The sequence below is a fragment of the Plecotus auritus genome (assembly GCF_963455305.1).
Source record: "Plecotus auritus genome assembly, chromosome: 4".
Classification (NCBI taxonomy): domain Eukaryota; kingdom Metazoa; phylum Chordata; class Mammalia; order Chiroptera; family Vespertilionidae; genus Plecotus; species Plecotus auritus.
The window spans coordinates 9632623-9764928 of record NC_137775.1 but is presented as its reverse complement, the minus strand read 5'-3'; the positions used below and the strand labels follow the sequence as shown (position 1 = coordinate 9764928).

The following is a 132306-nucleotide window of genomic DNA, read 5'->3' as shown; positions in this document are numbered from 1 at the left end:
CCTAGAAACCTAGGACAAGGAGCTTTTCTTAAGTTAGAGAATTAATGACTCAGTCAATCACTTACAGATTTTGTTAAGCACCTACCAAGTCCCAGGCATGTTCTGTTCAAGAGTATAGCAGTAAACAAGGCAGGTGACATTCTTGGTCTCATGGAATTTATATTCTACTTGGAGGAGACAGAACATTAAAATAATAAAATAATGCCCTAGCTAGTTTGGCTCAATAGATAGAGCGTCAGCCTGCAGACTGAAGGGTCCCGGGTTTGATTCCGGTCAAGGGCACATGCCCAGGTTGTAGGCTCAATCCCCAGTAGGAGGCATGCAGGAGGCCACCGATCGATGGTTCTCTCTCATCTCTCTCTCTCTCCCTCTCTGAAATCAATTTAAAAATATATATTAAAAAGTAGCCGAAACCGGTTTGGCTCAGTGGATAGAGCATCGGCCGCGGACTGAAAGTTCCCAGGTTCGATTCCAGTCAAGGGCATGTACCTTGGTTGCGGGCATGTCCCCAGTAAGGGGTGTGTAGGAAGCAGCTGATCGATGTTTCTCTCTCATCGATGTTTCTAACTCTCTATCCCTCTCCCTTCCTCTCTGTAAAAAATCAATAAAATGTATTTAAAAAAAAAAAGTAAAATAATAATACTCAAGATAATTGCAGATACTGATGAATTCTAAGGAAGGAAAGAGGGTGAGACAATATGAAAGGGTTGGGGAAGCATCTACACTAATAAAAGAGAAACATGCAAATTGACCATCACTCCGCTACGCCCACCAGCCAATCAGAGCAAGTATGCAACTTAACTCAACAAAGATGGAAGTTAATTTGCATATGCAGGCACGGAGTGAAGACTGACGACAGCATAGAAGGAAGAGGGAGGGAAAGCGGGGCAGTGGTGGTGGCAGAAGGAAAGCCCACCCCGGTGGGCTTCGATCCCTTCTCTGCTTAGCTCAGGCCGCAGGGGAAGCCCTATTCTTGCAGGAATCTTCCTGCAACGGGCCTCTAGTTACTTTAGAAGGTAAAGCAATTCTTCTCTGAGGAGAAGTCATTTCAGCAGTGACTTAACAGACAAGAAGGAATCAGCTGGATGAACATCTGGGAAAAGGGCCTTCCAGGCAGAAGAAACAGATGGCATGAAGACGGGACATAACTCACTGTGTCACGGGATAAGAGAAAGAAGACCCACCATATAACACATCAAGAGAAGGTGAGAGTGTGCCAGATGACGTCATAGGTAGGCAGGGACCACGCCACATTAGCTCTAATAGCCCTGACTGGAGTGTGTCATTTATTTTGACTGTAGCAGGAAGCCACTGGAGGGTTTTAGGCAAGTTTCCGATTTGCAGGATTTTGGTCTGTACACCTGAGTAGATGGTGCTAACATTTACTAAGATAAGAGAAGCCTGGCCGGTATGGCTCAGTGGTTGAGCTCCGACCTATGAACCAGGAGGTCACGTTCGATTCCTGGTCAGGACACATGCCTGGGTTTTGAGCTCGATCCCCAGTGTGGGGTGAGCAGGAGGCAGCCAATCAGTGATTATCTCTCATCATTATTGTTGCTATTTCTCTCTCCCTCTCCCTTCCTCTCTGAAATCAATAAAAATATATATTTAAAAAAATAAAAACAGATGAGACAGGTGAAGGAGGAATATGTTTGTGAGGGGCACGGTTAAGATGAATTAAACTTTCCATTTTAGAATACTTAAATGTGAGACGTCTATCATACAGTCTTGGAGAAGTCCAGTAGGCAATTGAATTTATGAGTCTCATGTTCAAGAGGAAGGTCAGCACTAGAGAGAGAATTTTGAAAGTCATCAGCATATAAATAAAATTTATAGCCATGAGGCAGGATGAGATCACCGAGGGCAAAAATACAGAGGAGAAAAAGGGCTTCAAACTTGAGAACACAGGAGAGAGAGCCAGCGAAGGAATTGTCCTTGAAGTAGGAGCGAAGCTGGGAGGGAGTGGTGCCGAAGGAGCCAGGAAAAGACGGTGTTTCAAGAGGAAGTGGTCCACCACTAAGTGCCACAGCGAGGCCAAGGGCTGGGCCCTGGTTTGGGCGAACGAGGGTCACTGGTAATTTTGACACCGTCATTCCAGTTTTGTGCTAGAGATGGATTCCAGAGGTGGTGGCCAGGGACAGATTGGAGTAGAAACATTATAGGCAATGCTGAAGAGCTTACTGGGCGGAAGAGTGGGAGCGAAGAATTGGGGCAGTTGCTGGAGGGGAAGGTTTTTGTTTGGGTGCTTGTTTTGTGTGTTTCTTTTGTTTTTGTTGTTGTTTTGTTAATCCTCACCTGAGGATATTTTTTCCATTACTCCATTACTTTTAAAGGAGAGTGGAAGGAGGGAGGGGGGCGAGGGAGGAGGAGGAGAGAGAAGGGGGAGAGAGAGAGAATTGGTTGCCTCCCACACACGCCCCAACTAGGGCTGGGAAATAAATATGCAACCCTTAAGTGCACGGGCCAGCGTTCTAACCAGTGAGCCGCACCAGCCAGGGCTGTTTTGATGGTTTTAATGGTTGGGTAGTCATTGGTCTATTGATGGAAATGACCAAGTAGAGAGGGAGAAATGGACGAGACCAGAGACAGAAAGGAAGCTACTGGAATGAACTCTTGCAACTACTTTGCAGCCTCTTTCAGGGATGTTTGACAACCGTGCTCTCTAAAGTCAGATTAAATAGAGTGTCTGGAGTGACAAGTATTAAATGGACACTGAGGGCTAAGTGTGGAGAATGTGGGTGGGTGGGTCAGAAGAAGCAAGAGAGAAAAAAGGGAAATTAGATTTACTGGGCAGTTGACCCTGTGATGGGCAGACATGGGAATTTTGTGATACTTTTTTTGTTGTTGAAGTTTTCAGTATTTATTGCCTTTATTAATATTTACTGTGGTAAAGTATACGTAGCATAAACTGTATCATTTAACTGTTTTTAAATGTATGATTCAATGGCATTAAGTACATTCATAATGTTGTACAACCATCACCACTACCTATCCCAGAACTTTTTGTTGTTGTTGTTAATCCTCACCCAAGGATATTCTTTCCATTGATTTTTAGAGAGAGTGGAAAGGAGCGGGAGAGAGGAAAAAGCATCTATATGAGAGAGAGACATTGATTGGTTGCCTCCCTCATGCACTCCAGCCTGGGCCAGGGATTGAACCTGCAACCCTTTGGTGCATGGGTCAACACTCTAACCCGTTAGCAGCATCGGCCAGGGCCATTCTAGAACTTTTTCATCATCCAAACTAACTCTGCACCCATTAAACAGTAACTCCCCATTTCCCCCTTCTCTTAGTCCCTAGTAATTGCTCTTCTGCTTTCTACCACTATGAATCTGCCTGTTCTACATACCTCATATGAGTAGAATCAGACGATATTGATCCTTTTGGCTAAACTTATCCATTGGGTTGTAGTCAAGCTCATAAGGTTACAGCTGCATCTGCAAAATACTGCACTCCATTTTAACATTTATCTCGAATACCATTTCGTAAGAGCTGCCAGACCTCGAGACCCTTGTCCTTAGCCGTCAGCCTCCAAGCCTTCCTTACAGCTCCCGTTTCTGCAGAAGGGAATTGTTGGGGGTTCTGGTGGACAGGGGGGAGGTGGGGAGGCAGGCCGTTCCTCCTCCTCTTCCTGTGACTGACCACAGGGGCGAGGGGTGCTGACCTATGGCCGTGGGATGGTTGGGTGTAAGTGCTTAACACATATGTCTGTAAGTGAACCTCCACCTCCTTCTTCTGATCCTTCTGAATTGGGACAGAGCTTTCTCCCCTAAATTGTGCTGCTCGGGAAAGAGCTAAAACCTGACTTTCCCAGGCAAAACAAGCCACCTGGTAACAAGTCACAATACCACGGGTCGTTTGCTGTTTTGGACATGCTAAAGCTTGACTCTTTAAACGCTGGAAGAGACGCTGTCATGACTGGAGGCTGGGCTAGGGAAATTATTTGGAGCAAAGGAGCCAAACAATGGAAGGACAGCAGCTTTTTAACAGCCACCATTTCCTGCAAACGGCTCTGCGGGGAAACAGGATGGGTTCCCCTTTAAGGTGTGAGAGTATCCCGTGATCCAAAAATAACCGTCTCAGCATTGTTTCAGCAAAGTTTCCCTTAAAATAGAATGTTGCTTTCCTTTTAAAATGTTATGATCTGCATGAGTCTATAGAACTTAGTTCAGCTTACACAAATCTTCCTGGAATAAAAGGCAATTTAGTGGCCCAAGAGAAAAATGCAAGTTCTTTGTGAATATTTCTGACTCTCTTCTGATTGCAACAAGGTGTAAGGACCCCAGGATAAATCCTATGGTGGGTGAGGGGGTTGGTGGGTGAGAGGGTTGGGAGGGGGGGGGGCGCGCGGGGGGCGGGGTGGCGCGGCGAGGAGTTGGGACTTAAGTCTCAGAAACAACATCCTCATCCCATCGCTTTCTCTCTGCTGTGTGTTGGAACCCACGGGAACTGGACGGGGGAGGGGGGAGGGGAAAAAAGCTACATGCACAAGACTACTCGGCTCACCATTTCCTGAAGTGCTTAAAGAACAGCAAGGGTAGAACAACGTCTAAAATTGCGTAACACAAACTTGAAGTTCTCTGAGAATTCAGTAAAGAGAAAGTCAGTGTGCTGGAGTGAATGATTAAAGGTTTGAATGAATCCAAATTAGTTTGTAAGCTGTGGCTGTTTTAGCTACAAGTTATAGAAACTCAAGCTCACCCTGCTTTTAAAAAAGTGGGCTAGGAGGGGGTGGGGGCTGGACCATGTAATTAAAGAGGCAAGAAGTGAGCTGGGGAGGCTGGATGAAGACCAAGCGATGGCGCTGGGACGCAGTCTCGGCTCTGCTCTCCGGAGCTCCCTGCGTGCTCGGAAGGCTGTGATGGCATCTGGAAGCCCAGGATAGACAGCCTATCGGCGCGGGAGAGCCGCTCCTTCCTCAGGGCAGCAGGGGGTCCTCCGCCTGCCTGCTCCCCGTGATTCTGCCGGTGCAGACCTGGTGGTGTTCCCACCTCGGAGTGGATGGTCACAAGAGCTAATGGAATCAGTCCCGCCCATGTGCATGGATTGGAGGTGTCAGAAAGGTTGTTGTTTAAAAGAGAAGTGAGGTGCTATTGGCAGGAGAAGGGAAATGGGTGTTGGGAAGACTATTGAGCAAATTTCAGGGCAGAGAAGAGGAAAAGCAAAGATGTCATGTCGGGAGTGAATGGGACAGGGTGGGCTGAATGGAAAAGAAAATTCGTGTAGGCAAGAAATGTGGGGGCAGGGAACCCCCTCCTGCCTCACTGTGCTCCTTTGCTAAGGCCATGATAACAAAACAGGTGGCGTAAGCAACGGGGATGTCCGTCTCTCAGTTCAGGGGCCAGAGTAACAAGCTGTATTTTCAGTGGCAATCATCTGACCTGTTGACCTTACTACCTCTCAAGTTTTCTATGAATATAGTGTATTTTAAATATTTATTTCCGAGAGGAAAGGAGAGGTAAAGACAGAAATATCAATGAGAGAGAATCATAGATTGGCTGCCTCCAGCATGCAAACTGAGCATGTGCCCTGACCGGGAATCGAACCATGATCTCCTGGTTCATAGGTCAATGCTCAACCACTGAACCACTGAACGAGGCCGGCCGGGCTGCACTATATTTTAAATACTATACACCTTTTAAGAGATGCTCGGTTGAAAGTAACGGAAAACTCAAGTCAAACTGCCTTCCGCCAAAAAGGAGCTGTGCTGTGAGTTGAGTCAGGACAGCTGGTGCATTTCAGTCTCCAGCGATGTCCTCAGGGCCCACTGTCTTCAGCCTTCACTTGCACCCTGCGGTATCAGTTTCCCCTCCCTCCCAGGCCCGCAGGCGTCCTGATTCTAGTGGAAAGGGACCAGGTCTCTTCCCGAAGCTGTCTCAGGAGAAGGAAGCAGCTTGTTCGCAAGAGCACGGCACACCTCTTTGCAAAATCGGGACACGTGTCCATCCCTGGCCAAGAACGGGATTCTGTTGACTAGTTTGGGCCTGAGCCACATGTTTTTCCTAGAATCCGGAGTGTGATCAGCTCACAGGAAGCAAGTGAGCTGCATGGGGAGGTGTGGGCCCCTGATGGACCCTGAGGTCTGATAGCAATGAAGGTATGAGAAAGAAAGAAGTGGCCGGACCGGCGTGGCTCAGGGGTTGAGCATCAGCCTATGAACCAGGAGGTCATGGTTCGATTCCCGGTCAGGGCACATGCCCAGGTTGTGGGCTTGATCCCCAGCGTGGAGCATGCAGGAGGCAGCTAATCAATGATTCTCTCTCATCATTGCTGTTTCTATCTCTTCCTCTCAAATCAATAAAAATATATTAAATTTTTAAAAAGTGATCTGTGTTGAGGTAGGTGGCGGTAGAAGAGGGAAACACCTCACCCAGTTGTCGTAGGAGCCACATTTGTGAGTGAAACGTAGCGTTGGCGGCTTTTACTACAAGTAGAAGAAGACAATTCACTTGTGGCGAGATAGGGTTCTGATGTTGAGATGGCCGTATAAAGAACAAAAGTCATTAAATTTATACTTTTCATTTCTATCTTACATTTGCCCGTGTTATCTTTGAAGGTTGTAAACTCCATGGGGAAAGAGGTCGTAAATTTTTATAGCATAGTGGTATTTAAAATGTCAAGAAGCAAAAAAATAATTAGGGTACCACTGTAGCCTGTGAATTTTAATGCCTGGCCGTTGCTATTCTTCAGCAGTTGCTCTGATTTCACACATACACATAAATATCAGTGACTCCCCGCTACCCACTCACTGCCCCCGCCGCAGACACACGCATTTAGTCCTAGGAAAGATGTGGTATCAAACAAGCACAATTCTTTACTGAAGCATCAGAGAAAAGAAGGTTAATGTAATTACTGTCTAGTCTGGAAAGGATGGAAAAAAGCATTCATGATGTAAAAAGGTTGTTTGTGACGTGCTTCTTGAAAAAAAACATCAGCTTGATTTGTATCTCTCTGCTGCTCTCAACAGTAGAGGGTTGCTCCCCTTTCTACAGACACATTTCCAACCCTCAGGCTTCTGTGGATTTATGCTCTTTTCCTGACTTAAACTGCAACCCCCAGGAGCCAGTGCCTCCCTGCGTCATGCGAAGGAGGGTTGATCAGACATTCTGCATATATCATATTTATTGCCAAATTAGCGATCATTGTAAGCAAAGAAGAAAAATGATCAAATTCACAAATTATGTTACTGATTAGCCCAACTATAATTAGTTTTAATGTAAGCATTTGGCCTTGATTTTTGCATTTGGTGGAAGTAATGTAGGGTATGAAAACAGGACTAGCAAGCAACGTTTCATTGGTTACTTCTAACAAAAGCAGAATGAGAAAACAGGTCTGAAAGCCCTTTGTCAATCCTAGGGCATTATATGGATACCAGAGGCCTGCTGCACGGATTCGTGCACAGGTGGGGTCCTTCGGCCTGGCCGGCGATTGGGGCCAATGGGGGCCAGCCAGGGGGAGGGATTGCGGGAGGTTGGCTGTGGGAGCGCACTGACCACCAGAGGGCAGCTCCTGCATTGAGCATCTGCCCCTGGTGGTCAGTGTGCATCATAGCTACCGGTGGACCAGTTGTCTGGTCATCCAGTCATAACGGTCGCTTAGGCTTTTCTATATATAGATTACTATTATTGATTTCATTATTCATTAAGCTTTACTTAAAGAAAATAAGATTAAAAAATAAAAACTACATAAATTAGCTTGTTTTCCTCCTTGACTGGCATTCTAAATGCATTTGATTGATCTACTTTATTTTCTAGGTATTTTTAATATGTTCAGGTGGGTGAATGCTTTCACAGTTAAAAAGGTGGTCTTCTTTCAATCCAATTTTTTAAAAATGGGCAAAAGACTTGAACAGGCATTTCACAAAAGAGGTCATACAATGGCCCATAAACATATGAAAAGTGTCCATGATTGATCACCAAGGAAATGCAAATAAACCCCACATTTATTTATGAGCACATTCCCAATAGACTGGCTAACACTGATAAAAGCTGCCAATACTGAGAATTGGCAAGGATGTGGAACCACTAGATTTTCAAATACACCCCAAGGGAACGGAAACTCGTACATTTTGAAAAGCTACTGGCAATATCTACTAGAGTGGAATGTATGCACATCTTATGACCCAACACACCCAGGTATATACCTGTGAGAGGCAGAATAAAGACCATTCCCCTCCCCCAAAGATATCCATGTCCTAACCGTGTCCCTGTGACCTTACATGGCAAAAAGATACATTGCAGATGTGATTAATGTTATAGACGGGGAGATTGTCCTGAAATAAGTGGGTGAGCACAATCTAATCACATCAACCTTAAACGCCAAGAACCTTTCCCCCAGGAGTCAGAGAGAGATGCTACATGAGGTAACAGTCAGACATGTGAGGGCAGCAGGATTCCAAGCTGCCATTGCCGACTATGATGATGGAGCGAGTCCTGAGCCAAGGAATGCGAGGCCTCTGGACGCTGGGAACAGCCCTCTGCTGAAAGCCAGCAGGAAAATGGGACCTCAGTCCCAGAGCAGCAAGAAACTGAACTCGGCAACAGCCCAAATGAGCCAGGAAATGGATCCTCCCCGAGAGTCCCCAGGAAGGAACACAGTCCTGCTGACGCCCTGATTTTAGTCGGGTGAGATCCATGCCACACTTCTGACCTGCAGAGCTGGCAGATAATACGTGTGTGTTGGGTTTTTTTGTTTTGTTTTGTTTTTTTGCTTTTTAAAAATACGTTTTTATTGCTGTGAGAGAGAGAGAGCAAGGGAGAGGGAGAGAGAAACATAGTTGAGAGTGAAACATCAGTTGGCTGCCTCCTGCACACCCCACCCTGGGGATCGAGCCTGCAACCCAGGCATGTGCCCTGACCAGGAATTGAACCAGCCACCTCCTGGTGCACAAGGCCATGCTCAATCCACTGAGCCACACCACCTGGGCAAGTATGTGTTGCTTTTAGCTGAGAACTTTGTGGTAATTTGTTGTAGCAGCAATAGAAAACTAATACAATACTCAACAAAAAATGTGTACCGTGATGTTCCTGGCAGTATTCTTTATGCAGTGATGCTCATAGCAGCACTATTTGTGAGAGCCCCATGTGGAAATGTCCAGATGCTCATTAACAGGCTAGATAAGTAAACTGTCCTGGCTGACATGGGGAGAGTGTAGAGCAGGTGTCCTCAAACTACAGCCCGCGGGCCACATGCGGCCCGCCGAGGACATTGATCCGGCCGTCGGGTGCCGCTGCCTGTCCTGCTTAGCAGCCGACTCGTCCTGGGCCCGCAGTGCGCATAGGAATTTGTTCATAGTTTTTTTTTTTAAACTATAGTCCGGCCCTCCAACGGTCTGAGGGACAGTGAACTGGCCCCCTGTTTAAAAAGTCTGAGGACCCCTGGTGTAGAGCGGTGAGAACAGGTTGGCTGCAGCCCCTTGATGAGTCTCACAGCATGGCAGGGGAGGGGGGTGCGGGGGGGGGGTAATGGATGGGAACAGACTGTGTGGTTCCATGTATATAAAATTCAAAACAAGGTCAGACAGTGGTTGTCTTTGTGGGGAAAGGCAGAAGGGAGACTTTTGGGGGGCCTCAAAATGTCCCATGTCTCGATCTGGGCAGTGTTTAAAGGGTGTGTTTACTTAGATGACTGGTGTGCTTTTCAGCTGGCATGCTATACTTCAGTTAAAGAGTTCACATAATAAAGAGTCTATCTATCTATCTATCTATCATCTATCTATCATCTATCTATCTATCATCTATCTATCTATCTATCATCTATCATCTATCTCTCTACCTCTCTATCTCTCTATCTCTCTCTCTATCTCTCCATCTCCAAAATGCTGGTACCTTTCCCCACCCCTTCTTTCTCTAGGCATATGTCCTTTCTTTCTTTCCCCTAAATTTCAAGGGCCCTTCCTTTGCTTCTGTAACTTATTTCCTGAGTTAATCAGAAGTGGTCTGTCTGGATTACTAAGCTTTTTAAAAATTTAAACTAAAGATCACTTTAATAGTGATCTGGTGACTTTTTTTTTCTCTCTTGTATACTTTTTGGCTACCCTGTGGTTTTCATAACAGAATGTTCTCCGGTGACCAGGAGAATAGGAAAATCCAGAGACGTGCCATCAAACATTGTTGTGCGCTTGAATACAGTAGATGTAAATGTACACTTTCACACACCCTGCTTGTAAATTTTGTTTATTCATTTATTTGAAGACCATCAGTTTCTCCCAGAAGCAACTAGTACATTGTTACCATTTTCTTGCATTTCCTTTCACACTGTGTGTGTGTGTGTATTATCTTCTTCTTTTTTTTTACATAAGTGATAACAAACTATACATATGGGTCTGTACTTGCATTTATCACCATAATTTTAATAGCTCAGTAGACATGGAACCAGATAGAGTCATTGGACTAATTCCCCTATTGGTGGACATTCAGATTGTTACCAGTCTTACGCTATTGTAAACAACCCAGCAATAAATATGCTTAAATATCTATCATTTTGCACAACCATATGTTACTTTTCAGTAATTTACTTCAGATCAATGGGCATTTATTAACTTTCTTTTCATTTTAGAAATGGACTATCTGATGAGAGGAATACTCTTAGTAATGAACTCATTTATCCAAAGATACTTTGGTGCCTATCTTAGGTTAGACAAAGCCTAAACAATAGAATTTATCCTATATCTATAAAGGATGCATTTTTTAAATGATGCAATTAGTTTCCCAGGGCTGCTATAGCAAAGTACCACAAACTGGATGGCTTAAAACAACAGACATGTCTTTTCTTATCATTCTAAAGGCAGGAAGTCCAAAATCCAAGTATGGACAGAGCCACTCTTCCAAAGGCCCCAGGGAAGAATCCATCCTTGCCTCTTCCAGCTTCCCGTGGTTCCCAACAATCCTTGGCATTTCTTGGCTTGTAGATGCATCACTACAGGGGAGGGGGAAATTCAAGAAGGAGAAAAGTATATTGACTCAGAAAGGTAATTGGGGCCCTGGCCAGTGTAGTTCAGTTGGTTGGGCGTCGTCCCTTGCACCTAAAGGTTGCCGGTTCGACTCAGCAGGCTTTGCTCCTGCATCAACCTCTCTCCCTCTCCCTCCCTCTCTCTCTCTCCAAAAAATCAATTTTTAAAACGTTTTTTGAAAAAGAAAGTTAAGCGGGATGCAAACCGGTTGATTAGTGACCACTGGATTTGGCAATTAGGAGGTTTTTGCTGACATCAGAAGTCAAATTCCAGCGAAGAGAGGAATGAATGGGAAGTGAGTAATTAGGGTAATATTATCTAAAAGGAAAACAAACTTCATCTTCTGTCTCTTATAAGACATTTCAGGTTGATAAATCATGGTGCTGACCTCTTTTCCCTTTTACTGTTCAGAAATGGCTGGGCCCTCGTTCAGCGGTTCCTGCTACGAGCAGCTAGAGGATGCTGGCCTTCCAGGTCTGTCCGATAAGCCAGCACTAAGCTGATCTCTGCTCCTCAAATGCCTTCTCCTTCACGGGTTTAAAGCTACCCATGGCTCAGTCCCCGTTCAAACACTATCTCCTCCGGAAAGTCTTCCCTAGTCTTCCCAACTGCAAGTTCTCTTTCCTCTTCTGAATTTCTACAATATTTACCTGTACACCTCCTCCACTACTTTTTGTTTTACATTTCTGTTTCTTTTATTATAATCACTGGAGGCCCAGTGCACGAAATTCGTGCACGAAGGTGTGTGTCCCTCAGCCCAGCCTGCACCCTCTCCAATCTGGGACCCCTCAAGGGATTAGGATCAGGCCTAAACGGGCAGTCAGACATCCCTCTCACAATCCAGGACTGCTGGCTCCCAACTGCTCACCTGCCTGCCTTCCTGATTGCCCCTAACCGTTTCTGCCTGCCAACCTGATCACCCCCTTACCACTCCCCTGCCAGCCTGATTGCCCCTAACTGCCCTCCCTTGCAGGCCTCATCCCCCCAAACTGCTCTCCCATGCAGGGCTGGGTCTCCCCCAACTTCCCTTCCCTGCAGGCCCTGTCACCCCCCAACTTCCCTCCTCTGCCAGCCTGGTCACCCCTAAATGCCCTCCCCTGCAGGCTTGATTGCCCCCAACTGCCCTCCCCTGCTGGCCATCTTATGGAGGCCATCTTGTGTCCACATGGAGGCAGCCATCTTTGACCACATGGGGCAGCCATCTTGTGTGTTGGAGTGATGGTCAATTTGCATATTATTCTTTTATTAGATGGGATTGTTTTAATATTATCATTGTTTTTTGTCTTTTCTTCTCTATTAGTAAAACCTGACATCATATTTCTTCACACTTACACTAGATATTAATACTTAGTATACTCTGGCTGTTCAATAAATATTTGTTCAGTAAATTAATAAAGGGAGACTAACTGGACCCAATAAGTAACATAAAATAGAGTCTGACAATGTGCTATAATGGGCATCTCTTTAGATTAAATGCTTTTTGCTAATAACAGGAATTTTGAAGTCAGCAGAAACAAAGAGTTAAATGCCAAGCATCTAACCCCATCCAAAGCATCTGAAATCTAGGAGGTAATATAAACATCAGCCAGGAATGGGGTTGCTATAATAAATCAAAATTCATCTGTTGGAACCTTAACCCCCAAATACCTCAGAATGCGACTATATTTGGAGAAGGACCTTTAAAGGAGGGACTGAGTTAAGACGAGGCCATTAGGGTGAGCCCTAGCCCACTGTGGTGTCCTCATAGGAGGAGGAGATTGCACACAGAGTGACGGGATGAATGCAAGTGCACAGAGCAGGGACATCTGTGGACCAGAGAGAGGCAGCGCTTGCAAGCCAGAGGCCTCAGGAGAAATCCAACCTGCTGACACCTTGACCTTGGACAATTGGCCTACAGATCTGTGAGAAAATAAATGTCTGTTGTTGAAGCCACCGAGTCCGTGGTATTTTGTTATGGCAGCCAGAACAGACTAGCATTGAGCCATGTTGTACAGAGAAGAAGGGATGGCTTTGCAGTGAGACAGACCAAGACTTTATCTGTTATTTTCTATGTGATTTTGAGTAAGTAACATTGTCTCTCCAAGCCACTAATTCATCGGTGATTGTTATGGGAAATATTTTATATATATATATATATATATATATATATATATATATATCCTGAAACAGAGGGTGCACTTGATAAAAAGATGTCTTAGCTATCATGGCAATGAGATGGAATATTATACAAGCATTAAAAGGGTTACTCTGATGTCTTGTTATATATTACTATATTAAATACGATATTTTTACTGATTAGTTATGGTTAATTTGTAATTTAAGATATTTAATGTGTTAAATATAAAATTTATAATATATTAAAATTTAAAATACACTATTAAATGAGAGAAAACAAAATAAAAATATAAAACTCTGCTACTTGCAACTCTATAAGAAATTATGCATACTTGTTGACAAAATTGAAGGGCAATGAATAAGTAACAATATAGTTTTTAATGTTGGATCAGTTAGGACTCTGTTATGGGGGAAAAACTGAACTTGAAATAATTTAGTCCAAAACTGGAATTTATTTGCCTCCAGATCCCAAGGAAGGGTTGAGCAGTGGAGCTATGGCAGATTAGGAATACAGCTGGCCCATCGGAACATTTGCTCCAGGAGTTTCAACATCGTCAGGCGTCTCTTTTGATCTCTAGATCCTGCTGTTGGACTCATTCCTATTCGTTATAATTGGCTTTGTCTACATGCAGAAAACATGGCCTCCCCAAGTCACACTGAACATTTTCTGCCTCCAAACAGGGACTCCCTATACTCCCTGGTCTCAATCAAGGCTGCTGTTCAGCCAGCAGGCACTGGTTATGGATATTGACAATCACCCCTGGAATCAGGTTCAAATCCCAGAGAAGGGAATCATCGGTGTTGCCTTTCATTCAGTCAACCACAGGCAGGAAGCCAGGGCACGTAAGAGCAGGGCCACGCTCGCAAGAGTCGTAGATTTGCAGAGATGGAAACAGCAGTTCCCAAGAATGAGGTTTGGTACTGGGAGAAAAAAAATGTCCAAAAAAAAACAAAACAACGTCTGCTCTATGTATAGTTATACCTTTTATTTTCCTAACTGTTAAAATGTAATCACTTTTAAAAGGAAAAAAAGATGGTTAGTATTAAAAGTTAGCTTTCAGTCTCAGTTTTACTTCTACCCTATCTTTTTGTTGTTGTTGTTAATCCTCACCCAAGGATATTTTTTCCATTGATTCTTAGAGAACATGGAAGGGAGGGGAAGAGACAGAAGGAGAAACATCGATGTGAGAGAGACACATCGATTAGTTGCCTTCCGCATGCACCCCGGGGGATCGAGCCTGCAACTGAGGTCCATGCCCTTGACTAGAATCGAACCCAGGACCCTTCAGTCCACAGGCCAACGCTCTATCCATTAAGCCAAATGAGCTAGGGCCTACTCTGTCTTAATTAGAATGTGATTCAGCATCTCTGTTCAATTTATGGTTCAACATGGTCAGCCTGTATTGGAAGTCCTTGCAGAAATGGGTGACTGATGTCCAGTTTAGTGTTGTCTTCACCTCTTTCCTGGTTGAGCACCAAACTAGTTCACTTGTTTGATGTTAGAACAGGTTTATATTTGATATATCCAATTTGCTTCAAGATTTTCAGCATTTGGGTTAAATTTTATTCAGTTATACCCACGCTTTAATCCCCTTAAGGCACTAACCAGAAAAAACAAAAACCACTCCCCCACACTTTGCCACACAGACACACCTAGACATCCTCATCATTTACCTCAATATATGTAGATTAAATTTTTACAAAATAAATTTGCATATAAATCTAAAGAATCTATCTCAGGGTCTTGTGTAAAGTCTTTTAGAAAGAGCTTCCAAATTCTTATTCTTGAGCGTCTCCTAGGAACAGGGGCTCATTTGACTGCTGACGTATCACTCGCTGAACAGATGAGAAAAAAATTATTAAATTCCAGGCATATTTAATTTCATAGAATCTTAGACGCGTAATTGAGTGGTTGATTCCCAGTTCTTCCAGGTGCAACCACGCCATGGAGAAACGATTGTAACAGATGAAGGTTTAGTGAGGGCTTAATACAATGTTCAGGCCAGCTCTCAAGAGTCTCTCAATTTTCTACATACTATTACAGAGCAACACAGGTCCAGTGGATGGAATGCTCTGGTGGTGCACCTGGGGGCACAATGATTGTATAACACAACAGGGTCTGCCTAGAGCAGTGGTTCTCCACCTTTCTAATGCCGCGGCCCTTTAATACAGTTCCTCATGTTGTGGTGACCCCCAACCATAAAATTATTTTCGTTGCTACTTCATCACTGTAATTTTGCTACTGTTAATGAATCGTAATGTAAATATCTGTGTTTTCCGATGGTCTTAGGCGACCCTGCTAGCGGTTCTCAACCTGTGGGTCGCTGCTGTAGAGTCTAAGACAGGGGTGGGCAAACTTTTTGACTCGAGGGCCACAATGGGTTCTTAAACTGGACCAGAGGGCCGGAACAAAAGCATGGATGGAGTGTTTGTGTGAACTAATATAAATTCAAAGTAAAGGAGCGGAGGGGAGAGCAAGAGAACCGGATAGAACAGCCGGATCCGGCCCGCGAGCCGTAGTTTGCCCAAGGCTGGTAAGACCATCAGAAAACACAGATATTTACATTACGATTCATTAACGGTAGCAAAATTACAGTTATGAAGTAGCAACGAAAATAATTTTATGGTTGGGGGTCCCCACAACATGAGAAACTGTATTAAAGGGTCGCGGCATTAGGAAGGTTGGGAACCACTGGCCTAGAGTGTCCACATAGCAAGCAAACAAATATGGAAAAGACCAACAGCCTAACAGATCCATGATCCAAAGTAAACCCCTGCCACGGGGACAAAAATCAAAGCCACTTCCAAAGGGAGCTCCGGACACACGTTCCAGGAGACACTCTCCAGTTCTCCGCGGTTTGCTTCTTTCCTTGGCTCCTGGTCTCTGCACTGGGACTGCATTCCCAGCTCACGGGCCTTTCCGAAAATGCACTGGCAAAGCTCTGTGCCAGCCTATGGTGCAAAGCATGGCGGCCAGAACACCCTATTGCCTTTGGTAGTTTTAAATGAGGGCTATCCTCATAAACAAACTCGTAAGCAAAAGCTAAAACCTGCCCAGTCCAACCTGCCAGAGAAGTGGGACCCTAAATATAATTTAAAAAACTCTGTATTGGGATCATTCTTATAAACACAGGTTCAAACTTGCATTCATGGAGAACTAATTCTAGAGCTCATTCTGGTTTCTTCCATACTTTTTTTTTTTTTTTTTTTTTTTTTTTACATTGTAGTGGCACCTGCCTAATTCTTCACGGGCAAAGGTGTCTTGATCTTTTATGAGATGAAAAGTGCAGCCAGCAGAAATTTCCTGTCAATGCGCCCGAACACTGCACCCACACTTTACTTCCCTACGCGTTTGGAAATTAAAGTCATTAATCTTGTTCTTCCTTTTTGTTATTAAATCACAAGGGCCCTACTCGCATAGTGATTAGCAATTTTGCCCTTAAAAGGGGAAGGAAGGAAGGAAGGAAGGAAGGAAGGAAGGAAGGAAGGAAGGAAGGAAGGAAGGAAGGAAGGGGAAGAAAGAGTGTATCACAGAGGCAAGAAAACAGGCAAACAGAACAGCTGGAAGACCTGGTCTCTTGGCTTTCCATTTAGTTGGCAAAATGAAATTCCCTTTTGGAAAGAATTTGCCTCCCACCCACTTCGCTGTAGTCACTGCATGTATCCTCTCTCTTTCCTGTATCTTTTTTTTTTTAAATATATTTTATTGATTTTTTACAGAGAGGAAGGGAGAGGGAGAGAGAGTTAGAAACATCGGTGAGAGAGAAACATCAATCAGCTGCCTCCTGCACACCCCCTACTGGGGATGTGCCCACAACCAAGGTACATGCCCTTGACCAGAATTGAACCTGGGACCCTTGAGTCTGCAGGCCGACGCTCTATCCACTGAGCCAAACTGGTTAGGGCTTTCCTGTATCTTTTTTATTCATGTTTTCTTTCCTTAAGGCTGCTGGCTTTTCATGCCCTGGGCAATTCCTCATTGTTTCATTCACTAAGATCCATGGCATGCCTGGTACAGGTGAGGCACTCTGCTAGGCACAGATCAATTCATCACGAGTGCTGACATCCAAAGGTTTATTATCCCGGGAAAGGATGTGACTGGTACATAAATAAGTATAATCGAAAGGAAAAGGTGGTAAGTGACAAAATAAATATAAAGTGACACAGAAACGCAGACAGAGAGAGAGTCGTTCCAGCTTGAGAGTTCAGTGAAAGTTCGCAGAGGAGGTGTGCGGATGAAGGGCGTTCTACGGAGAGGAAACGGCGAGAGCAGAGGCAGGGAGGCGTGACAATCGTTTCTAAAAAGCATGGAGGGACTGGGTTTGACTAGAGAGGCAGTTCTCAGGGTGTGGGGTGTGGTCCTCAGATAAGGCAGGGTTGGGGCCCCTCTGAGTTGATTTGGTCATCACCTAGTCGGAATCAATTCAAGACCATGTTTCCAGCTAACCTGGTGGCAAGAGCATCAATTTTAGGGTCAAAGATAACTTGGTCTAAATCCAGCCATGCCACTCACTACATTTCCCTCAGAAAGTCCCTTAATATAATTGAGCCTCAGTTTACTTATCTCTAAAATATGGGTAATAATATTGACCTTGAAAGTTCCTAAAAATCTAAAGTAATAAATGTATTTGAAGTGCCCAGTATACTAGAATACTGCCATGCATTGGTTCTTGACAATAATTAGCCTATATAATAAAAGGCTAATACGAAAATCAACCAAACAATGGAATGACCAGTCACTATGACACGCACTGACCACCAGGGGGGCAGACACTCAATGCAGGAGCTGCCCCCTGGTGGTCAGTGCACTCCCACAGGGGGGCGCTGCTCAGCCACAAGCCACCTGAAGGCTGGCGGGTGCAGCGGCGGTGGCAGGAGCCTCTCCCGTCTCCACGGCAGTGCTAAGGATGTCCTGATGGCTTAGGCCCGCTCCCCTAAGCCGTCAATTGGACATCCCCTGCGGGCTCCCGGACTGCTAAAGGGCATAGGCCAGGCTGAGGGAACCCACCCCCTTTCCTCAGTGCACGAATGTCATGCACCGGGCCTCTAGTGAGAATTATAACTGTATGCCATGTATATAATGAGCACTTGAGAATAATAACTATGCCTCAACATTATCCAGGAAAGGGGACTTACATAGCCTTGTCCATAATCTTTTTCTTTATTAAACTCACTCCATGAAAGTTCTTTATATCTAACCTAAATTCCAGACTATATTTAACTCCTTTGTTTTGGCCCTAGATTGGGGATGGGGGAGAATGTCTCTGATCTTGCTACACCCTGATCCTTTGCAGCCTGTTTTAAAGCCCTCTATTGGCCGTGTAAGCATCAATCCAGATTTCTTTGTTCAGCCCGCTCAGCTCTCAGTCCCTTTATTCCTCCTTTGATGAGTCTTTGACCTCTTTTGTGCTTCTCTTTCTTTCATCTCTTCCATGTGCATCAATAGATGTATTTTGTAGGTCAATGTGCTATGAAGGTCAAGGTCTGTGTGTTTGGGCTTGGATTCAGCTGTCAGCCCTCAGCCTCTAAGACAATTCCAGACACAGCTGAAGGCACTTGGAGGCAGAGAGGCTCCAAGAGAAACAAAAGCTGCATTTGATGGGCACCTGAGACAGTTGGAAATCACTGAAGCCACCTCTTTAAAAACTCAGGGAGTAGGGTAGGTAGAGTGTTCAGGGGTAACGATAAACACCAGCCTCACACACACATAAGACACGGGTCGGGAAGTACTGGGCCTATTTCATTGTTTCCCCAAATGGTTCCCTCAACGTCTTCAGTTTCCTTGATAATAGATGCTTGTCCTAAATTCTCTTCATTTGCTCTTCCTTCGCTTGTTTATTTGCCATTATCTCCCCTACTCCATTTATTAGGCACTTAATTGTCATATTTTCTTGCTGGTTCCCTTGGCATTTTTCTGACTGGTCACTCCCGTCCTCATTACAGATCTTGCAAGGTCGTTTATTTGATATAAAGGAAGGAATGAAATTTGGAATCGGACGACTCAGCCTCTGGGAGGTGCACAACCTTGAACAAATAACAGTGGGCCTATTTCCAGTGACTTCCCCCAGTTGTTAGAAAGATGAGAAACGTGTATGCGTACGCAAACGTGGGACACAGAACTCAGAAGGTATAGCTATTATTACTGTTTTTACAACTCATGCTTTTAAATGTGTCTATGTTTTTGTATTGGGTGCAGTGGGGTTATTTGGCCATAAATAAGGACAAATCGCCCCTGGCCAGAGGGGCCTGTGCTTGGAGTTGGTTTTTTTAAGAATAAGGATGAGCTAGACTGAGTCATTCACACTCTATTTCCCTCATGACCAATGGCTAGCATTTGTGAGGATAAGGATTTAGACTATGTCTACGGCAAAGATTGAAATAGGTAACTCTCAATTTCCCCAGGTTCTGCTGGGTGTGTGTGTGTGTGTGTGTGTGTGTGTGTGTGTGTGTGTGTTTAAAACACCTCATTCCCAAAGAGTCCATGATTTTGGTCTGTGGTGAGGCTCAGTTATCTGGATTTTCAAAAGGTTCCTGAGTGATCCTAGTTGCTTAGTCAGCTTTCCCAAGTTAGATAACGCAGCAACCAGATGGTAGGTCTCAGCCCACCCTCCCTACAAACGTTGCCAGTAACCCTAGGTTTAGATAAACTGGTTATCTAATGCAGAACGCACGCTACTAATGCCAGAGAGGTAAACAGTCGTTTCTTCCAGTTAATATTTGCGTGAACTTGCATTAGAAGTTGTACAAACAGTGATTTTTTCCTCAAGAGAAAGAGCTTGCATTAGGTCTTAAGCCACTTCCTCCTTCAGAAAGCCAGCCCTGACAGCCCAGGTTGAGCTAAGGGTCCTTCCTGGGCACTTTGGAAGTTCCCACTGCACACCTAGTTTAGTGCTTCTCAGTGACAGTAAAACGACCTGCGTACAGATATGACTCTTCAGGGCAGGTGACTGTACCTTTTTCATCTTTGTGCCTGTAGCACGCAAGGTTCCCAACAAGCTGTCCTTGATTGAGCCTTCGCTGTGGGGCAGGAGCTGTACACATTTCCATCCTTCCGTGAAGGACTTTCATGGCGAGGCCAGCTCTGGGCCTCTGATGCGATTGGTATCATGCTCCTCTTTCTGAACTCTCTATTCGGTAATGCCGCTCATCTTCTAAACCAGAAACCTGAGCTTCACCCCAGACTTTCCTTCCTCCCTCTGTCGGGGCGGCAAGAACGGTACCAGGTGTTAGGGCAGTGGGGTTAGACCCAAACTGGGTTCAGCATCCTGGGTGCTTGAGTCTGGCTAGGAAAGAATTCCGAGTCAAGACTCAAACTATAATAGAACTTTTATTTGGAACATCACAAAGTAATTACTTAGAAGTAATTCGTAGACGAAATGGGCTTGGGAAACAAGTTACAGAGGCAAAGGAAGGGCCCTTGGAGCTTAGCAGTGAGGAAGGTAAAGGGGGAGGGAGAGGGGGAGGGAGAAGAGGGGAAAGGCTCTGGCATGCTCCCAGGAGGGAGAGTCACTGGGTCCTCTGTCCTAAGGGTCTTAAAGGTGGAGATTTTAGGGGAGGTCCCAGGGGACGATCTCAACAGAATATTCAGCAGCTTTCCTGGTGTTGGAACAATGGCGATTCCCAATGTTGATTTACTAGTCCTGCTGCCTTGCATCTTGTATCTCATGGAATCCTTTTAACAGTCTTGTGTAAGCTGAGTTTCTCCCACAGGAGAAAACAGAAAAGGAAGATTTAGAGACATTTAGCAATTCCTCACTTGAGGGTAGGGAGGAGAAGAGAAAAGAAGGTGGGGCAGAATGGAAAAGGCCTGTGTGCCAGGCTAGAAGTTGGGATTTCACTCTGCAAGTGGGGGGTGGGCGGGGGCGGGGGGGGGGGAGAGGGTACAGGGAAGGGACCTTAAGTCCCTCCAGGTTGCACAATACAGTAAAAGCAGCCTGGGCCAAAGCTCTATGACAGACACGAATGTGTAGGAGTAAGCAGGCAGGAAAACAGTCACGGGTGTGTGTGTGTGTGTATGTGCGCGCGTGTGTGCGCGCGCCCCTTGAAGTCCTGGTTCTCTGCCCACTGGGGGCTGAGGCACCTCGCAGGACCAGTCTTTCCGCAGGGACAGTGTTCTGAGGGCAGGAAGGCAGCAGTCCCATGAATGTGAGGGGGAGGTGCATCACTAGATTCTAGGATTTCTGGACCTAAGGAGCCATTCTGAAGGTGTAAGGCTGATTTTTACCCCTCCCCCCGTACAAGAGTGGAAGTGCTTGCGTAATCCTTCTTCGTAGTCCCTTGTCCCGATCACCGCATTTACCCACTAAACCTGATCTTTAGCCCTGGCCACGTGGCTCTGTTGGTTGGCTGCCATCCTGTGCAGCAGGAGGTGGCCCGTTTGATTCCTGGTCAAGATCACAAGCCCAGGCTGTGGGTTTGATCCCCAGTAGGGGGCATGCAGGAGGCAGCTGATCAGTGTTGTGCTCTCACATTGATGTTTCTCTCTCTCCCTCGCCCTTGCTCTCTCTCTAAATATCAATAAACTATTCTTTTAAATAAAGAAAATGATTTTTAACATCCCTTCTTCTAATCAATAAATCCTGTAGTGCCGATTAAATGAAAAATTTAAAGTGCCTTTGGGGAGCTGACTTCTGATTAGGGTCTTTTTTTGTTCACCTTTTAAAATTGTGTTTAAATATACAAATACAATTGACCGTTTAGCCATTCATAACCATTCATGGCATTAAGTATTTCACAATGTTGTGCAACCATCACCACTGTCCATTTTCTGAACTTTTCATCCCCCCAAATAGAAGCTCTGTACCCACTTAAACAATAACTTTCCATCTTCTCACACCCTTACACCCCAGTCCCTGGCAACCACCACTTTATTTTCTGTCTCTATGAATTTGACTATTTTAGACACTTCATAGAAGTGAAATCATGCAATATGTGTTCTCGTCTGGCTTATTTCACTCAGCATAATGTTTTCAAGGTTCTTCATGTTGTAGCATATATCAGAATTTCATTCCTTTCTAAAGCTAAATAATATTATGACCAGGGTCTTTTCAAGGTCAACAAACCACTCCTCGCATGTAGATTAAAGTCAACTTGCACAACACCGACATGTCAAACAGTCTGTGCTGAAGATGTAAAATAGGACAGGATGCCCTAGCTCAGTGGTTGGCAAACTGCGGCTCGCGAGCCACATGAGGCTCTTTAGCCCCTTGAGTGTGGCTCTTCCACAAAATACCACGTGCGGGCACACACATACAGTGCGATTGAAACTTCGTGGCCCATGCGCAGAAGTCGGTTTTCGGCTCTCAAAAGAAATTTCAATCGTTGTACTGTTGATATTTGGCTCTGTTGACTAATGAGTTTTCCTAGCTGGTTTGGCTCAGTGGAGAGAGGGTTCGGTTCTGGTCAAGGGCCCATGTCTGGGTTGCGGGATCAATCCCCAATACACAAGCTGATCAATGATTCTCTCTCATCATTGATGTTTCTCTCTCTCTCTCTCTCTCTCTCTCTCTCTCTCTCTCTCTCTCTCCCTTCCTCTCTGAAACCAATAAAAATATATTTAAAAAATAAAATAGGACAGGGTAACAAGGGAGAGTAAGAAGACCCAAACGATGAGGGCTGTGGCAGTGAACATGGGTGGAAGGGAGCAAGTACCCAGAACATTCAGAAGAAAGCATTAAGATGAAGTCTGGCCACTGGCTAAGGAGATGAGGGACAGGGGGATTTTGCATGACGCTAAGTGTTCTGGTCTGATGAACCAGCAAGATAGGAAAGACAAGAGAGGGAGAGAGTTTTTAGGAAAGGGAGGTGAGTTCATGCTGACGTTCTAAAAGGGCAGTTGGACGGTCTGTTCTGGGTCACAGGTAAAGGCTGGGCTAAGGGACACAATTGGACATCCTGGGCAAACCCGTGGCGAGGAAAGCCGTGGGGGAGGGGGGCTGGGCTCAGGAAGGAAGGCGAGCGAGCATGAGACAGCAGTAAAGGACAGGAGGGGGCTGGGATTGGGCCTGGAGGAGCAGCCACAATGAAGGAAAGACGTCTGTCTGCTACAGAGCAAGGGGCCGTGGCCTGAGACCGAGGGAGGGCTGGGAGCCTCAGAAGGTCATCCGAGGCCAGTGGCCCACAGTGTGGCACTGCGGGGTGGGAACGGAGACAGAGGCGGCGTGCTCTCCAGGACAAGCAGGGGGCAGCCTGCGGAGTGAGTGGTGGGGACAGACGCCAGATGGCAGAGACTTGAGGAACGGCTGAGCGTAAGGTGCTGTGTAGACTGTTCTTCCAAGAAATTGGATTGTGAAAGAAAGGCAGCCTCTAGGGGCATTGAGCAAAGTTTTGTGGTTGTTTATTTTTAAATCCAAAAGAGATCTAAACATTTGTATGAAAGGAAAAGTCAGCAGAGGAAGAGAATCAAGATATGCCACGAGCGAGGGGAGGGATACCATCCGTGGGGCCCACCAGTGGCATTGGGCCAGTGTGTCTCTGTCATCTCTGTCTGCTGGCTACGCTGCCGGAGGAAAGGAGAGGGGGCTCACCCGAACCAAGAGTGGGAGCTCAGCGGCAAGGAAGGGCGGGAGATGTGCTGTGTAGGGCCACACAATTGTGGGACACCCCAAGTTTTCCAGCAGCGTAATGGTCTCCATTGCGGAGATGCTACCGGGACACACACAGATGCAGGAGCTTCCTTAGGTGGATGGTGGCCAGGACGTGCTGGGCACAGAGGACCTGGGACAATGGCCTCTTCGTCACAGCTCTCTGTTGTGGAGGGCGCACTGGTGAAACATGAGATAAAAACAGAGGGATCCATGGGGGAAATAAGAGATCAACTGAAGGACTTATATGCATGCATATAAGAGTAACCAACGGATGCAAATCATTGGGGGGTGAGGGCATGTATGGGAGTGGGGTGGGGGGGGGCAATGGTAAGATATGTACACATATAATACCTTAATAAAAGAAAATTTAAAAAAAAAAACAGAGGGATCCACCTTTACAGATGAAAGTGACAGTTCCACATAACAGAGCTACTGTTCCATCTTGCTATGAGAATTTTTTTTGATTGATTTCAGAGAGAGAGATGGAAACATCAATGATGAGAGAGAGTCATTGATCCGCTGCCTCCTGCGTGCCTCACACTAGGGACCGAGCCCGCAGACCTGGCATCTGCCCTTGACTGGAATCCAACCTGGGACCCTACAGTGTGCAGGCTGACGCTCCATCCACTGAGCCAAACCAGCCAGGGCGAGAATTTTTTTCAATGGGGCCAGCTGTTCTTCAAGATCCCAGTGCCCAAATGGGAACGTCCTCCAGCCACTGTCTTTGCTAAATGAGGGCGGAATAAGCCTGAAACCTCACCCGCAAAAGCAGAAATGGTGCAAAGCACGGCCTGCAATGAAAAGATGGGGCCTCTCGAGTTCAAAACAGCTCTTCGCATGTTGCAAATGTCCATGTAGCTGAGAGACCATCTTATTATCGTTAAGCCAACTGACTGTGTCCATTACACACATTCATTTTAGTCACTGCATTTGTGGTGCTTTGCGGTTCCATTTGCAGGGAACGAACTGTCCACTCCTGCTGGGCCTCCCTCGTGGCCGCCCTCCGTCCGCAGTGGGCTGTTCGCTGTGCCCGTTGCTATCCCAATTGTCTTCTGTGCCTCCCCAAACCCTTCCAGCTCCGAAGACTATTTCACTTTAAAACTCGGTACTTCAGTTATGAAGCACAAGCCAGTTTCTATGGTCTTGTGGTCTTCAGGCTTTTGTATTGCATATCATCAATTATTTTAAATTGAGCATTCAGATCCAATGCGCATATTTACATTTATAAATACTATACTTGTATTCTTATAGCACTTCTATGTTAGGTATGCAGGTAATATACTCAGATTAGTCATTTAGATAGAATGAGATTGCATGCATATACACAGCGGTTTCCCTGCTTCCTTCCTGCACCTCAGAGTCCTCTTAGAACCTGCTCCCGAAGGGCAGCCCTTTAAAAGCACCTTTGTGGCCACTCCGAATGGTGGCTTATGGGAAATTCCTGGAGATTCTCAGCCTCAGAAGTCTGCGGTAGAGGGAAGCTGTAACAGGCCTGGAGGGCAACTGGAAGAGAGAATCCAAAATAAAGGTGCTTTAATGATCACACCCACATGATTATTTTCAAAGTAAATAGTTCTCATGTTCTTGGTTTTAAGGACAGATTAAATGGTTGTAAATCCATTGTTCCACCAAGACCTCCTCTAGAAAAGAAGTTCCGCAAGTGGCTAAATCTGTAATTTGAAACGATCTCACCTCTTATTTGTCAGCTATTGCTCCACAGACAAAATTCTCACCTACAAGTGGTAACGACATCATTAAAAAAAAACACACACATATATTTTTATTGATTTCAGAGAGGAAGGGAGAGGGAGAGATAGAGACAGCAATGAAGAAAGAGAATCATTGATCGGCTACTTCCTGCACACCCTACACTGGGGATCGAGCCCACAACACAGGCATGTGCCCTGACCGGAAACCAAACCATGACTTCCTGGTTCATAGGTGAGCCACACCCCTGGGGCAAGACATCATTTTTTGACCCCACAACAGCTGGTGAAATAAATCACATTTTAAAATTTGCTAATTCATCGTCTTAAAGGAAAAACAAAACCACACACACAAAAGAAAACAGAAAAAACAAACAAATGAGCCAGTCTAAAACAGGTGAGACTTATTGAGAGTAATTTCCTTGTCCTTGCGACCTGCCCCAGGCCAGACCCACCTCCTCTCTCACACCTGTTGACCCCCTGACCTCCAAGAGAAGCATCACGGTGCTCCCTTTCCAGGAGTCTGGGGTGACTCAGGCTGCCAGAGGTGCCAGGAAGAGCAAGGAGGCCCAGGGTGAGTTCCCCACTGAGGACTCCCTCCTTCATCCTGGGATCCCAGGGCTGGGAGGTGAATGCAGGAAAATGCAAGAGCGGGGAGTGGGTGGGTGGACAAAGAAGGGACTTCTGCCCGAACAGCAGTTTCCACAATGAAGGTATGAACCACAACAAAATAAAGAGGCAGTAACAGAGGGCAAACTGGAATTTAGCAGCTTGAGGAAGGAAGAACTCAAATGCGGGCCAAAGCCAAGGCCAACCAACCCTTTTTACCAGCTCCAAACACTGTCCTGAATTTTAAATGTGGCTTGGGTGGGAGGGAAGGGACTTTCATTTAATTATCTATGTGGTTTTGAATTCTGGGGTGATAACGCATTTAAAGGAAGTTGCTTTTGCCACTTGTGCTGAGAAAAACTGAAAACACACACACAATCATTCTTCAACTAAGTTGCTAGTATGTTCAGACCAAGGAGATCAAAGAAACCTTGTTCTACTCAAGTCTCTGGAAATCCTTGACCTCTTCTCTGGGCACCGAAGTGAGGCCCGCCATCATGTTGAAGGGGCTGAAATGGAGTTTTCTCTGCATATCTCCAACGAGTCTGGAACCCATTTTACTTGAATACAATGACACGTGGGAAATAAAAATCTCTCAGGTGGACATTTTTGGGGTAAGTGTCACTCCTCTGCTAGAACCTGACCGACTCTGCTCAAAAAATCAGCTTCTAATATTGGTGGCCAGTGTGTGCTGGCCAAGGGCTTCATTATTATCACATGTTTTTAAAAATATGATTATAGAGGCCCTGGCCAGGTGGTTCAGTTGATTAGAGCATCATCCTGATACATCAAGGTTACAGGTTACAACTCTGATCAGGGCACATATAAGTAGTAACCAACGAATACATAAATAAGTGGAACAACAAATTAATGTTCCCCTCCTTTCCCTCTCCCCCCTTTCTAGAAAAATAAATAATTGTTAAAAATTAAAAAATATATTATTATAGAAATTTATTAATCTTGGGGAAGGCCTTGCTGCATTGCCTTGAATATTGCAAATGTTTATAGACAAGCAACTATATAATAGTTATTAAATATAGGCCAAAGAAGGATATGGACTTTAAAAAACCCACAACATATAAACCGGGTTCAATTTTGTTCAAGTTAAATTTGCCCTAGGAAATTAACATTTTAAAACACCAAAGCACACCTCCCATTCTCTACCTGTTATTTTTTCTTTCTTTATCTATCTGATATGATATTTGTATTTTGCTAACTAAAGCCATGCTAACCATTGGTGATCAGAGAAGCAGACAAGGGAGGGGCCTTTGCGGAGACTGTCCCTGAGTATAAGACGCTCCTCTTAGCTGATCCCACTGCGACTGTCCCTGGCTTCATTTCTTGTTTGACCTGGTGGTTCCTTTGGGGTGCCCCACAAGCAGGAGAATTTGGTAATGCTGTTGGCCGGGATTACAGTTGAGCCCACTCCTTCACTAGCAGACCAGATATTTTTAAAAATATGATGATAGAGCCAAGAGTTAAGAGTGGATTTCCCCAGCAGGGCAGAGTCGGGAAACCCACTGTTGTTTTATTTTATCAAGTCTGATAGTTTCAGTGTCCACAAGCTTAAAAGCAAAACAAAATACCAACCTATTAACACTGTGTTGTCATCCAATTTGGCTTAATTTTCATTTTAAAGGATAATTTCAAGGATTCTGGAAAATGGAGGAGCCTGTAATTGAACAAAAACTTGTATCTTGGATCTTTATTTTAGCCCACCTGAGATTGAGATTATACCTTGGTTATTTTTTTCTTTTCTTTTCTTTTTTTCCTTTTTTTAAATCCTAACCCAGGGATATTTTTACATTGATTTTTAGAGAGTGGAAGGGAGGGGGAGAGACACAGAGAGAGAAACATCAATGTGAGAGAGACACATCCATTGGGAGATGCCTCCCACATGCGCCTGACCAGGACCAGGAATGGAGCTTGCAACCAATGTGCATGCTCTTGACAGGAATTGAACCTGGAGCCCTTCAGTCTGAGGGCCAACGCTCCAGCACTGAGCCAAGCCAGCTAGGGCAATACCCTGTTCTTTTTTTAAAAATTAAACTTTTTCCCCAGTTAATTGTGGTCTCGCATGTAGTTGTAAGAAATAATATAGAGAGAGCCCTCATACCCTTCCCCCAGTTTCCCTCTTGGTAACATCTTGCAACGTTACAGTGTACATATCACAGTCAGGATATTCACATCGATACAGTCAAGGTACAGAACATTCCCATCACACAATGATCCCTCTTGTTGCTTTTTTTCCCCTACCTTCACCCTCCTCCCCCACCCTTCCTTAACCCTTGGCTACCACCAATCTCTCCTCCATTTCTAGAATCCTGTCATTTCAAGAATGCTCTATAAATGGAATCATACAGTGAATGATCTTTGGGGATTGGTAGTTTTCTTTCAGCCGCTGAGGTTCATCCAGCGTGTTGCATGGATCAGTAGTTTGTTGTGTTTTATTGTTGGATAGGATGTCAGGTACAGACGTGCCATCGTTTGCTTAACCCATTCAACATGTTGAGGGGCATCTGGGTTGTTTCTTCTTTGGGGCTATTACAAATAAAGCTGCTACAAACACTGGCGTACAGGTTTTTGTGTTAACAGAATCTATAAAGGTCCAAGAATGTGATTGCTCAGTCATATGGTAATTGCTTGTTTAGTTGTGTGTGTGTGTTTTAATATATCTTTATTGATTTCAGAGAGGAAGGAAGAGGGAGAGAGAGAGAGAAACATTAATGATGAAAGAGAATCATTGATTGGCTGCCTCCTGCACGTCTCCTACTAGGGATCAAGCCCGAAACCCAAGCCTGTGCCCTTGACCAGAACCGAACCTGGGATCCTTGAGTCCACAGGCCGACGCTCTGTCCACCGAGCCAAACCAGCTAGGGCGCATGTTTAGTTTTTCAAGAAGCTGCCAGACTGTTTTCCAGAGTGGCTACCATCTCACGTTCTTACCCGCCCTGTGTGAGTACTCCAGCTTTTCAGCATCCTTGCCAGCATTTGGTGTTGTCAATTTTTATTTTAGGTGTCCTGGCGGTTGTGTGGTGACAGCTCATTGTGGCTTTAATTTGCCATCTGTACATCCTCTTTGGTGAGATGTCTTTTCCCATTACCTACTTGGATTGTTGTTTTCCACTGTGGAGTTCTGAGAATTCCCTATGTATCTAGATCCTAGTCCTATATTGGTTGTGTGGTTTGCAAATATTTTCTCCCGATCTGTAGCTTATCTTTTCATTCTTTTAACTGGGTCTTTTACAGAACAAAAGTTTTAAATTTTGATGAAGCACAGTTTATCAGTTTTTCTTCTTATGGAACATGCTTTTCATATCAAGCTTGAACTTTTTGCCTAGGCCTAGGTACCTAAGATTTTCTCTTGTGTTTTTTTTTAATCTAAAAGTTTTATATTTATAATGAAGTGCTTGCTCCATTTTCAGTTAATGTTTTTATAAGGGGTGAGATTTAGGTCAAAGTTAATTTTTGGCCTTTGGGGGTATCTAGTTGTTCCAATGCCATTTGTTGCAAAGGCTGTCTTCCCTCCATTGACTTGCTTTTGCACCTTTGTGAAAAATCGGTTGTGTACATTGTACTGAAATTGTCATAAAATTATTTTACATTTATGTTGAAAGACTTTAGCAAGTCAGTTTAAAGCAATGAAAAAAAGTTGTTAGATCAACCTCTCTGCCTTCTTCAATGTATTCCGCATTAAGATGTTTATCAGTTCACAACGACTTTTTGCATGACTGAAGGCATGTGGGTTTTGGCTGACCAAATATTTTCTATAGTGATTAAATTTTATACTTAGGAGCCAATACTCAGTATTTCACAACCTAATAGCTTTCTGCCAGTGAATATGATAAGCAGTATATAATTGGATATAGATAATTTTATGTTTATCTGTAACTATAGGCTGGGATAACCATGTTCTTTGGCATGATTTTTAAAAATAGTCTCATGATAAGATACTCCCGTTGTAAAACAAAATTCATTATGCCGGTAGGCCTTATGTTGGACCCCTTCCCAGTGGAATGATTGCCTCGGAAGGACCGGATTGGATATACATAATGATGATTCCAGAACAACAGAATTCCCCCTCCCCTCATATTATTTAAAACCTGTGCTAAAAGGAAATTGCTTTTCTTCCATATCCTTGCTTAGTTGACTGTTAATTCCCATCAGGAAGCCAGGCATCATCAGGAAGGTCAGTTCAGTCTCCAGGCCCTAGAACGGTGGTTCGCAGCCTGGGCCACACATTTAGTGTCTCCGAGGGAGCTTTTTACAGCCCAATACCCAGGCTTCCGCCCAGACCAATTAGGTCCGGATCTCTGGGCTTGGGACGCAGGCATTAGACTTTGTTAAAACTCCTGGGTTATTCTGGTATGCAGCCAAGTTTGAGAACTGCTGTTCAAGGTTGAGGTCTCCTGTCTTGTTTACTTTCTTAGGAAACTTATTAATGTTCCTATAATTTATCACTTCATACTGTGACTACAAGGTACTGGGTTGTCATAACATATTATATAAACATATCTTTCAGGTTAAACCTAGATATCTTCCTTGGATAATTAACGTATGCCTAACGTTCTTTTCATTCTTCTGACAAGAGTTACACATGTCCACTTTGGCTGGGTAGCTCAGTGAGCAGAGCATTGTCCCCATACACCAAGGGTGCACCATTGATCCCCAGTCAGTGTACATACAAGAAGCAATGGAGGGAGAGATCAACCAAAGGACTTGTATGCATGCATATACACATAACCAATGGACACAGACACTAGGGGGGGTGAGGGCATGAGTGAGGGAGGGAGGGGGGACCATGGGGGGATAAGGACACATATGTAATACCTTAATCAATAAAGAAAAATAAATAAATAAATTACACACATCAAAAAAAAAGAAGCAATTGATGAATACATAAATAAATGGAACAACAAACCGATGTTTCTGTCTTTCTCTCTCCCTTTCGCGCGCTCTCTTCTCTCTCTCTCTCTCTCTCTCTCTCTCTCTCTCTCTCAAATCAATAAATAAGATTTTAAAAGATTTACAGATGTCCACTGTCGAAAACTAGAGGAAAAAGTAGGCAAACATAATGAAAGGGAAAAAGTCATTTTATTTTATTTTTTGGTTAATCCTCATCTGTGGATATTTTTCTATTGATTTTTAGAGAGAGTGGAAGGGAGGGGGAGCAACTGAGAGAGAAACATCGATGTGAGAGAGACATCCATTGGTTGCCTCCCACACGCACCTGGGCCAGGGATGGAGCCTGCAACTGAGGTACCAGACTCAAACCCAGAACCCTTCAGTCTCCTTTCTTTTCCTTTTTTTTTTTTTTTTTTTTTTTTTTAGCCCAATCAGTTACTGTGGTAATGGTTCCAAGGATGTATATGCTTGTCAAAACTCTTCAAATAGTACACTTTAAATGTATGTAGTTCCTTCTATGCCAAATATATACTTCAATGAAGGTGTCAAAAAATACATGCTAGGGACTGTTGGCAACCTCCAATCGTGGAATTGGTTCTGTCAAGTGTTGCTTGAAATACTGGATATTACAATCACTTACTGGATATTATTTTTACCAACCAATTGTTTTTTACTCAGGACAATAATTTCATATTCTGAAATAGTCAGTGTTTCAAGTTTTCCCATAGAAAGTAAAATTCAAATATGTCACCATAATTTCTTCCACAGAATTCTCAAAAGCACAATACCATTCAAAACAACATATCCAAACAATTACTTCACTTTTCAGAGTTTTCATTGATTTAGTAGCAGGAGCAGATGCAGATCTTGGAATCTTTTTCATGTAATTAATTATGCTCCCAATGAAGTTGTAATTGAGAAGAGAAAAGGAAGGCGAAGTGGATCTAGTTTCACTATTGATTTTCTATCTTTCATTGTGATTTATCACAGTTACCCGTTGAATAGATACTGCATTTGTGGGAGTGACAAGAAGTCATTAAAAAAAAAAAAAGCAGCTGATGAAATTGAGATAATTCCTTGGGAATATAGAATCCCACCAGGACATCAGCTGAGATTTGGATGGGAGTTCTAGAAAAATGGGAAAAAATAGTCAACCTCCCTTGTGTATAATTTTAGTAACTTTCAGGTCAAGCATTGGCCTTTTTATTGGGTTCTTAATTACATGCAAAAGATAATTGAAATATATTTTGATGTCATAGACAGCATATAGCAGATCTTAGATTAAAATTCACAAAGGGCTTCAAGTTGATAGAGGAACATTAAAACCTCTCAATAGTTTACAATGTATGTCTCAATAATGTCCTTTTTTTAGTAAGCCATGTTGACTTATGAAACCACAGTTTCTAGCTTTGACAAGTCCCACGTTGTAACTATTTTCTCTCTTTTCTGCGTCCAGCGTGGCTAGAGAGCAGGTCCAGTTCCTGAGTAGAGGAGCTGGGGATTGAGAAATAAAAGAAAGAAAGAGACAAGACACAAAATGGAAGGAAAAAGCTGGGACTGGGTGGGACCACTATCCTCTTCTGAGGGAGAAACAGTGACCCAGAGCCCATGCAGCGTGTTTATTTTAAACCCCCAAATACCAGGATGTTTCACCAAGAGTCAAGACAAAGGAGATTATTTGCATTCTGGAGTAGGCCTGAGCATTCCTGGTGCTTGACTGGATTTACATATCAAAACCCACTGCCCGACACCTGGGCTGAAATGAAGGTCAAGCTGATAACACCCTTGCCTTTTTGGCAAAGCATGTCCCCAGGGCGTGGCTTTGCCTGTCGCCTTGGGTTCGGCTGACAATTTTAAAAAATGCCCATGTGCCTTCCCAGGCACTCTCTACATCTCACCCTTTTTTTGTTTTTAAGCTATTATAGTAAAAGTAAAATTTAAACATCAAGAACAAAGCTCTAATATTAAAACAATTGCAAACAATGCCAATGCAAAAACCAAACTACATACATGTTATCATTTTAAAACTTGAACGTCAAGAGCAAAACTCTGGCTATTAAAATAATAACAAAACAATGCCAATGCAACACAGCAATAAGAAAGAAATCAAAACTACAGACATGTTAACATTTTTAGCTACTAAATGAAAGAAAGTTTCTTTTGCTGCTGCTGTATATTTACTCAGAGTCCTCAGACTTGACTGCGTAAGACTTTACAGAAGACTGGCAGCTAACAGATGCTAGCATAAGCAGGAACATGGTTGAAGAAGTAGCTTCAACTTCTTGCTCTTCTACTTATCAGCTGGGCTTCAGTCGTTAACTTCTTCAGATGACCCCATGTTGGCACCTCAGTCCCTTGCGTAGCTTTCAGCTTTCTTCCTCTTCTGCTATGCTGTCATCAGGCAACACTCAGTCCTTTTGAGTGAAGGGACAAGGAGCTTGCCTGGGTCCATTGTGATGGACGTAACACTCTGGCACCCGAATTGGCTGCGCTGCTCCTTCTGGAAAGATATAAAACACAAACTCTTCCCCACGTCATTACTGAATCTGATAAAACTCTTGTCTGGTTTGTGCTTCCTTCCACCTAGCTAACTCGGTGGAGGCTATTGTACAGGAGGCCTGATGCCTTTCGGCTGCTGTACGATCCTCTGCATCACAATTCAAAAATTTTTAAGTATAAAGAGCATGACTAAAAAAAAAATTTAAAAAAAAAAGAGCACGACTGAGTTTGTTTTGAGGTGACACATAACATCCGTCTCCCCCTTTTTGTTTTAGTAATTGCATTTTAAGACTATGATTGGTTCTTTCCACTATTGAGTGGCATCCATTTTGCCAGATTTGATTAGGTTTAAGTCCTCGGGGATTTACCCCTAAAGTTGGCACAGGGAGGTGGATAACACACCGAGGACATTGCTTGCAATAAAACATGGAAATTGTCGTTCTCAAATAACATTTTGAAGGCTGAAAAATAAATGAAAAGTTCCTCCGAATTAGTGTGCCCTATAGTAGCTGTTTCAATAATTTTGGCCATACTTACCATATAAGCACTATCACTATAGGTTGATGGGCTCCGTAGCAAAATCTGTTAAGGCATAAATAAAAGCTTGTATTTCTACTGAAATAAGGTGTTTGAAGGACCTTCGCTTCCCTACTGCAGTAGATCCAGCCTTTCCAGAACTGGATCCATCTGTAAAAATGGTTAATGCCTGAGGTATAACATTTCTTTTAATGTGGCAGCTAATACCATTCCCTGTGTTAGAAATAAGGCAAGCCCTCCAAGTCAGGGGTCCTGGTAGAACACAAAACATCAAACATTTGACTTCTATGCAGAAGGATGCGCACACATGGTGTGGAAACACACGCACACCAACCTTCTTTGCCCTTGGTCCTGGGCAACCTGCAGTGATGCACAGCTGTTGATTGCTAGCATAGCAAGGCGTATTCACCATCTTTATTTCTGGACTGTTTCTCCTCTGTTCTCGGGGGCCACTGCTTTTTCTGTGGCTGGAACAGTCCTATCAGGTCCTCTCTGGGATCCGGTGTTGCAGGAATCCATATGGGCTTTTCTGGAAATATACAAACATATTCTCCACCAAAGGTTAATAAAGAAATCTTTTCTATAAATTAGACTTGGGATCCTTTTGATTTTTGTCCAAACGATTTTCCTTTGGCTTATTTTGACACCATAAGATTTTATGGGTGTCTTGTTATCAGCATTATAAGTGACAAATAATTTTTTTAATATATTTTATTGATATTTTACAGAGAGGAAGGGAGAGGGATAGAGAGCTAGAAACATTGATGAGAGAGAAACATCGATCAGCTGCCTCCTGCACACCTCTCACTGGGGATGTGCCCGCAACCAAGGTACATGCCCTTGACTGGAATTGAACCCGGGACCCTTCAGTCCGCAGGCCAACGCTCTATCCACTGAACCAAACCAGTTTTGGCAATGAAAAATAATTTTTAAAGTAAAAAATTTTAAAGCAATTAAGGCTTGATGTAATTTACTTATAGGATATTTCTTTCAGGATATTATTCTACTATCCCCCTTTGTTTTATTTTATTATTATGAGGCTTTTGTAAAAATTTTTAAAGCAGTCTTGATAAATTTTTATTTTTGCACAGAAATATGATTGCTTTGGATTCATTGCATGTTAAGCAATTTTACTATGAGATGAACTATCAGTAAAAGATTTTAGTTAATACTTCAGGAACAGTTTGGGTTTTTTTTGTAAACATATACACACCCAATACAGGAGCACCCAAAGACTATTAAATTTTCTTGAATATTCACTTATTTCAAGTAGCCAATTTTAAATAATTTGAAATAAGCTTTATGTTTTAACTTCAATTGTAAACTTCTACAATTAGTCTTTAAACAACTTTACATAAACTTTGTCAGGCAGGCAAAAACACAAATTATTTACTTCAGTTCATGAGGCCAAATATATTGACTTTTCATTACAGTCCTTACGACATTTGAAGGAAATCTCTTCATTTCCTTCCAGAATAATTTTCAGGCTACAGAGAGTTTCACTTAAGAATCTTTGTCTTTCTTTACACCAAGTAATGGGTCATATGTCCCAGTAGCCATATCACAAGCACTTTTACGTTAAAGTTGACTACTTATTTACTGTCAGATTTAATACTTTAACAACAATCTTAGTTTACACTGTAAATATTAGTGAAAGAGATTTCAAAATTTTTAAATTTCTCCTTTTTATTAAGCTAGAATTTTATTTTTAAAGAGTATTCCCTTTGGCTTATTTGCATATACAGAGAGATTATGGGAGGTCTCAGTAACTTTCTTAGAAGACTTAATCAAATTGCTTACAAAGACTTTGGCTTATTCAAAGGAAGGGGGTTGGCCTTTGCTGTTTCAAGATGGCGGCCCCCATGGGAGCGGCAAGCCATGAGGCCAACATGGCGGCTGCCAAGCCAGGCAGTCCTCATGGTGGCTTCTAATCTGTTCTTAGATTTTACGTGGATTCAATTACTTATAAAAATCATTGGCTTCTCATGTAATTTAATTTATATGAGGAGGTGTGGAAAAATGGCAGCGGAATAGACAGATGTGTCCCGAGCCTTGTCCCGGAGCAGATAGAAAGAACAGCTGAGGGTCGCACGGGGAGTGTCTGTTGGAGAGTTAAGGGACAGCTATACTCCAGGAGAGGTGGGGGACTGCTGGACGGGGTTCCCCTGACCGGGCAGCTCTCACGGCTGCTGGGTTCCCTCCCGGAGCCACCAGCTCGGATGCGGAGACTGCGACATCTTGAAGGGGAAAGTGGATGTTATCTGAAGCCTGAAAATCTACAACTGCTGCACCCATGGAACAGCTGTGAACCCCAGAGCACCAGTCCCCAATTGGCGCAAACACGCGGATTCAGAGGAGCTCTACACTCCACCATGGAAAGGTCAGATTTCACCTGGGATAAGGAGAGAGAGAACTACATAACCAGACACCCGGAGAAGAGAGACCATGGGGAGACAAAGAAACAGCCCGCATATGAAAGAAAAGCAGGCATCACCAAAAAAGGAAGTAAACAAAATGGAGGCAAGCAACCTGCCAGAGAAGGAATTCAGAGAAATGGTCATAAGGTGGCTGAAAAGAATGGAAGACAAATTCAACAATATGAGTAAGAACCAAGAGGGAATGAAGAAGAACCAAGAAGAAATGAAAAATGACATCGCTGCTGTAAAGAACTCAATAGAAAGCATCAAGAGTAGACTAGAAGAAGCAGAGGACTGCATCAGTGAGCTAGAAGACGAGGTAGGAAAAAATACCCAAGTAGAGCAGCATCTAGAAAAAAAATTAAAAAGCAGGAGGAGAGCCTAAGGGAACTTTGGGACAACACGAAACAAAACAACATCCACATAATAGGGGTTCCAGAAGTAGAGGAAACTGAGCAAGGAATAGAAAACCTGTTTGAAGAAATAATGACAGAAAATTTCCCTGATATAGGAAAGTAAAAACCCACACAAATCCAAGAAGCTCACAGAGTCTCAAACAAAATGAACCCCAAAAGACCAATGCCAAGACACATTATAATTAAATTGGCAAACACCAACGAAAAAGTAAGAATCTTAAAAGCGGCCAGAGAGTGACAGAAAGTTACCTACAAAGGAACCCCCATCAGACTAGCAACTGATTTCTCAACAGAAACTCATCAGGCCAGAAGGGAATGGAATGAAATATACAAAGTCATGCAAAGGAAGGGTCTGAATCCAAGAATACTGTACGCAGCAAGGCTATCAATCAAAATTGAAGGTGAAATCAGGAGCTTCACAAACAAAAAAGGACTAAGTGAATTTATTACCACCAAACCAGCAATGCAAGAAATGCTAAAGTGTCTGTTGTAAAAAAAAAAAAGAAAGAAAGAAAAGAAATAGGAAGTGAAGAAGGAACACAGGGGTAAAGAACAAAAATGGCAACAAATAAGTACCTATCAATAATAACTTTAAATGTAAATGGATTAAATGCCCCAATCAACAGACATAGGGTAACGGATTGGATAAGAAAACACGACCCATATATCTGCTGTCTACAAGAAACCCACCTCAGAAAAAAAGACCCACACAGACTGAGGGTGAAGGGATGGAAAAAGGTTTTTCAGGTGAATGGAAATGAAAAAAAAAAAGCTGGGGTAGCAATACTTATATCTGACAAATTAGATCTCAAAGTGAAGGACATAACAAGAGATAAGGAAAGCCACTTCATAATACTAAAGGGAGCAATCCAACATGAAGAAATAACTCTGGTAAACATATACGCACCCAATACAGGAGCACCCAAATACATAGAAAAACTCCTGGAGGATATCAAAGGAGAGATTAACAGCAATACAATCATAGTAGGAGACTTTAATACCCCACTATCACCATTGGATAAATCTAAACAAAAAATCAGCTAAGAAACATCAATCCTTGCCGAAACCGGTTTGGCTCAGTGGATAGAGCGTCGGCCTGCGGACTGAAGGGTCCCGGGTTTGATTCCGGTCAAGGGCATGTACCTGGGTTGCGGGCACATCCCCAGTGGGAGGTGTGCAGGAGGCAGCTGATTGATGTTTCTCTCTCATCAATGTTTCTAACTCTCTATCCCTCTCCCTTCCTCTCTGTAAAATATCAATAAAATATATTTTAAAAAAATAAAAAAAGAAACATCAATCCTAAATGACTCACTAGACCAGATAGAATTAATTGACATCTTCAGAACATTTCACCCCAAAGCCACAGAATGTACATTCTTCTCAAGTGCACATGGGTCATTTTCAAAGATAGACCATATGTTGGGTCATAGGCAAAGTCTCTTCAAATTCAAGAAGATAGAAATCATCTCAAGCATCTTCTCAGATCACAGTGGCATAAAACTGGAAATCAACTACAATAAAAACAACCCAAAGAAATCAAACACATGGAGACTAAACAGCATGCTATCAAACCATGACTGGGTTACCAGAGAGATCAAAGAAGAAATAAAAAACATCATGGCAACAAATGACAATGAAATCACAACAATCCAAAATCTATGGGACACAGCGAAAGCAGTCTTGAGAGGGAAGTTCATAGCTCTACAAGTCTACTGCAAAAAACAAGAAACAATGGTAATAAATTACCTAACCCTACAACTCAAAGAGTTAGAAAGAGAGCAACAAGAAAAGCCCAGTGTAAGCAGAAGGAAGGAAATAATAAAGATCAGAGCGGAGATAAATGACATTGAGACCAACAAAACAATACAAAAGATCAACAAAACCAAGAGCTCGTTCTTTGAAAGGATAAACAAGATTGATGAACCTCTAGCCAGGCTCACCAAGAAGCAAAGAGAGAGGACCCAAATAAACAAAATCAGAAATGAAAGAGGTGAAATAACAACAGACCCCACCGAAATACAAAGGATTGTTTAAAAATACTACGAACAACTCTATTCCAACAAATTGGACAACCTGGAGGAAATGGACATATCCCTAGAAAAATATAACCTTCCAAAACTCAATCGGGAAGAATATAAACATCTCAATAGGCCAATAACTATGGAAGAAATTGAAGCAGTCATCAAAAAGCTTCCAGCAAACAAAAGCCCGGGGCCAGATGGCTTCACAGGGGAGTTTTACCAAACATTCAAGGAAGAACTAAAACCTAGCCTCCTCAGACTATTCCAAAAAATTCAGGAGGATGGAACACTTCCAAGCTCCTTCTATGAAGCCAGCATCACCCTAATACCAAAACCAGATAAAGACAACACAATGAAAGAGAATTACAGGCCAATATCCCTCATGAACATAGATGTCAAAATCCTCAACAAAATTCTAGCAAATCAGATCCAGCAGTACATCAGAAGATCATACACCATGACCAAGTAGGATTTATCTCAGGGATGCAAGGATGGTTCAATATCCGCAAATCAATAAATGTGATACATCACATAAACAAATTGAGAGAGAAAAATCACATAGTAATATCAATTGATGCAGGAAAAGCATTTGACAAAATCCAACACCCTTTCTTGATAAAAACTCTCAACAAGATGGGAATAGAAGGATCATACCTCAACATAATAAAAGCTATATATGATAAACCCACAGCTAACATCATACTCAATGAGCAAAAACTAAAACCATTTCCCCTAAGAACAGGAACAAGACAGAGATGCCCACTCTCACCACTCCTGTTCGACATAGTACTGGAAGTATTAGCCATTGCAATTAGACAAGAAGAAGAAATAAAAGGCATCCACATTGGAAAAGAAGAAGTAAAGCTGTCCTTATTTGCAGATGACATGATATTGTACATAAAAAACCCAAAAGACTCCATCAAAAAACTAATAGACTTAATAAATGAATTCGGCAATGTAGCAGGATACAAAATTAACGCCAAGAAATCTATGGCATTTCTATACACCAATAGTGAACGTACAGAAAGAGAGACTAGAAAAGCAATCCCATTTACCATCGCACCAAAAAAATTAAGATACCTAAGAATAAACTTAACTAAGGAGGTAAAAGACCTATATGCAGAAAACTACAGGACACTGAAAAAAGAGATAGAGGAAGACGTAAACAGATGGAAGAACATACCATGTTCATGGATTGGGAGAATCAACATCATTAAAATGTCCATACTACCCAAAGCAATCTATAAATTCAATGCACTCCCCATTAAAATACCAACAGCGTATTTCACAGACCTAGAAAGAACTCTCCAAAAATTCACCTGGAATAAAAAAAGACCCCAAATAGCCACAGCAATCCTGAGAAAGAAGAACAAAGTAGGTGGGATCTCAATACCAGATTTCAAGCTGTATTACAAAGCCACTGTTCTCAAAACTGCCTGGTACTGGCATAAGAACAGACATATAGATCAATGGAATAGAATAGAAAACCCAGAAATCGACCCAAATCACTACACTCAATATTTGACAAAGGAGGCATGAACATACAATGGAGTCAAGACAGTCTCTTCAATAAATGGTGCTGGGAAAATTGGACAGATACATGCAACAAAATGAAACTAGACTACCAACTTACACCATACACAAAAATAAACTCAAAATGGATCCAGGACTTAAACATACGATGAGAAACCATAAAAATACTAGAGGAATCCACAGGCAGAAAAATCTCTGACATATGCCGAAGCAATTTCTTCACTGATACTGCTCCTAGGGCAATGGAAACTAAAGAGAAAATAAACAAATGGGACTACATCAAAATAAAAAGCTTTTGCACAGCAAAGGAAACCATCAATAAAACAACAAGAAAGCCCACTGCATGGGAGAACATATTTGCCAATGATATCAACGATAAGCGTTTAATCTCCAACATTTACAGGGAACTCATGCAGCTTAACAAAAAGAAGATAAACAACCCAATCAAAAAATGGGCAACTGATCTAAATAGACACTTTTCAAAAGAAGACAGAAGGAAGGCCAAGAGACATATGAAAACCTGCTCAAAGTCACTAATCATCAGAGAGTTGCAAATCAAAACAACAATGCGGTATCATCTCACACCTGTCAGAATGGCTATTATCAACAAATCAACAAATGACAAATGCTGGTGAGGATGCGGAGAAAAAGGAACCCTTGTGCACTGTTGGTGGGAATGCAGACTGATGCAGCCACTATGGAGAACAGTATGGAGTTTCCTCAAAAAACTAAAAATGGAACTCCCATTTGACCCAGTGATCCCACTTCTAGGAATATATCCCAAGAAACTGGAAACACCAATCAGAAAGGATATATGCACCCCTATGTTCATAGCAGCACAATTCACCATAGCTAAGATTTGGAAACAGCCTAAGTGCCCATCAGCAGATGAGTGGATTAAAAAACTGTGGTACATCTGCACAATGGAATATTACGCTGCGGTAAAAAAGAAGGAGTTCTTACCATTTGCAACAACATGGATGGAATGGAGAGCATTATGCTAAGTGAAATAAGCCAGGCAGAGAAAGATAAATATCACAGGATCTCACTCATTTGTGGAATATAATAAACATAAACTGATGAACAAAAATAGATCCAGAGACAGAGAAACATCAATTAGAACGTCAAACCTGAAGGAAGGTAGGGGATGGTGGGGGTAAGGGGGAGAGATCAACCAAAGGACTTATATGCATGCATGTAAGCCTAATCAATGGACACAGACAACAGGGGGTGGGGGCATGAATGGGAGGTGGGAGGTAATGGGGGAATAAGGACACATATGTAATACCTTAATCAATAAAGAAATTAAAAAAAAATTATATGAGACCTTGATTATATTTTAAAAAGCTAATTTATAAAGTAATTTAAGTAGGTATTTTTATTTAAAAAGCAAAGCAAGCAAATTTAGTAAACTTATAGGTCTGATTCACAAAGCACAAACGCTGCCCCACAGCCAACCTATTTAAAATGCAGGTTGCTATTGGCTTTTTGTTACTTTAAATTCCGCCTTAAAATTTTGCTATTGGATTTTAAGAAATATTTTGCCCTCCTTAGAGGCCAAAACCTTCATAACATTTAATATATGTATATAAGTAAAATACAATTATTAATTTTTATTTGATAAAACTTTCCATGCGATTTCAAGTACCAATTGGTTTAATTAAAAAATATTTAAGAGAGAACAGACTTTTGAAAACATTTCAGGGCCCATGAAATGTCCGAAAGTTATTCTCAAAGTCTTGAAATAACTTGGAAAGATTATATATATATTTTAAAGATTATATACTTAAATTATCTTAAAGAATATCAATTACATTTAAACTGGTTCACAGAATTAATCCTCTTTTTTAAATTAGACCAATAAGTAACATATTTTGAATTCCTAATTATCAGAGAAAATACAACATTTTATTCTCTCAAAAATAAATTGCTATACTCTAGGCCAGTGGTCGGAAAACTCATTAGTCAACAGAGCCAAATATCAACAGTACAATGATTGAAATTTCTTTTGAGAGCCAAATTTTTTAAACTTAAACTTCTAATGCCACTTCTTCAAAATAGACTCACCCAGGCCGTGGTATTTTGTGGAAGAGCCACACTCAAGGGGCCAAAGAGCCGCATGTGGCTCGCGAGCCACATTTTGCCGACCACGGCTCTAGGCATTTAGTTACCACAATTATCTAATTTCTTCCAATTCAATCTGAACCTTAAACTTTCAGAGCTTCAAATTTTTGGTAGCAAATTAAATACTTAGCATTTCTCAAATCAATAATACTTTTACATTTTTAAAGATACATTTCAAATAAAATACAAGGCATATTCAATTAATAGATTAAATTCTATCCTGTAGACTTCATACCAGGCATACTCAGATCAATATTTCAGTATTATATCATTTCAATATAAAAGAGCCACTTTTGCTAAAACTGGTTTGGCTCAGTGGATAGAGCGTCAGCCTGAAGGGGGGGATTCCGGTCAAGGGCACGTGCCTTGGTTGCGGGCACATCCCCAGTGGGAGGTGTGCAGGAGGCAGCTGGTCGATGTTTCTCTCTTATCGATGTTTCTAACTCTCTATCCCTCTCCCTTCCTCTCTGTAAAAAATCAATAAAATATATTTTTAAAATAATAAAAAATAAAAATAAAAAATAAAAGAGCCACTTTTTTTTTTTTTTTTTTGAGATTGCCTTGAGAAGCCAGCCTGTATTTTTTTCCTGGGCCAATTCTACCATCTTTAAGCATGGCGAAGACGAGACCTTTTAAAATGGCTTTCTCGGGGAGCAGGCATCCATATTGGATCACCACGTATCTCCCTTTCCCCACCTCCTTCTTGCTTTGGGGGAAAATTCAGTGATGGTCTGGCATCTACTGTTTTTATTTTCATTATTATTTCAATTTTTATTTATTTTTATTTTTATTTTTTAAGGAAAGAAAAAGATTTTTTAAGATAGAGAATCATTGGCAGTTGCTGAGAAATTCCTTTAATCCTTTCTACTTGGTTCAGCCTAATACAAGTAGTTTGAGCCTTCAACAAAATGAAATATGAAGTCACTTTCGGCCAAGCGCCTGCATCCAGCCATAAAGGTGGGGCAGCTGCGAGCAAAACCTTTCTTATTCCGCTCACAGTGATGCTTGTCCCGCTCTGCCTCAAACTCTAGCTCCTGCTCATAATTATGCGATAAATTTTATCGGGTGGGCTTTTGACTGCGGTCGCAGGAGCGACATGTGGAGGCAGAGGAGGTGCAGAGGGGGGAGGTGGTATTCTTAGAGATTCACACCCCTCCACCGTAGGCTGTAAGGCCGTGGCCACATCCCGCTTAGACGTTCTTAAACTCTCCTGTGCTGGATCAAGGCCATCACGAATTAAAGTAGGAATAGGAATCTTCTCTGGACCTTCTGCTGTGTATCAGTCACGCAACTGCTTTCTGACCTTTTCCCACATTTCCTGGTGCTTGACTGGATTTACATATCAAAACCCACTACCCGACACCTGGGCTGCAATGAAGGTCAAGCTAATAACACCCTTGCCTTTTTGGCAAAGCGTGTTCCCAGGGTGTGGCTTTGCCTGTCACCTTGGGTTCAGCCGACAATTTAAAGAAATGCCCATGTGCCTTCCCAGGCGCTCTCTACACCACGTGTTTTGGCTGGCACTTAACTCAATAAAAGTTTGTTGAATTAATATGTTAAAATATATATTTTTTAATGTTGGTTACTTATGAAACTCCTTTAGAATTTGTGAAAGTATTTGAAATTCTGAGGGTTACCATAACGTGCTCTGCCTTGGAGTGTAGAAACCTTACAGACACCTTCAGGTACCCTCCAAAAGTGTGTCCTGGGAAATTCTCACTCCATACCAGACAAATCATTTGCCATGTCTTTTTTTTAATATAACAAAAATTATTTAAATTTTATTTTAGGGAGAAGAAGGAAGAGAGAGAAACATAGATGTGAGAGAGAAACATTGATCAATTGCTTCTAGCACATGCCCCAACCGAGGATCAAACCCGCAACCTGGGCATGTACCCTGACCACCCTCTGGTGCACAGGAAGGAGCTCCAACCAACTGAGCCACACCGGCCAGGGCTCATTTGCCATATCTTGGTTCCCATCCTAAGTGGGCATAGAGCAGCCTAACTCTAGAAAAATGAGGAGCCAGAGCAATACTGGCTTACTGGCGAATGCCTTTCAATTACATTCATTCATCCGTTTGTTTATATTTAGACAATCTTGAACGAAGTGGCAGCAGTAATGTTAAATTAGTTCTCTGTGAATAATTATTTCTGTAAAGGCTTCCACAGTGGCTAGAAAAATATAATGAAAAGGTATATAAATACAAATGAAAGGATTAATTCCCCTGGGCTCATAATCTTAGATTTGAGTCAGCAGCCAATTTTTTATTTGATTTTAAGATTTGTGTATAAAGAGCATGTCAAACTCAAAGGCTAAAACGAGCCAAATAAACAAGGTTTAAGTTTATGTGGGCTGCAAAAAGATAAAAGCTTCAATTTTCCTAGAAATGTAGGTTTATTTCGATAGAGACATGCTGAATACAAAGGGCTGAAATAAATGAGTAATTGTTAACATAAAATAATAGGACATTTTAATAAAAATTTATTTTTTTCTTGAACATTAACTTACCAGACACTGAATAACTGCACAAATTAATAAGCGTAACGCAAATAAACCTATTTTTCTTGTTCTCTGAAAGCGAAATATTTCTTGATGTGCACACCAAAGGAGTCAGTACAAGACTAATGATGTGGCAATCGGCTGCTAAAATATTCGCTGCTGGTATTAGTGGAGAGAAATGTGCATGCGCATAAGGCGCGTCAGGGAAATGAATGCAACACGATTATAGTGATCATTTATTAGCGAACGTTGTAGTTCTTATTAATAATTATGCATAACAGGATATTGTAAAAATGACAAAATTTTAATTAAACCCTTTATTACATACCGTTATATTTGCTGGACCACAAAAATATTCATTGTGGGCTGCATGCAGCCCGTGGGCCGCGAGTTTGACATGCTTGATATATAACTCAGATTATTATGACCACCCCATCAGCACTTCGTTGGGCCACCTTTTGCCTTCAGTGAGAACTATCAACTCTTCACCCTTGAAACTACCACTTACCACTTCTTTGTTTTCTCTAAATAAAGAGCCTACTTTTTGGGAACCAATTACTTACCTCAAGATACCTAAGTCCTGTAAGAACCCAACTCCTTCCTACTTTCCTCTCCTGCATTGACTTTAAATCTTGATAAATGAAGTTTGTTAACGTAAAAAAAAAAACAAAAACACATTGAAACCTGTAAAGAACTTTTGTGTGTTTATTTGAGCCAAACTGTAGACATATGCAGGGAAGCAGAACCTCAAGGAATTGAGATAATGCTCCGGAGAATGGCGGGTTACATTTGTATTTATACATTGCAATCAAAGGAGGGTTACATGAAATTCATTGGTGATAGATTAAGGAGGTGGGATAAAGCAAAGCAGGGGGAGGGGGAGAGGGAACCCCTGGGATTGGATAAAAAGTGAAATGATGGACACATACTTAGGTGGGTGCAGGAACTATTAACATGATAATGAAGGAATTTGTGGTATCTGTCCTGGCACCCACCACATTTGGTTGTGCCCCAGGGGCTCCGGAAAAAGGGAAGTTACAAGTTACCCAGACATTTCAAGGGTATGTTATCATAGATGCAAAAAGACAGTAGGCTCAGTTAAGGTAAAGGTTGACCTTGTCAGTGAAGATACTGGCCTAGGATGTAACTGTCCAACATAACTGCGTTTAGTTCAAGTTTAATTTCAGACCATCCTTTGTGGTGAATTTAGGTCTCTGAGTTTGCAGGCCTCCCCTGAGCTTGTCAGGTCAGCATGTGGCCCCTTTCGTCCACAAGTTGATACACAAATGGCTGGCTTTATAGTTAATCCCAAAACAATACATTCCTTAAAAGGTAGAAGAATAGCATTTGCATATACACTATACACTGAGTAGCCGATTGTTATGACCACCTGACGTTTGTAGGCAAATTAGCCATACACTGCGTCGTATGGGATATGGAAGCCGAAGGCCTGTTTGAACACCTTTGCTGTCTGCAGTTACCAAGATAAAACGTCTCCAATTTGCACAGGAACACAAGGATTGGACAGCCGAACATTGGAAAAAAGTCATGTGGTCCGATGAATCACATTTTCAGTTGCATCATGCAGATGGCAGAGTGAGAATTTCATGAAAACAGCATGAAGGCATGCACCCCACATGCATGAGTACAACCCTTCAAGCTGGTGGGGGCAGTGTTATGGTTTGGGGCATGTTTTCCTGGCATGATTTGGGCCCTTTAATTCGTGTGGAACAACGTCTGAATAGCACAACATACCTAAGTATCGTTGCTGATCAAGTTCATCCTATCATGTTGATGGCGTATCCCAATGGAGATGGCTTCTTCCAACAAGACAATGCGCCATGCCACGGTGCTCGTATTGTGCAGGAGTGGTTTCAAGACCATGAGGGAGACTTTACCTTGCTTAGGTGGCCCCCACAATCACCAGATCTCAATCCAATTGAGCATTTGTGGGACGAAGTTAAAAGAGCCATCAGGCAGCTGGTTCCACAACCATCAAATCTCACAGAAGTGGACAGTGCTATTCATCAGGCATGGTGTCAGATTCCTCGCATCACCTTTCAACATCTCGTGGAGTCAATGCCAAGGAGAATCGCTGCAGTATTGAAGGCAAAAGGTGGCCCAATGAAGTGCTGATGGGGTGGTCATAATAATCTGGCCACTTAGAGTATATATGCATATATACTGTATATATAGTGTATATCATAGATGGTTGGCTTTTGAACTTAATTTCTATAGTGACTTTTTCTATAGTTTCTACATGAATGTTGGAATATTAGTTACACATGAATTGAATAAAATTGCTAATTCTTCTAGCTATTTTTCCTTATAATTAGTCAATGCCGGAGAGGAAAGTAGGAAGGAGTTGGGTTCTTACAGGACTTAGGTATCTTGAGGTAAGTAATTGGTTCCCAAAAAGTAGGCTCTTTATTTAGAGAAAACAAAGAAGTGGTAAGTGGTAGTTTCAAGGGTGAAGAGTTGATAGTTCTCAGTGAAAATGCCTGAAGGCTTTGTAGCGAGAGCAGGAATCGGTGGTGTAGAGTTAAGCGTTGCTTTTATTTATTTATTTTTTATTAAGGTATTATATGTGTACATATCTTACCATTGCCCCCCCCCCAAAGCGTTGCTTTTAAATTCTGTTGTAATAATCATAATTATTACTGCTCCTTTAAGGTGTGGTATCAACACAGTTGTGAAATGTTTGTGAATAAGACATATTTTAAATGTCTTGGTGCATGTACACAATGTCCAGCTACGACTCTAAATGTTATGGGTAAATCTCGCGTGACCTGCCGTTCTGGAGAAGTTAGCATAAAACAACACGTTCAGCCTGCTATATGGGAAACACGTATTTGTTGTTGAGAAATCGCCAGCTGTTTTTATGAGAACATTAATTCTCTCAGGGAAACAACTCTACCACCGACTGCCCCCCGGGAGATGATGTGCAGGGACACCTGCGGCCTGCTGTTTGGAGGAAAGGGCTGCTGAGAACGTAGGGTAACTGACAGCCTCGCGCTGAGGAGTGGAAAACAGATACAGCTGCCTCCCTCCCCGTCACTGACTCTAAGGAAAGCAATTCTCCCCATGGGAGTCTCCAACACCTTCGGAAAGAACGTGGTGGTGACTTGAGCGTGTGCTTGGCACATAATAGGCACTCAGTAGGTATGTGTTGAAAGAATGAATGAGTGAATGAATGAATGAATGAATGAACAAACTTTGTAATGTTCTGAAGCACTAACAGAATGTCCAAAAAGGTTGGGACATCCCATTGCTGGGCATAGTAAATAACATAACCACTCTTTTTTTTTTAATATATTTTATTGATTTTTTACAGAGAGGAAGGGAGAGAGATAGAGTTAGAAACATCGATGAGAGAGAACACCCATCAGCTGCTTCCTGCACACTCCCCACTGGGGATGTGCCCGCAACCAAGGTACATGCCCTTGACCAGAATCGAACCTGGGACCCTTGAGTCCGCAGGCCAATGCTCTATCCACTGAGCCAAACTGGTTAAGGCATAACCACTCTTCTTAACAAAAATAACTCAACAAAGAGTAACTCCCATCTGTAAGTCTGATGGAAGTGATTCTTTGGTCAGGCTGGAAACCAAAGGTAGTTATGTGTGTGCTTGTGTGAATCTACAAAGGAGCCCATTATTCTTAACACCTTCTTATCATGGAGCTGTTTCAGGCAGAAAAGAAAGTACTAGGGTGTGCACATTTTTAAACATAAGATTTTGCTTTAAAAAATAAGAACAGCTCTAGCCGGTTTGGCTCAGTGGATAGAGTGTCGGCCTGCGGACCAAAGGGTCCCGGACTTGATCCAGTCAAGGGCACCTTGATTGCAAGCTCCTCCCCAGCCCGGACCCTGGTCGGGAGCTCGTGCAGGAGGCAACCAATCGATGTGTTTCTCTCTCTCTGTATCTTTCCCTCTCTTCTACTTTCCCTAAAATCAATGGGAAAATATCCTCGGGTGAGAATTAACAACAACAACGAAAAGAACACAAGCATCTTCACAGCCTGAAAAATAAACATGAACCAAGTAGTTGGTAATCTTCCTCGGCATGTGGGTTGTATACGGTTGCCTGAAATCTTTGACCTTGCAGTCTATAAGGGCTGGGAGATGTGAAAAGCTTTGTTAAGAATTTTCCAAGAAGAGAATACATGTAATCTCAAGGAATGGGAAATTTTGATAGTATTTGTACTACGTACAGATACATTTTCAGATGCGCTGACTTAATCATTCTCAAATAGGATTTAACAGTGTTTCTAGCTCTGAACATCCTAGCTGAGGTCTAAATGCGACTTTTCACTGACAATCCTGAGAAGAGAGAACCCATTGGAGCTTCCTTCAGGCGAGGAAAATGTGTGGTGGTTCCGTGTGGGACAGCTCCTTACAATTCCATCTGCCAGTGGTGAAGCCTTGAGCTGCGGATTTAATTTCTCTGAGCCTACTTATTCCCACTGATGGACAAAGTGAACAACAGGACCTGTGTCAGAGGGTGGTTGTTGTAAGGATTAAATGTGATTATATACACAAAGGGCTTTGCATAGTGCCTGTGCAGAATAAGTAATGCTTCCTAAATAGTCAAAATTTAAGTTGAAATGAGTGAAATGCTGAAAACCAACCATTTGGCAAATATACTGCTTCTTAAGGGGTAAAATTCCAGTGAACGTGGTCCTTATGTACTCCTTCAAATAAAAATGATAAATTCAGAAAAGTTTTATTCCTGATAACTAACACACAATTAATTAGGCACAAAATATTCCAGTACTGAACTGCTGCTTACATCAACTCTATTAAATTGTATTAAATCTGGGTCTGGGATATTTAACGGGCATCTAATGTCAATATTCCAACTATTTATGAAAACTAAGGCATTTAATTTGCCAGTTAAAACTGGGATAATTCCTCTTGCAGCCCCACCACCTTCATGCTTATGTGTCAAATAATCCAGCTAAGATTTTCATGTAGTTCAAATATTTATTGACTGCCTGCTATATTCATATAACAAACACTATTCAAAAGGAGGAAGGGAGAGAAAGCAAGCCACTTAGGCTGATATTGTTTAGAACCTTCATCTGGGGAGAAAGACTGATGTAAATGAAGATCTATCCCATCCTGTCCAGCATGGCGCAGGCAGAAGTAGCCTGGACCTCCGGCATCAGGCCCTCCTTTCCAGTAATTCATCTCATTTCCCGATTCCCCAGGGAAGGAGGGTGGCCTGCGTTGCTGATGACATCGCCTGACATCACTGTTCCGGATCGTAGGAGAGCGCGGGGCCGCCTGGCCCACCTCATCGGTGGCCTGACCGCGTTAACCTCTCCATTCCCCGCTCCTGCCACGTGAGGTGTCCTAATATGGTCCGACCAGAGGGAAGCCAAGGAGCGCTCGCCTTTCTGCTGTTCATGGGGAGGGGGCAGGAACAAACCTTTAGAGTCAACCACAATCTGAAGGAGAGCAAATGGGGCTTTGGGGTCGCTTCTGGGGGAGCTGAAAGTCAGCTGCAGCAGAAGCTCCCGCCTTGGGTATCTATCCTTTAATAAACGCGGCTGGCTAATCCCATCTCCCCGAGGCTTCCTGCCCTCCCCTCTTTCTCAATGTCCCCTCACCATCGGCAATCCTGGGGCATCCCCCTGCTCAGGTCCTCCTTTCGGAACAGGGAGGCGCCCTGGGGGCCGCTCTCCGGGACCTGGGCTGGCGACTCGCTGCGCTTTGGGTCCTGGGGGGCGGGCGCGGGGGGTGGGGGAGATGCTGCTGCAAGGCGTGTCTGGGCGGCGCTCATGTGATGAAGCCAGGGGAAAACAAGGGGGAGGAGGAGGCAAAGAGGTGGCTCTTTTTTTTTTTTTTTTTTTTCTTTTAAGGAGTTTGCCACGAGCGCGTCTCCTCCATTCGCAGTCCGGGCGCGTTCGGAGGAGGAGCGGGCGAGGAAGGCGCTCTTGGGACCTCGCGGGCGCACGGCTTCTCGCTCTGCCCCGCGGCTCTGCGATTTGCAGAAGGCGTGACCCGGCGGCTGGGCGCGGGAGAACCGCAGAGAAGCCATGGGTGCTGGGAGCTCCACCGAGCAGCGGAGCCCGGAGCAGCCGGAGGCGGGGAGCGGGGCGCCGGCCGAGCCCGAGCCCAGCGGCGGCAGCCCGGTGGCGGAGGCGGCGCCGGGAGCTCCGGGGGACCCGGACATCGCGGCCGCGGACCCCGCCACCAAGGTACGGGAGCGCCGGGCCACCTGCCGCGGGGAGGCGGAGTGGGGGGATCCCTCTTGGTTTCTGCCTGCGAGAACTTCCCGGCCCGTCCAGCCCATCTGCAAACTCGGGCGCACGAACCCCTCTTTTCAGGGTGGTGGTTGTGTTTTTTTTTTTTTGCGCCGGGGCGGGACCCGAGCAGCAGCGAGCGCGGCCGGGGGCTCGCACCTTTGTCGCGGGTCTCCAGGCGGACGACTGCGCCATCCGCAGTCATAAAAACCGAGCCTTTCTCCACACTCTTCCGGTGGGAGCCACCCAGCCCGAGGCGCTGGGCCGAGTGGGGGGGTCCGTGGGGAACTGACCCCCGGGGCCCAGAGTCTTGAGCGCTGGGCCCTGCCTCTCCCAGATGCGGAAAGTCAGCTGCTTGGCCACCCCTGGTCCCATGCCGCCTACCGTCCTTGTTTCTAGCTGTGCCTGGAGCGACCTGGGTTTGGTACCCAGTCCTCCTGCGGCAGCGGCTGGAGCAGACAACGCCTTCCTGATGCAGAGAAAGCCTGGGGTGTAGCTCGCTCGGAGCCAAAGAAAACCTGGGCAGACGCTGCGTTTCCAAAAGGAATGACAGGTTTCGAAAAATGAGGCAGCGTCTTCCTTTTCGCTCAGTGCATTGCCTGTGGACTCTGTTGGATACACAAATCCCGGAGGAGTAGTTAGAAGTTTTCAAAGGATGCGGTCTGGGCTCTTGTCTATGAAGGCATCCGTGAACCTGCTGGGAAATTTGCATTGTATGGTCTTAAGGCGTCAAGGCTGAAATAAATATTCTGGGCCACTCCAGCAGCCAAGTTTGTACTCGGTCCTGTCTTGGGGTTTTAGATATATTTCCCAGCATGTGCGTTCCTTAGCAGAGCTTCGCCCAACCGGTTTTGTGATGCCCTCATAGGAAGATGTGGTCAACCGCACTGAATGTTAAAAAACAAACAAATCATGTGTCGAATCTGAGGATACAGATTACATGAGGACCTTTGAGAGTTATCTGGGCAGGGGTATTGATGTAATGCATACATCGGTAAATATGTTGGATAAGTGTTTTTATAGGGAAAAAGAAGCTGAAACCTAGGTAAATTTCACAGAACTATGGCTTCATTGTCTTGACCTCTTTAGATGCCCCAGTCTAGTTTGGGCTGAGACTGCTCTTAACTAGATTACCTTCAGTCTTTAACTTACAAATCCTTGTAAAGACCCATGGCCCCTATAGATAGAGATACTAATAAGTGCTAACCGCCTGGTAGAGCTAGATTTGGTAAGGTGCCTAAGCCTTGGCCCAAGGACTGGACTGTCCCTTTGAGATCTGAGTCACATTTTAATCCTTACTGTACATCACTTCTTAATGCCAACTACTGTCAACCGGTTGCATAACCCGTATTTAGAGTCCAGTAATGAACGTAACGTTAATGTGTAATTGCTAAAGCTTTTAGTCAGGTTCATTTTTTCCGTGGCTTTTACTGCTCCTCAGGTTCTCCTATTAACACTTCACGCTGAAGTATGGTACTTCCTTCCTTCCCAATAAATTCTAATTTCTTCATGTAAAACTGTTCCTTCCATTTTCTGATTCCCTTCTCTTTATATCTTTTCCTCCAGAATCTTTTATTCTTCTCCCTCTCTCCCGGTCACCACCATCTTGAAACAGCCAAACCCTGTCCTTTAAAAAAAAATGACTTAAATGACATCCAGAATATCACTGACCTTTTTGGCGTTCTGCCCAGTTATCAATTTGGAGGCAATCAATACACTTACATGTATCCTTGGAAAACGTGTAGTTTTTCATTTCAGTGAGCAAAATGTATTTCTCGGGTTTTGAAGACCTAAGTCTTTTCTAAAGAACTCTAATTAACAGTGACTCAGCACGCGCCTCTTGCCTCCCCTCTCCACCCCGTTAAGCTCCAGTGCCTGACCTCTGAGTAACTCCATCTGCCATTCCAGGCTCTCACAATGCCATGGACCCTTCTTCCCAGCAGTTTCCACATTGGTGAGTTTAGTGACTTGACTAATGTTTTGGTTTTTTTGGTGGTGTTTTTTTTTTTTTTTGAAGCCATTCTGAATGTTCTACAAGGGCAGGAACCATGTCTGTTGTTTATAACAGGTGTTCCCCCAGGTGTTGCCTGTGTCTAGCTCGTAGTGGGCTCAGGAAGGGATGGTACTGGCTCCCTCGCTTTGATTAGAGACGATCAAGTTGGGCAATACCCTGCTCATCTAATTTTTGTACAGTTTAACCTTTGACCTTCTCATCATGATCCATCTCATGTAGCAGACAGTGATTACGTCAAGTCAGTCTGTTTGGTTATTAATAGATCTAATGAATATTTTGGCAAAAATTCAGATTTGGGGACTTTGGTTTCTATTTCTCTTGGAAGAGTGGCATGCTAGGCCATTTCGAATTGCCTTTGATATCAAATAGACCAATATATTAGCCACAAATATGCAAGTGGCTCAAATGAGATCACTTAAGTGCATTGAATAGTTATGAATTGCATCTTGAGCTTTCTTGTTTGGGTCTGTGGACAGTTGGGCAGGTTTAGACTAATACATCATTCCCTTCCCACCAGTAGAATGTTGATGATAAACTAAAGGCTGTTAGCAGATTTCCCTTCCACCCTATCTAAAAGGATAGTCCTATCATGTGCACGTTGCCGATTTAGCAATCCAGTTTACTTTCTTTTTTCTGCTAATTTCAGTTACCAGTTGCTCACTGAGTAAGTGCTCACACATCAAAAGATGTTACACTCATTGAGTTGTGACTCTTATCAGGTCAAGCGTGATTGCTCAAGCTTAACCTTTAGATGCACTGAGGCAGAAGTCTTGGTTTTATCTGTGGTATTTTTCAATAAATGGAAGGAATCTTCTAGTCAGTTTTTTACCGTCTTCATATTTAAATTCTGGGGGAAAATGGCTTGATCAATTACTTTCCAGGTTTAATTTTGAGACTTGGCTGTTTTGGCTACTACAGGGGCAGGAATATTAGACTGCCAGACACAAGGGGTAAATCAAACCTCGTATTAATCCTCAGTCGTCTGTTTTAAAAATTTGTCTTCAAAGGGTGTTTTAAATCCGGTGGCAATATAGAGTGGAGTATATGGCATGGGAAATGACAAATTCACTTCCAGGACTCTGGCAAATCTTGATTCTGGAGCCAAGCTCCGGGCTAAGTCTGAACAGTCACCATCCTCTACATTAGCCTTTCTGTATTTTCTGCTTAATCAGTGACTTCCGAAATAGAAATGGAACAGTGGTCAGTTGCCACAGTGAGAGGCCAGTGTCCCTGGCGGGTGGGAAGATGGGGACTCCGGTCAGTCCTTCAAGCTGTGGTTCCATTTGATTACAAGAGCTGAATCACCAAAACACAAACTTGTACTCAATTAGAAGGATCCATTATCTGATTAGCAGATTGAAGGATGTCTTTGCCTTTCGTGCATTAAAACAGACCATTGAGTTGACTAAGTGCATTTCGTAATTCCTCTTCCAGCCTAAGGTGGTGGTATGCTTTCTCTCACTTGCCCTCTCTTTTACAAAATGGGGTCGGAGCCTGAAGATGGCCTTGGTGGGATTATGGCACCAGTTTTACACTAAAAGGGCCGGAATTTAAGGTGATTAGGCAAGGATTATATGTTTGTTAGTAGAGTGGTGTTTCTTTTTCGTTTTCTTTTACAAACCCTTGTGTCGAGAGTGGTGTTTTTATGTGTGTGGCTACCCTGTCTTGTGGATTTTAGCCAGATTATAAAAGGTGCTACTATCTGATTGGAACACAGCCCTGAAATTGGAGATGTGCTGCGAGGATGGTCATTTAGGATAGCCGTAGCCTGTGGGGACAGCAGGCCCCGCCCTTGACCCTATTGCAGCTGTTTAGGCTGGTAGATGTATGCGATCAGTGGAGATTTCCACTTGAAATACCTCACTCTGTGAAGCACAGGCCTCAGTGTGCATCCTTTTGCGTTTATTTGGGTTGACTGAACTCTGTGCCTAGATAGCTTTAAACTGATATTATAAGGATCATTCTAGTTTGGTATCTTACAGGATGATTAATAAAATGGAAATAAAATGTCTTATGTTAAAAGGTATTTTAATAGAGTTGGGGCTTTTCTTCTTCTTCTTTATCAGCTTTAACACATATTCAGTGTTGTAGAACACCAAAGAAAGGAAAATCAAATTAAATGGTGCTTATCCTTGACCTCTATAACCCTATATGCTGTAGTCCTTCATGAAGTGAGAAATTAGTATTTATAGCACTTTGAATTCTGAGAAAAATATAGTCAGTACTTTTAACTCATGGAAAAAACTTAAATATCCTCAAACCCAATTCTTAGTTCTCTTACAATTCAGAATAAGTTTGATTTAATTTTAAAAGAATTCAATGAAAAAATATGGGGGAGGGGGGTGGGGAAAGCTGGGTTCCGGAAGGGAGAAGCACTATATGTAAGCATATTTTCAATAAATTCTTGAAAAATCTATAATTATAATTATTTGATTTGTCTAATTAGCTTTCTGGCCATTTTCCTGCAAATTAGCACCATATTAGAGAATGTAAGGGTAGAATTAATATATATATGTATGTGTATATATATATGTATATATGTGTATATATGTATATATGTATATATATATGTATATATGTATATATATTTTTTATTTATGTCTTTTATTGATTTCGGAGAGAAGAAGGGAGAGAGAAAGATAGAAACATCAATAGTGAGAGAGAATCATTGATTGGCTGCATCCTGTATACCCCCTAATGGGGCATGTGCCCTAGCCCGGATGGAGCCATGACCTGGTTCATGGGTCAACACTTAACTGATGAGCCACACAGGCTGGGATAAGGGTAGGATTTTATACCTATGATTATCTTTTTGTGTCCTTCTCATTAGTACATCTAATAAAAGGATTGGGATGTTAAAATAATCGAATAATTTCAATCATACATGCCTTCATATCTCTTATCATGAATAATTGAGCTTATTTAAAGCTGACTATAGATCTCATATCAGTTTTTAATTGTAAAAGCTTTATAAGATGATCAAAAGCATTTGTTTTCTTTTATTAAAATGTCTTATTTAAAGGCATTGCATAACAGGATTTGTTTAATTTTTTTTTTTTTTAATGTTCATAGTTGAGAACCTTAATTTGTAGAACGTGGTAAAAAGTGAAAGTCACCTATTCTTTTCAATCCCTCAAGTACTCATTGTTTGAAATCAATATTGGTGGTTTCTTGCTTATTCTTTCAAAAACGTTATGCATGGGCAAGGATATAAATAAAAATAGTCCCACCTTTAACAAATAAGATCATATTATATATATTCTGTTACTTTAGGTGTTGGATATCTTTTCATATCAGGACATAAAAGATCTACCCCTATTCTTATTAATGGCTACATACATAAATTTCTCCTTTATGGGTTGAAGTACCACAGTGATTTAACCAATCCCCTGTTTTTATATTTATACTTTCCTCATCTTTTGCTATATTAAATTGATGGAAGGAATAGCCTAGTTCAGATATCTTTGTAAGTGTGCAAGTGTATCTTTAGGGTAGATTTCTGAAGTGGTATTGCTGGATCAGAGGATTGATATTCACTTTAAATTTTGATAGCCCTTGTTAAATCTCTTAACAAAGAGATTCTTCCACTTTGCATCCCTACTGTCTAGGAGGTCAGCACTCGCTTTCCAAAGCCTTTGCCTCAGTGCATCATCGATTTTCTAATACTGGTCGGTCTGTACCTCAATTGGCACTTGAATTTCCTTGGTGCACTTTTAATGATGGGGTTGAGTGCCTTGTCATGATATTGGCCACCCAGTCAGGAACTGGACTGGCTTTCAGAGCATTAAATAAAAGGCTATGATTTATTTTACAGTGAACTAATTTTTAAAGACTTTCCCTCCGGAAATTACTCAAAATAGGGCAAATTTAAGAGCAAAAAGGTGGCTGAGGGACTACTCTTCTTGACTCCTTCTTCTTCCCGAGTTAGTAAACTGTCTTTAATTTTATTTGCTTAGACAATGACCTACTTTTTAGGCTATCAATTTAAAATTTTCCCCTCTGGGAACAATCTAAACTCTAGTTGCCAGAAATTTCTTCATGCTTCTGATCCATGACATACTTGTTGGAAACAGGGATTGAGGGTCACAGGAATCCAATTCCCCTGGACTTTGTCCCTTCTCATTCTCTTAACAAATGATGGCCTGGCTCGGTTAACTGGAATACATGTGTTTTCCCAGAAAACAGTAGGTGTTCAAAGCTCTGGAAACTTCAGGATCTTTCCCAGACACTGTTGCTTCTCTTACTACAAGTATTCATTCTAGTTCAATAGTTTTAGTCTTCCCTACAGTTTCTCCATGATGTTTAAAAAAAATGGGGAGAAACCCTGCCATTGTATTCTGTTTAACTGTAACCAGTTATAATAAAACTAGAGGCCTGGTGCACGAAATTCGTGGGGGTGTGTGTCCCCCAGCCCAGCCTGCACCCTCTCCAATCTGGGACCCCTTGAGGGATGTCCGACTGCCCGTTTAAGCCCGATCCCACGGGCAGTCGGACATCCCTCTCACAATCCAGGACTGCTGGCTCCCAACTGCTCACCTGCCTGCCTTCCTGATTGCCCCTAACCGATTCTGCCTGCCAACCTGATCACCCCCTAACCACTCCCCTGCCAGCCTGATTGATGCCTAACTGCTTTCCTGCCAGCCCGTTTTCCCCTAACTGCCCTCCCCTGCAGGCCTGATCACCCCCAACTGCTCTCCCCTGTAGGCCTGGGTCCCTCCCAACTGCCTTACCCTGAAGGCCTGGTTACCCCCAACTTCCCTCCTCTGCTGGCTTGGTCCCTCCCAACTGACCTCCCCTGTGGGCTTGATTGCCCCCAACTGCCCTCCCTTGCAGGCCCGGTCCCTCCCAACTGCCCTCCCCTGCTGGCCTGATCTCCCACAACTGCCCTCCCTTGAAGGCCTGGTCTCTCCCAACTGCCCTCCCTTGCTGGCCATCTTGTGGAGGCCATCTTGTGTCCATATGGGGGCAGGATCTTTGACCACATGGGGGCAGCCACCTTGTGTGTTGGAGTGATGGTCAATCTGCATATTACTCTTTTATTAGATAGGATGTCAGTTTTATTTGATTAGTAAATGAGACCAGCCACAGTTAAGAAGGCGGGGGGGGGGGGGGGGTCACTACAACTGGTTGGCCAGTCTTCTGTTGATTATATGCAGACATTGTAAACTGAGGGAGTGTTGAGAGATTATATTTTCCCAGTTCCCAACCCGGTTGTTCAGTTGAACCCCCTGAACCCCCCGGGAGCTTTTGAAAGACATCCCTGGGCCCATTCTAGATGCATCAAATCAGAAAGCCTGCCAATCGGAGCACTGAGATTCTGTAGCCTTAATGTTCTCCCGTATTCTGATTTGCCTGGTGTGGTCACCATTGTCTTAAGAAGGAATGTAGGGGAGGGGCGGGGGTAGGAGCTGATGGAGGGCCAGGTGGTCCAGGCGGTCCAGGCCAAGATGACAACAGCACAGACTGATTGAAGTTGGAACTAGTGTGCGTGGGAGGGAGGGTTTCAGATGATGTTGGAAGAGTTGTTAGGTATTTCCCTTCTCACATAAACAAAGGAAAATATTCCTCCTACGTTATTTCAGTCCTTTATCCTTTTGTATCACAAGCAAGTGTGCTGTTGTTGGTAGAGGATTTTCTAAAAAGAACGTGCTGTTCAGGGTGAATAGGTGTGGAATAAAAGCCTATTACCCTTCCTGAGCAAGAAGCACCTACTTGTCACTGCTCACGATTTTCGTTTCCATCTGCTTGGCTCTTAAGCCTTTTCCCTCGTTGATTAATTCTAAACTTCCTTTTTGCGAGATAAGTAGACAGTAGCCGAGGGCTTGCTTTATGGCCTTTGGCTGCTCCAAAAATCTGCGACAAAATCTTAAAACCTAAGCAAGTCCTTGCAGATCAGAGTAGGGTCTGGCTTTCCCCATGCTTATCACTATTCAGTCTGGTTCCATAAACACTTCTTTGCCAGTGTCTGTGTTCAGGAGCTGTGCTGGGAACTGCGGAGACAAAGGCAGAACTCCAGAGCTCAGTCCTAAAAAATTAACGTTTTCCCTTTCATATACTGAGCTCCTTTATCCACTGGAAATGTGATGACTTTCTGTCTGGAGGGAGAGATCTAAATTTGTTTTCTGTATGGTTACCTGTTGTTCCAGAGCCACTGGTTAAAAGTCCTTCCTGTTAAAACTCGAGTTTCCATATATGTGTAAATCTGTTTATTGATTTCATTTTACTTTTAAAATGTTCCTGCTGTCTTTTTGTACACTAAGTTTAAAGCATTAAGGGACTGGCTACAAACTTAGTCAATTATAATAGCAAGTCCGTGGTTTAAAATACTTTCATATTTGCCCTGGCTGGTTTGGCTCAGTGGGTAGAGTGTCAGCCTGTGGACTGAGGGGTCCCGGGTTCGATTCCGGCCACGGGCATGTGCCCGGGTTGTGGGCTCGATCCCCAGTAGGGGGCGTGCGGAAGGCAGCCAGTTGGTGATTCTCTTTCATCATTGATGTTTCTATCTCTCTCTCCTCTCTGAAATCAATAAATATATATTTTTAAAAAATAAAATAAAATACTTTCATATTCTACCTCTGAGGTGTTACCCTGGTCTCTGATGATAAATTTATATCTACGTAATTGTAAAAAAGTGGGAAGCAGGTGTTATCTTATAAACTTAATTTGTTTTCTTGGTATGTAATAACATTATGCATTAAAATAGTCAATTAAATATCTCCCAACCACTTAACCATATGAAAGGCAATGGACTAGATTCTTTGAGAGATAACAAAGTAAGACCACATAGCATTACCCTTGTGCACCTCATAATCTAGGTAACTTGAGAGGGTTCCACTAGAGGAAATAATCAATAACCAAGATTGAAATAATTGGAGGGCCAATAGAAAAAATAGCCATTCGTTGGTACCTGTCGTCTCAGTGAATCGTCCAGATAACTGCTATAGAAAGAACACTTCGGAATGTTGCAGGCAGATAAAAGGCCATTGAGTTGGGAGGCCAGAAAGCACATGACATGTTACAGGGCTGAATGATTATAAGGGAATAACAGAGAGAGGATGAAAAATAGGAGTTGGAACCAGTCATTGTAAGAGCTGCACAGGCAACAGAGAGCCAGTGAAGGTTCCTGATAGAAAATAATGCAAAGATGCAAAATGCCACCTGCGTGGCTGATGGACTCCTGGGAGGCCAGCTCACACAAGATGGAGAGGACCTCCACCGGAGAGTGGGGGGATGTGAGACTGGAGCGGGTGACTGGGGAGGTTGTGTCGGCAAACATTTCCACAATATGGTAGACATGTGTATCAGACATGAATTAGCAGGGGCAGCGCGGTTGGGGGCAGGGGATATACACTGGCCTGGGGGGCAGTCAGAAATACCGAGGTTTCCAGACTTGGATACGGAGAACCTCGGTTTCCCTAATAGTCAGACAAGAGCACCCCCCTCATGAGGTCAGCTTCAGTTGTCTCTTGCTGTGTACACCTGTGCCAACAACGATTTCTCTTTAGAAGGGAGACCATCGCTTGTAGCAGCAACTTAAGACTTTAAAGAAGAAGAGTTTGCAGCAGACTCTAGGTGATGGCGTGAGATCAGTGCCATTTCTCTAATAGTGGTCTGTGTCAGAGCAGAGACCCCGGGCATCGGGGGCAATCCAGGCTAGGAGGGTCGTGGGTGTGGGATCAGAGCAGAAGGTCAAGTATCACAGACTAAGAGATGATAACACTGATGGAGCTGTTGGTATGTAATAAGATTACGCATTAAAAATAGTCGGTTAAGATCTCCTAACCACTTACCATATGAAAGGTGTCTATGGAGAAGGTGAAACTAGAAATGAATACTAATAAAAGACGACAAACCGGACACCACTGGGTTGAACAGCTGTTGGATCACTGCTTCATCAGGCAACAGTGGCCATTTCACCCCAGCCCCTCAGTGTCCACCTGCACATGGAGGAACCTGATGGTTGCCTTGCATTGCATTTGTAGGCGAGGAAAGCAGGTGTCTTGGGGAATGTTCATCTTCATTTATCTTTCTTCTTTGTCATTCTTTCCATCTCTAGTATGTGCCCTTTGGTCTGTTGTTCAGAGGACGATTTATGGTTTGTTGTTTTCCTTCATGTCAGAGCCCATGACTTCTTTTTTTTTTTTTAATATATTTTATTGATATTTTACAGAGAGGAAGGGAGAGGGATAGAAAGCTAGAAACATCGATGAGAGAGAAACATCAATCAGCTGCCTCCTGCACACCTCCCACTGGGGATGTGCCCTCAACCAAGGTACATGCCCTTGACCGGAATCGAACCTAGGACCCTTCAGTCCGCAGGCCGACGCTCTGTCCACTGAGCCAAACCGGTTTCGGCAGAGCCCATGATTTCTTACTGAATTGAGCCATCACAGGCTCTGGGCTTTGTCGGCCGCACTGTCACTCTTCTATCGTCACTCCCTGATTCTGGCCATCGTTACGGAAGGCATGCTTCTTTCCCCCTTGATGATTTGCCTTATTCTCTAAAAGACGTAGTGCTGGGATGCATTAAATAAATAAGATCGTTGACAGGTCTCATGGTTTTTAGTGTTTTTTTTTAAGACTTTCATTCTGGATGATAATTTTTCATACTCCTTGTAGAATACTTCTTAAGAAACTTTTGTTTGAAATGATCCCTCACTTGGGTATATATGTAAAACAGTGTTGCCCACGCCTGTGACATATGGAATGCTAGGCAAGGTTCAATTGTAGATGTGGTCTATCTACTTTGAAGTTACCATTGGTATACACAACTATAAATTAGAGGGAGGGGGGTAGGATTATAATCTACAGGGAATTGCTAAGAATTAGGCAGTCTCTCTATGATGAATTTTTCTGAATTATTTCAGAAATTGACACATGTAACCAATATTTAGACATGAGTCCCCTGACTCCTATAGTGTTAATGTAAATATTTAAATGGAAAATTCTGTTCTTGTTCTGCTCTGTTTTATAGGAATTAAGTTACTGAGAAGCAGTAAAAAATGTCACCACTAAAACCAATCCTGATTATCAAGATCTTTTCTCCAATCCTGATGAAAGATAGTGTATAACATTTTTTTAAAATACATTTTTATTGATTTCAGAGAGGAAGGACGAGATAGAAACTTCAATGATGAGAGAGAATCTTTGATTGGCTGCCTCCTGCATTCCCCTCACTGGGTATCGAGCCTGCAACCCAGGCATATGCCCCTGACCAGAATTGAACCCGGGACCCTTCAGTCCGCAGGCCGACGCTCTATCCACTGAGCCAAACTGGCTACGGCGGTAGTGTATAAAATTTAAACAAAAAATAGTTCACAGTAAGTAATGGGGGCCAAAACCCAGCTGATTGGTTTTAATATCTGATTTTTTTTTCTTTGTAAAGACTTCCGGAGTTTAAATTCAATTTGATGGTAGTTTTAGATCTGTTTTTTTTTTTTTTTTTTAAATATATTTTATTGATTTTTTACAGAGAGGAAGGGACGATTTATGGTTTGTTGTTTTCCTTCATGTCAGAGCCCATGATTTCTTTTTTTTTTTTTAAATATATTTTATTGATATTTTACAGAGAGGAAGGGAGAGGGATAGAGAGCTAGAAACATCGATGAGAGAGAAACATCCATCAGCTGCCTCCTGCACACCCCCCACTGGGGATGTGCCCGCAACCAAGGTACATGCCCTTGACCAGAATTGAACCTGGGACCTTTCAGTCTGCAGGCTGACGCTCTATCCACTGAGCCAAACCGGCTAGGGCTAGATCTGTTTTTTTTGTGTGTGTGTTTTTTTTACAATATACACAATCTGTCTTACGTTGACTAAAACGAAGATTGGGTATTCTTTTGATACTCATTAAAGACACATTAAGGTCCTTTGAGTGTTCCAGAGGTCCTGTCCTGTAAGGGAGATTCCGCGGTGACCAACCAGGACCTGCAGCACTCTCTGGGGTTGAAGCAGTGACGAGAGACTTCAGTCACTTCTGGAACGGGGCGCTCACCAGTCCTCCAGGACCCGGAGGAATGAGGAGAATGCGCAGCGTGCGGGAAGTAGGTCATGGTTGAAAGTCCTGCAGCCGGCAGAGCAGTTTCTCAGGCAGTGGCTGCGCGCCCTGTGTGACCGGGTGTGGAGGCAGGCAGATGAGGTGCCTGGACGCATGCCAGCGTCTCGGAGGGCCACACTACAGAGTGACAGATTCCCCGCGTGGGCCTGCACGCCCCACACAGAAATAAATAACAAGGTCAGGCTATAGCATGGTGACCAGAAAACCATAGATTGATAAGTGTTTTTTCTTGATTGCATGATCCTAGAATAAAAATTAATTTAAAGAGTAGGTAGGAAGAAAAGAAAAAGTAGGAAGTTCCTTTTAAATGAACTGGGGGTCTTTTTATTTTCTTTTTTGTGGACTAGTGTTAAGAACTACAAGGTACCCACTGAGTTCCCTGTAACTATCTTTGACCTTAATGCTCACAGCCTATTGTGGATTTAACTTGTAGAAATTATTATTACTGATCTCAGAGAGAGAGAGAGGACGGAAGAGTGGGAGAGAGAAACATCGATTTGTTGCTCCACTTATTTATGCATTCACTGTTTGATTCCTGTGTGTGCCCTGACCGGGGATTGAACCCACAACCTTGGCATATGGTAGTGATGTTCTGACCACCTGGAAAGCATCTTTAGCTGTGAGATGTAGCGAAGGGCTGAACCAGAGGCACAAACATGACAAGTCCCAAAGGCGAGAGACCACATACTGTGTGCCAGGAAAGGTGGCAGGAAGGTGCTATGCACCGAATGCTGGTGTCCCCCCAGATCCGTATGTAGAAACTCCAATCCTCGATGTGATGGCATGAGGACGATGGGTCTTCGGAGGGTGATCAGGTCATGAGGATGGATTATAAGGACAGGCGAGGGATTCATGTCCTTATAAGGAAAGACACAAAAGAACTTTTCTCATAATCGAGAAAAGGCCTTCGGCAAACCAGGGAGAGCGCTCTCACCAGGAGCCACCTGAGTCCTGGAAACCCCATAAAGGCTCTCTAAGTCCCCAGGCCATGGCAGTTTGTCATGGTAGCCCGAGCTAAGACAGAGGGAATGGAATTCATGGTGAATTTTTGAAGAATGAGATGCTTGAGAGGAATCAAAAAACGATATTTAAAATAATAAAAATGTGAGCCTCATTCTACTAGGAGAGATACTGAGTAAAAAAATAGTCTAGGAAAAGTTTCAACTGCAGGACTTTTCAGAACCTTTAAAATAATTTTGTATCTTCAGTTACATCAACATTTGAGGAGGGGTGAGAGAAAGAAGCAGAAAATTGAGGCAGCCGTTCAGGATCGTTAACATTTGGGGGATAGAGTACACTTTGAATTCGTTTCATTGTTCAATAATCCAGATACAGTAGGTCCTCGGGTTCCATCGGAGATCTGTTCCTACGGCGACGTTAACATGATTTTCGCCGTTAAGTCGGAACCCACCTACATAAGCACCTTCGTCACTCACGTGGGGCACAGGCTCAGCAGTGATGAAGTGACACTGAAAAAAATTTAAAAGAAAGATAACTATTCCTGGCCTTTACTTGTGGTAAATAAATAACAAAAAACATAAAGCACATCTGTACATACGTCGAAATGACGGAACTTTTTTTTTTTATAAATAAATGGGAGATGGCGAAGTAACCACGAAACGATGTACATCGAGTCCGACGTAACCTGAGGACGGCCTGTAATTGCATCAGGTTTACTTCGTGTTTTCAGTCTGCAGTAAGTCTAATAACTGTTTATAGACTCAATTTCTATGGTACTTAATGAAGTGCTCTTAGGGCTAAACACCCCAGCGCACGCCACATTATGCCTTCAAACTTCCCCTTAACCGTAGTTTCTGGGGCCAGAGACAATTAGACTACTGTGGAGTTCAGTGCTGTAAATTACTGTGTTCCCCAAACCATTTCCAGCTCCTGCAGTGAAGACTGGAGGTATTGTAACTGTATGTGAACTTGAACGAAGATGGGGGGGTGGAGGGGAAGGTCAAAGCAGAGCCTTCTTGAATGGAGTTACAAATTCTTCCTCTGGCAAATAAGAGTAAAAGGAAATGTCACCCGTTTGTTGCTTTTTATGGTCATGAAGAAGGAAAAATCCCCAAAGCTTATGATTCCTTTGCTATGAGCTGACCAGCTGGCTTATTTCGGCTTCGGATAAGAAGCTGAGAGAGACACTGATGTATTTTTTTTTTCCCTGAGCCTGATCAAAGCAAATAACTCTATTCTGGGATTGTATCTCAGCGAAATTTTTAAGAAAGTTGCTTCTTTGTAAAACCCTAAAAATCAGTGTGGGTTTTGTCTTTTAAGATTGCTTTAGGCCATATAAGCAGAAGCACCTCAATGTAGGCACCTCCTTCATAATACATATTTACTAAAATTGTTTATTTAAAAAATTAGCATATATATATATATATATATATACAGAAAGTTTAATATACCCACTTATTGACTCCTTTTTTTAAAATATATTTTTATTGATTTCAGAGAGAAAGGGAGAGGGAGAGAGAGATAGGAACATCAGTGATGAGAGAGAATCATTGACTGGCTGCCTCCTGCATGCCCGCAACCCGGGCATGTGCCCTTGACCAGAATCAAACCCGGGACCTTTCAGTCTGCAGACCAGCGCTCCGTCCACTGAGCCAAACTGGCTAGGGCTTCACTCCTTTCTTCAATGTAACTTCTGGTGCTTATTCCCACACGAAGCATTAGCTTGACAGGAGTGAGGGATGGGATGGATGTGTTGGTGTTGTGTGCTGGCCTGTGTCTCTGTTGATTGTAGGTGGACATCTGTAGAGAATGAGCTAATAAGCACTCTTTGGGTTTGGAGGCAGGTCATAGCCCTAAATGAAAACCAATACCTCATTTTTCTCCTTTATCTGGTGTCACTGAATGCCAGGCCCATGCAATGACCATGTTTTCCCCTCCCGTTTTGCTCTGCTCTCCTGACCTCTAGTTCATCATCCATCCTATGTCACTTGTTGAACTCAGTTCCATTTTAAACACCTTTCCTCCCTAAGGTCATCTCCCAGCTGATGTGCCAGCTGAGATCAAGGCATTGTGTTTAGGGGATTTTGTCCTCATCCGGGGTTTTAACACTCAGTCATATTCACCAAGTTCCAGACCCACGTACACATCTATGTGTTGGACAGGTCCCTCTCAAGAGCAGCATTTCTCTGTCCACTTTGCCCACCTCCTCCTCCATAAAAGAGAAATCCTGAATGAACCAGCATCTTTGGGCTTTCTCCAACTCAGACCCCTTGTAGCCTATATCCATGCAGAATTGCTCTTTGAAGCATCATTTAACAAATACTGAATTCCTTCCGTGGATATTTCTTCATTTTCACTCCACAAGCTCTCCTGAGATGCCTTGTCCACTGTCTAGGCTTCCATGACATCACGTGCTGTTGCATCCTGAAATTATCCACCTCTCCTCCTAGTCACCTCGAGTTCATTGTCTTCTGCCCTTTCCCTTGAGGGTACCCACCTCAGATCCATACCTTCTGTTCTCGTCCCTGTTTCCAGCCTCGGGCAGGTGGAGAGGAGACTGTTCTCTGAGGAACGCTAGTGGTATACAGAAGGGGTTGGATGAAAGAGAGGAAGGCAGTGGAGACATCAGCGTGGAACATGGCCCAGTAGTCTGGCGAGCCAAGCTGACAGCTGGAGCAGGGTGTGGCCCTGAAGGAGGCTCAGATGGACTGCTGACACTTGAGGACAAGGGACAAAAACCTATTAGCGCTTGGATGTTACATGTTTAAAACAGTTTACCAGTCTTGCTTGCTAACATTATAAAAGAAGATGTATACTTAATGTAAAATCCTAGGTGGTTCTTTTGCCCATAAATTCTACATGAAGGTAGCATGATATCCAAATGCATGTTCAAGATGCATGTTTAGCCCTGGCTGGCGTGGCTAAGTTCATTGAGTGTTGTCCCATGCACCGAAAGGTTGCTGGTTCGATTCCTGGTCAGGGCAGGTACCCAGATCATGGTTCCAGGTGTGTACAGGAGGCAACCAATCGATATTTCTCACATCGATGTTTCTTCTTTCCCTCCCTTCCTCTCTAAAATCAATAAAAACATCTTTTAAAAAAAGATACATTTTAACATCATATAAACATGTATGTAATATTTCTGGTTAAAAAACTGAATTTAGTTTTTAAAATCTTATTGGGTGATGTTGACTGAATTTAAATCTGCAGGGAAGTGGAATTTGTCTAAAGGCTTATGTTTTAGGGACAAAGTTAAATTTATACATGTATATTAAAGCAGCCTTTTCTTTTTTGCAATAGTTTTATTGATAGTGCACGTAACATACAGTTCACCCATTTAAAATGTATAATTGAATGGGTTTTAGTAATCAAAACATTCTTAATTGAAAACCGTTATTGAACAACTGGAGGCAGGTGATATTGTTGACTGATCTGAGTTAGATTCTTATAGGTGCTTAAAACGTTTCTGTCACAAGTATTCAGTTGGCCCCTTCTAAAATATGTTTGAAAATCAAAGTCTAGGAAGGGAACTAGTTGCTTTTTGAACTTTAAATAATCACCAGGGGATTTCATGACCCATTCAGTCAGTTAGCTAAACTAACTTTATCCACTGGAATAAATCTGCTATATTAATTTAAAATACAGCAGAGGAAAAAGAACTTTAAAAAATATAGCCAAAGAAACTGAACTTGAATATATTAACCTTCTGGGAGAAAGGATCACTTAGTTTAAAATATAAGAATAATAATGCATGTTAAAAATCTAATAGTACATTCATAGGTTTATAAAGCCATTCTTTCTCCTTACCTCTCCATCCCTCATCGGTCTCCCTCGGTCAAAAGGAACATCATCATCATCATCACCATCACCATCACCATCACCATCACCATCACCATCATCCTTCCCAGCCTAGATTACTCGACAGATACGTTGAAGGGAAAAAATTGGTGATCCCTAGGAGTCAGCTTGGGTTCACTAAGAACAAACCCAACAATCATATTTATTTAATTTTCTTTTTTGTTCTTTCTTTCTTGGTCTTTTTTGTTGATTTGATTCCTTGGTTGATGGTGATTTTGATTACACCAAAGAGATAGTTACTTTCTATCTCTAAAGACTTGCCTGTTCTGGACATTTGATATAAATGAAATTATAGCCCTGACTGATTTGGCTCGGTGGATAGGGCGTCAGCCTGTGGACTGAAGAGTCACAGGTTTGATTCCGGTCAAGGGCATGTACCTTGGTTGCAGGCACATCCCCAGTGGGAGGTGTGCAGGAGGCAGTTGATCAATGTTTCTCTCCCATCGATGTTTCTAACTCTCTATCCCTCTCCCTTCCTCTCTGTAAAAAATCAATAAAATATATTTAAAAAAAATAAATAAATGAAATTATAAACTCTGTGGCCTTTGGGTCTGGCTTTTTTCACTTGGTGTAATGTTTGCAAGGCTCATTCATGTTGCGTTGTATCAGTACTTCATTTCTTTTTATTACCAAACTAGAGGCCCCATGCACGAAATTCGTGCAAGGGACTCGGCCCTCGCAGCTGCGGCAGCCTCAGCTGTGTCTGGAAGGTCATCCGGAAGGACGTCCAGAAGGTCATTCAGCTGTCTGGTCTAATTAGCATATTACCCTCTTATTATAGATAATGTTGCATTGTATGCATATACCTCACATTTTATGTATCCATGAATCAGTTGACGGACACTTGGGTTGTTCCCAGGTTTTGAATATGAGAAATAATTCTGCTACGAATATCAGTGTACAGGTTTTTGTGTGGGCATGTGTTTTCATTGGGTGTTTACCGAGGAGGAGAATTGCTGGGTTCCATGTTGACTCTATATTTAACCTTTTGAGGAGCTGGCAGATGTTTTCTGGAGCAGCCACTCCATTTCACTCTCTCACCAGCAGTGTAAGAGGGTTCCCGTTTCTCCACTCCCTCCCCAACACTTACCTGCCTTTTTGACGATGGTGGGTGTGAAGTGGTCTCTCTTGGTGATTTTGATTTGCATTTCCCTGGTGGCTAATGATGTTGATTCTGCTGGTTTTTAGTGAGCTAAATATCTGGTGCTCTCCTTATACACCAAGTAAAGCTAAAAAATAAAGATGCCTTCTGAAATCCATGTGTGTGGGACAGACGCGCGATGAGTCCACGTGACCATTGTGCACTTGGCTATTCAAGCACGTGCTCTCCTGCCTTCTGAAAAAACGGTTCTTGCCGTCCTGACTTAATAGATAAGAAGAGCTGTTTCTAGATGGGGGAGTTGCTCAAATAATGAAGTGTTCCCATGGTGGGGAGCAGTGATAGCGGTGAGAATCTCTGTTGGTGAAGCGTTTCTCACCAGAGGCGTTTCTTCTCGCACATTCACCAGTGATCAACATTTTGCCAGGTTTGCTTTCCTTCTCTCATCTGTAACTTTTTGTTGCTGAAACGTTTAGACATCGAAATACTTCACTCCCATAGCACTGTCTCCCAAGGATAGATTCCTACATTCTTCTGCTTAACCACAGTACTGTTACCATGCTTAAGAAATTTAAGATTAATTTCATGGCACTAATACAGACTCCATATCCAAACTTCCCCTGTTATTCCATAAAAACATGTTATACCAGCATTATAAAATTGGGTCCAGGCCCTAGCTGGTTTGGCTCAGTGGATAGAGCGTCGGCCTGTGGACTCAAGGGTCCTGGGTTCGATTCCCGTCAAGGGCACATGCCCGGGTTGTGGGCTCGGTCCTCAGTAGGGGGCGTGCAGGAGGCAGCCAATCAATGATTCCTTCTCATCATTGATGTTTCTATCTCTCTCTTCCTCTCCCTTCCTCTCTGAAATCAATAAAAATACATTAAAAAAAAATTGGGTTCAGAATCTAATCAAGGTTCCCAAATTGCGTTATGTTTATTTTTAAAGTCTCCTAAACTAGAATCCTTTTCCTGCCTTCTTGTTTTTCATGGGATTTATTTTTTACGAGGCGCTCAGGCCAGTTTTTTGCATAGTGAATTTGTCAGAATGGCTTTTCTATGCTTAGCTTCAGGCTGCACATTCTTGGCCAGAATACACCTCCCTGTTACATCACAGCAGGAGCCTCGTCACCCCACGAGGGAACGTGGAGCTTGATGATTTGATCAGGGCTCCCACCAGATCCTTCCATTAGGAAGGTAAGCTTTCCCCCTGGGGTGATACCGTCATTGGATGCCCACTATTCTGTTGCCACTGTTTCAGCATCCATTGATGGTCCTCGCCTGACTCACACCGGGGGTTGCAAGATGGTTCTCATCCATCATTCTTTCTACATTTCTACATCTGGCATTCTTCTGTGTAGAAGACTTTTTCCTTTTTACCCTCTCTTTTCCCTTGAAGTTAAATTCCCCCCTCCCCCAATAATAAGGTTATGAACATACTTCCAATTTTTATTTAAAAATCTATTTCATAGAAAGAAAACTCTATGCCAATTCAAAGACTCCCCTTGGTAGGGACATTTAATAAAATAACGGAATGGCTACGTAATTATTATTAGACTGGTTAAAAGAGTGGCGGGATCAAGATGGTTACCCTGAGGACCCCAGGGTGTGAGAGGTGATGCGCAGGAACGGGAGGGCTCGGGGGAGGGCAGGGAGTGGCTCACTGCAATAGCAGATCTTAATGTCTTTTTAAAAATATATTTCCATTGATTTCAGAGAGGAAGGGGAAGATTGCTTCCCCTTGATCGGCTGCCTCCTGCACTGGGGATCCAGCTCACAACCTGGGCATGTGCCCTGACTGGGAATTGAACCGTGACTCCCTGGTCCATAGGTCAACGCTCAACCACTGAGCCACGCCAGCTAGACAGATCTTAATTTCTTTAGTGCATCAGAAATACACTGAGTGGCCAGATTATTATGATTTCTGAACGCATAATAATCTGGCCACTCAGTGTATATCATATATAATAAAAGGTTAATATGCAAATTGTCCCCTCGACCAGGAGTTTGCCTATGTCCCCTCCCCCTGGCCAGGCTGGCTGGACCCCACCCATGCATGAATTCGTGCACCAGGCCTCTAATATATATACTGAGTGGCCAGATTTTTATGCATTCAGAGATCATAATAATCTGGCCACTCAGTGTATTTTGTCAGAAATGTTGATTTTTCTCCCTGAAGGAAGTTATGAATTAATACGATGAAACAAAACAAAATAAAGTCCTGTTCCAAATCAGGTAGGGGGTCTTTAACCATTTTAAATATGGAAATTAGAAAGATCAAAAAGTGGTGGGAAAAAATAGGGAGTTCCCACCTAACATAACCATTATCGCTTTTTATATATTCTTAGAAAAAAGGAACGTATGTGACTTAGTGTCAGTCGATGCACGATTTATAGATAGTTTCTAGCATCAAACGCATTAAATTTACACACACACACAACTCAGGTTGATAGAAGCAATGGTATGAACAGCGGGGTATGAATTCCAAGCCAGTTTTCACAACCTGTCTGACCTGTACTGGTATACGGTGAGCCTCTGATGCCGATTGTATTACCTCAGCGATTGTCAACCAGTTTGCTGCATCACTATTTACTCTTGGGCACTGACCTCTTTCTCCTTAAATTGTCAAATAAAAAATGACAGCAGGGCCTGGCCAGCATGGCTCAGTGGTTGAGCATTGACCTATGAAACAGGAGGTTACTGGTTCGATTCCTGGTCAGGGACATGCCCGGGTTGCTGGCTTGATCCCCACTTTGGGGCGTGCAGGAGGCAGTCGATCAGTGATTCTCATCATTGATGTTTCTATCTCTCTCTCCCTCTCCCTTTCTCTCTGAAATCAATAAAAAACAAAACAAAACACAACATCATATACCAATAATGACAACAGCCAACCCAACAGTCTGCAGAACAGAATTTTGAAAAATGAATTTACCCTCCGAGAAGGTGATAAAACAGCTTCACTGAGACCTTCCCCGAGAAACCCCCCTCTAGGAGACATCACATTTCTAAAATTCACCTTTTGTTGTAGAAGACATTTGAATGAATCCTTACGGTGTTTTTTAAGTCACAATACTCTACTATGTAGTGACTTAGTCGTTTGAAAGCTAAACACAAATCTTACGCTGTGCCTGTCGCTGGGAGGAGCCGGATTTCACAGTTACCTTCCTGCCATCTGTCTCGGGAGGACCTCCTGCAATTTGTTTCCTGCGCCAAGTTGTGCGTCTGTATTTTTCACTCCAGCCCAGGGTTGCAGAAGGGCTGTTTTTCATTCTGATTTTTGCTGAAGGACTTGATGTAGATTAAACCCACAGAATACTGCCTGGACTTGGAAAACTGTTCTTGTTATCTAGACATCTAGACTGGTTTCGTTGAATTGTTTCGCATTCATCTTTGCAGGAAAAATACCTCGTAAATAATAAAAATGAGACTGAACGTAATTATTCCTTGATGACACCACTGATCATTTGTGTTGGCCTAACCACGGTTGGCTAACAAATTGTTCCAACTGGAATTTTGTGTGTAAATAAAATTAGGATTAAAAAAAAAAATTAGGATTGAGCCGAACGTTTATGTGGAGCCTAACGAGACCTTGAAATGCAGTGATCAGCACAGCACGATAAATCTTGTGTTCCTTTTGTCCTTCCACGCACGTACGTTCCTGGACACTTCTTTTAATCGCGAACAAAATGTAAATGTAGCAAAAAGCTAAACCGGTCCAAGTTAATGTGAAGAGCATGGTGTTCTGGTGGTTCGAGTCATCCTTGCAAGCTCCTTCCTGGAGCCAGGAAGGAATTGAAAATGTAGATGCTATCTCCAAGGGATGGCTTCGTGTTAAAAGTGATGAAGACATTTCCCAAGGTGCCAGGACATTCAATGGCAGGTTTCTGTTTCAGTTCAGGGCTTGAGTGGAACTGAGAAGGGGTGGCTGATGGACCTGAGTTAGCTTCGTCAGCATGTGGGGAAGTGGGAGGGATGCTGTGGCTCCCAGCTCTGAATGTGTCACCGCAGCGCGTCTCCCCCAGCCTCACACAAAGGGAAGCGGCAGGGCTGGGCGTGGCTCCAGCAGCACAGCCACCCAGGGACCTGCCACTTGGAGGAATTTATTTACCACCGTTTTTATCCCCTTTTCCCCCAGGAAGTCACCGATTGTGTTTCATCACAATCGTCCGCTTTTATGAAAGATTTAGCTGGCCCCTTGGTGTCATTGTCCCTTGATTGATTTATCTGTGTAATAAGAAAAACACAAGAGACGTGTCTATTAGAGATGCATTCCGGGATTGCGTTTTCCTTGGCAGTGCTGAGGTGGAATGCTTTGTGCACGCGTTTGCATGGGCACACACTCGGTTTCAGCGATGGAAAGCCCGTCTTGCTCTTGGACATTTAGTTAACCAGAAAACAAGCCACCTAAAAGCCAGTACAGCACCTTATGAAATCTTGAAGAAAATGAATCCGTTTTTTCCTAGGGGTCATGACCTCTGCAGCTGTTTAAAGGTGGGTTCCGCAGGCAGGCAGGCCGGGGGCTCCGGGGCTCCGGGGCTCCATCGCAGCAGATGGAGAGGCTGAGCCAACGTCTGAGCGTGGCTGTTAATCGATGGGGCTGCCAGGAATGTGTGTCAGTTATAAATGTTACATAGGCTGGAATGCCTTACTCAGCAGAATGCGTGCTCCTCATTTAAAAGGAAGCCTGGAATTTATCTCTAGGGGTGGAGATGATAATCTCACCCATACAGATAAAACTCACTTTCTGGACTGTTACTCCTTTACAAAGACGTTTTAAGATGCAAAATGAATGCAAAGAGGGCTCATGGGTATACTGTTTTTAAACATTGAGATGTTTACAACGGGAGACCTTGCTAGAATTGAAATAATTTGAAATAATACCTGTTAAACTCCTTTGCCTTAAAATTTTATGCTTAATAAATAATAGACGTTCAAAAGATAGGTGTTGAATGAGTTAATTCATAGATCTAAAAACTAACCAGGTTCCTTCACAAAATAGGAAGACTTAAACCCACAAGTAGACTGTTGCCTCCTATTTAACCGTTTTCTTTGGTGTACTGTATTTAAACGGCTAGAAATCCAGTGTCTTCTTGAGCTTTGTCATTTTTGAACAAACATAAAAAGGCATTTTAAATGATGCTAAGAATATACATAGGAACAAATTTTAGAGTAATGTGTGGATTTTGTAAGAATTTATTTTTCAACTGTATTGGTTCACTTGGCACCGGGTGTTTTTCCTAATATTAAATAAAGCATTAGTCTTCAAAATATATGAGCCATGTTAAGTCTTATCCTTAGGGAATAGCTAATTAGGGGTGTGTGTGTATGTGTGTGTGTGTGTGTGTGTGTTTCTTAGCAAGGATGAAACATTTCTGTTACTACTATGGAAGAGGGATAGTAGGATTTATCCATCTTTTGCATTTGATTTAAAATCTACAATGATGAGATGTAGATTTTCATCACAAGATAATATTTGAAAAACTCATGAATTAATTCCATGTTAACGTCTGTGTTGAAAATAATTTTGGGGTCCATACTGTATGAATGTGATAGACTCACAATGAAGGAGAAGCCAAGTGTAGTTCATTGTTATCAAAGAAGAATCATAAATCCGGTTGGACTTGGGGTTTTGGAAAGGCCCACTCTTTGAACACCGTTTGGTCAGAGATCACTCTCCACGCAGCGGTGTTTTTGGTGTTCATTATTAAAAGATCATGTCTCGTTCATGACTTAGCTTAGGACAGTGAGGTTTAAAGTGTTCTTCATCAAAACTCACCTCATTGTTTCTAAATTCCTTAAATAAATTTTTAAGCAAATAGTTATAATAGATTTGAAACTGAGAAAAACACACCTTGAGTGCCATTCGTACCTGTCTTACCTCAGTGGCCAAGAATGCCCACACCCAGAACCTTTTCTAACCAAAGTGATTGTGTTGAGATTGTATTCCCTGGTGTTATCTTATTACATAGTGCTTCCTGTGGTCCAGGGATTGTTGAAGGCCCTTTACAAATGTTAACTCCTGTAATCCTCTCAATAACCTATGAGGTTGAGGTACTATTCAGTGTAGTGTCATATCCTCCTATCTTGGCAACTAAACCTTCGAAATGACCTAGCAGTCCAGGTCTGAGGTTAGAATTCGTAGACCCTAGATCCTCTGTGTTAGAATGTGGTGATGCAGGCAGTGCCAGCCTCCAGCCTGTCCTCTTCCCTCTCCTGGCTGCCCCTACACCTTGAGGGGCCGTCCGCACATGCATGCAATTGCCCAGCCCACTGTCCATGCTCTGTCCCTCCCCCCATCCTCCACCAGAGCAAATGCCCATTGACTGGCCCCTTGGCCTAAGAATGCCCCTGGAACTGAAGTCTTGGGTCACAGGGCAGGTGAGATGTTAATATAAGGCAGGTTTGCCCTCTCGGTTCCTGAAGGGGAGGGGAAGGCTAGTAGAGGAAGGCCAGAATGGGGTTCTCTAAAATGAGGGGCTCGTGGCCGGGGGTCTCATGGAGTTAGCACTCATGGTGGTTCTTTGAAGCAGCTGCTTTCCCTCTGATGCCTCCTCCTCTCTGATGACTTGATCCATTAATCCTGGGCGGGAGCTGGAACATGAGCCCACTTGTTAGGACTGGAGAGATGGTGAACTATGCCTGGGCAGGGCAAAGCCAGAGGAAAGCCTGGTGGAGGTCCATAGCGGTCCTGACGGCAAACTGGTGGTCAGACCTGGGTACAGGGTGAAAGATGATTGAAGCATCCTATGGCTGGTTCCCTCCACCAGAAATCAAATGGGCTGGCACCTTGATCTTGAACTTTCCATCTTCCAGAACTGAGAAATAAATGTCTGTTGTTGAAACCACCCAGTCTGCGGTGTTTTGTTATAGCAGCTGGTGCAGGCCAATACAGACGCTTTGAGTGTGTAGTGGTCTAGCTGGCAAGATTCTGCGACCTCAAGATCCGATAGTGTAAAGACCGTACTTTCTGAAGCAAAAGAATGGGCATGAATGGGATCAAGTAAGACTAATTCCATCATGAAAACTTACATATGAAAGCAAAATGCTGGCCCCTACTCTTCAGGGGCAATAAATGGAAACAGTTTTATAGGACGTTTGCTAATGTAATTGGTATCAAAACTTTTCAATCTTAAAACTACTTCCCCGTTATTATAGGAAATGCGTAGTACCCAGTCATATTTTTCTGTCTTGGCAGTGACTCGCATTTTTGAGTTTGCCATTGAACTATTTTTTCCTTGCCAGGAGGTGATCTTAGACATCAGAGAACTGTATTTCTTTTCAAACTACTGATTTCCAGAGAGCTTGCAATCCTCAGTGGAGAGTTTATGGAAAAGATGAAATGAGAACGTTTTTTAGAAGTTTGAGACAGATGTGTAGTCAAACAAAGCTCTTTTCTGCAGTAACTTCTCCAGTCATAATCCATGCTTGTTTCAGAAAAACAACAACAACAAAACCAGTTTCATGCAAAAAAGGGGGCTGGTGTAGATGGTGTAAAGAAAACAAAAAAAATACTCAATGTATTACTGTTTACCATGTGGGTGAATTTGGGGGGGAGGGGAAATCACTTGTGCAGTCTGTGATGAAGAAGCCGGTGTATTTTTCAGTTTCTATGAATTTAAAGCCAATCATTTCCTGTAAGTTAGTGTTTGGTCCCCAAAGAGCAGAGGCCTTGTGATCATTCACACCTATAATATGATCGTCTGCTGGAGGTGATAATTTTAAAAAAAGGATTAAGATAATGATTTTGAGAATGGGTCATTGATAGGACGCTTGTTTAGGTGCATCTCTTCCTCCTGAAGAGGTGAGCCTGCTGTGGGAATAGCGTTCAGTTGAAAGGATTTTGTGCGTATTTCAAATGAAGTCAGCAGGGAAGTCTGGCACCTGTCCTCCCAGCTCTGTGTTCTGTGTCCAGATAGTTTCTCCCTGGCTTGCTCTCAGACAGAGTTCAAGATCTACAGCAGCCCACAACTGCTCTGCCACCCCGCCTTAGAGCAGGTGTTGGCTTGCATCCTTAAAAAACAAAAACACCCTGGCCGGCGTGGCTCAGATGGTTGGGCGGCGTCCCGTGCACTGAAGGGTTGCTGGTTTGATTCTGGTCAGATGCCCAGGTGGTGGGCTCGACCCCCAGTAGCAGGCCCGCAGGAGCCAGTGAATCAATGTTTCTCTCTCTCCCTCTTCTTCCCCCTGTCTCTCTAAAAGTCAATAAAAACAAAAATTACAGAAACAAGCAAAGAAACTTCCTTTTCTAGTCACTCAATGGGAGTATTGGAGACTGTTTTGCTAGCAGTTGAAGTCTTTACTTCTGGAAATCATTTGATTTTATTTGCTTGCCGAGTGGTTAAGGAATCAGCCATCTCCATGTGGATGCCCATTGTTTATTGAAGCACTTGTGGACGAAACAAGCCGCTTTCTACTCTTTGTGTATCCAGGTGTCAAAGCAGAGTAAGGGCATGCTCAATGGTGTGAGCGTGTGTGTGTGTGTGTGTGTGTGTGTGAGAGAGAGAGAGAGAGAGAGAGAGAGAGAAACATCAATCATTTACTTCCCCTAGGCGCCCCACCAGAGATAGAACCTGTAACCCAGGCATGTGCCCTGACCTGGAATCAAACCTGCAGCCTTTTGGTGTACAGGATGACGCTCCAACCAATGAGCCACACGGGCCGGGGCACTTCCTGTTCTTGCCGGAGAGTCAAAGAAGCTTAGAGCTCAGGGCTTAAATTTTATAGAACAAACCATCAAAAGAGAACCAGAGCTGTCTTGTGGACTTGATCAAGATCCCACAGTTGTTGGGGTGGCGAAGCCAGCTGAGATGGTGGTAAATATATTTTATTAGGTTAAAGACACAGGGGCACACCATTAAATTGACTTGAGTAGGTGCTAAAATTAAGTGCTATTTGAAAGTTGGTAGTTAAAACTCAGGGTTACGGAGATCTCCTAAAATGTTTAATTCATATTTGGAGGGGGGGTGGGTTGGGATACATCTGATTGTCCCTCCCTCCTCTCACCCCCAAGCCGCTCCCTCTCAGAAGTAAAAATGTCTGCATTCGAAGGACAGAGTGCGTTTCTCCCCAACTCATGTCTCTCCCGCCTGAATCAGGACAGGGCTTTGCGGGTGTTGATGCGGGGGAAGGAGGCCGCCTCTGTTCCACGGTATCACTGACGAAGCTAAAAGGTAAGGCACTAATGCCATTACTAGATGCTCTCCGTAATAGCTGGGAGCTCTAAGAGCTATTTTGACATGGATAACCTATGATTTATAAATTAGGTTAATGGATTTCCTTTTTAATGGGAAATGCACTTGAATAAGATCACTTCTATTCATGTAATCATCAAGTCCCTACAGAAAGTGCTTTCCTCTAGTCTTGTATTTGCTGGACGATCTTTTTTTCTAACTACATGTCCTGGGCCATTTTTTCTTTTTTCTACGGCCCAGCTAATTTTGTAAGGAGAAGGTGTGGAGCTGCCCAGATGTCATTTCCCTCCTGAGGATGTAATTGGCTCAACTCCCTGCTCACTCAAAGCCAAGGCTGAGGGATGCTGCCCTTGCAAAGATTTCTGCTGTGTGACCTAGCTGGCGATTCTTTGCTTCTTAGGCAGTATGCTGACTGGCATGGTTAGGGTTTGGGTCAGTTTTGTTGTTGCTTTGCTTTATTTTTTTAAAAATGTATTTTATCTTTATATTTTTATTGACTTCAGAGAGAAGGGAGAGGGAGAGAGAGGTAGAAACATCCATGATGAGAGAGAATCTTTGATTGGCTGCCTCCTGCATGCCCCACACTGGGGATGGAGCTTGCAACCTGGGCATGTGCCCTGACCAGGAATCGAACTGTGACCTCCTGGTTCATAGGTCGACCACTGAGCCACGTCAGCTGGGCTGTTTTGTTTTAATATACTTTCATTGTCCTGAAATAATATTAAATATCTTAACAATCGTCACTATTTTTTAACGAAAAGATTATTTTAGCACCTATTAATGCTTATAGGAACTAGTATTGTGAATTTCCTTCTCCATTGAGTTCAGATAGCCTGATGGGGCCATTTGGGTGACAGGAACCCTGGGCAGGGTCTCAGAGGGCAAAGTGCCATCTTTTCTGAGCACCTTCAGGAGGGTTGGGTAGGAGATCCCCCCTCCAGGTGGCATCAGCAGGTGCCGGGAGGAGCCAGTCCTAGTGTGGACTGGTGGGTTAGAATGGAGAAGCAGTGCTCACTGCTGTTCCTCCCCCAAGCCTTGCATCCCGTCTCCATGGCTACATCCACACTGCTGAGTGCCCCCAGAGCAAGATCCAGGCCAAGCCGGTTGATCCTAGCACCGAGACCTCCAGGTTCAGCTGGGACTCCACTGTCATTTTATCAAACGCTGCCATCCTCTCCTCTGCCCCACCCCGGGGACTCCCAACCTTCACCACTTCCTCCCCCGCAGCAAGTCACCTCCCCTCCCTTCCTTAGAAGGTATTCGAATTCCTTCGAGGCCCCGCCTGGAAACCTACCTGCATAGAAACTGCCTCCCTGCGCATGGAAACTTACCTTCCGGTAACTCGCCTGCATTCCGATCTGTTTGCCTTTTAAGGGTTGATTTCCAGTTTTTACAAATAACCAAACCCCACTCACCAATCATCAGGTTCCTTTGGTCCGTCTCCTGCCTGTGGGACAGTGGCTGCCCTGGAATCTCCCTGGGAGCGTTAGACATGAACAAGACCTGGATCCCCTACCCAGAGATACTGATTTAACTGGATTGGGGTGTGGCCACAACACCAACTCTGCAGAGTATTATCCCCATTTCGTAGGTGAGGAAACCGAGGCTCCGAGCCTGAGAAACGAGCTCACCTGTCTCGGGGCTGAGCTGGGGCTCTCTCCCGTTGGTGTAGCTGTAAAGCACACTTGCCATTTGTCCCATGATGCTCTGCTGGGCCCACAGAAGCACCGTAGGCTTTTACCAGTTAGGGGAGGTCCTGCCGCGACCTGCCCCTTAGGAGTCCGTGGGCCTGGACAGCATCCTTGTTTACTCGGACCAGGGGTAAACCCTGGCTGTGCCCAGGGACTGTGTTCACGTCACTTAGACTTGACACATGGCAGGCCATTTGCATTCCAGGCAGTGCTGAGCTAAGCACACACGTCAGAGAAACCCATTTCAGTTTATCATTTTAATTCTGCTATTAACCATCTACAGACCCTAAATGGCATCTGCAAGTCCATTATCAGAGCTGAATGCTTCATGGCTTTCTTAAATAATCCCTGCCGTGGTGTGGAGGGAAGTTTCTTTAGTTTTCGTTTGTTTGGTTTTGCTTTTCCACAGAGAAGGAGGCATTTCTGGAAGTCCCTGGGGATGGCTTAGTATAGCTCTCACGGCCCCTCCCCTTCCTGGCCGAGGGCCTTGCAGCCCCGCATCCCGGGAGGGTGGAGGGGCGGGTGGGAGAGGTTCTGGCAGCGGAAGGAACCCCTGCCTTAGCGACCTCAGAACGCAGCAGATGTGAGGCCGACACTTAATCAATTGAGAAGCAGCTTCGAATGCAGCTAGGAAGCAGTCGATGCTCTTTAGCAAGCAGAGCACACGCTCTGTGGACTAGCAATTTGCTGCTTTTCTCTTCTGTTTCTTAAGTGGCTCAGAGATGGTGCTAGAACTATTTGAAGGAGAACGTTATAGGATCACAATCGTTACTCTTGGGTAAATCACATTATCTTAGATGGGCCATCTTTGCAAATTAAGTTCATTCTATTGCAAAGAAGACGATCGATGGATGGTGCTTGTTCATTTTCTTTCTGATCGAATGGAGCACAGACGTCGAATGGAAGGAGCAGCAGGGGGATGGGTAAATTCTAACTGGATTTTTTTTTTAAAAAATCAGCAGTCATTTTAAGCAGTGTGGGTCAAAAGCAATACAGCCCCTACATTTGCATACCGATAGCGTGTGTGTTACTTAATGTTGACAGTGATCTCAGTGGTCCTCCTAAATAATACGTTGCCTGTGCTGGGTGACATTTGGAGTGAACTTCTGTTCCCTTCGCCCTGTACTGCAGGCATCACCAGGGTGCGAATCTGCAGCAGGGGGTGATGCGTGCTGCCTTGGGTGCTGAGCCAACCAACCAGCCAACTAACAAACAGATGAGCAAATAAACAGACTTGTCAGGATGGGAGAAGAGCTTCTTATTAAAAGACCCTCCCTCTTTCATCCGTCTCCCTTCTCTCCTATAAATAAGTGATGAGCCTCTACCCCCAGGCCCTCACTCAAACCCAGATGTGCACCTTGTTTGGGATATTGGAGTTCGTTGTGCCGAGTTTGGGCGCTGTACATATCTCATTTCTGACTCCCTCCATGGTGAGGTTTCTCATATCGTGTCTTGGGGACACGTCTTTGATTAGAAGACATAATACTAGCATCTAAAATTTTTTGCGCCTTGAAAATCTGAAGTTTACTTGAGATGACGCTGGTTTCCCAATTTTGTCAAAATTATTTATCTGCCAGGCCAAGAAACTATTCAGGCTTTCTATGGCATGCAGTGGTTTCATACCATTTTATATTATTAAATTCCTCAGCAAGGATGTGATGTATTTCACACCAAATGCAGATCCCTTTGAGGGAAGCAGCCAACTAACGAGAGAGGAACGACTCGGAGGTGACTTGGTGTGTAGGGATTGAGTGGGAATTGGGATCTTGACCTCTCCATCTACCACAAATGAGACTGTGCACTTGCTGGTACAGGGGCCCCAAAGGGACGAGGTGTGAGAATTGTCAGAAATGTCTCAGAACACAAACTTGTGCTTTTAGGCAACTCGTTTTCATTGTTGTCTTCCCAGGAATATTTAATGTGGGGTCTGTGGAGGCCGTTGCTTTGCCCTGTACATCTTGTAGGTACAACGACTCAGAGGCGGGGAAATAGCTTGTCTTAGACATTCACGCTATGTATCATAACGCTAGAATATAAGCTTTAGGTGTCTAACTTGACAAGATCGATAGACATGATCTTGATAGGATGTAGGCCTCACCCACTGGCCCCCAGTGTCAGATAAGTAACCAATAGGTATTAGGTGCTTACTTTTCTGTTAAACATAGAACGTTAGCATTGTTTTGAAGTTTAAGAAGAGTGGAAGTGAAGTGAGAGTGGGGCTTGTTCCCTGTCCTTAGCACAAAACCATCTGAACCATGGTTCACTGGCTCTATGTTAGATGGTTTATATCATTGATCCAACGCTACGTACTGTAACTAGGACTTCTTTCTTTCTTTCTTTCTTTCTTCCTTCCTTCCTTCCTTCCTTCCTTCCTTCCTTCCTTCCTTCCTTCCTTCCTTCCTCCTTTTCCTTCCTCCCTCCCTCCCCCACTCCTCTATCCCCCCCCCTCCCTCCCTCCCTTCCTTCTTTCCTTCTTTTCTCATTAATCCTTGCCCAAGGATATTTTTCCATTGATTTTTAGAGAGAGTGAAAGGAAGAGGGAGAGACAGAGAGAAACACCGATGTGAGAGAGACACATCGATTGGTTGCCTCCTGCACACACCCCAACCAGGGCCGGGGAACCTGCAACCAACATACGTGCCCTTGACCGAAATCGAACCTGGGACCCTTCCGTTCATAGGCCGATGCTCTGTCTACTGAGCCAAACCAGCTAGGGCTAGGAATGCATTTTCTTGGTTTAAAGCAAGTTGGGGGAGAAAAAGAATATAGTTCTTCAAGTTCAGTTCAACCTTTAGAGCTCTTTTTTGATTCTCTGAAGGTGAGTGATTCTTAACCAGGAGTGTTAGGTGGCACATTTGGGGTGGGGAACAGGGATGCCTCATGTCCTGCAATCCCTATGTGCAGTGTCCACCGAGAGGAGGATGCTGGTAGTGTCAGAGGCCTGGCCTAGGATGCACAGGTTTCTTCCGTTGTATTTATGGAGCATCTCTCTGTCCTAAGCACAACACAGACCTCAGTGTTGTGGGGGGCTCCAAACATTCCCAGGTACGCATTTCACATACCGGACTTCTGGTAGACCATCTTCACACAGTGAATTGCTGTCGGCGGTAGATGGTGCTTTTCCTTTCCCTGATCTCAAGCAGAGATCTTATAAATTCCCTTTGCCTGAAATCAGCACGGTTGCTCTCTCACCTCCCCAGATTTAGAGCTCTTTGTTTTCTTTTGCATACTTTCCCAGAGAATCCAGGAGTTTTAATACTTTTTAAAACAACTATAACTTTTCAGAGTGGGGCAATATTTGACTGAAATGTTGTGTGTTAAAACATACTGTATTTACCCTGGTGTCTTTAGTTACGAGGGATGTTAATAGCTGTGGCTCACAAAGGGTTCTGCAAGTCATTTTAGAAAAAAAAAAAAAAAAAAAGGCATATTAAAGTTTCCAAAGTCAAATAAATCTGCTTATCTTTTCTTGATCAGAATTCCCAAGCCAATTTGAGCACAGAACACTTCTGAGGTAATACCTAGTATAATGGCATTGGTATACCTGGTATATTACCATTATGCTTGGCTACTGGTTTGGAAAAAAGCTGGTCTTTGAAATTTAGAGACCTAGTTTGTAGACAACATTCTTTTTTTTTCTCTTTCTTATCCATCTGTCTCTGTCCATCTTTCTTTTTACTTCATCCTACAGCATTTTTCTTTTATCCATGTTGATTTAATCTCTGCTGAAGATGTCAAAGAATTTTCTAAGTTTTAAACCTGAATCCTGACATTGATAATTCTTAGCATTATGCATTTCCTTATGTATTCCTTGTTGTTGTTTTTACAGGCCAATGAATTGTTTTATTTCTTTTTTTAAAATTCTTGCCCCCTTTCCCCCCATATACCCTCTGCCACCTCCACCCTCTACCTGCCCCCCCCCACAACATGCTTTTGTTGTTAATCCTCATCCGAGGATATTTTTCTGTTGATTTTTAGGGAGAGTGGAAAAGAGAGGGAAAGATAGAAACATCTATGTGAGAGAAACACATTGACTGGTTGACTCATGCATGAGCCCTGACCAGGGCCCAGGCTGGGGAGGAGCCTGCAACCAAGGTATGTGTCCTTGACCGGAATTGAACCCTGGACCCTTAGGTCCACAGGCTGACGCTCTATCCACTGAGCCAAACCGCCTAGGTCCCCCCCCCCCCCCCCAAGCATTCTTAAAAAATGAGTTCACCTGAAGTGGGCAGTGTCCTTTGTTCAGTTAAGTTGAAAATTAATTTTGCACCCTAAAAGCAAATAGTGATTTTCAGTGGCTCTCTCAGCTTTCATTCTTTCTCTCATGTCTGTCTGGAGGAATGAGTCTGAGTTAAGTAAGGCAGCTACTTAACTACCGTAAAGTAATTTTCACAAATTCTACTGAAAACAACAAGCAATCAGGGATTTGTAGGCAGTGACCCGAGACTGTCTATGTGGTGTATATACCCTTCACCAAGTGGCATTTACGCACCCACAGGCTCATGTGCTGTGCAGATACTATTCCAGAAACTTCCCTTATATAATGAGCATTGCAATTTCAAAGGCAAAGTAAGATTAATCTTTGCATTCTGAACATTAGAATGTTTTCCACTAGGATTTAATGAAATCCATGGAGCGCAATGAAAGCAGTCTAAGCCAATCAAGTAGGAACTTGGTTAAATGTTGCTCCTTGGTGAGTATTTTTTACTTCTGGCAGTTGGTAGGGGGATGTTGTCTAGTTGAACAACACCGTGGACTCCAAGTCAAATCTAAGACATGAAGACCTGCAAGATAAAATGCTGGCGTATGGAGAGTCCAGACAGCCGACCCTGCGTTTTCTTTCTTTTTTCTTCTTTTTAAAAAATATATATCTTTATTGATTTCAGAGAGGAAGGGAAAGGGGGAGAGAGATAGAAACATCAGTGATGAGAGAGAATCATTCATCAGCTGCCTCCTGCAAGCCCCTGACGGGGGATTGAGCCGGCAACCCCACGCATGTTCCCTGACCAGGAATCGAACCTCAACCTCCTGGTTCTTAGTTCGGTGCTCAACCATCGAGCCACACTGGCCTGGCTGGATTCTACGTTTTCATTGTACAGGGCTGACAGCCATCCTGACTCTGGATGATGGTGATGAGATGCGTGTCCCCCCGCCCCCCCTTTCTGGGTCCTTGAAACTATCGCCATCCTGGTTAGAAGCAGTGTCACCAGTCAGATTATGTTTGTTCGCTGGTTTTGATTTGTGGAATATCTGAGTGGGAAGAAGTAGCAAGCGGAGGTTTTATTTAAAGATCAGAGGCTTCGGGGTGTGAAGAGTTGAGGGGGGAAAGCTGTCACACTTACAGGAGGGTCTGTCATCCCTTCCAGCAGGAAAATTGGGAGCAGAAAGGTCAGCTTCTCAGAGGCCAGGGCTTCTTCTGTTTACAGGTCACCAGCATCACTCCTGACGGGGGAGTGGGGGGTGGGGGACACTCTCCTCTCAGCTTCACGTGGTCTGAGAGCTCTCGGCTCAGTGTGCTGACAGTTCCTCGGGAACTGGATACGCAGTTCATATTCCGTCTCTTTGAAAAGCCTTGCAAGTTAAAAGATCTCATATTTTTCTTTGGTGGGTTGCCTTAAATCTTATTTAAATTCATGGAATATAAATTATGTCTTCCTTCTATATAAGGATTGCCGTAGCACCACTTTCTATATAGATCTTGAGTTAATTAGAAAATAGATCATTATGGAGGGATGAAACATTTTACTATTTAAAACACAAAGCAATTAAAAATCCTGTTGACTGTTTTGAAGCTTTATGGCTTGACAGATTTTACTGACTGCACCCCAAGGTTAAACTGCGAGAAGCTCCTCTAAAGAAAACGTGTTTTTTCTTTTACTTCTGGAAAATTTCAAACCATCCTCAGGAGTAGAGGATGTCAACATTGCACCAAGCTTACTTTGTCTCATTTTAATTTTTATATTTTACTTAAGCATTTTACAGCATACAGGATATGTCATCTGTAGGTCCAGCATTATATACCTCTTAAGCGTTGAGGATGTTATAAAACAATATACCCACATTATTATATCGCACATCACAGGATTTCCAATAACGTTACAGCATCTTAAAGAAAACCTTTAAAAGTATTTGAACACGATGTTGCTATACAGTTTTCTTTCTGCGTCTCGGAGGGGGCTCGCCTGTGTAGATGCTTTCATTCTGAGACACGGTGTCTGAGAGCTGGCTTGTTGGAAGGCACTGCTGTGGGGGAGCGGTATAGAGGGATTAAGGGAGTTCAGCCCCGATTGCTCACACATTGGGGCTAGAATTCTTCTTCTATGGATTACTGATGGAGGAGTCGGTTCCCACATTTAGCCTCCACTTCGGTTCCTGCCTGTTTCTAGGAATTTAAATATACGTTGGATATGCTTATAGAGTAACAGTCAATGGACTTTAGGGCCCAATGTATGTTTCACCTTTATAATAATAAAGTGAATAAAAAATATACCACGACTCCTCCTCAATCCCTCTCCAAAGGATAAAACCAAACAATAATTCCACAGAGGTAGCCATTGTTACAGCTTTGAGACATGATTCCTGACTTTTGTTGTTGTTGTTGTTAATCCTCACCTGAGGATATTTTTCCACTGATTTTTGGAGAGAGTGGAAGGGAAGGGGAGAGAGAAAGAGAATTATTGATGTGAGGGAAACACATCGATTGGTTGCCTCCTGCATGCACCCAACCAGGGACCGGGCTGGGGAGGAGCCTGCAACCAAGGTATGTTCCCTTCCTTGACTTGAATCAAACCCTCAGGCCGACGCTCTGTCCACTGAGCCAAACTGGCCAGGGCTCATTCCTGACTTCTTTTAATGCTTCTACAAACATAGGAGCAATCACTCTCCCCCCACCTCCCTTCCTGTTAGTCCTGTTAGTTATTTTTGTTTTATTCTAAAGAAATTATAAAGGAAACAAACCGTCTCAGCGACTTGCTTTTTCCACTTTAATTGGGGACATCTACCCCATCATTGTGTCCATAGATTTATCTCATTCCTTTCATTGCTTTCTATTATATGGATATCTCGTAATTTCATTCTTCCCTCTACTGATCGCTGTGTAAGGTTGTTGCTATGATCAATTATTGTGTGTAGCGCATCTTGCATGTGTATGCAGAGCCATATCTGTTAGAGTGGGTGGAGCCAATGGGTGTGCACCCACTTATTCTCCAAAGACATTTACTGACCGATACTCTGATTTAGATTTTCTTCTCTTTGACTGTTTTTATTTTATTTATTTATTTATTTTTTAAATATATTTTATTGATTTTTTACAGAGAAGAAGGAAGAGGGATAGAGAGTTAGAAACATCAATCAGCTGCCTCTTGCACACTTCCTACTGGGGATGTGCCCGCAACCAAGTTACGTGCCCTTGACCGGAATCGAACCTGGGACCTTTCAGTCCGCAGGCTGACGCTCTATCCACTGAGCCAAACCGGCTTTGGCTCTTTGACTGTTTTTAAAGTTTTACTTTCAAAACAGTTTCTATTAGGACGAAGGAAACACATTGAAGAGTTTTCTTCACCAATTTTGTCATGGATTTAAAATTCCTTCCAGGTAACGTTTTTTATTCTAATTGTGTGTGTTTCCTGGTTATATTCACGAGGTTCTGGTTCCTTCCTGCCTACACCCACTTAACCGTTCTGCTTCGTGGGGTTTGCCGCTGGAGTCGGGGTGAAGTGCAGGCTCACAGCCCTATCTACCACCTGGAGTGTGAGACCCGGGGCCCCCTCCCACCCAGGTGCATCATCCAGTGAGAATGAACAGCCGGGAGCATCACTTTGGTGGTGAACATAGCGACCTTAGTGGGCCCACCTCCTCTTCCCCAGCATCCTGACAGCTGTCAAGAGCGCATCTGTTTTGTCCATTCATTACAGAGCTTGATACTCCCACGCTTACTCCTGTGGAGAAGGAAGGGGAGCAAAATCTGGTCATTTTTCTGCAATGCCTGAGCTACCATTTTGGAGATTGTCCGTTGTTCTTACAGGAACAAGAGGAAAATACTGCTGTTGGGAGCATTGGAGATCTTTTTTTCCACGTTTGTTTAGTTGTAATGTGGAAATACTTTACGGGAATGAACTCTGGCTGACCTTCTCAGAGGATATAAGCTTGAAAACATTGAGGGTTTTGATTTGCTCAAAGGAGGCATTTACCGTAACTTTTTGAAGCACAAAGCCAGTGGGAAAATAGGTTCTCTGGTGCTTACTATGTTTAAATGCAAGGAGCCTGTCTTTCAAGTCTGGTTCCCATCTCAAAAGACCTAACTTTTGAGAGCATGACTGAGGACGAGCAGTTACGTTTTTATTGGTTATTGATAAAGAAATACATCCATAATATCTAAAACAATCAGGTTATAAAAAGCATGTATCCTCCCTTTCTTTTAAAAATGAATGCCCGTATGCATATATAGACAGAAAGGACTTAAATGTTAAGCAGCATGGGTTAATTTTCTTAAGATTTGGGGTGACCTTAAGGTACTGATAACTCTTAGAGGCACCTGAACCCTTAGCCAACAGAATGAAATATTTAGATGGTTTGGGATGGGAGGAAAGGCAAATAAGACCCCCTTTTTTTGCAAGGAAAAGTTCATTAGCCATCCTCCAGGGCACAGGAGGTTTTGGGAAAAGCATCTCCAAGTGGAGCACAGAGCGGTGAAAATGTCTGCGTGTGGCGAGGAACGACGTCCCATTTGTGTGTGGGGCGTCAGTATGTCATGGACTCTGACTGCTCCCTTGAGACATTACCTGTGGGTCACAGCTTGGGTGCGCTTGCTGGATCCAAGCTATGAATATACTAAAACAGGCTCTACACTCAGTTTTAACAATGTCACCGTCATAAATTGCCTGTCACCAAAGTCAATTCATCAGGTGCCTTCCTGAAGTAGAGACAGTTGCCTGTGGCCTCTGGGAATGACTAATCTAACATTTATCTACCACATTTCACATAGAAAGTCGGCTGGCGGGTGATCTCAGTTTTTTGTTTTTTTTTTAAATAAATCTTTATTCAGATTATTACAATTGTTTCTCCTTTTTCCACCCATAGCTCCCCTCCACCCGGTTCCCACCCCACCTTCTGCCCTTACCTCCCCCCACTGTCCTCATCCATAGGTGTATGATTTTTGTCCAGTCTCTTCCTGAACCCCCCCATACCCCTTTCCCCCTGAGAATTATCAGTCCACTCCCTTTCTATGCCCCTGATTCTATTATATTCACCAGATTATTCTGTTCCTCAGGTTTTTAATTCACTTGATTTTTAGGTTCACTTGTTGATAGATATGTATTTGTTGTTCATAATTTTTATCTTTACTTTTTTCTTCTTCCTCTTCTTTAAGAATACCTTTCAGCATTTCATATAATACTGGTTTGGTGGTGATGAACTCCTTTAGCTTTTTCTTATCTGTGAAGCTCTTTATCTGCCCTTCAATTCTGAATGATAGCTTTGCTGGGTAGAGTAATCTTGGTTGTAGGTTCTTGCTATTCATCACTTTGAAAATTTCTTGCCACTCCTGTCTGGCCTGCATAGTTTCTGTTGAGAAATCAGCTGACAATCGTATGGGTGCTCCCTTGTAGGTAATTAACTGTTTTTCTCTTGCTGCTTTTAAGATTCTCTCTTTGTATTTTGCTCTTGGCATTTTAATTATGATGTATCTTGGTGTGGTCCTCTTTGGATTCCTTTTGTTTGGGGTTCTGTGGGCTTCCTGGACTTGTAAGTCTATTTCTTTCACCAGGTGGGGGAAGTTTTCGGTCATTATTTCTTCAAATAGGTTTTCAGTATCTTGCTCTCTCTCTTCTTCTGGCACCCCCATAATTCTGATGTTGGTACGCTTGAAGTTGTCCCAGAGTCTTCTTACACTATCTTCAACTTTTTTTTTTTTTTTTTTCTTTTTGCTTTTTCGGTTGAGTGTTTTTTGCTTCTTTGTATTTCAATGCTTTGACTTGATTCTTGTGTTCCTCTAGTCCAGGGGTGGGCAAACTTTTTGACTCGAGGGCCACAATGGGTTCTTAAACTAGACCGGAGGGCTGGAACAAAAGCATGGATGGAGTGTTTGTGTGAACTAATATAAATTCAAAGTAAAGGAGCAGAGGAGAGCAAGAGAACCCTCCGCTCTTTCGGCTCCATGGGCCGGATGGAACAGCCGAATGGGCCGGATCCGGCCCGCGGGTCGTAGTTTGCCCACGGCTGCTCTAGTCTGTTGTTGGGTCTCTGTATAATATTTTTTATTTCAGTCAGTGTATGTTTAATTTCTAGTTGGTCCTTTTTCATATCTTCGAGGGTCTCGTTATATTTATCGGCCTTTTCTAGGATATTCTTGAAAAGCCTTATAACCGTGGTTTTGAATTCTATATCCAGTCGTTTGTTTTCCTCCATTTCTTTCATTTGTGATCTGTTTCTTTGACACCGCATTTTCACTGCTTCCCTGAGTTGGTAGGGTAGATTTGTGTGCTAGGTTTCCTATATGGCCCAGTGGGTCGGCCTCCCCAGTTAACCTGAGGTGAACACTCTTGGTGCACCCCTTTGTGGACTGTGTGTACAGCCTTGTTGTAGTTAAGTCTTGATTGTTGTTGGTATCACTGGGAGGAATTGACCTCCAGGCCAGTTGGCTGTAAGGATCAGCTGTGTCTACACTGGGAGAAGTTCAGTGCTGGAGAGTGCCTTATAGGATTAGACTTGCCAAATTGCAAAAGCCTCTGTGCTCAGCTTGGATGGGGTGGAGTCTCAGGGCGGAGCAGATAGTCTTGGCTTCCAGTCAGCCTTGCCCTTGCGCGTGTGTGCCCCTGAAGACCTCTGCCTTCCCCAGCTCCTGAGTCTCCGCCCGAGAGTCCAGATTCCCCCCACAAGACCGTGGGTCCCCAGGGGCTCGCCTGGAATTGGGGTTCAGTGCAGTCAGAACTGGGGCTCAGTGCAGTCAGGAGCTTCTGACTCCCTTCCACTAAGGAAAGCCCGTGGCAACCTCTGCAGCCTTTGTGCACACTGGTGCGCGCGCCTCCAGACCTCTGCCTTCCCCGGCTCCCGAGTCTCCGCCCGAGAGTTCAGATTCCCCCCCCGTAAGAGCATGGGTCTCCAGGGGCTCACCTGGAACTGGGGTTCAGTGCAGTCAGGAGCTTCCAACTCCCTTCTGCTAGGGAAAGCCTGTGGCAACCTCTGCAGCCTTTGTGCACACTGGTGCGCGCGCCTCCAGACCCCTGCCCGCCGGGGCTCCCCCGGGTCTCCCCTGGGTCTCCGAGTCGCCGAGTGCCTTTCTCTCTACCTGACAGTCCAGATTCCCCCCGTAAGAGCATGGGTCCACAGGGTTTCGCCCGGGACTGGGGTTCAGTGCAGTCAGAACTGGGGTTCAGTGCGGTCGGGGGCTTCCTTCCCCCTTCCGCCAGAGAAAGTCAGCCAGGCTCTCAGCCGCCCTTCCTCTCTGCGCGCACAAAGACTCTTTGCTGTACCTCCAATTCTCTGTGAGCTTTTCTCTTTCCTTCTAGTTGTAGAATTTTCACTCAGCCAGCTTTCCTGTGGTTCTGGATGGTGTCCGTTCTGTCTTTTAGTTGTAGTTTTGAAATTGTTGTGCGAGGCAGCAGTTTAGGTGCTTACCTATGCCGCCATCTTGGTTTCTCCTTGATCTCAGTTTTTAAGACTCACTTTATTTACATCGTCTAATAAACTTCATCATATACATATAACAGTTTTTTAAATCATTTTTTATTTTTAATTGCAATTGATACACATTATTATTTTGGTTTCAGGTGTACCCCTCACCACATGATTAGACATTATGTAACTTACTAAGTGATAATCCTGATAAATCTCTTACCCACCTGGTACCATAATTAGTTATTAGAATACTGGAGGCCCGGTGCACAAAATTTGGACACTTGGCGGGGGGGCGGGGGGGCGTCCCTCAGCCTGGCCTGCACCCTCTCACAGTCCAGGACCCCTCGCTTCTTACCACCCTCCTGCTCACTGCTCCTTACTGCTGGGCTCGCTGCTCCTTAGCGCTGCCATGGAGGCAGGAAGAGGCTCCCACCACCACTGCTGCGCTTGCCAGCCCTGAGCCCGCCTTCTGCCTGAGCGGCGCTCCCCCTGTGGGAGCTCACTTTCCACCAGGGGGCAGCTTCTGAGTTGAGCGTCTGCCCCTGGTGATCAGTGCACGTCATAGTGACTGGTCGTTCCGCTGTTCGGTCAATTTGCATATTAGCCTTTTATTATATATAGGATTACTGACTACTAGTATATTCCTTATGCTGTACTTTACATCCCCATGACTATTCTGTTACAACCAACTTGTACTTCTTAATCCCTTCACCTTTTTCACCCATTCACCCAAAGGTACATATAACGTTTCTAAACGTGGATGAAAGTTTGTGCCTGTGTCGTATAAGATCCTTCACGTTAAAAGACACTCAGTTTGACTCCTGCTAAAGATAGTTTGGATTTGATAATTCACGGAGCATTATGAGAAATCTTTCAAGAATTATAGAAACTCTGTAGAACTCTAAACTCTATAAAACTTCAGCGTTCTGGTTCCTAAACCAGGCGCACCGTTGACCAACATTCACTGCATTGAAATGAATGTGTTAGAACAGCTTTCTCGTGTTCCCTGTTGAGTTTGCCATGTTATGGTATATCCGTCAGCATTTTTTAGGTCCGGGATTCATGGGGTTACCGTGTAGCCTAAGAGAATACGTTCCTTGCTATCTTCCCTGGGCTCTTCTTCATGGTATTAATCAAATGTAAGTCCAACCTGTGCCCATAACTAGTGGGATTAAGTTAAAATAGTCGTCATCACCGACATTTTTGCTGATGAGCGTTGTGGAGCCCTCCCTCCCCCACCTTTGCCTTTGTCATTGGGTTTCACTTACAAGTCCCATCTTTCATATTTTGGTAAGAGAAGAACTTAAGTGGAAATGCAATCTGGGTATTCTGACTAATCAATGGACTCAGCCTGGGCCTGTGGAAGCCAGCCATGCCACGGGCAGTGCACGCAGTGAAGGGCAGTGGCACTAGTTCAGGAGGCCAGGGGAAGGGCAGCTTTGCTGGGAGCAGAGAACAGCCAGGTGAAATGAATGCAGCCCAGCTCAAGCCTTCTAGATGGATTGTCTTGAACCCGCTGTCCCTTTAAGGCTCTGATGGGAGTCACTGATTTGGCCAGCTTGCTCCCTGGGCCTGTCAGAGGCATGGAGGGATGCCAAATGGAGTGTTAAGCTTTGAGAGTTCTTTGGGGTCCAGGTCTGGATACTGTGGAGTGCTCTTTGAGGCATTTTATCACTGTGTGTAGTAACAGGTCCGGCAACAATTGATCGTGTTGTTGGAAAACCCTGGAAGTGGTCAGTGGTGAGGCCTGGCCTCCAGGCCACGGCCACCTCCATTCCTGAGCTTGTCCGGCCAACCTGCAATCACTTGTCCTCACCTGTGAAGTGGAAACCGTGGCCCCTGCTACGTTGGCTTTAAGACAAATGAGAAAAGTACATGAACCATAAAGCATTGCTGAAATCTTTAGGTTCCTATGGGTTATTGTGCTATTGTTGTTATTTATTTTTAAAATATATTCTTATTGATTTCAGAGAGGAAGGGAGGGGAGAGAGAGATAGAAACTTCAGTGATGAGAGAGAATCATTGATTGGCTGCCTCCTGCACGCCCCCTACCGGGGATCGAGCCCGAAACCAGAATCGAACCCGGGACCGACCCTTCAGTCTGCAGGCCAACACTCTATCCACTGAGCCAAACCGGCTATGGTTTATTGTGCTATTTTTATTTGGCTTGACATTTTTCTTACCTATAGTCTCAGGATTTAAAAAATGGTTTGAGGGCATGTCCATATGTCTATTGTTTTTGCAATTGATGACCTGAATTGCACAAGCTATTCAATAGGGAAGATTGCAGATGACCATTTTCATAATATTTTTATGGAAAAACAACAACTCATAAAAACGGGTTACATACCTCTGTTTGGTTCACTCTGGATAGACTGGCCTTGGAACCATGGGGTCTTTCAACTTGCCCCCCTTCTCTGCACCCACTCCCCCCTTCTCCACCTCCCCTTGCCTAGGAACTTAGACCTCAGTTTTGCCTCTGCTTCCTCTGAGAAGCCCTCCTGACCCCCCAGCCTCGGTTAGGGCCCTCAGTTACTGTCCTTTGTTCTGGGGGTTCCTCCTTCATGACAGGTTCCATAGCTTTGAGTTAGTAATTACTTCTTTTAACTGTCTGCCCTCTACCTTGAGAAGGACGCATTGTCACTTATGCATATCCTAGTCAAATATGCATAACTTCTAATCACAAGGAAACATTAAAGTAAAAGACTTTTTTAAAAATTTGCCTTCCATGGTAGTTTATAAGCTCAAAATGGTGGGGACTACACCTGACGTATTGATTGTTTGTTATATCTCAACAAACAATGGTGGGATGTAAATCATGCATGGTGTTCAGATGAATGAATGAATGAATGAATGAATGAATTGTGTGTGCACTTATCTGCTTGACAATAGCTCCTTGTACCTTTTGTAAGGTAGCTGGATCATTCAGATGAATAAAAAAAGGCTTAGATCTTCATTGTCACCGACCCTCCTTTCTCTGTATTTCTCCTCGAAATGATCTCTTTTTCTTGAAGTTACAGGATTTCTAACTTGGCTGTGAAGACTGAAATTAAGTTCTGTCTTCCCATAGCTCCTACAGAAGAATGGTCAGCTGTCCACCCTCAACGGCTTAGCTGAGCAAGAAGAGCTTGCCCCCGAGGAGGGAGCCCTGAATGGCCAGGAGGAAGAAGTCATTGTCCCAGAGGGTAAGTCACCCTTCCAGGCTCTGAGCAGAAGCACAGGGGCTGGAGGGCAGACTACACCTGCAGTGAACCCGGGAGAGGAATAAACACGGGTCTGGGCAGGATGTGTACATACCGTAATCCTCCCTGGGGGTGGGTGGTGTTGACAAGACAAGCAGTGAATTGGTTACAAAAGGAAATATTTATCTGACCGTTTGGGTAGGCCCTACACGTAGGCTAGGAAGTTATATACCAGTTCTTGGGTACAGGAAGTGAAGTCACGTTTCCTCTTTCTTAGCCGTCCTTACCTGGAGCATAATGTGTTTTGTGTTTCCACTGTTGCCTTGTCCCAGTTACCTGTCTGGTGTCTAAATGTGAACCCTCAGAAACGCTGGAGTCCTGTTGCTTTAAGAGTCAGTATCTCTCACTCTGGAGAGAGCCCGCTACAGGTGCACAGATGTGTCAGCAGTGTGCGTTTCCCGCTGGGCGCCTCTCTTTGCCTAAACCGTGAGATGTTGCATGCATGTAGCCCCCGAGCCTTGAGATCCTAGAGGGGTGGTTACTGAAAGCGAGCTTTCCACCACAGTACCGGGCGTTTGATTTCAGCCCAGGCGGAGTGGCGAGACCCACACCTTAGTGTCAGGATCAAGCCCCTTGAAGGCCCACATGTGAAAGGCCACATGTTGAAGAACCTGGCTCTGTCCTTGAGTTCTATTTTCATCATTCTCTTTCCTCATCAGTGAAGGAATCATTTAACAGCCACTATCGAAGGCCTATACATGGATGATTTGGCATGCAGTAAACCGACTCTTGGGTGGAATGTGAACGAGACACAAGTGAATGGCAAAGTCCTGTGAATAGGAGACTGGCCATTGCCCGGGTTGCACGAGATTCTTCCAACACGTGGGACCCGTTTTTGTTTGATGGCCCCGCCCCATAAAACTGCTTCAAGCTGGAGGGGTGGGAAATTTGTCCTTCCTTCCCTTCCAGACTATTTGGCTGGTCAGACAATCTGACAAATCAACAGGAGAAAAATAAATTTAATTACGGACATCCAGGGGGTGTGGGGCTTGGGGGTGTATAAAGATATGAGACACAAAAGGCAGCCAGGTGATTGGATCTTCTAGAATCTCTTGAGCTAGGAAAGGGGTGGGGTCTGGCGATACAAAGGGGAGGAAGGCCATTCTCAGGAAGGCCGAGGGATGCTCGGAAAACAGAGGTTGCTTAGGAAAAACGGGATTTCTGGTAACAGCTCTCTTACTGGCACAGACCCCCTTTCCCATGTACATGCAGGCCATTGAGCGTGGAGGTGAAGAGTTTTTGCTGAATGCACTGGGTTTTGATGGCCTTTAGCTCAAAATAATCCTCCTACCGTCCTAACTGGTTTGGCTCAGTGGATAGAACGTCGGCCTGCGGACTGAAGGGTCCCAGGTTCGATTCCGGTCAAGGGCACGTACCTTGGTTGCGGGCACATCCCCAGTAGGGAGTGTGCAGGAGGCAGCTGATGGATGTCTCTCTCTCATCGATGTTTCTGACTCTCTATCCCTCTCCCTTCCTCTCTGTAAAAAATCAATAAAATATATTTTTAAAAAAATAATCCTCCTACCGAAGTGGCATATTGGGAGACTTGCTTTGAAGCCCTTCAGTGCTAATCTTCCTGTGGCACCTTAGGCACACTGTAAAGTTAGAATATGTACAGTCTCCCAGGAGGAGGGCTTGCATAACCTAGTATAGAGTTTCAAATCATTTCCTCCAAAATCATTGGAAGGGCTCCACCCAAACTCCCAAGTCTCACACTTTGTCCAAATTTGCCACAAAAGATTTGGAGTCTTCCATGGCCGAGCCAGTGTGCCGGGGGCTTCAGGGAAGAGAAAACAGCTAAATCCGGAGTCCTGATGTTAAATTGTTAAACAGTATTTTTTTGTGCTTTTTCTCTTGACATCAGTGATAGCCTATGGCTAGATTTCACAGTTGTTTCCAGAAATCCATTCTACATGTAAACAAAGGCATCATTTGGTTTGGAACACTTAATTGAAGATTCTGGGACCTTGGTTTCGACCAGTCAACTTCAGGAGGAACAGATCTGACCCATCCTGGTCCCTGGGAGGCCTGGTCCACAGTGGGGTTTGGTCCTGCCCTGGGTGATCAAATGTTGGGAGAAAACTAGAAACTAGGGGATTTCTGCTAGAGGGTTTTTCATCTAAAGTGACAATATTGCCCTAACTGGTTTGGCTCAGTGGATAGAACGTCGACCTGCGGACTGAAAGGTCCCGGGTTCGATTCCGGACAAGGACATGTACCTTGGTTGCGGGCGCATCCCCAGTAGGAGGTGTGCAGGAGGCAGCTGATTGATGTTTCTCTCTCACCGATGTTTCTGGCTCTCTATCCCTCTCCCTTCCTCTCTGTAAAAAAATCAATAAAATATATTTAAAAAAAAATAAAGTGACAATATTTAGCAAAGCCAGAAGTGAATGTATTTTTGCACTTTGACTTGCTTGCTCTCTATCTGAGACCAGAAATACTGGTAATTCAGAACTAGTCCTCTTCCTATAAAGAAAATGGGATCCTACTTTCTTGTAAATGTTCTTTAAATGATAGAAAAAGGGGAGTGCCTACTAAATGTTTTCTAAAAATGGTGCAGCAGAGTCAGGTATATATGTTTTGGAGGGGGTTTCAAGACCATTTAATTTCGGGGGTCATCTTTTAGAGAGTACACAATTAGAAATACTTATTAAAATGAAAACACAGACACACACACACACACACACACACAAAACAAACAAACAAACAACAACAAAGAAACCCTGGCCCGGTAGCTCAGTTAGTTTGCGTGTCATCCGGATAGGCCAGGGTTGTGGATTCAATCCCTGGTCAGGACATACAGGAATCAACCAATTAATAAGTGGAACAACAAGTCAATGTTTCTCTCTCTCTCAAATCAATAAAAAAGAAAGAAAAATAATTCACAACAAATTACTTTAGCCTTGGAGGTTTAATCCTTCTGAATTCTTTTTAGGTGATTATAACTTATCAAACTGCTGATATGGAATTGCAGCCCTTCCCCAGCTAGAAAGTTCTATTACAACGTGCCACTCCCAGCATTCTCGGGGGCTGCATAAGTGCCATTAGTTTTGTGGAAAATCTGCTTCTGCCGAAGAGATTAAAAATAAAAAAGACACATCTCAACCCAAATTGTTATTTGTTCTATATCTGTGGCTTATATGGTTTTCCATGAATTAAATGCCTGAACAAAAAAAAGATTTTTAAAGCATTATATCTTGGTCTGGGACCAATTTCAGATTTAAAACTTTTGCAAATTAGAACTTTAGGATTAAAAAAAAAGAAAGCAAAACTCAATCTTAAGTATCTGTTGGGGGCAGATTATTTTTCCCCAAAACAAAAAAATGGGAAAATTCAACACTGTGACATTAAAAAATGTAAAAACCCTTCTTTTTTCTGGCAATAACATATTTGGTTGTTAAAGGATCTAGAGAACTCATTGCTGTATACCAGCACCAAGCGATTGTCTCGAGATTCAATCCGTTTGAATTTATAGTGACAAGTCATCTTTTTTGTGTGTGTTTTTTTTTGTGTGTGTGTGTGTTGTGTTTTTTTTTTTTTTTTGCCTTTCTGCACAGTAGACACAGCCAACATCGTAAAGCATGTGAGAGCCATGTTTCCGCTCCACCTTTCTCACAGGTCACATGTGTTTGTGTGAGCAGATAAACAGTGTGGTCTTCTTTTGGTTTTGACATTTTTGCTCACACGTGCTTTGCTCACACTATTTGCATAGCCAGAGTGAGGACATTTGCACCAGCAGTTGGATGCTGTATGCTAGCATTGGCCACTGGGGGCCGAAGTATCAGCCCGCTAACCAGAGAACAGGCTGAGCTGCCCTCTTCAGAGAATGGTGACCAAGTTGTCCAGGTAATGGGCATGGGGACCACTATTGTATAGCTGCTCTGACCCCAGGGGCAATGCTCACCCAAGAAAAATAAAGACCAGCCTGGCCAGTGTGGCTCAGTGGTTGAATGTCAACTTATGAACCGGGAGGTCACGGTTCGATTCCTGGTCAGGGCACATGCCTGGTTGTGGGCTTGATCCTTAGTAGGAGGTGTGCAGGAGGCAGCTGATCAGTGATCCTCTCTCATCATTGAGGTGTCTCTCTTTCTCTCTCTCTCTCTCTCCCTCTCCCTTCCTCTCTGAAATCAATAAAAATATAATTTTTAAAAAAAGAAAAATAAAGACCAAAAAGACCCCAAAATGTTGTTGCTTAACGCAGAAGCTTTCCTGAGGGTGGATTTCTTACATGTCCCAGGATTCCACTTTTCTGTGTCTGGATATTTCCCACAGACACAGGAACGAAGGAGCCATTGGTCAGTTATCTAGAAGCTTAACTTGAAAACTACGGAGAATTTCATTTTTCAAATGGTGCTTCTTAGCACCGCCTTGGCTTTTATTGTATTTGCTGTTTGAACCTGCCGGCTCCTGGGGCACAGTGCCTGTGGGGTATGGACAGGCCACAGGGTTACTGCCAAGCGATCGCAGCCCTCCCTGCGGATCTTGTTACCTTACAGAAAATCCATTCTGGAATTACAAGTAGTTTTTCTTTGCTTTTGATCCTTTAAGAACTTTCTGGGTAGTGAGTACCCTGAGTGCTGCTCTAGGTCTCTGTTCAAAGATGACCCCCCTCCCCCCAAATACTTGTTTTTCTCTGAGAGGCTGTTTCTCTACTGGGAAGAAATGTTTTTCGGATTCAAACCCTTTTCTGTTTCCGTTTGTGACATAATTGGCACCTTGTTGGTATTTTCATGAAGACAGGCCTATTGCCCACATTCCTCATTATTGCTCTCCACATCACTTGTCAACATCTGGCATTCCACATGCCTGTGTCTTACCCCCACCTCTGCTAGGACCGAGGAGGGGTCTGGATGGTTCAGTCCTGAATCCCCTGAGCCTAGAACAGTGTCTGACACATAGTAAGTGCTCAGCAAATATTTGAGTAAATGAAGACACCGTTCTAAGTTAGAGTTAGCAATATTATATGGTTACTTCTGTGGGAGAGAAGGACCTGTTTTTCGCTGTACATCCATTGATTTCCTGCGTAGTTTAACACGCAGCTGTATAGAGTCATCCGTGGCTTCTTGGTGGCATCAGCTCTGACACAGCTGGATGCTTTTCAGTCCCCGCGCTGGGCTCTCGCAGGTGCTTGCTAGGGGTTGCCCAGGGGTTGCCTGGAAACGTGAAATCAGACCCTGACCTGCTTGTGATTAAATGAGGACTCTTAGTCCTCAAATGCTATCTAATGTAAGTGCTCAATAGACAAAGAGAGGGGTTTTTGTTTTCCCTACTCTGGTATTTCGAGTACAATATTATTGCATGACAGTTTCTCAAGCTGTATCCTGTTTTGTAATGTTTTGAAAACGAGGGAGAACACTCACAAAATAGGCCTTGAACTTGACAAAAGTACGCCAGTGTGCAGTTTCTGGGAATGGGTTTAATCCATTCCCCGCTCTGTAGCGATGCCCTTAGCACGCCTCTCTGAAATTACTTATGTCACTGACAAATTTTGGGTGTAATAGTCTAGTGCTTTCATCTTTAAAGAAACACAGATTTTTTTTTGTTTGTTTGTTTTGTTAGTAATTAACAGCCAAGCTGTATGGAGAAGACTTTTTCCCTCTGAACTGCATCCAAGTCTGACAGTGCAATGAGCCTTAATTTTTCCTTCTGGCTTAAAAAAAAATGAGGGTAGGGAAGGTAGAAGGAATAAGACCTTTATTCATCCTCCCTCCCTTTTATAAATCACTTCATGCCACTGTGTAACCTTGATTTGAATACATCCCTTTATCTCTCTGAGCGTCAGTTTCCATCTTGACATGAGCATTTTCATCCATGATGAAATTCTGTGATCGAATAGCATCAGAATTGGTAGTAATACAGGCATTAGAAACCAAATGATGGGTTAGCCGCTGACGACACTGAAGAGACCTTCAGCAGGTGGGCATCTACTTGGTAATTTCTTTATGCCTTTTTATAAGAACACTTTCATGCTTTTTCTTGTTAGTCTGATCTGAAAAGCCATCTCCTAGATTTGAAGTTTTCATTTGGTGACAAAAAGTTCAAGAGAGAAAACTTTATTGGAGAATGTCCTTTGTGTAATCATTTAGGTATGAAAGAAAGATAAGTAGCTTTATAAATGTGCCTACAGGTAACATGTCTCCCCCCCCCCCCCCCCGCCCCCCTATATGGGAGAAGATGGGAATTATGTAATAGGGGTTGGTTATGGCCCAGGATGGGTGAAAGATGTTGATAAATGCCATACCTACTTGCCCTAAAGGCTGCCAGTCAATCTTTAATTACTGCAGAGACTTATACGTGGCTATAGTTTAGAGGTTACGTCAGTCCTTCGTGAGTAGCATTGATGTTCTGGTCCATTTGAGGAAGAGCATTGATGAGACAGCCTATGGGCTTGTCCAGATAATAAATCAAGATTCAGACCCTTTCCCCTGAGAGAATGAGGTGGCCCACGATGAATGGCTCTCTAATTGTGACTGAGCCACTAATGAAAACAGTAAATTATTTTAGCCAATTAACTTATTTAATGAATGTTCTGTAGGTGTTTTCTCAGAGATTGACTCCTCCCCAGTTTCAATGTAGCCACTCCTTCATGGTTCTGCACTGGTATGTTTAGAGTTCAATGTCCCTGTATTATATGAAAGGATGGCTCGAAAATTTCCACAAGATATATTCTCTGGGCTTAAATTTTACAACCTTTTAGTGGAGTCTTATTCCTGAGTAGCATACATACTTTGAATTTTCCCCAAACATTTGTGTAGTGAAAGTGTCAGTACCCTGCCGATGTCCACCTCTTACTCCTGTGTTACCAGTGCATATGTACTTACTTTGGTGAAAAGTGATAGGTGCTGGATTTCGTTAGTGGGCGAACTGGTTGCTTGAATGTGTCTTTATGTGGACTTGCAATATGTAGGCTGACACCAAACGCAAGGCAGCTATCCTGCTGTATTCCTTTGCTGGGGCTGCCATCATGAAATGCCACAGAATGGGTAGTGTAAACAACAGAAATTTATTTATGTATCTATCATTCTTTAAAAATTTTTTTAATATCTTTATTGATTTTTAGAGAGAGGAAGGGGGGTCGGGGGGAGAGAAATAGTGATATGAGAGGGAAATGTGAGAGGGAAACATGGATTGGCTGCTTCCTGCACACACCCTACCCGAGATTGAGCCTGAAACCTGGCATGAGCCCTGACCGGGAATTGAACCAGCGACCTTTCTGTACACAGGATGACGCCCAACCAAATGAGCCATACCGACCAGGGCCAGAAATTTATTTTCTCTCAATCCGGAGGCTGGGAAGTCCAAGATCAAGGTGTCATTCATGTTTAGTTTCTCTGAGGTCTCTCTTTTTGGAGGGGACACAGTTCAGCCCAGAACACCTGCCTTCCTGAGGGACCAAAAAGCCTTAGTGGAAGGGGATGTGCGGCTGTCTATCCAGGCTCCTGCCCCCAGGTCGGAGGCCGTTCTGCTGAAACACTGCAAGGTCGGGGGGTTTCTCTATAAAAGGAAGCCAGCGCTGCCTTCTGGAATGGCCTGGAACAGATCCCCTCCTTTCTCCGCACGGCAGCCCTCTAAATATTTGAGCACATTTATCATGTCTTCCCTTTCATCTTTTCTTCCCTAGGCAAAACATCTCCAGAGAAAATAAGCTGTCCCACATTAAAAGAACAGTGCCAGGGCTTATATATATATTTCAAATATGAATGTGTGTGATGGAAGCTTGCCAAGCATAGCTGGGTTTCAGTGTCAACATTCCTGCTCTTGAAGAATAGTCTCAAACTCTGTAAGCAGTGAGAACAACTTAGTTTGCTTCACACCAAGTATGATTACGGACCGAAAGAATTGGGCAGAGGAGGGAAGTACGTTGCTGGAGAATATATAAAAGAGATCTCTTGCCAAGGATGTTGGTAAATGAGCCAAAGCCAAAAAGCGTGAAGGAAGTATTGGTTCATGTTGACATGCATTTCTACTGCTGGAAATATCGCTCACCCTTTCGGTACTTCACTCACCGTGACCATAAGCTCAGAGCCTTACCTGATACAGTAGCTAGAGGTGAGAGGAGGAGAAGTCCCACTTTCCAAGTAATTGTTCCTTGTAAATGGAGTGGCAGAGTCACAGAGCCAGCCTCCCGCGGAGTCCCCGAGATTAACCGCAGGCTCTGTGGCTCACTGTCTAGACCAGGGGTGGGCAAACTTTTTGACTCGAGGGCCACAATGGGTTCTTAAACTGGACCGGAGGGCCGGAACAAAAGCATGGATGGAGTGTTTGTGTGAACTAATATACATTCAAAGTAAAGGAGCGGAGGGGAGAGCAAGAGAACCGGATAGAACAGCCGGATCCGGCCTGCGGGCCGTAGTTTGCCCAAGGCTGGTCTAGACCCAGTGAGTGAACTTTTTACAAAAATGCAACGCTCTCCTCATGCTTGTCAATCTTGGCCCCGAACCTTCCCAGTTGTGTCCGTTTGCATTCGGTATTCGAACACAGGAGTCAGTCAGTGTCCTGTTGATCAGGGTATTACTGTTGGAATCTGATGCTGTTCTGCGTCTCAATCCCTGGGACAGCACGGAGGGTCCTGCCCATCCTCCGTCCTCAGTCTCCTGAAGATCCTCTAATGACGAGTGCCATGTGAATCCACTCGTCAGCCTGCTGGGTTCTCGTGACCACTTTCAATCCACAAACGCGTGCGCTTCACTCCAGGGAAGTGATTTTCTTCTTTTCCTTTCTCTGTTCTCCTTTCGGAACTACCATTATTCAGATTTTAGACTTTCTAGATGGGGCCTAATTAAAACCTTTTTTCTACTTTTTATCTCTTTGTAGTTGTCTCTGTTTTAGGAGAATGTCCTCAAGACTAGATTTCATTTTGCTTATATATATGGTTTGTTTTTGCTACTATATTTTCAATTTCCTTTTTTTTTTTTTTTAAGTATCCTATTTTTTTCTTGGCTCCAGTATCTTTTATGTCTCTGAGGATTTCTTTAAAAGTTTATTTCTCTGCAAAGTCTCTTTAAAAGTTGGTGGGAAAAAAATAATAGATTTGAACATGCTAACTCAAATTAAGAGACAATGCAAAAGACAGCTGTACCCATTAAATCTATGAATAGGAATTTAATTCCTTGCTCCTTAAGAACTCATCTGTAGCCGAAACTGGTTTGGCTCAGTGGATAGAGCGTCGGCCTGAGGACTGAAAGGTCCCAGGTTCGATTCCGGTCAAGGGCATGTACCTTGGTTGCGGGCACATCCCCAGTAGGGGGTGTGCAGGAGGCAGTTGATCGATGTTTCTCTCTCATCGATGTTTCTAGCTCTCTATCCCTCTACTCTCTCTTCCTCTCTGTAAAAAATTAATAAAATATATTAAAAAAAAAAAAGAACTCATCTGTAGTCCGACCCCGTGACCTTTAGGTAGTGGCTGCACCAAGGGAGGACTCCTGCCTGGGCATCTCAGTGAGTGGGAGGGAGGTGGGCGTGTTTATTGTAGGATTTGGGTTTATGCTCCTGAGAAAACAAAGGGACCAGCTCTGGATTGGACGCTGCAGAAGTTTGGGTAATTCTGTTATTGGGTCATTTCTTCCCAAGAGTCAGGGAGATTAAACTGTCATTGGGAAAGACGTTAGCAGAAAGAGGAGGGATGTTCAGTTTTGTTTGTAGGTCCGGTGTGTGCTCTGGCCATACGTGGCTGTTGAACACTTTAGATGTGGCTAATCATATTAGAGGTGTGCTCACCTTGGGATTCGAAGACTTAGTACAAAACAGAATGTAAAATTAATCATTTTCCACATTGTGTACATGTTGACATAACATTATGGATACATTGGGAGAAAATCAAATATATTAAAATTCACCACAAGTGTTTTTTATTCATTTCTATGTGACTACTAGAAAATTTGAAGTCACCTGTGGCTTGCTTGGGGCTCACATTGTAAGTCAAGTGGAGAGCAGTGGGACAGAGGGGTTGGGTTGTAGTCACCATTTCTTCCAGGCCTGTCCCTGCAGCTTGCCCCTCCCTCCTACTCCTTTCGGTTAAGGCTTCAGGCACATGAAAGATTGTTTCTCTTGGAGAAGTGAGCCTACTCTCAGGTTGATTGCTTCTAGCACAAGATGATGCTTCTCTTATTAGGATGCATTTCTGAAAATTGATGATAAAGGCACATGCTTGCTTTTTATAGAGAACACTAGAGGTCTGGTGCACGAATTCATGCACAGGTGGGGTCCCTCAGCCTGGCGAGCGATCAGGCAATCAGGGCTGGCCGCCAGGGGGGAGGGGGGGAGGGACCACCGGAGGTTGGGGGGGCTGATTGGGGCCTGCTGGCTGGGGGAGGGACTGCAGGAGGTTGGCTGTGGGGTGCACTGACCACCGGAGGGCAGCTCCTGCATTGAGCATCTGCCCCCTGGTGGTCAGTGTGCATCATAGCAACCGGTTGTTTGGTCGCTTAGGGTTTTATATATAGTTTTTTCAAAGGCTTCTTTAAAATGAGGCTTACCTATATTCAGAGCAGTATTTCTCAACCTTCTTTTCACGATCACTCCCCTAAGGAGTCTTCTGAGACATTTTTTTCGTAATTGTTCTTCCTTAAAATTTTAATAGCATAGATATACTATGTATCCATTTATGTTATATATCTGTATCTGTGCTTCATACATAAAGAGTTAACTTTGGGAGGTGAGGGAGGGCTGGAAGGGATGAATGGGGGGAAAAAGGGACATTTGTATTACTTTCAGCAATAAAGATAGCCTGGCCAGCGTGGCTCAGTGGTTGAGCGTCAACCTATGAACCAGGGGGTCACGGTTTGATTCCCCATCACATGCTAGGGTTGCAGGCTTGATCCCCAGTGTGGGGCATGCAGGAGGCAGCTGATCAATGAGGTTTTTCTCATCACTGATGTTTTTATCTCTCCCTCTCCCTTCCTCTCTGAAATTAATGAAAATATATATTTAAAAAATAGTAAGTAAAGAGTTAATTTTTTATTTTTATTTTTTTAGTCTCCTCCCTAGGAACCCATTTTCACCCATTGGAGGCAACTGTTGCTGACATTAAGAATGCATGCTTTACAATGCTGACCAGGGTGTGTTAAAACTGGCATTTTCCTCCACCAAGGGAGTAAATGATACAGTTTTTCCAGGAAAGCAAATTTTTGATATGTATAGAACCTTAAGACTTTTTTTTTACATTGTATTCTCACTTCTGACAGTCTTAAATGCAAAGATTTTTGCTGTATTACTTGTAATAGCCAAACAACAGGGAAATGGTTAAATAAAAGGATGAGTCATTAAAAACTAAAAAAAAAGGAATGCATGATTTAAAATAAGCCTAATAGCTAACGTGCACTCCGCTTCTAGAACATACTCAGAAGTGCTGGCGTTAACCTTTATTTGCACCTCAGAATAACATTAGCAGGGGTGGTATGTTTACTCTCCCACCAGCTGAAGCCCAGGGACATTTGCCCCGGCCACACACTCTCAGGAGCACCGGGCTGGGAAGCCAGCCTTCCAGACCTTGGAGCCCTCTGGACCACCCCAGAGACAGGTGTTCAGCCTTCGATGGGCAGGGCGCTCAAACACAGGACACCGGGTAGCACTCCTTCCTGACCACGATCTGACCCAGCCGGAAGGGAGGCAGGTTTTTCCTGATTGCATAACTTTATAAGATCGCACTTGGACTTTCATCTGATTTCAGCTTGCTGACATCGATGTCCATGGCTGGGGAGTTTAAGATCATGGTTTAGGCCGCCTTGCACTTTTGGTAGAAATCGGAGGTTCAGCTCTAAGGGTCAGGGTCCTGCGGTGCTGGGCCCCCCGGACCACCAGGGCCAGGTGTCCAGTGTGCTTCGGTCTCACCGTAAGAGTGACAGGTCATTTAGGAGATTTGTAAAATGTAGGGAAATTCTGAAACAGAAATTGCCCACGACTTCACTATGATTGGCTTTTTTCCCCCAGGTCTCTTTATCTCAGCTTCATATATATGTGTGTGTGTGTGTGTGTGTGTGTGTGTGTGTGTGTGTGTGTATGTATTTAAAAAAGCAAAATTAGGATTATATGGACTATATAATTTTATCCTGCATCTGCCCTGAAGAGGTGTAGATTTATAAATCACAAATATTCCACTGAAGAGTTCGATATACACTTTCCTACCATTGGGACACTTAGGTTCTTAAATATTGTACATCCCGAACAGTAGACATTCTCATACATAAATCTCTACCTCTCATTTGGCATATTTCATCGACATAGAATTGCCAGATCAAAGAATGTAAAATAGGTGGACTTGATAAAAGGGAGACATATGTCACTGCTATTATCGGGATTGTGTTTTTAAATATTTGTTTTCCCTTTGCTTTCTTTAAATTGCCTTGGTCAGTGCTTTCAAGTCCCTTCAGCTCTTCTGTTGTATCACAACTGTCCCTTTGAGGAATTAGTCTTCTGATTATTTGTCTTGAGCATTTGGAGTCACAATATCCGTGTCTGTATAAACATGTCCAATTCAACTGGACCATAGCATTCAATTAGCTGGTATTTGTCTGAGTTTGTAGCACAGAGAGAGAGACATGAAAATACGCTGAGCCCGGGGGATCCTGCCCGGCCTGTGCCATTGGGGTGTCATTTAGATTCAATGTATATATTCCTCTCCGCGTTCACTGTTTTGCCGTTGGCATCAGCTTTCTTTTTATTTTTCTCTTTATTTTTTAGAGAGGGAAGGGGGGGGGGAGAGAGAGAGAGAGAGAGAGAGAGAGAGAGAGAGGTTACCTCCCGCATACATCTGACCAAGGATAGAACCTGAAACCTGGGTATGTGCCCAACTGAGAATTGAACCTGACACCTTAGGGCCGTGGTCGGCAAACTGCAGCTCGCGAGCCACATGCGGCTCTGGCCCCTTGAGTGTGGCTCTTCCACAAAATACCACGGCCTGGGCGAGTCTATTTTGAAGAAGTGGCGTTAGAAGAAGTTTAAGTTTAAAAAATTTGGCTCTCAAAAGAAATTTCAATCGTTGTACTGTTGATATTTGGCTCTGTTGACTAATGAGTTTGCCAACCATGGCCTTAGGGGAAAACACTTTTTTTGGTCATCAATTTTTTTTTTTAATATATTTTATTGATTTTTTACAGAGAGGAAGGGAGAGGGATAGAGAGTTAGAAACATTGATGAGAGAGACATTGATCAGCTGCCTCTTACACACCTCCCACGGGGGATGTGCCTACAACCAAGGTACATGCCCTTGACCGGAATCGAACCCGGGACCCTTCAGTCCGCAGGCTGACGCTCTATCCACTGAGCCAAACCGGTCAGGGCATTGTCATCTATTTTGTTGGTAAACATTTTCCCATAACTTTTGCTATGGGTGATGATGTCATCCTCTAAAAGTTCTGATTTAACAAAAGCAAGAAAACGGAATGGAAGTGGCCATAAAAGTAGGTTGCCTGCACTGTGTATGCACTTACCTCAGGTACCATCTTTATTCCCGCATTTGTCCTGCTCGATGACTTTTCTTCTTAAATCCAGACACCTAGAGGCTTAGGGAGCAGCTGGCCCACACACCTGTGGTTGATCACCCTGAGAGGTGGGGAACAGAGGAGAACTGTCTGCTAAGGGAGGCAGCGGCTTTCCACACGGCCTCTTTAAGAATATCAAATCAGTTGTGCTAGTCTTGAGCAGTGTCACCAAAATAAATTAAAAGTTTAAGTGACGAAACTGAGCAGCAATACATCTGGCTTTTTTAAATGTTGCTTTGGGCCTAAACTTTGTAACTAGTGAAGCATCTTCCTACCCAGCTCAGGGAAACAGCTGTTGCTCATCCTGCTGTTAGAAGTTACACTGGCGCCGAAACCGGTTTGGCTCAGTGGATAGAGCGTCGGCCTGCGGACTGGAGGGTCCCGGGTTCGATTCCGGTCAAGGGCATGTACCTTGGTTGCGGGCACATCCCCAGTGGGGGGTGTGCAGGAGGCAGCTGATCGATGTTTCTCTCTCATCGATGTTTCTAGCTCTCTATCCCTCTCCCTTCCTCTCTGTAAAAATATCAATAAAATATATTAAAAAAAAAAAAAAAGAAGTTACACTGGGGATGGAAGGAGCTGATGGCGCAGCAGCGAAGCGAAGCAAGGTCCCAATCGAATCAATGTGTGCACCCGTAAGTGGAACATGTGTGCTTCACAGGTGACACTAAGTGAAAGAAAGCCCTGTGCTGTCCCCAGCAGCTGGAGTTGAGAACTTTAGAACTGAGACCTCAGGTCCTGGAGGTAGCGGGGCCTCCTGGGACAAGTCTGGGAGGGGCGTGGGCTCCACCTGGGGACCCAGTGTGTGGGCTGATCCCCATGCTTGGGAAGGCTGCAGGCCACTCAGTTAATGGTCACAAACGTAGCCTTCAGAGCCGGCTTTATCTGTGATCAGCACAGCCATAGGGCTGGGGCTGGGGCATGGCGGGGAGGAGCGGGGAGGAATGCAGAGCTACTGTGTGGACTGCAGAGGGATCATTAGCACCAGCAGCATCTCTCACTCACCAGACTCCCATTATAATGGAAGGAATTTGTGAACGAAAGTGAAGGCTCCTTCATGGAAGATAAAAGGTTAGGAAGCTGGAAGGTACTCACTCTGAGCAACAGCTCCCAGGCGCCAGGACAAGGAGCATCCGTCCCCGTCCCCACCTGGATGTAGGGCCAGGCTGGACATTGGCTGGGACAGAAGAGGGAAATCAGGTCTAGAGGATGAAGCTGATTTTTGTAACAAGGTCAGATAGCCAAGAAGGAAGCTTTCATAACTCTGTTCCGTTTAGGCCTGAATGCGGTGCATAGCGCCCCCTAGTGGCCAGAAGGAGCTGAGCCCTCTGTACTAGTTGGCTTTTTTTCTTGATAAACCCACACCACCCTGTTACACCCCACCTTCCTCCCTGCCCCCTAGAAGTAATGAACAAGATCTTCGCCGTCTAAAGAAAAGAGAAATAGTGAAACTATTGTTTTGTTTGCTTAGCCGCCTTAGACTAAGCCTTAGAGGAAGAGCCTGTATTAACGGGGTCAGACAGGCAGGGCAGGAGGTGATACAGAGAAAAAGGACGGAAAGAAGGAAATTGACCCAGGGGGCCTAAATGGGCCTGCCCTAACCGGAGATCGGCATTCAAAAGAGTGTCAGAATTATGAGAACACATCGACTCTTTTATCAGTTACCGTGTGTCTTTACATAGAACAAAGCTGAAGTTTCGGTGAAAAAGAATTTTAGAATTTAGGGCTGCCTGCCTTGGCCCGGTGGCTTCGTTGGTTGGAGTGTCGTCCCTTACACCAAAAGGTTTCTGGTTCGATTCCTGGTCACGGCACATACCTAGATTGAGGGTTCAATCCCCAGTGGGGGTGCATAAGGAAGGTAATTGACCAATGTTTCTCTCTCACATCAATGTTTCTTTTCTCTCTAAAATCAATAAAAACATACCCTTGAGGATTAAAAAAAAAAATAGGGCTGCCTGAAATGTTCCGAATTTCCGAATTTCCAGCGTCGGCTCTGGCTGATGCATGCTGTGTGCCTGGCTATAGGAGGAGTGATAGTGTCTGTATGTTGGAATGTGGCACCGTTGGATCTAAAAGTTTTAGCTTGAAACCAAACAGACTGAATGCTCAAGTATTTGGGCTTTTTCAAGTTGCCTTGGCCAAGTGTTGAAGACACCCAGTTTGCCTTGTAACAGCCCTTCTAAAGAGTTCAGGAAACGGGACACCCGCCCTCAGACCCGTGCAACGCGTGTGTCAAACAGATGGCGAAACAGCACACACCACAGGTGCTAAAAAGGAGCCGTGTTTTGCACCTCATCAGCTTTTAAACAAACAGAAGGGTGCAGAACGCTATTAAAAACGGCGGCAGAACTTCCTATCTGTGCGGCTGTTTCCTTAAAGCCATGGTATTAGACGCTGAGATACAGAACTACCGGGGCGCCAGGAATGAAGTCATGGTTTAGATAAAAATGCTGCTGACTCGGGGTCCTCTTCGCCCCTGCAACTTTCAAACCCTCCCTGGGTCTGTGCGGAGCCTCCCTGACCACGAGCAGCCCAGCTCCGGGGAGGGCTGCGCTCCTTGCAAATGAAACCACGAGTCCCCGAGCGGCGGCGGCGAGGGCGGGGCCAGCCCCCAGGCGGCGGGCCGCGGGTGGGGCCGCCTATAACTACCCGGGGCCGTGCATCCCCGGCCGCTTTGTGCGGCAGCTCCCCGGGTACCTGGGGAGGGTGGCGTGGCACTGAGTTCTCTCCGATCAGAGCAAGACTGCAGGGTGTGGGCACCACCCCGGCCGCTTCAGCAGCGGGAGCAGCTGGTCACCATGCTGGGGATCATCACAATCACAGGTGAGGCGGCAGGGGCTGGCTGGCAAGGTCCCCGCGGCGGCTGCGGCAGGTGGAGTAAATGCCTTCTCCCCTCTAGCCTGCATTTGGGGGGGGACCTGGATGTCAGGGGCGAGACCTACTGATGGGCATGTCATTCTCTCCGTGCGCTGACTTGTTTGTGGATAGGAAGAGCGTTCTCCGTGGTTCGTACGAACCAGACAGACCTAATGTGCCCTTGTCGCCAATGCAGGAATCTTCCCGCTGTGCCTAGGGGAGACCTGGACGGTATTTTGTTGGGGACTGTCCCCTTCATTGGGGTGAATTTCAAAATAGGTTGTGACAGCCTCATCACTTGCTGTCGTTATGAAATATTAAATTCCTGGTTTTGAGAAATTGCAATATCTGTATGTTGACCTGCTTATTTGGAACGCCCCCAGGAAGGGTCCCCGGCCATTTGGGGGACCCAAATGTTAGCACTGGTCTAAGGGGTGGTTTGATTTACACTAAAAATAGACACTGTGAAGTTGGGGGCTAAGCAGGTAGCAGCATTTAGGCAATGGATAGTACAAATGAATGCTTCTTAAGCGTGCTTTCTAGAGGTCTGGCTGAGGATGACTGATATTATTTGGTACCTACCTCCAGCAAGGGAGTTACAGATATCAAACTTGCAGCTTGTCCTTGCAGCTCCTCTAACTTGGTTTTTATCATGTCGTGACCACTTAGGAACCTGCCTGTTTGCTCCTCTCTCCCCGCCGCCAAGAACGTGAAACTCCTTTTGCTCACTTAGGTTTACAAGGCCAGCTCTTCTCTGTATATTTGAGATCATCGCTCACCAAAGCTACATGTTTTCTTTCTATAGAAGAATTTTTAGGACTTACTCTCCCCCCCCCCCCCCGCCCCTTCAATATAATTGCTTCCACAAAGCCTTGTCCTCTTAAAGAATTTTAAGTAAATGTGAAAGTTTAGCCAAACACAAAACATCTCTCACTTCCTATAGATTAGCTTGTTTACTTTGAGATTCCCTTAAAATTCCTTCCCCAAGTTAACTTGACTAGACTTTCTATCCTTTACCTGGCATGCAGATTTGCATGGTGCTTAGAAGTGATCATTACATAGACTATACAAAATTTAAAAATTAGAAACACAAGACTCTCCATTTTTTCCAGATCACTACTTTTCCTGTGAATGAAATATACAAATGCCCCCGCTGAGAGAGGCTGCCTGGGAGTGTGGTTTGTGGGTCCCAGCTGTGGGTGGGGCCCCTCCCATCAAAACCTTTCTGGGTGCTTTTTGTATATACAGCCTGGCCTTCATTATATTCACTATTTGATTATCATGGGCTGAGTTTCTTATGGGAAAGGAGGGTAGTCCTATTTAGCACTAGCCAGGAGTTAAACTTAGGGAACTTGAGGGGGCTTTTAAAAATTGGTTCAGATCATCCCAATGGAATGATATGTGGTCTGAAGCGGTTGGAAGGACTCTCTAATTTTTAAGGCAACCTAATTTTTAAAGCAACTGGCTCCATTGCTTTCTGAGTTTTACTTCTTTTTTTTTTTCTAATATATTTTATTGATTTTTTACGGAGAGGAAGGGAGAGGGAGAGAGAGTTAGAAACATCGATGAGCCGAAACTGGTTTGGCTCAGTGGATAGAGCGTCGGCCTGCGGACTGAAGGGTCCCGGGTTCGATTCCAGTCAAGGGCATGTACCTTGGTTGCGGGCACATCCCCAGTGGGAGGTGTGCAGGAGGCAGCTGATCGATGTTTCTCTCTCATCGATGTTTCTAGCTCTCTATCCCTCTCCCTTCCTCTCTGTAAAGTATCAATAAAATATATTAAAAAAAACAACAAAAAAAAAAAACCCCCAAAAGACTCTTTAAAAAAAAAAAAAAAAAAAAAAAAAAAAAGAAACATCGATGAGAGAGAGACATCGATCAGCTGCCTCCTGCACACCCCCCACTGTGGATGTACCAGCAACCAAGGTACATGCCCTTGACCGGAATCGAACCTGGGACCCTTGAGTCTGCAGGCCGACGCTCTATCCACTGAGCCAAACCGGTCAGGGCTGAGTTTTACTTCTATTACAGTGGAGAATGTGACAAAATTTAGTATGTTTTTCCTGGTAATAAGAAAGTACACAGGAAACCCTAACTCTAAAATTTATAACAGCAAATAAACATTTCGCAGTGGAAAAGGGGAATCTCAACCGTTTCGGTTTTTTTCCCTTCTGTAAGTTTTCCTGATGAGGAAGATTTATAGCCCGTTGTCTTTATGTAGCTGCTCAGAATCTTGAAAAGCAATGAAGAGTTTTATAGTTGGCATTCAGGGTTAATTAAATATCAGATTACTCACCTAAATGTGAGTTATTCCAGTCCTCTTTAGCACTACGTTATGCAAGGAGCATTTCAGTTTCACAATGACTAGGAAGGGAACAGGATGATGACATGTTTGTAGGATTACTTAGGAATGAGCTTTCATTTCTGAAAAGCAGGGAAAAGCTGAAGGAGCTGACTCCCTTCCCCGACCCCACACACACCATTGAAACGGGGGCAGCAGGACCTGAATGATGACACGATTGGTCCTTCACCTGACATACTATGGCCTTTCTTGAGGTCTTTCCCTCACATCACCTTAGCAATAACAGCTCAAAATCTAGAAAATAAGTCATTTGATATAATGATCAAAGAGGTGTCGTCTCCTCCCCCCCCTTATCAGTGGTGTGCCAGAAAAAAAAACAAAAAACTTTTGAATTAGGGAACTCACACACAGTGAGACTAACTAAAGCACCATGAGGAATTAGGGCAACATTCTTTAAATCCAAAGTAAACTGTTGAAGAAAGACTCCTCCCGCATTCGGGCAAGGTCTGGATGATTTATGACGCAGTTCTCTGTGCAAGTCATTTTCCAAGATGAAATAAAAACCCTTCCCGTGGCTGCTTTTATCTGCCATGGCGGCAGCGAAGTTGTCCAGCAACTTGGGGGACCTAGACTCCATACCCTCACAGCTGTGAGAGTAATAATAATAACTACCACTTACAAGTGCCCTCTCTGTGGCCCTTGCCATTATTCCTCACAATAACCCTGCAACAAGTGGTGGATAACTCCCCTTTTATCCTGAAAACCAAGTTCCTCTTGTCCCACAGAAGCGTCGATGCCCAGCACCTCGTCCGGGGCCCCTTTCTTCTTGTGTAGGATGTGTCCATGGAACCGCATGTGAGGCCGGGGGGTGGCGACCTGTAGTGGGTTTGGCTTATCTGAGTTCTAATCCCAGTTAAACACCTCCCCTTGGAGGTTTTGTGGTTAGTGAGCCCTAAAACAAGGGACGTTGGGTGTGTGGGATCTAAGGGATGGATTTAGAATGCAGAGAATTCCTGGAAGCGTTCCAGGACAATGCTGCAACCCGTAGGGGAAAGTTAACCAGTTCCAGATGTCACCGCCAGCAGTCCCCGACGTGCCTGGGGAATGAGAGCGCTGGTTACACTAAACTTCACTATTACTTGAGTGAGATAATTAAAAAAAAGAAAGGAAAAAAATTAAATGCGTGAAAGCACCTTGTGTGCACGCTATTTTTAAGATCACTTCTTGTTACATCACACTGTTTGTGTTGAAGTGCTTTGAAATAAAATTCAAACGAGGTAAAAAGAAAATGAAATCACTTCTTGCTTTTAAGTAATGTACAGGATGACGCTTCAGCCAACTGAGCTATGCGGCCAGGGATGTGCCCCACATCTTTTAGGGGTTTTTTTTGTTTTTGTTTTTTTTTCTCCATTTGCTCACCAAGCTATAATCTCTAACTCATTCGGAACCCGTGTGCAGACAGCACATGAAAATACCTTACCAACGGTTTCTGCTAAAGCACAAACTGGGTCATGGGTGGGAAAAATGATGGTTGCTTGGAGAGCTCTGCCTTCAGCCAGACCTGGGTAATGTGGGCTGACTCTGGTGTACATTTGGGATGGGAAAGTGAGGAAGGAATTTAACACAGAAAAGGGGGCTTCAGCCACATCTGATCTGCACTCAGTCCAAAATGGGGTACAGGATCTAGATCTTTTACGTGACATCTGATCCGCACTCAGTCCAAAATGGGGTACAGGAACTAGATCTTTTACGTGGTGCAAAGAGAGGCGAGAGGGATGTCTGTGCCCCGTTCTTTCCCCCCTTTAAATGTTTGTTGGATGTCAAAAAGGTAAAAATAGGTGCAATATGGCATTCAGCTTTCAGAGTTTGAAAGGAACCGTGAAGGGTATGTGTGGGGGTTCCGCAGGCCTTCTGGTCCTGAGGTCCTGGGAAAGGTGGCTTCCTGTTGGGAGAGCTGAAAGCTGCTCGCTGCTGCCCTCTTCTGTTCGAAAACATGCAGGGCTTGGGGCCAGGCTTTGCGTGTGACAGTGAAAAACTAGGCCAGCGTACATTGTTTAACAACAGGGGGACGTGAAAATAAACGTGCAGCCTGTATATCAGCTTCTAAGACTATTGGGTGACTGATCAGAAGAAAATTCCAATAGTGATTCTCTCTGAACATGGTCTCTGTGGATGTAATCCCCATTTTCTCAATGTTAAAATGCCCTATAATTTATATCAATTCTTTTTGGAATTGGTAAAAATAATTAAAAACAAATCGTTCTGTTCTGCAGGAAACAATAAGGAAGAAAAAAACGTTCTAGTGTTTGTTTCATTATTAGTATAGATGACCAACTGGTAGCTCATCCCCCTCAGTAGCCTTTGCAGGAAGTCCTGGAGGTGACCTGGCAGCTGAGGACAAGAACAGAAACGCCAGGGCATTTGGCCAAGGGCCCCGTGCTCACCGGCGGTGCAGCTGAAATGGAAGCACCAGTCTGTCTCCAGAACCCATGTGCTTTAACCTTCTTCTCTACCTGAATTCTGTCGCTTCTTGTGGGGGGCGGGAGGGTAAGGGAGAGTAGTTTTTCTATTATTCACTACATTGACAGCATTTATATTAGACTAGAGGCCCGGTGCACGAAATTCGTGCAAGAGTGGACCTTCCTTCCCCCGGCTACCGGCACCAGCTTCCCTCTGGCACCCAGGACCCGGGCTTCCCTCGCAGCCCCGGCTTCGTCCAGAAGGTCGTCCAGAAGGACATCTGGCCTAATCATCATATTATGCTTTTATCCTATCTAATAAAAGAGTGATATGCAAATTGACCGTCACTCCAAGACATAAGATGGCCCCCCCATGTGGTCAAAGATGGCTGCCCCCATGTGGACACAAGATGGCCACCACAAGATGGCCAGCAGGGGAGGGCAGTTGTGGGCAGTTAGGGGTGACCAGGCCAGCAGAGGAGGGCAGTTGGGGGGGACCAGGCTGGCAGATGAGGGCAATTGGGGGTGACCAGGCCAGCAAGGGAGGGCAGTTGGGGGGGACCCAGGCCTGCAGGGGAGGGCAGTTGGGGGGAACCAGGCCTGCAGGGGAGGGCAGTTGGGGGGGACCAGGTCTGCAGGGGAGGGCAGTTGTGGGCGATCAGGCAAGCAGGGAGGGCAGTTAGGGGTGACCAGGCCTGCAGGGGAGGGCAGTTAGGGGCAATCGGGCCAGCCAGGGAGCAGTTAGGCATTGATCAGGCTGGCAGGGGAGTGGTTTAGGGGGTGATCAGGCTGGCAGGCAGAAGCGGTTACAGGCAATCAGGCAGAAGCAGGCAAGTGGTTGGGAGCCAGCAGTCCTGGATTGTGAGAGGGATGTCCGACCGCCCGTTTAGGCCCGATCCCACAGGGATCGGGCCTCAATGGGCGGTCGGACATCCCTCAAGGGGTCCCAGATTGGAGAGGGTGCAGACTGAGCTGAGGGACACCCCGCCCCCTCGTGCATGAATTTTGTGCACCGGGCCTCTAGTTATTATAGATAATGTGAGGCAAAGATCCAGTGTCCTCTGAAATCAGGTAGGGTGAATCACCACTCTCTCAATTTTTGTTTTCTAACTTTTTATTATCTGCACTTGTTTACTCTTCTGAGTGATTTTTAAAAAACAATAACTTCAGCCTGGCCGGTGTGGCTCAGTGGTTGAGTGTTGACCCATGAACTAGGAGGTCACAGTGTGATTCCCAGACAAGGCACATGCCCAGGTTGCTCGATCTCCAGTAGGGGGTGTGTAGGAGGCAGCTGATCAATGATTCTCATCATTGATGTTTCTCTCTCCCTCTCCTTTCCTCTCTGAAATCAATAAAAATATACTAAAACACACACACAAATAACTTCAAACATACATGAAGTTGCAAAAATAAACACAGTCCAGGGAACAGCCAGATGCAGCTCTTGCTAACATTATCTCTTGTGCCAAAGCCGGTTTGGCTCAGTGGATGGAGCGTCGGCCTGCGGACTGAAGGGTCCCGGGTTCGATTCCGGTCAAGGGCATGTAACTTGGTTGCGGGCACATCCCCAGTGGGAGGTGTGCAGGAGGCAGCTGATCGATGTTTCTCTCTCATCGATGTTTCTGACTATCTATCCCTCTTCCTTCCTCTCTGTAAAAAATCAATAAAATATATTAAAAAAAAAAAAACATTATCTCTTGTGCTTCATTATTGAGTCCCTATGTTGGGAAACAAAACACAAACACAAACCAGCATGAGAGACAATTTTCTGAACCTTTGGAGGTGAGTTATATCCATCCTGGTCCTTTACTCCCAAATTCTTCACGTGTGTTTCCTAGGAATAGGAATATTCCCTTTCATAATCACAGTACACTTAGCAATGTCATATACTTACATTATTACAGTGCCTTTAAGTAATCTAGCATCCTTAGTCCAATCTTACCCATTATTCTAATGATGTCATTTTTAAAAAATATATATATTTTACTGATATTTTACAGAGAGGAAGGGAGAGGGATAGAGAGCTAGAAACATCGATGAGAGAGAAACATCGATCAGCTGCCTCCTGCACACCTCCCACTGGGGATGTGCCCGCAACCAAGGTACATGCCCTTGACCGGAATCGAACCCGGGACCCTTCAGTCCGCAGGCCGGCGCTCTATCCACTGAGCCAAACCCGTTTCGGCTAATGATGTCATTTTTAACACTCTCCCGTGACCCACATCCATGTTTGGGTTGGGTATTCTTCAGCATCTTTTCTTCTGGAACATTTCCATAACCATTGCCTTTTAAAACACCGACATGTTCAAAGCATATAGTTCTCTCCCCATTTCCACCACATTCTTTATTTTGTGTTTGTTTTCTCCTGATTCAATTCAGGTTATGCATTCTTAGCCATGGGTCTGTCCTTCTCAGGGAATGGCACCCCATGTCTGTCTGTCCCTCATAGGTTGATGTTAAAGTCTTTTGCCTTTTTTTAAAAAAATATATTTTATTGATTTTTTTAAAAATACACTTTATTGATATTTTACAGAGAGGAAGGGAGAGGGATAGAGAGCTAGAAATATCAATGAGAGAGAAACATCGATCAGCTGTCTCCTGCACACCTCCCACTGGGGATGTGCCCGCAACCAAGGTACATGCCCTTGACCGGAATCAAACCCGGGACCCTTCAGTCCGCAGGCCGACGCTCTATCCACTGAGCCAAACCGGTTTTGGCAATATATTTTATTGATTTTTTACAGAGAGGAAGGGAGAGGGATAGAGAGTTAGAAACATTGATGAGAGAGAAACATCGATCAGCTGCCTCCTGCACACCCCCTACTGGGCATGTGCCTGCAACCAAGGTACATGCTCTTGACCGGAATCGAACCTGGGACCCTTCAGTCCACAGGCTGACACTCTATCCACTGAGCCAAACCAGTTACGGCAAAGTCTTTTGCCTTTTTTCTCCCCTGTATAACCAGGTTTTACCTACCCTTTCTACTAGTAAGCATGTAAATATCCAGTCCCTGCTTCCCTCTGACCCCCATTTAGTACCCATCATACTTGCTTGTCCAGTCTTTTTGTGATGGCTGCAAAAAATGGCCGTCAGGTACTCTTCAGAATCTGAGAGTGGGTGGGTAGGATATGCGTACTTTCTTTCTTCCTTCCTTTTTTCTTTTTTTTTTAAAGCATGAGAGTAACCATGAAAAAAAAATAACAGCTTTTTACACTGAAATGAAATTTAAATTGCTAGCCACATTCGACATATAGCAATTTTCCCATCTAAGTGTGGGAGTTGACACGTGTAAATACTTCTTCTTGTCATAAGTGGCATTTAGAAATGATAAAAAGTTATAATGATTTATGAAACATAAGAATTTTACCACTTTGAAAAACGCGGAATTCGTTTGTGTTTTTCTTTTAAAAGGGTAAAATTTGTGTTGTGCTCCTCTGCCAGCCTTTGGCCCACCAGGGATGCCACGCACCTACCATTTGACAGTGGCCAAGTCACCTGACCACTTAAAAACACAGACTTAATTTATGACTATTCATGATAACTGTCATGGGAACGCGCCCGAGGTCGCAGTCATTGTGCTAAATACTCAAGAAAGTAAAGCTCTTACGACCTAGCCAAGGCGTGCTTCGGTTCATGCCATGCCGGGTTTTGGAGTCTCCTGCTGATGTGCCCTTACAGTTCTGAGAGCAGGGGGTTTGGGCACGTGCTCCGTTAGCGCTCTGCCTAATGTAGTAGCCAGTGGCATCAGCCAGTGGCATCAGCCAGTGGCATCAGCCTCCAGTGTGCGTGGGTTTGAAGGGGGACCTCCCCTGGGGTGATGATACGCAGGACCACCTGCAGGTTTCCCTCTGTGACGCGCTTGGTGGCCCCCAGGGGGCGCTGTCGTCAGCAGCGCAGCCCCTGGTGGCCAACAGTCTCCACCCCGCGATGGGGCAACCGGGAGGGGAAGGTTGGGCCTCCCGGGCCCCTGTAGAGCAGCCCCTGCCGGGCGGCGGTGGCGGCAGCGGGCACCATGCCCTGGTGGAGTTACCTCTGCTGTGAGTAGTGCGCCCCCCATCGGAGGGTCACCCCGGGGACCGGGCGGGCGGGACAGCTTTGAGGCCCACTGACTCTCCGTTAGTGGCGGGAGCAGAGGTAGAAAATGCTACATCTCAAAAACATCGAGAGATGCTCTCAGTAGGGAGCCAGGAGGTGACCAAAATGGGGGTGCGGGACAGGATGGCGCAGGCATTGCTATTGGCGAGCAGCGTGAGGTGAGTGCGGCCAGCTAATAGGAAGTGAGACCGAGAGCGGGATCTGGGTTTCAGTGCGGGTTCTGGCTCCGTGGGCAGCCGCATGATCGCACGTGGTTTGGGGCAGGATACCTATGGGTAATGCGCACGTGTGCGATCCTAGTTGGCTTTTATGTTAGAACCTAGTTTTAAGCCTTGGCCGCCGGGCTTGGTGGTTTAGAGGGCCAGGCCAGGGAAGGTAGGGGAGGGTGGGGTAAGGGGGAGAGATCAACCAAAGGACTTGTATGCATGCATGTAAGCCTAATCAATGGACACAGACAACAGGGGTGTGAGGGCATGAATGGGGGGGGGTAATGGGGGAATAAGGACACATATGTAATACCTTAATCAATAAAGAAATTAAAAGAAAGATGTGTGACAGCTTCCTGATGTGATCAAAGCTTGAGGAAGCAGGGCGTCTCCGTAGGCTCCGCACAGGTCCGCGGGGTGCAGGAGGCTAGTGGAGCTGAAATCAGGGCTGAGTTGCACAAAGCACCAAGGCGCCATCTGCGCCCGCAGGGGCCCGTCTGGAAGATGTTCTGACAAGGGTAGCTCCTAGGATTACTTAGGTCAACAGAGACTACAGACCAGTTGACAGGATTTTAAAAATGTTGTAATCCTACATACATTTTTTAATATAGCCATATATCCCCTCTATAAAGAAAACATCTGATCTTGCTGAGCTGTAAGCACTGCCAGTAACTGTTCTGTTCGCCGCTTGGCAGCTGTTCATCTTTGTTTCCCTAGTTTTGACTGTAAATACCCCCATCCTCCCAGAATTTAAAAAGCGTTGCAGATTGAAATGCAGATTTAGGAGCACCGGAAGGAAAAGGAGTGGGAAGGATGGTGTGATTAACACCTGCTTTCCCACTATGTGAGCAAAGTACCCCTGCATTTTCTATTGAATTCTAGAAAAGTTAGTGAATTGGTTTGTTTTTCCCTCATGCTTACTGGCAGGAAATTTATGTTTGTGTTTATTACTAGTAAAATGGTACTAGAATAGAGTTTATTGGGTGCGGGGGGGAGGGGCTTGACATTTTTCCTCTGGTTGATTTCCAATTATATCATCCACCTTTTTAAAAAAGGTCACACCTCCTGTGTTGCATAAGAAGTGTTCGTGAGTATGTTAATTGGGGAATTTGTAAGAAGTAGTGCATAACATGGAAATGCACTTAAAGAGATCTTTAATTCTTGATGCAGTAGAATGGCTATTAAGGGATCAAAATGGAAGTTGTATCTAAATTTATTGATTGGCATTTTTTTCATAAGGAAGTACTCCCTGCTCCCATTTATGTTTTTAGTATCACTCTCTCTTTTTTTTTATCCTCATTTGAGAATATTTTTTCCATTGATTTTTAGAGAGTGGAAGGGAGGGAGAGAGAGAGAGAAACATCGATGTGAGAGAGACATACATCGGTTGGTTGCCTCTCGCACGAGCCCTGATCGGGGCCAGGGGTCAAACCTGCAACCCAGGTATGTGCCCTTGACCGAGAATCAAACCTGAAATCCTTCAGTACGGGGCCGACGCTCTAACCACTGACAAAACCAGCCAGGGCTTTAGTATCACTCTCGATGCATGGATTTTTTTATTTTATTGAATGCATTGTAATCAGTGTTACTATTCTTTTTTATGCTTCAAAGTTTGGCCAAAAGGAGCCCCTTGAAGCTGGCCCTTGTCCTTTTGATATGCCTCCCTCAGCTCTTGAGTTCCTCTTTTCTGCTGTGCTGAAAAATATTCTTCATACTTTCCCTGACCCAACCTGAACTCCCCATGGAGCTCCAGTGCCTTTTGGGGACTTGTTGGAGACCAGACTAGTGATCACATAGAATGCCCCTCCTTCCGATTTGAATAGTTACTTATTTGTATTGTTATTCGCTTATTTCTTTAACCCCGTGTTTCCTATAAAGTGGAAGAAGTTCTGTCTAAAACTTGATGGATTCTAGATCATGGGTGTGATATGTGATTCCGTTTTGCATTGCTACAGAATGTACACTGTCTGGTTGACCCGCTGTGGCTATTCATTCTTGGATAGTTGAGATTGTTAACTTTCTCTTCACAGAAAGAGCAGAATAGTACCTTTAAACCTGAATTTTTTAAGGTCATTTGAAAGAAGTAGACACTGCCTTAATCTATTGAGATTCACAAATACTAGATAAGACCCTTATCTATCCTGGAGTTGCCTGACATTAAAGAAAGTGTTACCTGGTTGTGTTTTCAAGATGTTTTAGTTTTCTTGAATTGTAATATTTTATCCCTTCTTCTCCCCCCCCCTCTCTTTTTTCTGTTAACAGTTGGACAGAGAGAAGCTGAAGATGTGAATGAAAGAGGTTCAGATAAAGAGATGGCTGCCAACTCACCGGTTGTTCAGGACATCACAAAGGATGGGCAGGAGGAAATGCCCGAAATAATTGAGCAGATTCCTTCTTCGGAAAGCAATTTAGAAGAGCTAACACAGCCTGCTGAGTCCCAGACCAACGACGTTGGATTTAAGAAGGTGTTTAAGTTTGTTGGCTTCAAATTCACTGTGAAGAAGGATAAGAGCGAGAAGTCCGACACGGTCCAGCTACTCACTGTCAGAAAAGAGGAAGGCGAAGGAACGGGAGAATCAGATGGGGCTGGCGACCACCAAGAGCCCAGCCGGGAGGCTGGAGAAGCAACACCCAAAGAAAGTGAACTGAAACAATCTACAGAGAAACCCGAGGAGGCTCTGAAGCCCGAGCAGAGCAGCACGGACATTTCTCTTCAAGCCGAGCCTGGTCAAGCAGCCGAGGAAGGCAAAGATGGAGAAGAAAAACAAGAAAAAGAACCAACCAAATCTCCAGACTCTCCAACTAGTCCAGTGGCCAGCGAAACGGCGTCCCCCTTCAAAAAGTTCTTCACTCAAGGCTGGGCCGGCTGGCGAAAAAAGACCAGTTTCAGGAAGCCCAGGGAGGATGAGCTGGAAGCTTCGGAGAAGAAAAAGGAACCAGAGCCGGAAAGAGGAGACGCAGAAGAAAAGGAGAAGACAGAAGACACCGCTGAGAAACTGGCTGCTGCGGAACAACCCCAGCCACAGGAGGCCACGGACAGTGTCCACGATGCCAGACTATCGGCTGAATATGAAAAGGTGGAGCTGCCCTCGGAAGGTCAAGGGCAGGCATCTCCTGAAGAGAGATCCGCCCCTTTAGCAACAGAAATATTTGATGACAAAGTAGAGATTGTTGCAGAAGTCCACGTGAGCACGGCAGAGAGCGCGGAGGAGCGGAAAGCTGAGGTGGAAGAAACAGAAGAGCCGCCGCCGGCTGAAAAGTTGGCTGACACCAATGCTGAGCCTCAGGAAGCTGAACCCCCAGGGTGTGCTCCTGGAGGGGACCACACCCAGCCACCCGAACCAAGTCCTGATGAGAAAGCGCTGTCCGCCCAACCGGAAGGCATCGTGAGCGAGGTGGAGATGCTGGCATCACAGGAGAGAGTTAAGGTGCAAGGAAGCCCCCTGAAGAAACTTTTTACAAGCACTGGCTTAAAAAAGCTTTCTGGAAAGAAGCAGAAAGCGAAGAGAGGAGGCGATGAAGAGTCAGGGGAACAGCACGCAGCCCAGGCAGATTCTCCAGACAGCCCAGATGAGCAAAAGGGCGAGAGCTCTGCTTCCTCCCCGGAGGAGCCCGAGGAGATTACGTGTCTGGAGAAAGGGATCGCGGACGCACACCAGGAGGGGGACGTTGAAGAGGGAGCTACTTCCGACGGAGAGAAAAAGAGAGAAGGTGTGACTCCCTGGGCATCTTTCAAAAAGATGGTGACGCCCAAGAAACGTGTTCGAAGGCTTTCCGAAAGTGACAAGGAAGAGGAGCTGGAGAAGGTGAAGAGCGCCACGCTGTCTTCCACGGAGAGCGCGGCCTCGGAGGTGCAAGAGGAAGGAAAAGGACACGGGGAAGAGCCGAAGCCGGAAGAGCCGAAGCGCAAGGTTGACACTTCAGTGTCTTGGGAAGCTTTGATTTGCGTGGGATCGTCCAAGAAAAGAGCAAGGAAAGCATCCTCTTCCGACGAGGAAGAGGGACCCAAACCGACGGCAGGAGAAGGCCAAAAACCGGACGACGCAGGAAAGGACAGAGAAGCAGGACCAGATGCTGTCCCCCCCGGTTCCCAAGAGCACGACCCAGGGCAGGGAAGCTCCTCACCGGAGCCAGCGGGAAGCCCCTCTGAAGGGGAGGGCGTCTCCACCTGGGAGTCCTTTAAGCGATTGGTCACCCCAAGAAAAAAATCCAAGTCCAAACTGGAGGAGAAAACGGAAGACCCTGGAGCGGGGGCTGGTGTAGAACATGCAGCGGCAGAGGTGGAGCCCGGGAAAGAAGAATCTTGGGTTTCGATTAAGAAATTCATTCCTGGACGGAGGAAGAAAAGGCCGGATGGGAAACAAGATCAAGCCGCCGCTGAAGATGCGGGGCCGACAGAAGTCCACGAAGATGATTCCGACGTCCCGGCCGTGGTCCCCCTGTCCGAGTACGATGCGGTGGAAAGGGAGAAAATGGAAGCGCAGGAGGCCCGGAAACGGGAGGAGGAGGCTGAGCGAAAGGGGGCGGTTTCTGTGTCGGAGGAGCTCAGCAAGAGTCTGGTGCATACCGTGACTGTGGCTGTCGTCGATGGGGCGAGGGCTGTTACCGATATTGAAGAAAGGTCGCCTTCTTGGATCTCTGCTTCGGCGACAGGGCCTCTGGACCAAGCAGAAGAGGAAGCCGGACCACCCACTGCAGGGGTGTTGGTAAGAGAGGTCAGGGCGGAGGAGACCCCCGTCGTCACCCAAGCCCTGCCTGAGAGCCGAGATGCCGGTGAGGACACCATGGCCGGTGAGGACACCATGGCCAGTGAGGTGGAACTGACTTCCGAGGCCGTGACCGCTGCGGAACCCCCGGAGGCGTCTGGTGCTGAAGAGGCCACCGAAGCGTCCGGTGCCGAGGAGACCACCGACATGGTTTCGGCCGTCTCCCAGCTAAGTGAGTCTCCAGACACCACCGAGGAGGCCACGCCAGTTCAGGAGGCGGAGGGCGGCGAGCCCGACGTGGAGGGCCAGGAGAGGCGGACCCAGGAGGTCCTGCAGGCGGTGGCAGAAAGGGTGAGAGAAGCGTCACAGCTTGATGTCAGGGGCCCGGGAGCCACGATTCAGACCACGCGGCAAGTGGAACCCCAGCTGCCAGAGGTGGCAGAGACCGAAGAGGATCCTCCCGTGGCGGAGCCGCAGGAAGAGGTGGACATGGTGTTGCAGGGACACGCAGGAGAAACGAACACTGAGAATCTGACACAAGGGAAGGTCTCCGGACAGGCCGCCCCAGAACACGCTGCAGGAGTCCCGCAAGTCCCCGCGAGTGTCACGTCCAGCGAGCTCATAACCCCCTGCCAAGCCGCAACCTTGGTTGGGGTAAAATCGGAGATCGTCCCGGAACAGCCTGTTGGCCCTGACTCGGCCGAAACCCTCACAGACAGCGAGACCAGTGAAAGCACCCCCGTGGCCGACGGTGAAGCTCTCCAGGCCACACAGCAAGACAAGGTCACGGAAGTCCACGCAGAGGGTGAAGGTGCATCCGGTCCGAAATGGCAGGTCGGGGAGGCCCAGGCAGCTCCTGCGCTGAACGAGACGCCCCCAGCACCCTCTGGGCTTCAATCCCAGGAAGAAAAGAAAGAACACTCAGAAACTGAAGAGGGTCCAGGACATATGGATACAGAGGTATCAGTGGAGACTGTACCCATTCTTTCAAAGGCTGAGGTGACTCAAGAGGCTGGCCAGTTTGCTGATGAGGAAACCAAAGACGTACCCTTTGTTGAAGGACTGGAAGTGTCTGCAGACACAGAAATAACAGCTAGTCAGGAAAAGACCACTGAAGTTGCCCTTAAAGAGGAAGTTCCTGAAGAAGCTGATGGTCAAAAGAACGAAAAGACTGGATTCCAGAGTCCTGCTCAGGCTCTTGCGGCCCCAGGGGAGAGAGAGACGGTAGGGCAAGGGGAAAGGGAGGAAATGGAAGCCAAGGCAGCCGAAGGGAGTGAAGAGAAACTTGAGCCCAAACCAGCGGAAGTGCTCAGCAAGCAGCTGGTCCAGACAGTTCACGTGACCGTCATAGACGGCGAGAAGGAAGTTACCCGTTTTGAAGAAAGTTCTCCTTGGCTAGTTCAGGAGGAAGTGCTCTGCACAGACATTCAAGTTCAAAGCTCGGAGGCTTCATTACCTCTAGCAGCTGCGGCTGTGGAGGAGAAGGTCTTAGGAGAAACCGTCAAGCTTTTAGACGCAGCTGGGCCTTGGGAGTCTGCAGATGCACGTTTGGAACCGGAAGCAAAGGCCTCTGACAGAGAAGGCGTTATTGGTCAGCCAGGGGCAGGTGCAGCGCCCACAGGCACTGAGTCTCAGGCAGAATGGGCCCCCGTCACCGCACCCGCCACCCCTGCGAAAGGCCTCAGTGCTGACCTGGAAGGAGAGAAAACCACCTCCCAGGAAGGGCAGTCCGAAGAAGACTGCGAGCAGGTTGGCGGTCAGGAAGTCAGAGTGAGTGAAACGAGAGAGGAAGGTTTAAAGGCCGAAAAGGACATGGTGCACCTTAAGACTGAGAGCCATAAACTTGTGCAGAACGTCATTCAGACAGCCGTTGACCAGTTAGTGAGTACCGAAGACACAGCCACCGACTGCCAGACGCCGGCCCAGCTGACCCAGGCTGACCGTCAGGAAGTTGAACAGAAAACTGAAAAAGAAGAAAGGCAACTTCAGGGCTCGGCAGAGGCTGAAGCAGCCCAAGAGGAGTCCGCACTGACCACTGCGGGACAAACGCCCTCAGATATTTCCAAAGACGCGAATGCAGCTGCAGAGGAGGCCACGGCGGTTGAGGTCAAAGGCTCCCGTGTGAATGCCCAGCAGCTTCAAGAGCTCATTCTCCCAACCCAGGAAAAGAGAGAAGCAACCGGAACCAAGTCTGTGCCAGAATTTGGTGATCGGGCCGGCTTAGGAGAAAGAACAGAGAATGAACCCCAAGAAGATGAAAAACGTGATGCTGTTGATTACCCTGAGAACCAAATCTCAGCCCTGGTAGACCCTGAGGCCTCGGGAGACCTAACCAAAGAGTCCCTGGATGCAAATGGACCAAAACTAAAAGAGAAGGAGGTGGGCTTTCAGGAAGGAAAAGGGCAGAGTGCGCCAGAAAAAGAGATCAAAACGCAAACACAGGAGGAGACGCAGGAACAAGAGAGGCAGCCGGCAACACCAGAGCTTGCAGAGTCCTAAAACGTCACGTAAGCTAGCTTCTTTCTCTTCGGAAACGATTGTCTCCTCTTTCGTGCCATTTGATGGCAAATGTGTTACAGGGGAAGCAGGAGTTCAAACCAGTATGATTTTAGGCAGAACCTGCCTTTGGGAAATGCCCATCAAACAGACTAGGACAGTGGTCGGCAAACTGCGGCTCGCGAGCCACATGCTGCTCTTTGGCCCCTTGAGTGTGGCTCTTCCACAAAATACCACGGCCTGGGCGAGTCTATTTTGAAGAAGTGGCGTTAGAAGAAGTTTAAGTTTAAAAAATTTGGCTCTCAAAAGAAATTTCAATCGTTGTGCTGTTGATATTTGGCTCTGTTGACTAATGAGTTTGCCGACCACTGGAAGATCTGGGTTAGTTTCTTTTTTCTCTCACTGAAATGCCATTCAGTCATATTGGTGTCATGAAAATAATGATTTCATTTCATCCCCAATGCGACTGCTTTCAAAGAAAACAAAGGCCCGCATGTGCCCGTTTGGCCAGAGATCTAAGAAATACGTTGTGCTCACTCAGCCCCATACCAACTAGTCTGTTGAATTTTTTTATAACTAGAATCTCAAAGTAGGTTTATATTATACTGCTTGAAATTTATTTTATAGCTCTTTAGAGGAAAAATGAATTTTTTTCCAGCATTAGTCACAAACACTTTTTAAATATATATTTTTATTGATTTCAGAGAGGAAGGGAGAGGGAGAGAAACAAATGTCAATGATGAGAGATAATCATTGTTTGGCTGCTTCTTGCAAGTCCCCCAAAGGGGATTCAGCCCACAACCCATGTGCCCTGACCAGGAACCAGCCTCAAACTCCTGGTTTATAGGTAGATGCTCAACCACTGAGCCACGCCGGCTGGGCTAACGAACACTTTCTAAAAGGTTCCAGCGCATGTGACATGTGAGGGAACCGCAGACATTGGCTTTGAAGTCGAAGAGCACCTTTTACTTTCTTAGAGAATTAAACGATGGTATTGGGGTGGCCACTGACTGCAGCTCACCGTCACAACAGCTCTTCTGTGGTTTTACTATAAAGGAGGAGAGAGGAAAAGGAGATTGGATTTACTTTCGAATCTTTCTTTCTCCTCTAGTTACGCAAGTGTCTTTGCAAGACCAGAATGTGAAGATAAGTGGTAGAAGAAAATGAATGCTGCTGATGACACCCAAGACCAAGATTTCAGAACTTTGAGATCCGAAGAACAGGCCCGCCAACCGATCTCATTTCCAGAGAACCCCGACAATCCTGAGGCCGCATCGGGAGCTAGAACCAGTTCCTCCCCAAGACCGCCTGTCGCATCCCCTTGATGCCATATCGTGTGTCTCATCCGAGGTCCTGAATTCTGCCCCTGGAACTGGAGTTGGCCATACCTAGTTCCGCTTCTCAAACTGGAGTATCATTATGTATTTATATGTATGTGTTAAGTAATCCTCCTCCTGTATCTATTGTATATGTTTTCTTCCTGTTCAAGGAGATGTGCGGTAGAGTACGTTTCTGATGTATCCCAGTCTGTGATGGGGCAGGGGCCGTAGTGTCGCCTCGGCAGCTCTGAGCCTCCATAGGACCTGTGAAAACAGCTTCCTAGAATAACATTCCTGAGCAGAAGCTACATTCTCACTTTAAAATTCCCTAGGGACTAGGCCGGGGTTCAGTATTCCTCTGAAGTCGGTCACTTTCCTATTACGCGCTGTGTGCTAAAAACGAACAGCATCCTTTGGGCGGAAGCATATAGAATGTTCTGTGGTTACTGTCAAGTTTTTCTTTCTAGCCCAGTGGAGGGTGGGAGTTTTTTGTTTTTTTTTTTTTCAGTAGTGGGTTAACTTCCAGCCTTTCTCCTAATTGTTATGGTGGTGTGGACAGATGTGGGCTTAATCCTGCGGCAAAGTAGTGAAATAGCTTTTCATACTCTCAAGAAAAGGATTGACTCTTTTTTAAGTTTTGGATTCTACTCTTATATGCTGGACCACGTTTCCACAGAGCATGAAGCAAGTCAGGTTCTTTACAGTGGCATTTGGATAGAGGCTGGATTGTGTCTGTGCCATATTTGTGCCCACTCATTTAGAACAATGTTGCATTATGTTCATTTGGATAAACTGTGATTTGACAACTGATTTAAATAAAAGATTTGCTTCACTTAGATTTGCTGGTTTTATTAGATACTAGGAAGGCTGAGACCTATGTTTCCTGCCTTCTACAAGCAGAATAAGGTAGAACAGTGGTCGGCAAACTGCGGCTCGCGAGTCTATTTTGAAGAAGTGGTGTTAGAAGAAGTTTAAGTTTAAAACATTTGGCTCTCAAAAGAAATTTCAGTCGTTGTACTGTTGATATTTGGCTCTGTTGACTAATGAGTTTGCCGAACACTGAGCTAGAACGTTCTAATGTAGTTGCTATATGATGTGACCACTTTATACCGGTTTGAGTTCATGTTCAGAGGAAGTCATAGCAGATAGGTATCTGCCAAAATAAACCAGGAGCTTCTCAGAAGGACGGTACTGATACAATGCTACCATCTGGTGGTATCTTCCTGAAAAGGTCAATTTTCTGCATTAATTTTTGTTCATGATGAATGTTTCTAGAAAGAAATTTTAAGAAGGCTTCATAGTAAAATTGCCTTGCCTAACAGGTGATCTTGGAATTTTTTTAAATGTTAAAAATGATTTCTGATTCTTGCTAATATATAAAGGATTCCATCGAACAGTTGCCACACAAAGAATAGTCAGTTATCTGCCCAAAAATTTCACTGTTCCGCAGGTAAACTGGCCTGGCATATACACTTTTAAAATTTTACTCAAACTCGGTACTCCCAGTTTGAGAACTTAATTTTAATGGCCAATTGATTTTAAAGGATAACATTCTAGAAAGACTAGAATAGCCTTTTAGCAGAAAGAACATTTGCTGTTAGAACTGAAGAGTAGTTGCTCTGATACCAACACGCCTGACTACAATAAAACATGGGTTCTAGTGTATGGCCTTGTAGCTGGAAAGCACTGACTACTAGCCTTTTAGGAATTACTCTCACGTGTAATAGCCACCTGTGCTTAATTGTTAAACTTTAAAAATTTCCAAATTAAAAAAAAGAAACCTGTGATCTAAATCAATGGTCGCCAACCGGCGGTCCGCGGTCCAAAAGGTTGGCGACCACTGATCTAAATAGCTTCTCTGGCCAACTTGGGACTTTTTAAAAAAAGTGCTAGTGTCAAATTTAGAAACATCACTGATTAGAGAATCATTGATCAGCTGCCTCCTGCACGCCCCCTACTGGGGATCGAGCCCACAACCTGGGCATATACCCTGAGAGAATAGAACCATGACCTGGTTTATAGGTTGACGCTCAACCACTGAGCCACACCGGCCAGGAGCTAGTGTCAGTTTTTGAAGATCAACCAAAAAGTATTGGAGATGACATCAATTTGGAAGGAGTTCAATGATAGCTTCACTATTGACAACTTCCTCTCTCTGGCAGGAAGAAACTGCTATTTTGAGCAGATTAAAGATGTATGTCGTTAGTGGTAAACAGATTTCCTTTTTTTTTTTTTTTGGTTTAAATTCCATCCCGCCACTTCATCCCATTTGTACTGACATGTGGCCAAGCAGGTCATCACAACTGGTCTTCTTCATGACTCTGCTTCTCCTACTAACATCTGGACCGGCCCTGGATTACTTCTCTACAAGCTCTGTACCTCTGTCTGTTAAGCAACATTGTTTTACTATAACGAGCAATGCTATTAACAAAAGTGTGAAATACAGTTCTGTGTTATAATTCTAAACCTGCCGTTACTTTATGAAGTTCATCGTAAACCGTGTAAACTGCAGAAATTGGAGCAAGTGCCTAAATTTTGCTATTTTTGGCATTACTATGGAACCATGTACAACAGAAAGCAATGCAAGACTTGTAATCTCTCTCCACTTCTTGTAATTGAAGACTATAAAATGTGCCCCTAAAGGTTATTTTCTTAATGGTTCACACAACTTGTCTCTCTCTGTACATGTATACTTTGTTCCAGAAATTTCCTTTGCTGTTTGGAGCTACAGATAGTTAAGGGCTGAAAATTTTAGCTTTCAGTGTAAACTTCAAGCCTAGCAGTTTTCTTTAACCGAAGACAATATTTGATTCCTAGTTCTGTTTGGGGGCAAATTTTCATTTATCTAAATAAAATGCAACCTAATGAAATGCTATGGATTTTCTCTCTAATTTTTACTTGCTTTAATTAATTCAGTTTCGCTTGCTTTTCCCTTTTGTTTTGTGATATTCCTCACACATTTAACTTTTTAACTACTAAGCCATCCCTTTGTGACACTGCGCAGAGCATCGTGGGAGTTTGGAATGTATCTGGGATATGTGTGAATGTGCAAAAATCTGTCAGTGATTCTTAACCTTTTGGGGTCAGGGCCCCTTTAATTGGAATCTTATTAAAAGGTTCCAATTAAAGGGGCCCCGACCCCAAAATGAACAGTGTCATGTACAGTTTTGTATAGTTACACAGACTTACTCTGAAATCCCAACCAACAGTCAGAACTAGAGTTAAATCTCTACAAGAAAGGAAATGGACACAGTTCGAGGACTCCAGGTAGTGAGCGGATGAAACCTGGACACAACCAATGTGTCCAGTAACTTCAAGCCTACATGACTATTCATTTTCTTTTTTTTTTTTCTTTTTTTTTTTTTTTAATATATTTTATTGATATTTTATAGAGAGGAAGGGAGAGGGATAGAGAGCTAGAAACATGGATGAGAGAGAAACATCCATCAGCTGCCTCCTGCACATCTCCCACTGGGGATGTGCCCGCAACCAAGGTACA

At 44.3% G+C, this 132306-nt stretch overlaps 1 protein-coding gene across 2 annotated transcripts; it reads left to right on the top strand.

The window, feature by feature from the left end:
- Positions 1–50833: 50833 nt before the first annotated feature.
- On the top strand, positions 50834–131677 carry AKAP12 (A-kinase anchoring protein 12). Of its 2 annotated transcripts, XM_080666772.1 has the most exons (4): positions 50834–51124; positions 94719–94833; positions 122549–127499; positions 128600–131677. In XM_080666772.1, exons 1-3 carry the CDS (start codon positions 50963–50965, stop codon positions 127489–127491), a joined length of 5220 nt encoding a protein of 1739 aa, XP_080522898.1. In that variant the 5' UTR covers positions 50834–50962; the 3' UTR covers positions 127492–127499; positions 128600–131677. The 2 variants fall into 2 exon arrangements, with proteins under 2 accessions (XP_080522898.1, XP_080522899.1); XM_080666773.1 differs by lacking the exons at positions 50834–51124; positions 94719–94833 and adding an exon at positions 110942–111191.
- Positions 131678–132306: the final 629 nt, after the last annotated feature.

Excerpts from the sequence above, each read along its gene's own strand:
- AKAP12 (XM_080666772.1), top strand. The coding sequence starts at position 50,963 with ATGGGTGCTGGGAGCTCCACCGAGCAGCGGAGCCCGGAGCAGCCGGAG. Across the intron at positions 51,125-94,718 it reads CCGCGGACCCCGCCACCAAG|CTCCTACAGAAGAATGGTCA; the intron begins GTACGGGAGCGC and ends GTCTTCCCATAG. Across the intron at positions 94,834-122,548 it reads AGAAGTCATTGTCCCAGAGG|TTGGACAGAGAGAAGCTGAA; the intron begins GTAAGTCACCCT and ends TTCTGTTAACAG.